The following is a 129864-nucleotide window of genomic DNA, read 5'->3' as shown; positions in this document are numbered from 1 at the left end:
TCCCCCCAAAAAATTTTTTTCATAACAGCAGTCACATCTGGGGAGGGAGGCACTCAAAGACAGATTGAAGCAGCAGTCCTGGGAGAGGGCTTTTCAGCTTTTTCCTCTCTGCTGTTTTCCTAATTTGAATTGCCTGAAAGGAGCAACTGTTTACCTCACAAAGGGCTCAGGTGGGGGAAAGTAAATTATCAGATTACTATGTAAAGTGCTCCTTTTTCCATGCAAAATGCCCTTTCCCCTTGTTTCCCATCACCAAGCTTTTCCCTCCTGAGCTCTGTGCATGCACAACCTAAGGCAATGTAGCCCCATGCTATATCATCTGAGTAACAATTTACTTGTTGATGTTGGTGTGGTGTGATAGGGTGCTGAGTTACATCTATCTTATGTTCTATCAGGGCGGTAGGGGTGTGGCTGCTGTCAACATGGGACAGCCTTTTCCAATATATTTTCCACACCTAATGCAAGTCAGTGGGAGGGAAATTTCCTGTGCCCAATCAGGGGCTGGAGTGTGGCCTTGCTTGGGGGGTGGGAGTGGGGCATAGGATTTGTCATCAGTGTGCACTTCTCCTATATCCCATCCACATCTTAACCCTGTTTAGTGTTGCTCAATGCCAGGGATTCCCGGAATAAAACACTGATCTGCAATTGGATTGTGAATGAGGGAGCAGGTTTGGCATGTATAACTGAGACCTTGGGATGATGGGCTAGACCCTATGCTTGCCCAGCTGTGTCCGCATGGGTTCTTGGCGCAGCACCATTCTAGATGAGAGAGGGTGAGGCAGCACATGGGAGTTTTAATTGTCCATAAGAATTCAATCACCTTTACCAGCAGACTGATCCACAGGATGGTTCGTGGTGTTGTGCCTACAGAACTAGGATGTTGCTAGTGTGCCCTCCACCGTGCTGCTCTACAACTTCCCTAACCAAGTTGGCAGCAGAAGCCTCGGGTGCAGTGTTGGAGAACCCCTTCCAAATAGCGTTTGGGGATTTCAGTATCCATGCCAAAGCTGCCTCATATGGGCTGGCTTGGGGCTTTGTTGTCTCCATGTCAACCATGGAGCTGTCTCAGTACATCAATGCCCCAACCTATGTGGCTGGACATGCCCTCGGTCTTGTCATTGTCATAGAACGGATTAGTAATATTTTGCTGATTGGAGGGCCCACTGTGAGTCTCTTGTCATGGACACACCATTATCTGGTGAATGCAGAGCTGAATGCAGCTATTGGGCTGAATGCAGCTATTCTGCAAGGGTGAGGGACCCATTGAGTTGGTCTACCTTTGGAAACTGATGGAGTTCTAAATGCTCTGGAAGATTTTCCAGCTGACATGACTGGTGGTCCCATCAAGGTTTTTGCCTCACTGATTACAGTGGACGCTCAGGTTGCGAACGTGATCTGTGCGGGAGGCACGTTTGCAACCCGCAGTGTTCACAACCCGCAGCACCATGCCTGCACACGCACAGGTCATGATTTGGCACTTCTGTGCATGTGCAAAGCACGATTTAGTGTTTCTGTGCATGTGTGAGCGCCAAAACCCAGATGTAACCCATTCTGGTACTTCCGGGTTCGGTGTGGTGCGCAACCTGAAGCGTCTGTAACCCGAGGTATGACTGTACTTGGATCCGTTCCACTTTGGCTTCAGGCTTGGTCATGGCACCAAAACTGCCTTGGTCACTCTAGTTGATTAGATTTGTTAGGAAAGAGATGGGGGGAGGGCAAATGTGACCCTCCTCGTTCTCCTTGATCTCTTGACAGCTGTCAATACTGCTGATTATGGTATTCTTCTGGAGCCTTTTAGGAAGATGGAGGTTGGAGGCACTGTGTTTCAGTGGTTCCACTCCTACCTCCAGGGCCATTTCTGGAAAGTCATGGAAGACTACTGTTCAGTGTCCTGGGATTGTCCTGTCATGCTCTGCAGGGTTCCATCTTGTACCCTATGCCAATTCACATTTATATGAAGCCTCTAGGAGCAAGTGATTGGAATGAAGTGTCATCAATAGGCAGAACCATCCAGTTCGCTCTCTCTCTGTTCCATCTGAATCTGAAGGCAGTGGTGGGCTGCATTTTGCCAGTAAACTGAAGCTGAATCCTGAAAAGACAGATCTTACCTAATCCCCATTTTTAAAATAGCTGCACTGGTTGCCAGTTCATTTCTGGGCCCAATTCAAGGTGCTCATGTTAGTCTTTAAATAACTCAGGCCCCAACTACCCAAAAGGCCTCCTCCTCTCCTGCATACTGTCTCTCGTGTTAATATCAGCAGAAGGGATCCTCATGGTTGTTCTACCACCCTCAGAAACGCAGGTGGCAGCAGCCCAGGACAGGGTATTCTCTGTGGCAGCCCCTAAGCTGTGGAACTCCCTTGCCACAGAGGTGCACCTGGTACTTTCATTTCGCATTTTTGGTGAATACTGATGACAAGCTTTTTTACCCTGGCTTTTGACAGCCGGTATATATGTATATTTGGTCTCATCCTTTTTCTGTGACTGAAAGTTGTTCTAAATTTTCTTTAATAGTGTGTTTTAATTGCTGTAACCCATCCTGTGACCTTAGGGTGGGTAATAAATTTACGATGATTATTAAGATCATTACTGGTAGAACAGCTCTACTGGCCAAGTGTTCCACCAGTGTAGTTGTCTTGCCAGCAATGCACCTGGTATTGCACTGGTGCCCTGGTTTTTCTGCCAAATCCTAAAGGTCCTCAGCCAACATAATTCCAGTATAGGATTGCCCCCTCTGAAGTTTTCTTTTTTTAAAAAGTTTGAATACCTTGATGTTTTTATTTCAAATGAAGATTCACTAGAACTTTTATATTTTCACTGTGGTTGCATACGATATGGCAAAAGATGAAATCATTCACTCTTGTGCCTTGCATCTATGCTGAATCATATGTCCACGACTCAGAAAAGTTTTAAAATAAAATGAAAAACTGAAGAAATTCTGTAAAAACAACAACACACACATCACAACCAAGTGCCTTTATAGTCTGCAATGTGTTTAATTCAACTCTGAATATATTACTCAGGAATAACTTTTTATACAGTACAGATGCAAAACTTAGCATAGTTATCACCTCATAACTGGTCCTTTGTGTCGGATTGGTGGGCAGGATTTTCCAAGGCAACTAACCAATTTTTAAAAAACAACAACAGTTGCTTAACACTGAATCAACAAGAGATTAATAAAATATTAAAATCAGATAGCCACAAATCAAGACTAAACAAGACACATAGCAAAAATAATCAGGAAAATTGTCCATTAAATTTGAGGAGCCTGATCCAGCTCCCACCCAACCCCTGCCACCGCCAAGTCCACAGATTATGGCAGTGGTGACAAAAGAAAAAGTGGATAGAATAATGGGGCTGGCACCTTGATTGGGATACAAATTCTCCCCTCCCTGGTCATCAAATGATCATTTGATTAGTAGAGGATACAGTTACCCCTTTAGCTGTTCTTCACTGATCAGTTAAGAAGGGAGGCTGTGTGCTTGCCTATTTGTGTCCTGTGTGTGTGTGTGTGTGTGTGTGTGTGTGTGTGTGTGTGTCCCCGTCCTCTGTGTGTGTGTGTGTGCACATGAGAGTGTCAGATGACCACACTGACTTTGGCCCACCTTCACTGCTGGCATTTGGTCCCCTGAGAGTTGGCCAAGGGTGAATGCAGCCATCCATCCAAAAAAAGGTTAAATACCCCTATAATAAAGTTACAGAAGAATAAAACTTCTTTCATCTGATAACAAAGTTGGTGCCAGTCAGGTGTCCCTAGGCAGAGGATCCTACAGCTCAGAGACCTCATTGTACAACAGGGTGTTGTGGTTTTTTGCAAACCAGCTCCCCTGGGCAGTGGCTCTGTGCACCTTCCCATTAACTTTACATCCAGTATATTCTCACTGTTGGTTTGGGAAGTGGTATACACACAACATTAACCACTATCCGTATCTGCCCTGTAGTGTTTGTTTTTTTAAAAAATGAAATACTGTGTTTTAATGTGTTTACCCCCCAAACCAGTTTCAATTTGAATTGAGAAAAATAAACTGCCTGCATTTTAAGTCGGTAAGGAATACACAGCCTGTGCCTTAGGATTTCATAAGCTGTCACCAGCATTTTTTAGACTTCTAGTCTCCTCCTCCCATCTCCAGGAAAAGGCATCCTTGCAGGAGAGTTTGAGGACAGCATATTTTAAACATAGAGTAAGGTACCCCCATTCTCTTGGGCTCATGGGTCCATCTAGCTGCCCTTAAACCCACTCAATAATGTTCCAGAACTGTTATGCATTTGGGGTTATCATGCCCAACTATCTGGTTATTCAGAGTTTAGGAAAGCTTTAAAGAGAAATGGCAGCTCATAGGGTTAAAAAAAAAAGGTTAAAACTTTTCTAGTAAGATGTACAGTGTTGTTACTGTGTTGAGCTGTAAGGATGAGAGTTTTCTAGAAAATTTTGAACTGGAAATAAGCATTTGAAAATGTTCAGTTTGCACTGGATATAATTTAGTATGTTTATTTTACCTGTATCTATTAAGCACAGCTAAAAACTTTGAAACTGCCAAGTTTGCATAATATTGTATTTGCATTTGGCATCCATTCATTGTTTCCAATGAACTTATGAAACGGAAATTTGGCTGTGAAAAAAATAAAGCACAGAGGGTAGAATTTCATTCCACATCCCTGTGAATTGGTACTATCACTTTATAAATTGATAAATTATGATTTTTTAAAATTATTTTAATTGGCAGCTTCAGTATTGGATTATTGCAATGTATCTGCATTTGCTGCAGAAATGGTAGTTAGTGAAAAATGCTGCAGCCTGACTGCTGACAGGAGATGCTACCCGCATATTACACCTCGGCTCAAAAGATATGCCCAGCCTGCCAATTGGCTACCAGATCAAATTCAGGGTTTCACTATTAGTATTTAAAACCCTGAATAGTTTAGAATCAGTTGCCTAAAAGGATTGCCTTGCCCCATTATGTGTCACTTCAATAGCTTTGATCTACAGAGCTTGCACTTTTTACAAATGCCGCTATGATAATTGTTCCACATTTGTTAGGAGCTGATCGTTCAGTATGGCAACAGTTACACTTTGGAATTCCCTGACTGCTAACATTAGGCAGATACCCTGATTAGACTATTATTTATTTATTTAAATGGCCCTATCCAGATCTGTATTAAATATTTGATTTCAAATTTTGCTGATTTGTATCTGTGTATTATTTATAATTATGTTATAGTGTTGATATGCAGAACAGATTATAGAGATATTTTGATTAAGTGGTTTATAATGTTTCTAAATAAATAAAACAAATTTGAACACTATGTGTAAGATTAGTTCCAAGCTTTGTTGGAGAGTCACGTTCAGTGCAACAACACCCGTTCCTTTCCCTCTTTATCACAAGGCCTGCATGGCGGAAGTGTTGTTGTTTTTTAAGAGGAAATCCGAAATGAAAATATTGTAAGCAACTAATGCAAAAGGAACTACTTCATGACATGTAATCTGGCACAGCGCAAACAAATGGTCATTAAACACATGGAGTGGAGGCAAGGATGGAGCATGTAAAGCTCTGGAGACCATGAAGCTAACTCTCTGTGGTGTGTAGATGGGGAGATATAGATTCTTGCTATTGAGGTTGCACAAGGACATTCCCTTCTCTACCCACAGTGGCAAGTGAGTAGTTTTTCCATAGCAACTTACTCCATGGTTACACTGTTAGCGCCATATGGATGAGGCTGTTGAATAGAATGATACACTAGCTAAAAATAAGGGAAGGCAATTTTACTGGTGCTCCAAGACATTATTCCCTCTGAGCTCATTTGGAGAGCATTATGTACACCACACTTCTGATGATAAGCTTAAGGCACAGAAATACAGGATTTAATTTCTTTTGGGTGGGAGAGCACTAGAGACATATGGTGTTTTTTTAAAATATTTTATATAAAAAAAATACACAAGCAGAAGTTAGTAGAGGCAAATGTGCTCTTTAGGCAGATAGCACAGCTACTAATACTGCATCAGGTTCCCAAATAAAGCAACTGCATCTTTCATGCATTAGTCAACTTATAAAGCTTGCTCCAAACTGTACAGTAGTTGTCTCTTTGGTTCTCCCCAAAATGTACCTCACATCACAAAGCCTATAATGTCAAAGAAACATTAAGGTTCTTTTGTTAAAGAATTTTCAGGTGACATTTTTGGGTGAAAAAGCATATCTCATGATGAACCCATTTGCTATAATAATGACAGTCCAAATTGAAACATAGGAGGAAGTATGCATAGCAGCCTGCAAATTTGATTAAGGCAATTCATGTTAAAATCTTGTGTTTTAAATGCTACATTCTTGTTCTTGGTTTCACAATGCAGGTATAATAATATAACAATGTGAGCTGGTCAACTAAAATATTTCAAAATCCAGGAGCAAATATTTTTTCCCATGGAGCAATTTTAGATGCCAATAGTTTAATAAATTGGTAAAAGGCGAAAGATTTATACGATCTGAAGAGAAACCAGCAGGAACAAGGGTTGTGAGGAAGTCCAAAGACGAATATGAAATGTGGATTTTGGAAAAGATTGTGTTATTACCTATGTATTTTATTGTTAAACTAAAATTTAATAAATATTATAAAAAAAAAAGTTTAATAAATTGGTTTGACTACACTTTTATTTACATTTTGGTATATAAAACACACTCATAACAAAACATTTATAGGCATGGGGGTATCAGGAAGCAGTCTTATATAAGTACAGTATGCATGTGGTTCTGATAAATTATCATATAATATTAATTCTTTAATATATTCTTACTAATGCCATGATTAAAGAACTAAGGCTTGATCAGTGCAAAATAAGCTACTGGTAGGTAACTAAAAACCAATTTCAGTCTTTTGTTCTAATTTATCCCACTAAAAAGGATTAATGCAGACTGCAGCAGCAAGCAAAAACAATGAAAAGGCTTTTGGCACATTAAAACACCAAGGCTGCGCTCTCAATCCCAGTTACCTGGTAGCAAGTCTCACTGAATTAAATTGGGCTGGCTTTGAGTATAGATGTGTCACATGCACACCATATACGGTATTTAAAGCACATGGCTCCCCCCCCCCCGAGAATCCTGAGAACTATACTTTTCCCCTCACAAGTCAAAATTTACAACACCCTTAACAAAATCCAGTTCCAATGATTCTTTCAGGGAAGCCATGTGCTTTAAATGGCTGCAACACGCTACTGGTACATCAACTTTTATAGGTCAGAATCCATCAGGTCAGTGGCGTAGCGTGGGGGGTGCAGGGGGGGGGGGCCGGCTGCACCGGGCACAACATCTGGGGGGGGCAGCGCGCTTGCCGCCTCCGGAGTCGCCGAAGAGCCTCGGGCGCAGGCTGTAGCAGAGCCCCATGTCTCGCGGAACCGACGAGCTGTGCGCACGTCTGGGCTGAAGGCGTCCAGCAGGCAGCGGCTCTCAGCGCTGGCCGCGGAGGGCGCGCTAGGCAGTCCCTCCTCACAGCCCCGCCGCCGCCGCCGCTGCCGCCGCTGCAGCTGCTGGGCCATGTTGCATTTTCCTCGCCTCTCTGCCCTCCTCCTCCTCCGGGCAAGCGGCATCGTTTGGGCACCAGCGCCAGCGGCAACTCGCCTCAGATCACCTGACACGCTGCCGCCGCCGTGGCTACCTTACCATAAATACCCCAGCCCAGGCAGCAGCAAGAAGAAGCTGGCAGCGGCGGCAGGTTAGGGGTTAGGGGCGCAAATTACTTGCCTTGCCCCGGGTTAGGGGGCGCAAATTACTTGCCTTGCCCCGGGTGCTGACAATCCACGCTACGCCACTGCATCAGGTGCATGAAGTATATACAGTACAGTACTTACAGTTTAGGGCAGGGAAGGGAGGACAAGACATGGAGAGAATATGCAAAAAAACAGGTAGTTAATAGTTATATAAAAGCAAAAGACTTACAGTGACAATTGACAAGGATGTGTTGGCAGTACCAGTGTTAACATAGGTAGGCTGACAGAACAGATGAACAGTCCAGGTATGACATAATATATGTTAGCCTTTAAGGTGTCCCAAAATTCTTTGTTGTTTTGCTACAATAGACATATAATAATGGCAGATATTAACAGGCATATAATAATAAGACTCCCTCTGAAAATTGCCCTAGCATCATGCGTTCCCACACTGATCTTTCACTACATCACACGTTTCAAGAGACACCAGCTCTTTCTAGCAAGAGCTGCGATTGGCACAGAGCAGGCGCTTCATCAGGACCCTTCCCTAAACAAGGGGAATGACGAGAGCTGTGATTGGAGGAGGCCACACGTGTTGCGTTCTCTAAGCAAAGAGCGGCGAGCTGATCCGCTCTCGGGTTAGCGCTGCCGGGAATGAAACCCTCCGCCGCGATTGGCTTCGAACCATCCGAGCGCCGGCTCGCGATTGGTCGCGGTGGCGGCGGCGGCGGCGCGTCGCGCGTCGAAGCACCTGCTTCTTCGATGCCTTCTGGTTCGGGGCGAGCGGCGCATGCGCGCGCGGCAGTTGAGGTGATGCGCTCTGGCAGGCGGCCGGGCTTTTTGCTGGGGAGAGATTCTGACGGGACCGTGCTTCGCGGACGGTAACGGCTGCGTGGCCTTTCCAGGGGGTCGTAGATGGGGCGCGGGCGACCTGCTTACGGTTCCGCGCGTTGCCGAGGGCCCCGCGAGCGGCGGGAGGGCGGGTGCGGGTTTCTTCAGAAAGCCCTTCGCAGAAGCGGCTTCCTCCATCCTTCTCTCCCCCCCCCCATCCCTCCGCCTTCGGGCTCAGCCGTTATTCTGCCGTTGGCGTTTGAAGGCTGCGAGGCTTCGGCGCGAGGCGGCTGTGCTCTCTTTCGCGGGGAGAGAGGTGGGAGGAGGAGGAGGCATCTTTCCGCTCGGCCTCGTCTCGCATCCCCGTCAGCCCCATGGCCGCAGGGCGGTGCGGAGTCGCCCCTTCTCCCGGCGGCAGCGCTGCCTCCGTTGGGGACGGGCCCTCTGGGGGGAGACGCAGAGATCAACACCAATTAAGCCTTTGGTAGCCGAGGAGAAGGACGCCCGGGTGGCGGCGGAGGCAGCTGCTTGCTGCTGCAATAGCAGCATCAGCGGAGGCTTCGCAGCCAGGACGACCCGAGGTCTCCATAATTACCTGCCTGAAGCGGGTGAAATTGTTGCTAATTGTAGCTTCAGCGCCTCATTTCTACTTGTTTGTTTGGTATCATCAAGCAGCCAAGAAGTCTTAAACAAATGGTGGATCCTAAACAAATGGTGGCAGCAGGTCCCACAGATGGCAGACCTGCTCTGGGGCACTGGAGAGATGCACTGTGACGATTAAGCCTGTGGTGGGTCAGTGTTGGTTTGGAGCCAGAATGTTGCATTGTTCTTTGTGTTGGACTGGGACCAGGGTTTAAATGACTCCTCAAGAAGCTCACTCTATGACCTTGGCCCAGTCACACGCTGCTAGCCTAACCTATATATCTCAGAAATATTGTGATGTGTTTTCCTGAGCTCCTTTCTGGAAGGGTAGGAATATATTATACACACACACCATATATTTACTGATGGTGAACTCTCTTCTTTGGACAGTCTATTCTTGTGTAGCCAGAGTGTGCCTCCCAACTGTCAATATTTTGCAGGAAGAATTCAAGCACATGCCATATTTTTAGGTTGGTGCAATTGAAGCGGATTAAAATGCTGTCACGATACTGCAGCAAATGCACTAAAAAAGAAGTTTTTACAGTTAGGAACGTAAAGTGTGAGATGAATGAATTATTTATTTGGAAGATGTGTCAACAGCACCCTGCAAGCAAATTGAGATGAATGCTCATTGACTTATGACAAACCTTGTAAACAAATAAGAATGAATGCTCAATAAAGACCAAATATAGAGAAAACATGTATAAGCTTTGTACAATCAAATTGTGGTGAATAGTGACTAAACAGGTCATCTGGAGGAGCCCAAAGAGCATCACTTGTACAATGAATTATTGGCAGACTTGGGGAAGCCCCAAGATTTGCAGAAGTACAAAAAGCCTTAAGGAAAATACCGTATTTTTCGCTCTATAAGACGCACCAGACCACAAGATGCAGCTAGTTTTTGGAGGAGGAAAACAAGAAAAAAAATATTCTGAATCTCAGAAGCCAGAACAGCAAGAGGGATCGCTGCGCAGTGAAAGCAGCAATCCCTCTTGCTGTTCTGGCTTCTGGGATAGCTGCACAGCCTGCATTTGCTCCATAAGACGCACACACATTTCCCCTTACTTTTTAGGAGGGAAAAGGTGAGTCTTATAGAGCAAAAAATACGGTACTTAAGAGAAATCCAAAAATGAGCCCAATGAGGACTGACCATGCTCAGTGAGCATGAAATGTTTGCTGACCATAGAAGAGGGGAAACAGAATATAGTATATGGGAAGAAGGCATGGTTGGCTAGCTGGAATTGTGAACAGGAATGTTCCACGCTGCTATTTTGTTGCAGGATACCCATTTTATTTATGAAGATCTGGCATACTGATCAGGTATCACTATAGTAGTTATCCTAGGTTTTTATAAAATTACAGCATAGAGCCACACAAAAATAGCAGTTATGAAAAATGTCAGGGGATTCTGAAAACTTGACCTTGGAGTATGAATTTGGGTTTTAATATTGATTAGGACTTTCCCAAGGCATTCTGATACTTGAATTAGACAAAAGTCCAAATGGTATTCTCAGGCATGCTAGTCATATAAACTACCTCCCGGATCAGAAGCACCATTCTTCTGAATATCAGTCCTGGGTAGGACAGTGGGAGAGGGCCATTGCATGCCTATCCTTGTGGGCTTCCTTTGGTATCAGGTTGGCCACTGTGGGAGACCTAATTGTGTGCAAGATGGGCCTTTTGTCTGATCCAGTGGGGTTCTAGTGAAAAGTGGGTCCAATCCTTTGGGAAATGCTCCTGGCAAGCCCCACTGAAAATGAACAGGGAGGCTTCTCTCTTGTCGGTGCCATGTTGGTTTCACTTAAGTTTTGGGTAAGATTTCCCCCCAGTTGATTGCATCCCATTTCTTTCATTTGGCACTTCTGTTATCCTTAATGGAAAGCAAAATCTGACAATTGAAGTACCTAGTCTCAACTGCCCTCATGCTGGGTTGATCCAGTTCCATTTGCTTGTTACTCTGTTATTGGATTCTTACCCAAGCAATTAAGGGTTATAATATTCAACACTAGTCCTGCTTGGAGTATAGAATAATGGAATCCTAGAATCCTAGAGTTGGAAGGGACCCGAAGAGTCATCTAGTCAAACCCCTACAGTGCAGTAATTCTGCCCACAGCCAACCCTCGGTGGGTTTGACCCACCAACTTTCTGATTAACAGCCAGCTGCGCTGACACATTGCGCCGCAGGAGGGCTGTAGATTCACTGAAGCTAATGGACATGACTAACTTAAGTACACTAATTTCAGTGATTCTGCTTACTTGAATATCCCCCTAAGTTGTGTTCACCCTGAATTCAGCCCATGCTGGCACCTCCGATGATAATAATAATAATAATAATAATAATAATAATAATAATAGCAGGCCAATGTGGGTGACACATTGAGGAAGGGATGCCTTCTTCAGTGTGAACTGTTGCACACAAAGATATCTTAGGTGGCATTTCTTTAGATGTCCCCATTCTCACAGGTGAGGCCAGTGAATGGTATGGGGGAGTTCTTTTTTGTGGTGGTGCTTGACTCTTGAATGCCTTGTCCTGGAATGTTTTTTCATCACTGTGCAAATACATACCCTGCTCCCTGCAGGCCTTTGAAAAACGTGACTAAGCTTTTAGCTTTTATTCTGCTGCTTTTGATTTTTCTTCTACTCCCTTGCTGATTTTTATTGTTGGTTTAATTATGTTTTATTTATCTTACTTGATTATTGTTTGCCACCCTGGGAGCAATAATATTGAAGGGTGGAGTATAAAACTTTTTCATAGGTAAAATCTTTCATAAAATCTTCCATGGTTCACAGTTATGACAACTTAAGAGTTCTTCTCCTGAGCTGCTAGACTATTTTTAATGGTCTTTGCATATTTTTAGCTTTCAATTGCTAACCAGTTCATCAATCATACATAGATACTTCCCAAGGCTGCTATAAGCCTTGCTTTGCTTAATCTTCCCAGTTATGTCTTTACCAGACCAAAATGTTGAAGTTTTTTTCTAAAATGCCAGGAAGTACAATCATAGAATCATAGAGTTGGAAGAGACCACAAGGGCCATCGAGTCCAACCCCCTGCCAAGCAAGCTAGCAAGCAAAACTATTTCTGCCAATGTCTGAATTAAAAGCTACAAAAAGTTATTTGCTGCATCTAGCTCTTTCTTTGGCTTCCGTGTTTTTGTGCAAGTGATGCATGTTAGTGATTACACTGTTCTGGCATGTATGGGCTGGGCTTGATATGCATTTGTGGCCTATGCATGTAACGTGGATCTTTGAAGGATACGATTGGTATGCTATGCCCAAAGCTAGAGAGCAATTTTTTCCATGCAAAGAAAAAGGCAGCACCAGAGAGATTAAAAACCAAAAAAAAAGGAGACGAAGGTTCTCAAATAGAAAGCTAACTGTAGCATATTAGTATGCCATATGTTGTATCATTTTGATGGATTGTTGTTCCAATAAGTAACTGAAATAAGCGTGTAAAATGGTATTTTTTCTGAAGAAGAAATGTAAACCAATATACTGTGAATGCTACAGCAAACATTGGGCTGATCCAGTCTAAGAAGGTTATGTTTGTAGCATAATTCTAATCATGTCTACTCTACTGAATGAGCATCAAGATCCTGCTTCTTGCATATAAACCCCTAAACAACTCTAGACTAGTGAGCTGAAAAAAATCCTCCCTTCTACTGCCTAGAGAGGAAATTAAATCCAGTTAGTTTTGCCATGAGATTATAATTATTGGCCAGTGGTAGCATGGAAATGGCCTTTTTCACTGTTGGTCCCAGTTTTTGAACACCTTCCTTGCAGAATACAAGGATCCCCATCAGTATTGGCATTCTTTGAAGACACACCTGTTTAGAGAAGCATTCTCTTGAAAGGGAGTTCATGATGGCTGGGAGTTTGTTAAGAGGGAGATAGTAAAAGCACAACTTCAGGCAATACCAATGAGACGGAAACATGGAAGGTGCCTAAAGAAGCCAGGGTGGCTATCTAAAGAACTTTTAACTGAGTTAAGATTAAAAAAGGATGTGTACAAAAAATGGAAAAGGGGGGAAACCACCAAAGAGGAATTCAAACAAATAGCCAGCACGTGTAGACACAAAGTCAGAAAAGCTAAAGCACAGAATGAACTCAGGCTTGCTAGAGAGGTTAAAAGCAACAAAAAAGGCTTTTATGGGTATGTCCGTAGCAAAAGGAAGAACAAAGAAACAGTGGGGTCACTCAGAGGAGAAGATGGTGAAATGCAAACAGGGGACACAGAAAGGGCTGAACTCCTCAATGCCTTCTTTGCCTCAGTCTTCTCCGATAAAGAAAACAATGCCCGACCTGAAGAATTTGGAGCAAATGATTCAGCAGAGGAAACACAGCCCAGAATAAATAAGGAGATAGTACAAGAATACTTGGCTAGTCTAGATGTATTCAAGTCTCCAGGGCCAGATGAACTGCATCCAAGAGTATTAAAAGAACTGGCAGATGTGATCTCAGAACCACTGGCAGTCATCTTTGAGAATTCCTGGAGAACAGGCGAAGTCCCGGCAGACTGGAGGAGGGCAAATGTTGTTCCTATTTTCAAAAAGGGGAAAAGAGAGGACCCAAATAATTACCACCCAGTCAGTCTGAGATCTATACCAGGGAAGATTCTGGAGCAGATCATTAAGCAAACAGTCTGTGAGCACCTAGAAAGGAATACTGTGATCACCAATAGTCAGCATGGATTTCTGAAAAATAACTCATGTCAGACTAACCTGATCTCGTTTTTTGACAGAATTACAAGCCTGGTAGATGAAGGGAACGCAGTAGATGTAGCCTACCTTGATTTCAGCAAGGCATTTGACAAGGTGCCCCATGATATTCTTGTAAAGAAGCTGGTAAAATGCGGACTTGACTATGCTACCACTCAGTGGATTTGTAACTGGCTGTCTGACCAAACCCAAAGGGTGCTCATCAATGGTTCCTCTTCATCCTGGAGAAGAGTGACTAGTGGGGTGCCACAGAGTTCTGTCTTGGGCCCGGTCTTATTCAACATCTTTATCAACGACTTGGATGATGGACTCAAGGGCATCCTGATCAAATTTGCAGATGACACCAAACTGGGAGGGGTGGCTAACACCCCAGAGGACAGGATCACACTTCAAAACGACCTTGACAGATTAGAGAACTGGGCCAAAACAAACAAGATGAATTTTAACAGGGAGAAATGTAAAGTATTGCACTTGGGCAAAAAAAATGAGAGGCACAAATACAAGATGGGTGGCACCTGGCTTGAGAGCAGTACATGTGAAAAGGATCTAGGAGTCTTGGTTGACCACAAACTTGACATGAGCCAACAGTGTGACGCGGCAGCTAAAAAATCCAATGCAATTCTGGGCTGCATCAATAGGAGTATAGCATCTAGATCAAGGGGAGTAATAGTGCCACTGTATTCTGCTCTGGTCAGACCTCACCTGGAGTACTGTGTCCAGTTCTGGGCACCACAGTTCAAGAAGGACACGGACAAACTGGAACGTGTCCAGAGGAGGGCAACCAAAATGGTCAAAGGCCTGGAAACGATGCCTTATGAGGAACGGCTAAGGGAGCTGGGCATGTTTAGCCTGGAGAAGAGGAGGTTAAGGGGTGATATGATAGCCATGTTCAAATATATAAAAGGATGTCACATAAAGGAGGGAGAAAGGTTGTTTTCTGCTGCTCCAGAGAAGCGGACACGGAGCAATGGCTCCAAACTACAAGAAAGAAGATTCCACCTAAACATTAGGAAGAACTTCCTGACAGTAAGAGCTGTTCGACAGTGGAATTTGCTGCCAAGGAGTGTGGTGGAGTCATTAGGAAGAACTTCCTGACAGTAAGAGCTGTTCGACAGTGGAATTTGCTGCCAAGGAGTGTGGTGGAGTCTCCTTCTTTGGAGGTCTTTAAGCAGAGGCTTGACAACCATATGTCAGGAGTGCTCTAATGGTGTTCCCTGCTTGGCAGGAGGTTGGACTCGATGGCCCTTGTGGTCTCTTCCAACTCTATGATTCTATGATTCTATGAACTTGAACTTCTTGGTGTCATCATTGTATTTTAATTGCTCTAATTGTTATGCTTTTTAGCTACAGGCAGATTCCTGTTTGCACAGTGGCTGTGTTTCGGGATATCACACACATTGGTGGGGCATACATAAGCCCACCCTGTTCCACCCTTTTCCAGGGCTGAAAATGGCATGTGTGTCGGTTACACGCTTGGCAAACACACACAAACAGAGTTGCCTGTAGTTTGTTTACTTGTATCTTTTAATTATAGTTGTTTTTGATGTTTGGATAGATGTTTATTGTGTATTTTAATTATGTGTATATATTTTATAATTGATTTTATACTTTTAACATGCTTAAAAGCCATTTTGGCATGTAAGCAGTATATTTGTATACATCAAATAATAAGAAGTAAGTTCTGTTGAATTCAATGGCTCTTACTCCTACTACAAGTATTAGAACAGCAGCCTTAGTTCTGCTGGAATTGGTGTGATTCAAATTATCATTACTAAAGTGCAACTGCCTTAGTCTGTTTTTAACACCAGCTTGTGGCTTTGAATTATTTTTCTTCCATATTTGCAGTTCTATTCCAGGTGTTATGAGCAAGCTGCCTTCCATTTTACCATTTATATTAATTTCATTTAGTAGATAGTTGACTAGTAGAAATGACAGAATGAATGTCTTTGCAATTTTGTACTCTGGCTTCTCAGATCGTATAAATCTTTCGCCATTTGCATTTCTCTTTTACAGGTAGCCAGGATGCAATTCCAGTGGGATTGGCTGTGTTTCAGTGTCTTGCTGTTAAGTTCAGTAAGTGCAGAATCTGAAGATTCAGAAGTTGAAGGTTTTGACAAGAATTCAGAAGATACTAATGTTGACAAAGGCAGCTCATCTCTAGAGGTAAGATTCCATCTTAAAGAAGAACTTATCATTTTTTGCTTCTTTTGTTGAGAAGCAAAAAAGCTCTTGGTGAGTTTTGGAGATCTGAAATGGAAAACCTGCTCATTCACACTGATATGAATAGCACCAAGTGGGCTTGCTGACAAAAGTGATGAAGCTCATAAAGTCATTCCAACTTTTGAGGAGAAGCCACATCCAATCTGTCATTTTTTTGTACTTGAGCATGAGTTCTGGAGAAAACGAATACAGTATAACTGCTCATGCATTGCGTAATCCATAGTGTGGTGTGGTGCCCTTCACATAGGGGTAGGGGGGGAGCTTTCTCTAGAGATTTCCTGTTTGTTTATACTCTCTCTGGCTCATAATTTCCAATAGTCATAGTTCATAATATTTATAGTATTCAGAAACTTGGTTATTGTTGGGGTTTGGGGTGTATGTGCTGTGGAAACTTAGTTAAGTGATTAAGCTCACCACAGAAAACACGTTTAGCAGAGCTGTCTTTACTAGGCCAACACCAGCATTCACCACTATACATACACAAACTATTTACAGATGTTACAAGTAGTCTTTTCTCTCTGAGCCCAGAGAGGGTTCTTTGCTTCAAAGTGCTTGCTGTGTTACAGTCCACAACCAAGTCCATGCAAAGTTCTGCAACCAATAGAGTTCTATGAGTTCTGAAGTCTGGCAGTTTTACAGATAATAAGGTCACAAGGTGCATTGTGGGGGATGAGTAATCTCTGCTGACTCATGAGAATTAACCCATTAACTGCATACCTTAACCATTCTGAGTGAAGAATCCAGAAGCTCATCAATGCATTTGAAGAAAGTTTAATGTAAAATGTACTTATATCTATTGTATAATGCTGCCTTGTTTTTAACCACTGATGTGGTCTCCAAAGACAAATAGGAACTGTACTTAAGTGAATGAGCAGACTGCCAGAAGAGAGACAAAACTCTTGGCCCTTTCTCTTGCGCTTCATTGCATTGCATTGCTGGGCTGTACATGGAGGAAGGCACTTTCTTCCTACCAAGCATAGAAGCCAAGTGAGTTTCTGGCAGGGGCATGGAGCATTTTATCCCTCTTCCAATAGCCCAATGTGGGTTCCTTGCAGGATGTGGATCCTACTCATCTAGCATAAAAACCATGCAGACTGGTGGGGAATCCACTCCTTTGATGCCAGTCTTCTGTGTTTTCTAGCCTGAAATTTTCTGCCATTCTCCTTTTTTATTATTCATAAGCCTATTTCAGGCCTCATCATGGGACTGAAACTGCCTTGGTCACGCTGGTTGATGATCTCCGGCGAGCGAGGGACAAAGGTGAGAGTTGTTTTCTAGTTCTGATGGATCTCTCAGCGGCCTTTGATACAATCGACCATAACATCCTTCTGGACCGTCTAGAGGGGCTGGGAGCTGGGGGCACTGTTATACAGTGGTTTCGCTTCTTCCTCCTGGGCCGTGTTCAGAAAGTGGTGGTGGGGGATGAGTGTTCAGACCCCTGGGCCCTCACTTGTGGGGTGCCTCAGGGTTCCGTCCTCTCCCCCATGCTTTTTAACATCTATATGAAGCCGCTGGGAGAGATCATCAGGGGGTTTGGACTGGGTGTACATCAATATGCAGATGATACCCAGCTCTACCTCTCTTTCAAATCAGAACCAGTGAAGGCGTTAAAGGTCCTGTGTGAGTGCCTGGAGGCGGTTGGAGGATGGATGGCGGCTAATGGATTGAAGTTGAATCCTGACAAGACAGAAGTACTGTTTTGGAGGGACAGGGGGCGGGCTGGTGTGGAGGACTCCCTGGTCCTGAATAGGGTAACTGTGCCCCTGAAGGACCAGGTGTGCAGCCTGGGAGTCATTTTGTACTCACAGCTGTCCATGGAGGTGCAGGTCAATTCTGTATCCAGGGCAGCTGTCTACCAACTCCACCTGGTGCGCAGGCTGAGACCCTACCTGCCCGCGGACTGTCTCGCCAGAGTGGTGCATGCTCTAGTTATCTCCTGCTTGGACTACTGCAATGCGCTCTACGTGGGGCTACCTTTGAAAGTGACTTGGAAACTACAACTAATCCAGAATGCGGCAGCTAGACTGGTGACTGGGGGCAGCCACCGAGACCACATAACACCAGTCTTGAAAGACCTACATTGGCTCCCAGTACGTTTCCGAGCACAATTCAAAGTGCTGGTGTTGACCTTTAAAGCCCTAAATGGCCTCGGCCCAGTATACCTGAAGGAGCGTCTCCACCCCCATCGTTCTGCCCAGACGCTGAGGTCCAGTGCCGAGGGCCTTCTGGCGGTTCCCTCACTGTGAGAAGCAAAGCTACAGGGAACCAGGCAGAGGGCCTTCTCGGTAGTGGCGCCCGCCCTGTGGAACGCCCTCCCATCAGATGTCAAAGCGATAAATAACTACCTGACATTCAGAAGACATCTTAAGGCAGCCCTGTTGAGGGAAGTTTTTAATCTGTGATATTTTAGTGTATTTTTGGTTTCTATGGAAGCCGCCCAGAGTGACTGGGGTAACCCAGCCAGATGGGCGGGGTACAAATAATAAATTATTATTATTATTATTATTATTATTATTATTATTATTATTAATATTATTATTATTATTATTTTGGGACGTGGGTGGTGCTGTGGTCTAAACCACTGAGCCTAGGGCTTGCCGATTGGAAGGTCGGCAGGTGAGCTCCCATTGCTCGGTACCAGCTCCTGCCAACCTAGTAGTTCGAAAGCACGTCAAAGTGCAAGTAGATAAATAGGTACCGCTCCTGTGGGAAGGTAAACAGCGTTTCCATGCGCTGCTCTGGTTTCATCAGAAGCAGCTTAGCTGTGCTGGCCACATGACCCGGAAAAACTGTCTGCGGACAAACATTTGCTCCCTTGGCCAGTAAAGCGAGATGAGCCCCGAAACAACAGAGTCGGTCATGACTGGACTTATCTGTCAGGGGTCCTTTACCTTTACTTTTAACCCCATTTTACGAGCTAAATATAGGTGAGTAAAACAGTTTATTAGGTAGTAACTTTTGGATGCAAATTTGCAGAACAATTTTTCAGATGGACGTATTATTAGCACATACCTGCTTTTGAAAGACTTAATTCCACAAGCTATTGTACATCAGAAGTTTTGCTTCTGCAGATCAGAATTTAGCAACTCTTGGACACTCAAAACCTTCTTGTTTGTTTTGTGCATCTTATGGGTTTGGCTGATTATGAAAACTCATTCTATAACACATGGGTTAGCTATTTTAAATTAATGCAATAAATATAAAAATATTTAATTGATTTAAAACTCAGTGCATTTTACTTGAATGTGACTATTCAGATTTTGAATGTATTTTTATAAATATTTGGTAGGTTGAATACAAGACGCCAGAGCCTACTGGAGAAGTTTATTTTACTGAAACTTTTGATGATGCAGTGCTATCTGGGTAAGCATTTCAAAGGAAGCATTAAGTCCATGCAGTATGATTAATTAAAGACAAAAGCTGGAAAGCTTAGCTTGTTGTAATTGGTCGCATGTAGGAATACCTATTCAGATTTCATTATTTGGGCTGGTGCTTTAATCTGTTGGGAGGTGATGCTAAATACTACTTATAGAAATATGATAAACTCATTAGTATAGTATGCCATATTTGATGTAAACTGTTAAGTGTTATTACTTCCTGAAAAGAGAAATAAATGTTCAATTTTAGTAAATACTTTTATTTAAAGATAAAACTTTTCAAAGAGTAAATTAGGATTGCAGTATTAGTAGATAAATTTATTAAATTGGTAAATCCATTTGCAATCTAATAAAAAAGTATCCCAAATTGGATTTTTAAAATTAACTATTTTAATCCAAACATTTACAAATAAGTGGAAAGAGGGAGCCTTCTTAGATGCATTCTGTCTTTGCACAAAATGAGACTGTTCTTCCCCCAGCAGTCTTAAATCTAAAAGAAGTGACATAAAATATGGGAGTTAAGAAGAAAACTAGAAATTCAGTTCTTGAGGTTGCATAGTTACTATAATGACCAGCTTGAATGGAAATAGTTCAGGGAGAAGAGAAGCCAAAAGGCAGCTGGTCTCTCAGTTGTGCCAGTTGAATGGGCCTTGCTTTCTCATCTCTCTGCTCCAGCCAGATGGAATGGCTGCTAGTAGAGATCAGTTGAGGGAGAGGAGTAGACAAAGGTAGCTGGAAGGTTCGTCCCTCTCTGACATGCTAGTTTTCTTACTTGCAAGCAATCTTTTACATGAAAGAGCATTCAGAAATGGAATCCTTCCCCACCTGCAGTCTGAAGTGATATGAAGCTTTTATTGCCTTGGGATCCTATCGCCTCATTCTGCTGAATTTGTAAACCAGGCCTAAAATTTCTTTTATCAAGTGTCAGCTCTACTCAAAATCCCAGTGACACCCTTACTCAAAATTGGCATACTATTTAACTGAAACATTAAACTAATTACCAATTAAGCAAACCCTTTGCACTACAGAGGGACGCAGGTGGCGCTGTGGGTTAAAGCCTCAGCGCCTAGGGCTTGCCGATCGAAAGGTCGGCGGTTCGAATCCCTGCGGCGGGGTGCGCTCCCGCTGCTCGGTCCCAGTGCCTGCCAACCTAGCAGTTCGCAAGCACCTCCGGGTGCAAGTAGATAAATAGGGACCGCTTACCAAAGGAAGGTAAACGGCGTTTCCGTGCGCAGCTCTGGCTCTGGCTCTGGCTCTGGCCAGAGCAGCGATGTCACGCTGGCCACGTGACCCGGAAGTGTCTCCGGACAGCGCTGGCCCCTGGCCTCTTAAGTGAGATGGGCGCACAACCCCAGAGTCTGTCAAGACTGGCCCGTACGGGCAGGGGTACCTTTACCTTTACCTTTACCTTGCACTACAGAAACTTGGTATGATCTGATCATACTTCTGTCTTAACAGGTGGGTTCTGTCTCAAACCAAAAAGGAGGATACAGATGAAGATATTGCTAAATATGATGGTAAGACTAAAGCTTTCTGTTTTGATACGTGAGTGACTGGTATAAATTCTCTTCGATTTTCTCATTTCTGCTTTCAGAGTTTTCTATTTTTAGTAAATATATTATCTTTTCCATTTAATATTTCAAACTATCAGACTGAAAAAACACACAGATTCTTTTCTGTATATCTCATTTCATGTAGCTATTAGCATCTATATATTTTTAGATGACACTTACTTTTGACCAGAAGCATAAACAATTTTTTTCCATTGCTGTAAGCTAGAGATGGGAAACCTAGGGCCCTTCAGATGTTGTCAGACTCCAGTCAGTATAGCCAGTGGTGGAGGATCGTGGGTGTTGTAGTCCAACAGTATTTAGAGGGCCACAAGTTCCTCACCCTGATCTAAGCATTAGAACACAGAACACATAGTGCCATTTTAGGTGTACATTAATTTCTTACCTCAATATTAACATAGGGCTTAGATTGAAAACAAAAAAGGTAGATAGTTTTTCTATTGGTAGCTTAATAAATGTTTTGCAAGACTACACAAGAATGATGCTACAGAAAAAATATGCATGCCATCCTTTGAAAAGTATTCGGTCAGCAGCATGAAGACTGTCAAAACTGTGTGTCTAGATGCCAGCAAGTGGAAGAAAGGATTAGGAATTCGTAAAATAACTGTAATCCTCATTTCTTCTTCCTCTTCTTCTTTTAATGACTTTGAGCAATCAAAAAATATGGAGCATTCATCATGGTGAATCAATTGCCATGGTTTGAATTACTATCATAGTTCCAAACTATATTTATTTCCTTTTATTAAGATCTTTTAATGATAGCTATAATGTAGGGATGGGATAGTAATGGTGGTTGACTGTGTAATGGGAAGAAATACAGGAATCACCTTATATTGAGTCAGATCATTGGTCCAGCTAGCTCAGTATTATCTATGTTAAGAGTTTAAGACAAGAGTCTTTTTGAGCCCTGCTTGGAGGTGCCAGGGAATGAACCTAGAATCTCATATGCAAAGCATGTGATCTTTCACTGAACTCTTCCCTCAGATATTCCGGTGCAGTTTGTACACAGTTAATCCCAAGCCAATGTTTTTCTAATAATCCACACTACAGAGCACTAAGTATATCTAGTAAGAATGAGTTGGACTAAATTCATAGGAATACCTTATACACCATAATTGTGGTTTTGTTTGTACTTCTCTTGCTGTATTTCTTTTAGGAAGATGGGAAATAGAACCTTTAAAGGAAAACACAGTGCCTGGTGACAGAGGACTGGTGCTGAAATCAGTAGCAAAGCATCATGCGATATCTGCTATGCTAACACAGCCATTTATTTTTGATAGTAAACCACTGATTATTCAGTAAGTATATCCATACTTGGATGGTTTGCAAAGTGATTTAAAAAATAAATAAAAAATAAATCAGGATTCTGATTTGTAGGAATAGGGAATCTGTGCCCCTCCAGAGGTTGCCTTTCCAACTCCTATCAAACCCAGCCAGCACGGTCAGTGGTTGGGGACGATAAGAGTTGTAATCCAACAACATCTGGAAGTCCATGGGTTCCCAGTTCCTAGTATTTAAGCATAATAGCAATTGCTTCTCAAACTTTCAAAACTAAAATTACTCAGCCATAGGAACAACTGGGGAGGAGTAACTAAGAATTTTGCACACAGTGGCTGAAGTATCTGAAAGCTAGTATCTAAGTGAACTTTTAATTAGTACTTGTCTCCAGAAGACTATTCTTGTGTTTCTGTTGTGCAGGTATGAAGTGAATTTTCAAGATGGCATTGATTGTGGTGGTGCATATGTTAAACTTCTTTCCAAAACTGATGACTTGAATCTGGTATGTAGTAATTGGGAGAGAGAGGTATGATCAGACATGTTTCAGTGTTGGGAAGGAGAGTGCCTAAATTTTTGGGTTCTTATACCAGCTGTTGCTTGGATATGTCCCAATATTTATAAGGAAACAGGTAATATCTGTACCTAGTTCCAGATTATCTGTCTGAGAAAAAAGTATTGTTCATGTAAAAAAAAAAAGGGGGACAGCAAGTGACTGTTCAGCAGTAGAGCAAACTCCCACAAGAAGTGTTGGACTCTCCTTCCTTGGAGATTTTAAGCAGCAGTTGGATGACCATCTATCATGTATGATCTAGTTGAGATTCCTGCATTGCAGGGAGTTGGACATAGATGACCCTCGGGGTCCCTTCCAACTATACAATTCTATGTCTATGATTTCCTAAGGTATAAGATACCCAGCTCATAAACAATAGGTTAGGTATATTTTAATCTTTGTAAGTGACGTGCCTAATACAGTGGTACCTCGTGTTACGTACCGTCCCCCTTGCGAATGCTTCGGGTTACGCGCTCCGCTAACCCAGAAGTAGTGCTCCTTCTTGTGAACTTTGCCCCAGGATGCGAGCAGAAGTTGTGCTCTGGCGCCGCGCCCGCAGCAGGAGGTGCCATTAGCAAAAGTGAGCCTCATGTTATGAGTGGTTTCCAGTTATGAATGGACCTTTGGAACCAATTAAGTTCATATTCAGAGATACCACTGTATTCAGTAGTTCACATGTATATGCACACTCAGTGAATTAACCTGGTCTGGTATTGATGGGTCCTCTTCATAAATTTCTTTTGTTGGAACATTGACTATGTATCAGTATTTTTATACTGCTCAACAACCCTATTCCTAGAACAAATTACAATGTGGACTATGGGCTCATCCACACGTCCTTTTGTGCTGCTTTTTCTGGGCGCAGGTCCAGGATTTCTAGGTCCATGTCCATGGGGATTATTTTGTCACATGGACTTCACCAGGAAAACTCACTGTTTACTGCTGAATTGAAACAAATGGCAGTTGGGATTTCTCTGGGTTGCTGTTTGTTCTGATTCAGCAGTAAACAGCAGGTTTTCCCATGAAAGCAGTGGGACCAAAACAAAAAACCACCCAGAGATGGACCTAGAAATCTCAGACCTGTGCCTAGAAGGCAGAGCACAAAAGGAAGTGTGGATGAGGCCTGAAATTGAAATACAGTGGTTTCTCGTGTTACAAATGCTTCAGGTTACAAACTCCGCTAACCCGGAAGTAGTATTTCGGGTTGAGAACTTTGCCTCAGGATGAGAACGGAAATCATGCCACACAGTGGCAGCGGGATACCCCATTAGCAAAAGTGTGCCTCAGGTTAAGAACAGTTTTGGGTTAAGAACGGACCTCCGGAACGAATTAAGTTCGTAACCTGAGGTACTATTGTATATTTAAAAGAACGCTTAGCAAACTTAAAATGCCACTGTCACAAAAGCAGCAAGATCATCTAAACTTGTTTCTTAAAAGCCTGGAAAATTAAATAGGTTCTTGCCTGTCACCAAAAAAGGCAATAAGGTACATGTTGGGCTACTTTACTGCATTTAAACTGCCTTTCCCCCAAGAAGCTCAAGACAGCTTACTTCGTTCTACTGCCCTCATTTTTTTTGCCTTGCAACAACAGTATGAGCTAGGATAGACTGAGAGACAACAATGTCAATCTGCCAAAAAATCTTTTCCTGGGGAAAAGTGGCAAGACAAGCAGAAGTGTAGATGAGCCCTAAGTGTGGTTTTGAACTTGGATCTCTCCAGTCATACACTAACCACCACTACTTATCTTGGTCTAGAACAGCATTAGTAGAGAGAGAAAATAATAATTTGTTTAGTGACTGAAAATGCAGCAACGTATTCTTTTTCAAAAAACCACTCATATATTAACATTTCCTTCTTGTTTTTGTAACGCAAGAAAGTCTTTAATAAAAACTTTTTTAAATGAAAAAAAAAACACAGCTTATGTTTGTCTTGATTATTTATAATCGTGCAAGCCTAGGGAAGATTTGGGTTATTCAAATCTTTCCTTGGTGAACAAGAAAAAAATTGCACTTGCGGTTCCAGAATGGTTAGAGTTCATGCTGGATTAAAGTTGCTGCTTGGATGGCTGGTTCTAAAGCTTTAGGAGCAGACCCAGTTATTCCCTTATGTATGTCAGAGCAGTTCTGCAAGCAAAATTCCTTGCTTGCAATAGGGCTGCTGATGAAGGGATGAGGATGGCGGCAGGAAACTCCTGTGTAGCGAATGGAATGGGAAAAGGTCTGCCTGATTGTGCCCCATGTATTGAAGCAACATCTCCATGACTAATAATAAATATTGTGGTGGTGTTTCAATAAGATGACATTATTTTAATGTGCTACCTAAGGTCACAGTGTTAATTATATTTGGAAGTTCCAGTGGATGTTGAGGCATATTATCAGTCAAATCAGAGGAGGCTTTTTACTAGTTTAATAAGTAAGTAAAACAAATCTCCCCTGCCCCCTCTGGAATGTTTTCCTCTTGTCCTCACTGCATGACCATTGTCATTAATGGCAGCCTGTCTCTGGGCACCATTCAGGTCTAGAAAACGGACTGAGGTCTGGAGATGAAATTTTGAGAATTAAAGCAAAATAACCTCTGGTATGAAAAGTTACTTCCACGTACATAACAGATATAGTTCAGCGGCTAATGCACTGTACACAAACTGAGCCTCAATACCATTATTTTAAATTGGAAGCAGCTTTGGGAAAAGTGTACCTTAGAGTAAAGTAGTAGAGGTGGAAGAGTGCTTAAATCTTCTCCTGCTCAAAATTATGGAACTTGACATCTTCCCTTCTCCACCCTGTTTTCAAAATCATGTGTCTCTCTACTTTAAAATGGCTTTGGAGCTCATTTACACATATAGGTGTGTAACATTTTAGCCATTTAAACATCTATTTATTTCCCTCTGCTACCAGAGACGGTAACTTAGAGGGAGAATAAAATACCAAACTTCACATGAAAACTGCAAAAGGACCTTAGAGATACAAGGCCAGTCTTTATGCTGGATAGTCTAAAAGTTTAGTGCTTTTGATCTAATCCTGAATATTGGTTGGTTGGTTGTTGTGCATACTTTTCCGTATTGTTCTGTGAGGGAACTAAGGCATGGTTTATAACTGAGAGCAATATCTCTTCCATGTCATATGTAGTAATTTATGGCAAAGTAGGAAATAACCAAACTGCATGCCAAGTGCCAAAGTAATGGAGTGCTAAACTTTTTTGCTATATAAACTAAGAACAGTGTTCATTTTCATCCTACAGGAATACTTCCATGATAGAACATCTTACACAATTATGTTTGGGCCAGATAAATGTGGTGAAGATTACAAACTACATTTTATCTTCAGACATAAACATCCTAAAACTGGAGACTACGAAGAAAAACATGCTAAACGCCCTGATGTGGACTTGAAAAAAATCTTCACTGACAGGAAGACTCATCTATATACTCTTGGTATTCTTAAATTTTTAAGTTGTTTAGAAAAATAAGAACTGAAAACATTTTACAAAGCCAGTTATGTATATCCATATTTTAAAGATGCTTTTAAGCTGTCATTTATGGGAAGTCCATATGGTGTAAGTAGGGGGTGTCACATGGCATACTGGGGCAGATTTGGATAATAAATGGAACTATTCTTATAGCAGTTCAAATCAGGGAACTTCTATAACTTCTTTGCATCATTCCTAACTGCTGAAATTGCAAGATATTTCTAAAACCATTATACTAACAGTAGTTTGATTTAGTCATGAAAGCAGTGAGGTTTATTCTGCTATTAAAGCAGAATTGATAACTTACTCTAACCATGTAAAAATTATTTTTAAATATGGATAGGACATTAATCAGTTGAACTGTCATATCTTATCAATTACGTGCCTATTACAGACTTGTAAATGAGATCCACATACAACCAAGAATGCTCTTGTTTAAGTGGCAGCCTTCATATTTTTTATTTTAATTCTAAACTTACATCAAGGTATCAACCTTGGGAAGGAAGTCCTGCATGTTCTAGGGTCCAACACATTCATTTTCATTTAGAATGAATCAACTTCTTACCCACTCCTACTGAAGGCTTTTGCCCTCTCCCACAATTAAGCCATACGGCCATGTCCTGTAACTAGTTTGTACTTCCATAGGGTTTGGAAAAGAAGCATGAAGCAAATGCATATGAACAGTAATCCGAGTGGCAGTTAAGGTTGCTAATTAGCCAGAATTTTACCCTCGACAAGTTGCCAGAATTACTGTTTGTTAAATAGGCGAAACCAGTTCAGCTACTCGCGAGTACTTTCAAGCTGTCAACGGCATAATTGTGGTATGGTGACTTTTTGTAACATTAGTTCCTGTGCATGTGTTATAAAAGCTGTGTCCTCTCCAAGAAACGGTGCTGCTCCATGCAGAACTGCCCTGTAGTTGCATGGTGCATTTTTTTTTTTGAGACTCCATATGTGCCATCCCCCTATTCCCGACATAAAGAGCAAAAGGGGCATCTAGGCATGGCGTACTGAATCCTGCCTACTGCTTACCTTCACACAGCCATCCCATTTTCTCTAGTTCTTCTTTCCAGTCAGTCTCACTTCTACTTTTGGGGAAAACTTTTAGCTATATCCTATATTAAAACATCAGAAGAACTCTCTATATTGTTTACTTCAAATACGATGACGGTTTAGTTTAGAGTGACTGAAATTCCTTTTAAAATGAAGTTCATTTTGTGAGAGGTTCCAGCAGTACACAGATGAGAAACATGTAGCTCTCCAGATGTTACCTTCATTATATGTGTATTTTATTATATTTTAGTGCTAAAACCTGATGACACTTTTGAAGTGCTAATTGACCAGGCAGTGGTTGGCAAGGGAAGTCTCCTGGAGGATATGGTTCCACCTGTGAATCCCCCAAAAGAAATAGAAGATCCCAATGATAGGAAACCTGAGGACTGGGATGAGAGAGCTAAAATTCCTGATCCTGAGGCTGTCAAGCCAGATGACTGGTAAAGAAAACCTACACTGTTCTCTTGCCCTTTCCCTCCTATTACCAAGTACATGGTATGCAAATTTTCTTGGGTTTGATTTTGACTTTATGTAATTGATACTTGAGTTGCTAAGTTGGTAGCTGAAATACTAATTCTGATGGGGAGTCATTCATAAAGTAGAAGGGAAACCCCCAAAATATTTCTGTATTTCTGTATTGTAAATTTGAATTAGTTTTGTCACGTTTCACCTAACTACCTTTTTATTTTGAAGTTCTCAAAAGCATAGACAGGTTTTGTCTCTGAAATAATGTACCCTTTAGTTAGTTAGAATGTTATTGGGCTCCAACTACCAACCCTGGATGAGATCTTCACGTCTCGCAGCTTGAAGAAGTCACACAATATCCTGAGAGATCCCACCCATCCTGCTCACAACCTCTTTGAACTGTTGCCTTCGGGCAGAAGATATAGGACAATGAAAACACGAACTACACGCCTTCTGAATAGTTTCTATCCAAGAGCTCTGATTGCACTAAACAATGATCTCAGGGCCAGTTGTAAGAAATAGCAAGCAGTGAGTAGTAAGGAATGAGATAGGTTTTAGGTTATGCTATGCTTCTAATAGGTTGTGTTATATTCTGGATTATGTATGTTTTAATAGATTATGTCTGAATAGGATGAGAGTGTTGGAGATACGTGCAAATGTGTATGTGAATCCGGTCTTGGGTGTTTGATTTTCGTTGTTGTGTATACTGTGTATATACGGACAATGACAATAAATTTATCTAAATCTAAATCTAAATCTAAATGCTTGGGAAGAACTTTACTAGGCTTTATCTATCATACTGTATTTTGTCCATCTCCTGGTAAAGTTGGTCTGTACTTTAAAGGAATGAAGATGAGCCTCCCAAAATAGAAGATCATGATGCTGTTAAACCTGAAGGTTGGCTTGATGATGAACCAGAATACATTCCAGATCCTAATGCAGAAAAACCAGAAGATTGGTAAGATTTCTCTGCCTGTGGCAAAACTTTAGACAGGCTCTGATTTCTGTAGCAAATTAGACTGATAGGTCTAGATATTCTTATTCACGACTTGATTAGCTGTTTTGTTCTCCTGTGCTTTGGTTTATGAAGTAGTTTTATATCTTTGCACTGTTTTTATATTTTCAAAATTAAATAATATGTAAGCTGACTTGAAGATTAAACGAAAGTGGGATAGAATTTTTTAAACACTGAATGTGTTAAAATGTTAATATTAATACATCAAACAGTTGTCCCTAACCTAACCAGTATGTGCTATTTCACTAGATTGTGTGCTAATTAGAGGCTAATTCTAGTCTGCAACTTCAAGGCCTGGATCTCAAAAGTATGTTTGCAACATCTGGTTTGAGTGTTCAGAAGCCATAGAATTGTAGAGTTGGAAGGGACCCTGAGGGTGATCTAGTCCACCCTCTGCAATGCAGGAATCTCAACTAAAACATCTGTGACAGATGGCCATCCAACCTCTTCTTAAAAACCTTCATCTCTCATGGGAATCTGTTCCACTCTCAAACAGCTCTTACTGTCACTTATTTTCACATGGACCACAGTTTTTTCTTAGACAGATAATCTGGGACTAGGTATAGATTTTACCTGCTTCCACTGTTGAACAACTCTTACCATCAGAACTTTCATCCTGATGTTTAATTGGAATTTCCTTTCTTGTAACTTTAATCCATTGGTTTGGGTCCTACCCTCCATATGTATTTGGGGAGGTTAATAAATGTGTTGATGAGTGCCTTAAAAGCTGAAGCTTTTGGCAGTTAGGAAATGACATTTGATTTTCAGGACGTAGACTGGTGCAAGATGTAGATCCACAAGAAAGGAGCGCATTTTCTTTGGCACTGTACTTGGGAACCACATTTCAGTCTATCTGAAAATATAAGGGATTGTTTTGCTATTCTGTAGCCACATTTTTCAAATAATGTTTGTTATGTTGAAATCTAGGAGATGCTTTTTCTTCTAAGCTGCTAGAAGTAGTTTGGTGATAGGAATAAAATACACTAATTTACAGGAGGAGTTTGAACAGACGTGTTGATCATTTGTACAGGGATGAAGAGATGGATGGTGAATGGGAAGCTCCACAGATTCCTAATCCAAAGTGTGAGACTGCACCAGGCTGTGGAGCATGGGTACGCCCCATGATGAGCAATCCAAATTATAAAGGAAAATGGAAACCACCTATGATAGAGAATCCTAATTATCAGGTAATAATTATTAGGCATGACATGTGCATTAATAAAATACTTCGTTCTTTTCATCTTACTGATTTTTGCTGGATAAGTATAAATAGTGTTTAGTTTAGTTTTTTCTCTGTCCATTAATCAGACTTAACAGGGTTGTTTTTTTTTAAGAGATGCTGGAAATACTTTCCTTTCTTAAACTGTAAACTAAAGTCAGTGACTCAAATGACCAATGGCAGTGGAAGCAAGCGTGCTGTGGAAGTCCCCTATGCACTTAGAAGGCCACAATCTTTTAACTGTGTTACCTGTTTTTAACAGATGTGGTATATTTAAGAAATTTCAATTATTTTTCAGAACTGAATCAACCTGCCTTGCTGGCCTATTTAATATTAAATGTCTATTTTAATGTGGCATGTTTTTATTTTATCTCTTACAGGGAATATGGAGTCCACAAAAAATCCCTAATCCTGATTATTTTGAAGATTCTCATCCTTTTCAAATGACTCCTGTTGGTGCTGTTGGCTTAGAGCTTTGGTCTATGACATCTGAGATTTACTTTGATAACTTCATCATCTGCTCAGAAAAGGAAGTTGCTGATCGATGGGCAGCGGATGGATGGGGCTTTAAAAAATTGGTTGCAAGTGCTAATGAAGTAAGAATTTATTATATTTTGTTGTGCCCAAATACACAGTGTTGCAAAAAAAGCTTTTTGTCTTAACCTTCCTATATTAGGATTGTTGTGAACCTGAAGGTGTTTGAAATACTTGTAAATATTTTTAACAAACCAGAATGACCTCATATGCAATGAAATTATTAACGGTTATGGGTTCAGTTGTCCCAGGGTGTTTCATCTCTTTACCTCCTTCTCAATTCATTAAATTATATTTAACTTATTAAAATATTAGTGGTCCAATTCACTCCTATTGAAAGTAAAGGAAAATAAAATTCCCAAATTAACTGGTGTCCATTCTGGCGGCGTGGCGGCAGTGGGAGGCCCCATTAGCTAAAGTGGTGCTTCAGGTTAAGGACAGTTTCAGGTTAAGAACGGACCTCCAGAACGAATTAAGTTCTTAACCCAAGGTACCACTGTATCAATAAAACATCCCCCCCCCCCCGAGTTAAACTAAAGTAATTTTGCAGTCAGTCATTATTTCTATTTCCAGCCAGAACTTTAAAGGAGTCTTTTCAACCATAATAGTGGATTTTGGCAGGGTCAAATATAGAAAAGAAAGCCCTAAAACTCTAATTTTCAAAAGTTGAGTCATAATGTCATCCTTAACACTTAATGGTTGTGAATATTTTGTGGTTTAATTTACTGTTTGTATGAAAAATGTAAAACCCCCAATAACTTAATAAAAGTCCATGATAGAACTGTGAAGATGCCCATGCTAGAAACCTGCTCGCATGCTCCATTATCTGCCTTATGTGGTGCTCCCTGTTAGCTCCCTTGACTGTGTTTGCGGGTATGTTTTACAGCAGTCACATGACATTCAGTTTGGCTACTTCCAGCTAAGGCTCTTAGTGCAGTGTAGTTACTCAGGGCTGTTTGCAGATCTTCAGGGCCCTGAACAGCTTCTTTTCTCTATGTCCCCATACCTGTTAGTTTCCTTCCTTGGTTGCTGTTTCATTCATGCTGTTTCGGAAAAATACCTTATGGCAAGACTTGGCAAGCTCTGTAATGTGTGTTTTCTTTTCTTCCATCCAGCCTGGTATGTTTAGTCAGCTGGTGACTGCTGCGGAAGAACGTCCATGGCTTTGGGTTATTTACATCTTGACATTAGCACTACCTATAGGATTGGGTGTACTATTCTGCTGGCCATCCAAGGTACAAGAGAAACTAATCTGATATCCTCATTTTTTGCATGATGCTTAATGTGCTTTCTATCCAAATATTTTTTCACTCAAAAAATCCATTGGGGTGAGAGGGAAGATGAAGTTGGCAGACTTGCCTCAATGGTGGGTGGGTGTTAAAAAAAAGGGGTCTATCAGCTTTTTTTGCATGATTGTCCTTCTATTTTAGAAAATAGATGAAGATATGGACTACAAAAAAACCGATATAGCCAAGCCACTTACAAAAGGAGGACTGGAACAAGAGGTACAAAGGAAAGATGAAGACCTAGAAAAACCAAATGAAAATGGTGGTGAAGACGGTAAGGGATTTTAGCCATACCTATTTAAAAAACTGTAGTGATCAATGCTGAAAAATGGTAACTAAATGAAAAAAACAAAAACAATGCAGTTCATAGCACTTTGTTTTTCTGCCGGAAATTGCTGCCTATACTTTACAGCACTCAAGATAAGTGTATTTTTGTTTCAGCAAGATCAAAATTGTGTAGTTGTGTCTTGTAGCTAACTGCTTTCTTAGTTAGTTCTTTCCTGCATTCCAGACTCTTGGAATTGAATATTCTGTGTTTTTTCTCCCTAATCATATGACACAATTTATTTTCACATTTGGGAGTATTTTAGCTCTTTGCTTGATTTTTTACATTTTTTTAATTTTTTGCTTACCTTACTTATAAATTGCAGAATGATAGCTTGTTCTCTTAATAGCAATTTGTCATACTAATATTTAAATTGGTCAGCTAAAGCATGTCAACAACTACATTGGGGTAGGGAATTGACAGTCAGACAGGTGTTGCTGGACTGCTGTTCCCATCATCCCTGAACATAGGCCATGCTGGCTGGGGTTGATACAGACTCTTTCTTTTGTCTTTGTTACATTTATACCCTAGCTTCCCATTTTGAGAAATGTCTAATACAACCTTTAGAATCCTCAGTAAAAAATAAATGTTGATTTTCATCTTAGTGACTAAATATTTCTCAGCATCTAAGACACTAATGGAGTTTTTCCACTGAGGGCTTTGCAATGAATGACAAGTACCTACCCCTGGTTCCAAGCAAAGGAAACCCTGCAGCTGAAGCAGAACCTCAAATACCGTATTTTTTGCTCTATAAGACTCACTTTTTCCCTCCTAAAAAGTAAGGGGAAATGTGTGTGCGTCTTATGGAGCGGATGCAGGCTGTACAGCTATCCCAGAAGCCAGAACAGCAAGAGGGATCGCTGCTTTCACTGCGCAGCGATCCCTCTTGCTGTTCTGGCTTCAGAGATTCAGAATATTTTTTTTCTTGCTTTCCTCCTCCAAAAACTAGGTGTGTCTTGTGGTCTGGTGCGTCTTATAGAGCGAAAAATAGTATTCTTTGTTTGCTTTCCTGTGACCTCTTTGCAATCCCACGTATGGAATTGTGAATGCACAGAGCATGGTGTTGGGAACATGGGAGTGGAACTCTTGGAGGACAATACAGATTATTTGGTCTGTCTTCTGTCTCCCTTTTAATGATTGGATCACTTTCTAAGTTTTATGCTGGAATTTCTAGCATCTTGTATAAAGAAATTGAGATGTTGAACTTCTACATATTTTGAAGATACTATTTTTCTTTCACTACATTAAATTATGATTAAAAACATTTTTTCTACTTGCTATAGATGGAAATGGTGGTGGATAGAAATAGTAAAACATTTCAGCAAGAACAACTTGAGAGAACTGGAGTATTTTCAACCCACAACAATACAGAGATTTATCCCTAAATGTTTACTAAAGGGTGATAGCTGACCTCAGTCATACTCAGAGTAGACCCATTGAAATCAGTGTCTATTTCAGTGGGTATGGGTGTGCTCTGAATATATGCTACTACTGTTGGATGTTGCTGGAAAGGTGTTTGTATGCTTTTCTGAATGTTACTGTTATTATTTTGTTAATTCAGAATGTTACCCAATAACATTCTGAATTTGAAAATGTATTGTAATTTAAACTCAACATTTTTCCTACGTCTTCATGAAAATGAGAGAGATACTTAGGTGCTTGTTAAGAATTCACATTGATCTATTCCAATAACTTGCCCATTATGGATACACAATTTGCAGCGCTGTGCAGCTCCCTTGTTGACATGCTTCACCAACACAGGCACTGTGGTTTCTTCTTATTGTTAAGGGTTTATCCAACCAGTATGCTCTCCTGTGCCATTGCTGTATTTTAGCCTTTAGAGAGCTAAACTGAATAACCAACTTGTGTCTTAGAATATGAAGGTGGTGAAGATGAAGAAGATTATGAGGAAGAAAATGAAGGTGGTGAAGGAAGTCAGGAGGAAGAAGTTAATAAATCAAATAAATCTGGCTCTGAAGAAGATGAGGTGAGCTTTCCAAGAATGAGATAATATACAGAGATTATTCCATGTTGCAGCTGTGTCAAAACATGGGGTATAATGGCAACTTTCCCCCACGGTACTAATACAGGGCATTCTATTTCCAATCTTGTGGAACTCCTTCCCAACTGAGATCACAAGCCCCTTCCCTGTTGAACTTCAGGCACTAGGTGAAGACTTTGAATTTATTTAAGCAGGCATTTAAATTAGACTTTTCTGATTTCATTGATAATTTTAATTGGGTTTTTTAAACTGTGTTAAGCAGTATATAAATTGTTGAAATAAATATAAAACAATAATACAGTGGAATATAGAATTGTTCTGGCTTGTGAGATCTTAATTGTCACTTCAGTGCTGAAATTCAAATATTTTCCCTTGTATTTAAGGCATCCTAAATTGTTTTGCTGAGTATTTGTATAATTGTCATAGTCTCATAATTTTGATATATTTTTTTTTAATACAAGCAGTTTGCTATTGATCTTATTTGGAGGTCACCATCTCTATATGGCATATTCTATCAGGTCAGAAATTGGGTTGAGGCAGTGGCTTCAAACATGAACTCCAGCATCCATAGCTAGCCTCACAAGGCATTTGTGTGCAAGCATTCTAGGATAGTCATGTAGGAGTTCCTCAGCAGATAAATCAATTTGGAAAGGTTTTCATGCAGATACGTAGTATTGAGTTTGGGAGGCAAGCTTCAACTTCCCCCCCAATCTGGTTGATTACAAGAAACTGATGTTTAGGAATATAGGTGTTAAGTTGTAAGAGAAACTGCATCCATAAACTTAAGTGTTCGTATTCCCATTTTATTATGTTAAGAAAGAACAAACATAAAAGCTAAAAATTGAGTACTTTGAGAAGCAAACATGGGCCTGAATCTGAGCAAAATTAAGTTCCCTTAAGCCACTGAAATCAGTCAGCTTAATTGTGCTTAACTCCAGTGGATTCAACAGTTTAGACATTGTTTGGGTAGAGAATATGAACTATATCATATTTTGGAAAGATGATTGCATCTCTCTCCCCATCCCCACCCCCTGCAGATGAAAGAAGCAGATGAAAGCACAGGATCTGGTGATGGGCCGGCAAAATCAGTGCGTAAAAGAAGAGTACGAAAGGACTAACTTGTTTCCACCTAGTATTGACAGGTCCAGGTTACAGAACATAGGCATGCAGTTTTCACTTGCCTAACAGCATGCAAGTTGTTGAGTCTTAAACCAAAAGACTGAACTCAGCTTAGACTCCTCTGTTTCCATTCTCCAGACCATCTTAATCTTGTCAGACTTTTCCTTTATTCTGAAGAAATGCTCCGACTTGTGAAGTTACCTGTTTTCTTTACTTCATAGAATAAAAAATGGTGATATGTCTGATTTATTGTAAATATTATTTGACGTTGTTTAGATAATAAATATTTGGAAATGATTTGGCTTCAAAATATTACCCTTTTTAAACCTCATGTAAATGGGATTTTCCAGCTTTAGCACAAATTACACTTTAGATAAAAGGCATGAACAGTAGATGCAACATCCACTTGGATGCCTTGAAAGAAGAGATGACTGCCAACTCTTTGCTGAGCTGAATGCAAGAACTGTTTTGGCTCTTTTTTATATCAACCTTTTTTTCCTTTACTGCAATGTCAACCTACTGTTTGTGCGTCACATGTTAGTTTGTGTTAGCAGTTGCTGCTGTTTTTGTTTTACAGAGAACTGCATTGTCATAATAGCATGCTTTACATTTAAATGCAAAAAATGTTAACTCTATTCAAGTACAATGGTGTACAAGAGAATTTTTCACATTTTTATAGTTTCATGTTTCAAGCCAGAATGGCATAACCCGTTTACAAAATATTTGCTAAGTGTATATTGCCTCCTGAATAAAACTTTTAATATAATCTGTTCTGCTTAAGTTAAACTCATTAATCCCTGTATTTTTTGGAATGACTGAAATGACTCTCCTTAGAAGTAAACTAGTAAATATATACTGTAACCATAACATTCTATATTCAGCATAGCCCTCAAACGTTACTTTTTAAATGAAGCTATATGTACACCTCAATGCAGGCAAGTTCAGAGAGGATTGCTTTAAATCCTATTTTCCATTGATACTACATTTCCTAAGAAGTGGTGCCCAATGAGGCATTCCATATTAAACCTAACAATATGGACTAGCTATATGCATTATAGCACTAAGCTGTTAAAACAGTTTAAAGTGGTCCCTTGTATCTAAAATACAAAGCAGACTGAAAGTGGCAAAGGTAGGCACAAAGAGGACAGAAGGGCAGCTCTGATTTCTTATAGGAGCCTATTTTTTTGCCTACTTAATGCAAACTACTAATGGTACAAAGAAAGGACAATGCTTCTAGCATACTTCTACTTTACAACTATGGCACATGCTATAACTAGTAAAACTTTCAAAAAGATTCTAGTAACAGACCAAATGAGAGAAACTTGAAAGCTTTTATTTCATACAAGTTCCGAAATACAGCACAACTGTTAGTTTAACAAAGGCCACAGTAGTAAGGTTCTTTACAGTTACAACTATCTAGGACACCAAAATTCAGCATTACATTAACAATCTTCTACTCGATCATATCAAGATGGCACCTTCCCACACACTAGTGTGGGAAGAAGTTCCTACAAAAAGACTAGGTGGTGTATTCCTTGCTTGTGTACTACTTAGTAGTCCCTGCTAATCTTCAATCGCCTCTGGAAATGCAGATAACTGTGATGTCTAAAGCCCACTCGTGGGGAAGTCCTGAAAAAGCCTTGTCCCACACCAACCCAAAAGTTATCCAAAGCTCTGAAAAATCATATCTCTAATCACTACACCAAGTTACAGATTTCCTGACCTGTCCTTCATGGGAGCAATCCTCTCTTGCACCATTTCCATACCTTCTCCAAATCCCTTCTCCTTTTCAAATTTAACTACTGAGTTGAAAGAAATGGGTAGGGAAAAGAACTGTTGAGTTTATTTTCCAAGGTTCTTTTGCTTATTCAATGACAAGAAAAAAATGTACACTTTCTAGAATACCTATTTGCAACAGAGGCTTGGATAAAGCCTTTATTGCTGAGAGTAAGGAAATAATCCTCAGTTTCTTACCATCTTCTGTATTCCAGCTCCCCCCACCCCCGCCAACTCAGTAAGGAGTTGGGGGAAAGAGGATGTAAATTCGGAGCTGAAATTAGGGTGATCTGCATTAGTTGAGTTGGTTTACAACCCATCCTAATACTAAAACCACCAGCCTTGGCACTCTTCAAGGCTTAATGGTTGTAACAGGCACATGCCACCTAAAGAGTTCACAATTTAGGTAGGGCTGTAGAACGGTGTGTTCCAAATTATGTTCTAACAGCCACAAATTCCTCAATGAGAAAAGCCATAATGCGGACAAGTTTCTTTAAAAGACAGTTTACCAGTTCTACAATGCACAGCTACAGAGGTGTGTCACAGGTAGCTTATATGGAGTGCTTGACTCAAGCACAAGCTAGGATTGGTTATGCGCCATGAAACATGTCCCATAATGCTCTCCAAAACAATTTATATGTCAGATGCACAAAGGTTATTTGGCAAACAAGTCAATGTGTAAATGCCAAGTTGGAAAGCCACTTCCCTAGAGTGGTCATCACACTCATCTGTTTAAATTTATCTTGCCTTGATCCTGCACTACACTCGTTTTAGGAATGTTTTTACACTTTCTAGATTCTAAACCCTTGTTATGCCAGAGAAAGCTTTAATTTACTTTTGTCTATTAAAGTATGTCCAGTGATGGGGATGTTTTAGTTAGACTCTAATGCCTCAAATTAGGTTGCATTGTTTATAATACTGACAGCTGGAATGCAAAGACGCTACTAGCTTGTGCTATATAACAGTGAATCCTGAAGGTAAGAATTATTCTGTGATGAGCTCTGACTTCTACTGGACATATAATCTCGGACAATATGCCAGCCTCCCCACAAAGAGAAAAGTGACCTGTTGCTTAGGTGAGAAATGAAATCTTCCCTTAAACCAGTAGTAAGGAAGCAGCAATAAGATTCCAAACAAAGCTAGAACTGACCCAAGTAGAAACTGTTTTATTCCACATAGTCCTGTCCCCTACCAGCTGAACTACCTAATCTGTCAACATGTGATGTCTGGCAACAGCAACATTTTATCAAAAGTATGAAGTTGTCATAATTTATCCACTTCATGTAATGTGTATTCACAGACATGGGACTGCTGCTATGCATACATGATAGTGATTAATTTGCTTGCTCATCCCACTACGTTGGCATATCCAAGTAAGCCTTGTTGAGCCTATGCAGAATGAATGGCTATGTCATAGGTTGAGAGTAACTTGGTGCCTTCTCCAACAACTGCTAGTATTTCTTTAACATTTCAAAGGCACACTTCATGCTTTGAAAACCCCAAGTATTCTAATCCTGAAAGGCTGAACATTCTGTGTCAGCTAAAGGCTAGCAGCAGTTAATGAGGATTATGCAGAAAAAGAACTATAGACTGCATCCATGGTTAGTGAAAACTCTTAAATACCTACTAATTGTTCACAAAGATACTTCTGTTGAGCTTGTACCACTAATGACCATTACAGCTGGCAGTTAAATTACCATGCTACTCGCTATTTTGTAAATAGGGGAGGACACTTTTAAGAGATTGCTAAACAATGAAGGCCAAGATGTGACCTCCCTTTCCTTGCAATATAATTTAAAGCAGGGTGTGGTTTTCTTAATGTTAACAGTTCTGAAAAGTTATGCAGGTATTGCAGTGGCTTTTCAACCCTTCACAATTTTGCAAGCAATTACTGGTATGTAATAATATTAAATCCTTCACTTGCTTTCAAAGTAATATTTAAAAGCTAAGCTTCCGTGGTCTTACCTAGAAGAATGTAGAACGCCATTGAGGAGATGAAGGATGAGGAGTGTTACAACTTTTTTGGAGCCCAGGGAAAGTCATGCAAATAACTCATTCCAAATAAGGATTTTCACATCACTCTACACAACACTGTATTATTTTGCTAGTGAACAGTAGTACCACTGTAAAAATTAAGATATCTAAAGTACTTGGCAGTTTATGACATGTTTTGACTAACATAAAAGCTGAGTTGAAAACTCTTGCCTTCAAACTGTGTAATAAATATTTCCTCTACACTATCTCTGCACATTGTTGAAAGCTAACACGATAGACTTGCACTGCCCAGTTGTTCATTTAAAATTGTCTAGCACTGCCAATAAATCTTCAAATATTCAATGATGCTACAAACTAACTTAAGTCATGTAGCCATATGCAATTTTAAAATTAAACAAAAGCAGCAGCAATACAATGTTACAGTTTGGTTACCAGTGCCTTACTTTCGTTTGCTTTTTGTGTCAGTAGTCTGAAAAACACTAGAGGCAGACATGAGATTTTCTATATATTGTCCAAGAACTTGATTTTCTGATTTCAGTTTCAGGTTTTCTTCTTTAACAGCATCTACTCTTGCAGACAGATCTGGAAGGACAAGGTGAATCTTAGAAGCAAATCACAACATCTGCTCTACTCTGAGTTTTAACTAAACGGTAGAAATAGTCACATGAAAAGAAAAGCCCATTATAAAGACATTCTGTATAGTGAAAGTTTATCCAATGATTTCCAATAAAATGTTCTTAAAACACGCAGTAACCCAGTATCAAATTTAGTCCCTGCCCCAAGCAAGCCTCCTAGGAAAAGCATTCCAGAGTCAGGGTGCCACATGCATTGCAGTTATTTAAATGGAACATCATTAGAGCGTGAATAACTGTGGTCAACCTATCTCCGTCCAGGAAAGGCTGTAGCCAGCGTATCAGTGCTAGTAGATAAATATCAGTGTTAGTAGACGAAAAGCGCTTCATGTCTTCAGAGGCTATTCAGGCCTCTTTAGAAAGGGGTTGGGTCGAATAACATCCCTAGGCCCCACTAACCAACAGCATCGGCAACTTATCAGGAATTACTATCATATTCTAGACCATTCACACTTCCACAGCTTCATCTAAACTTAATGAAAACAAGAAATAGAGCTGAGAGACATCAGCTTACTGATGATACTGTGTTCCAAAACCCCAGATGACCTTACTCAACAGTTTCATGTACATGCTGAACAAAATATAGAATGCTAAGGCACACTATAGTATAAATGGCAAGGGAGGGAACAAAATGCACTTTCTGGACTGCACCCATAGTCACAATGTGAAACCCCTTGTTGGCTTCTATGCCCCACCAGATTTAACAGAATTTGCAGGAACATCTTCTTAGCTCAATCAGAACTGCAGATGATAAGTTTCTATCCTTAAAGTAATTCTGCATGTAGATAGGTTAACCTTCTGAATTAAGAAACTAACCTTCAAGTGTATGCTGGAGTTCCAAAACTTGATTAATAAGTCGTGTTTTTTCTTCCAATTCCACTTGATTTTCAGCCTCAACAGCTGTAAAAAAGAGATACTCTTTAGTGCAGCCAAGTACAGTATTACAATGCACAAGAGGGAAAGCATTAAGTTGAAAAAATGCTTTATACCATCCATATCCGCATTCATCATCGTTGAACAGATCCAATCCACTGGTGAATCTTGTACTTCAGAAATGTACTCTGCTTAAAGAAGATAAAATTTTGTCAATGGTATGTACAAATGCAGAACCAGGTTTTATAGTTGAATGTTTTAGAAGGGTAGCATTTGTTATCTAAACTTCAGTGTGAACAGCAACCAACAAAACATTGCTGTGAAAATAGACAAATCTGCTTTTGTCTTATTTTTTTAAAAAAGTGGTAAAATTGAACTTTTCCAGAAAAAAGGAAGCAAAACAATATTCCTAAGGAAGACAAAACAGTTATTTTTCCAGCAGCAGCCAAATCTGCCACATTTTGCACACCAATATCAACTGCACCAGCCTATTTCAACATTCTTGGGACACACTTTGCAATGTGATATATGCTTTGAGCATCTTTGTTAATAACTGATCAGGTAGGCATCTGTTGACTGACTGTTGGCTACTTCTGCCAGCAATTTAAAAAAATACCTCTCCATCCAAGTTTTCTCGGACTATTAATACTGGCTCTTGGCATCTCTGGTTCCTATAACTGATAGGATGCTTCACTGACTTTCATTGACTCAAGCCTATTTACATTTTTATACTGTTTGATTGCAATAAAGCTTCTAAATGTTTACAAAAAAATTAAAACATTGAAATAATCCATAAATAATCTTAATTCCAAGACGGAATTAAGATTGCCGGAAGAAATATCAACAACCTCAGATATGCAGATGACACAACCTTGATGGCAGAAAGGGAGGAGGAATTAAATAACCTTTTAATGAGGGTGAAAGAGGAGAGCACAAAATATGGTCTGAAGCTCAACATCAAAAAAACGAAGATCATGGCCACTGGGCCCATCACCTCCTGGCAAATAGAAGGGGAAGAAATGGAGGCAGTGAGAGATTTTACTTTCTTGGGCTCCATGATCACTGCAGATGGTGACAGCAGTCACGAAATTAAAAGATGCCTGCTCCTTGGGAGAAAGGCGATGGCAAACCTAGACAGCATCTTAAAAAGCAGAGACATCACCTTGCCAACAAAGGTCCATATAGTTAAAGCTATGGTTTACCCAGTAGTGATGTATGGAAGTGAGAGCTAGACCATAAAGAAGGCTGATTGCCGAAGAATTGATGCTTTTGAATTATGGTGCTGGAGGAGACTCTTGAGAGTCCCAAGATCAAACACATCCATTCTTAAGGAAATTAGCCCTGAGTGCTCACTGGAAGGACAGATCGTGAAGTTGAGGCTCCAGTACTTTGGCCACCTCATGAGAAGAGAAGACTCCCTGGAAAAGACCCTGTTGTTGGGAAAGATTGAGGGCACAAGGAGAAGGGGACGACAGAGGACGAGATGGTTGGACAGTGTTCTCGAAGCTACAAACATGAGTGGAAGACAGAAGTGCCTGGCATGCTCTGGTCCATGGGGTCACGAAGAGTCGGACACGACTAAACAACAACAACAATCCATAAAACATGTGGCTCTTATTGTTATATGTTGTTGATGTCTAACTGTTCTGAAAGCCATCTTGGTGTTTCCCTGAAATGAAAGGCAGTATGCAATTTGTTTTATTAATAATCTTTTAAGTTATGCATATCGATTTAGCTTCTATTGTTGCATGTTAACTTTGGGTGGTGGTCTGGGGTCCCACACTATTGGGCGCAATGTAATTTTGTACAGGGTGAGTCCTTTAAAAGAGGCCCGGTGGATACAGAGTACACATGTTCCACAGGGCCTCTTTTAAAAGACTCACTCTGTATGTTGTCTATAAGCGCACCTCACAGCGTCCTATAGTACCATAACATTTCACATGCACATCTTCGAAGAAACTCATAGTTTTAATGCTGTATATTTCTGCTCTACAGCGGTGCATTCCCTATAGCCAGGCAGGTGAAAGGAGCGAGAGCCAACCTTAAACAAGAAATGGATGGCGATTATTAACGTCAGGGGATGTTGGGTCCCTCATAAGCAAGGCTGGCATTTGAGAGAGGCTTGTTCATTTTCATTCCACCCACAACGCCTCGGTAGGAGGCAACGTCGCTGCTACCGGAAAGGCGGAGAGCCCAGCGCTCCAGAGCTTTCTCTTGCGCGCTCCCCAGAAGAAGAAGAAGAAAAAGCACCACCCAGCAATCCCCCCCAAAAACAGATTAGATGCTGCATCCTCAAAACGGAGCCTGGGAGGAGGAAACCCTCCCCTTGCCAGCACATCCCTTCCACACACCGGTCGCCTCGCCCTCCCAACCCGCAAGCAGGGAGCCCCGCCTCCCGCTCAGGTCCCCAGGCAAAGGAAGCGCGCGCCTACTCACCTCTCCCCCACCTGGCCAGGTTGCCCTCGGACCCCAACCCTCGCCTAGTTCAACAGCGGCCAACTGCGACTGCGCAGCTTCTCCTTCGCCCGGCCGGCAGCGCACGCGCTTTGCTCCATGAAAACAACCGGCGGGGTGGTGGGGGGGAGGAGGCAGGAGGGAGACGGCGGGCTTAAGGGGAGAGAGACGGCCCAGCCAACCATCGAATCACAGCCAACGAAAGCGGACGGCCCTTCGCGAGGCAGCCAATAAGCGGAGGGAGACATCGGCAGACGCTTCCATCGGCTGTGGGGGCGGAGTCTCTTCGCCTTCGCCGGCCTGCTTCCGCAGGGCGGAGTAGTAAATAGGGATGACAGGGGCAGACGCCTCCCATCGCTAGTCCCTTTTCTCCCTCTCTCTCTCTCTCCACCCTCCGCCCAGCTTTCCCTCAAGTCGTGGGCCTGAATGAAGGCTTTAATTCATAAGAGAGCAGAGCGGCACCGGCTGCAAAAAAACACGCCCAAACGGCGCTGCTTTCCCAGGGCTGCGTCATAAGCACCTCCCGCTCCAGTTACAAGACATCTTTCCGCAACCTGAAGAAACACTTTTTGAGGCGGAACGACGTGTGTCAGGGGTGCCGACAAAGGAAACGAAGGAACCTCCCACTGCCATGCTCTGAGGCGAAAAATGCTTGTTCCTATTTTGTAACTGCATTTATCTCCCACATTTCCTGTAGTGAGGTCAAAGTGGCGGACGTTGTTTTCCCCTCCTTTTCATGGTATCTTTCACCTGGTTAGGTGAAAGAGATAGTGAGGGACTGACCTAAGGTTACCCGAGGAGCTTCGTGGCTGAGGGAAGATTTGAAACCTAGTCTGGGTCCTAGTCCGAGGCTGTAATCACATTTATTTCCCACTCTTCTCCCAGAGTGCTTTGCCTCACCTTTAATTGTCACAACAACATGGCAAGGTTGGTCAACATCATGACCAAGGGCTGCAACCCTACAGACAGTTGGGTCAAACTGAATGCTGTGGCACTTTTGAAGGAAGCATTGCAAGAAACTAGCTAGAGGAGACTAGAGAACAAATGCGAAGTTTGTTCCTTATGCAGATTTTATTCGTAGGATAAGAAGAATAAACAAAACAAAACAGGTAATCCTAAGGCCCTTTTCAGTTGCCTCTATGTGGCAGCAAGGTTAGACTCCTGACAGCCGAGATGCAACACTTAGACTGGCTCAAGCGCTGTGATGGGATTCTCTTTCCAGAAACAGGTTCTGTCTTTCCTTGATCTACTGCCTTACTATGTTGTTCAAGTAAATTGATGCTCAAGTAATTAGCCTGTTCCTTGGTTTACATTCACATGACCTTGAGGATGTTCTTGCAAGGCCAGGAGGGTACCCCAATAATCATGTGGTCACCTGAATGGACTAGGACCAGATGGACTTCAGTGGTTGGCATGCAGCCACTATCCAGAAATAAGTGGGTTCCTATGACAGTCTCAGACTGTACACTCTCTTGGCATAACTTCTACATAGCAATGCTGCCTACAAGAGATGGAATTAAGTCCTTGGAGGATTGAGGCCCATACCTAGGCATGAATTTGGCATGGGATAAGCAATTGTTAGGCACCGCCTAAACCCTTATTTAAATCACAGTGGTCTTCCATAATGTTGCAATACAAGAGATGGGTATCTTTTTCTGACCAAGGGCCCCCCTCTGGGCCACCTTCCAAGGGCCACATGCCAGTGGTGGCTAGGGCCAGAGGTAAAATTTTACCTTTTTTCCAGTAGGCTAGTTTCTACACACACCCCCTCCCATTTGCCCTCAACCCTGAGGTTCCCCACTCCATTATACCACCATGGAGTACCAGAGGGAAGATTTCTAGGGCAGTACAGCTGGACAATCCTGTGCTTCAATAGATTAGTAAAGGGTTGGAAAAAGATGCTGAGCTCTCAGTTACAGTGCTAGTGAGGCTTAATGGGTGGAGAGGAGAAAAAAGCTATTTGGCTAAAGGGTTTTAATAGAGTAATTAACTGCTTCTTTGAAGGTGTCTTAGTTTAACATTAATAGTTGAATATAAGCTTTTGATATTTAAAGTGTCAGGAACAAGTTAACATAGTATGTACTTGTTTAAACCTAGCAATATGATTTTAAAGTAACCAGATAAGTGTGTGCACTTAAATCATGTAATGTGGCATATAAATGTAAATGTCTTTGTTACATTCATCTGTGTTTGTACTATGCCTGCACCCCACAGTTTCTGGGTCAGTGGTAAGTTAAGGGTTCAGAGGGAATAAGAGAGATTGAATGGTGAAAGTGACACAGATGTAGGTCACCCTGTGCTGTGGGAGCTGAATTTTCTTACTATTGTGTAAGTGATGAAATACACTCTCTTCCCTACACAGTGCTCAACCTCAGTATATCTATAGAACCTTCTACACTGTAATGTACGAAAACGGCTGTTGTAAGGTGTGGTGGTGTAAGGCATGGGGCTTATCTTAGAGGTGTGGAGCCTGTGTTCCTCAAGGTGTTGTTGGACCAGTCATCAGAACATGCATCATCCCTGACTATTGGCTTTGCTGGCTGGGGCTGATGGGAGTTCAAGTCCAAAAACATATGCATGGTCACAGGTTTTCAAGCCCTGTTTTTTCAGCAAACTAGCTACTTTTCAACACTCCTCTCTGCAAACTCACAACTTAGCAAATGTATAAATTCTTATACCAGAAACACTTGCAAAATGCATGTCAAGAAATACTGGTGGTTGTACTGGTGCTTATCAGGATAAAAACAATATGAATATACCAATATATTTATTTTTTAAAAGAGTACAGGTATATTGTTTTCCCATAGGCATGTTTCATTGAGGAACAAAATTTCAGACGGAATGAAAAGAGAAGTGTTGAAAATATACCGAGGAACTAATAAAAAGGGCAGAGTTAGGGAGCCCTCTGCTGTCTAGAGAGGGGACTTGCAAATGCTTTTTTTCTGGTAAATAATTTCAGTTGTTTCCAGTATGTAGAAATGTATTTGTAGCCCCAGTTCTATAAATCCCACAGTGGTATGACAACTTACACCCCTGTCCCAAATTAACACATATCATGCCAAATTATTTCTGTGGGTTTAGGTGGGCCTAAAACAGTTTTCTCCACTGCTACACCGCAAACCGCTTTTGAAACTGAAGTGTCAGTCGTGCAGCGAGATTACTTTAGACTCTGGACTCTTATGATGTCTCTCTCTTTAGCTGGCCATGTGTATTGATTCACTTACTTAAAAATGTGGTCAGCCAGCCGTGCTGCATTTGGAGAGCCTCCTGGTCATTCTGCTGGACCAGTAGCGCCCTGATGGCATTGATAATGAGGTGCATTGGAACTATGGCATAGTGGTTTGCTAGTGAAATTTTAAAAGAAGTTATTTGACTCCTAGCCATTGCTTGGAAATAGGTTTGCACTGATTTCAGTGGAACTTAGATCCAGATTAAGATGTCTGAGATTGCAACCTTGTACAGCTGAACATTTTTATCAGCCTCTTTGTGAAGGCTATTTGCCTCTGAAGAACTTAATGTACAGGGTAAGTGATGTAACTTTCTTCAACCCTTCTATTAACTGTAAGACCTGTGTTTTCTTTCAGTTAGGGTGTTTATGCACTTCTAGTTATCAGAAATTTCCTTACTCCCATTTATCTAGAACAGGGGTGGGGTGCTAGAGCTGATTTACAGGCCAGATTATTACCCACCCCCATGACTCCTCACGATCCAGGTTTGGCAGGTGGGCAGAGTGATACCCACCTGTCAGTTACCTGATATCAAAATGACATCAAGCTATCTTTTTTGCCCATAGGCATCTTCAGAATCCCCTTCCAAAGTGCAAGCGAGGAGGGAGGCTACGTCTTGGCTGAGCCTAGTTAGCATGACTTTTCAGAAGCATTTGTTATTACGTATGTCTGTCAATCTCACTCCTGATGTAAAGTGCAGTGCAATAAATGGCTCAAGCTCGATAAGGAAGATTGGTTAAGGACACCACAATACTCCACAGCACTCCTGTCAAACTAGTAGGCAGTTACCTAGTAGAAAATATATGGCCCACTTAATATTACACAATAAGTAGTGCAGCAGAAAAGCTATGTAGATGGAAATTCGCTTTGGGGTTTTTGTTTTACGCCACTTCCAACAGTTTATAAATATGTAAGTAATTCAATATATGAAAGGATTTACAGTTGATCCTCGCCCTTTCTGTCATACAGATAATATAATTAGAGCTGCTTCAAGCTGTTTGCCTTCAGAAAAGGCCCTTTTAAAACCTACATAATCCTTTCAAATCCCTGCAAACAGGCATCCAGTTCTGTAGCTGTGACTTTGGAACTTGTCTGTGACACTCTCCCATTGGCTAGTGAAATGTTGCTAGAATGAAGGAAATCTGTTTCTCCCCCTGTGAGACGGCTTGCTTCACTGGTTGCTAAACCAACTTAGCAACCAAGAGGTCATTTTAGGCTTCTGGCCATTGAGCTACTTCTGTGATATTGTCAGAGCACGCCAGTTCCCCCTGCTTCCAGTTCATTTCATTAAGGACTCAAGGAAAAGACAATAGTTGCACTGAATATTGCTGGACCGCATGTCAGTAGTGGGTTGGTGAAAGAGGCATAAGTGGGTGGCAACAAATGTAAATTTTACCTTTGTACAGTAGGCTATTTTGTGTATACACTCATACACTCCTTGGTGTCCTGCACCCAGGCAACCAAGAGACATTATTAGAGCTGAAGGAAGCATTCCAGCCAGGCAAAAACATTCATGGAGGGTGTAAAGCAGGGCTGGCAAGGATTGTGGCTGGAGAGAGCCCCAAGAGTCACATGATGGGGGAAAGGAAGAGCTGCATTTGACCCCCAGGCCTGAGACTCTCTACCCTTGTTCTAAAGGACAGAAGCATGCTGACAGTCGTCTAAGTTGCTACCTTAGGTAGAAACAGCTTCTCTACTAAATCCAGTAGAAAAGAACATGAGATCAGCATATTAGGTTTATGCCAACATTCTGTGTTACCATTGCACTGCTGTAACTGCTTTGCTAGTGGTAAATGGCCAGTGCAAAAGGAGAATCAACAAAACTGGGGAGGGCAGATGCAGAGTTTAATCAAAATTCTATGCTCACTCAGAGCTCTCTCTCCCCAGAGCAGAGGGAGGCTATACCAACGAAAGGTACAGGATAAGCAAAAACACCAGAAGCAGAGTCAGTGGAGAGTCCAAGCAACTGCATGTGCCTCCAAGTCTCCCAGCACCACCCTGACCACATCAGAAGATGAAATTTTAACTAGTTCAGCGGCCAGCCATGCTGCAGCACTAGGAATATGCACACCATTGAGGTAGTAGCTAATCATGACAGAGCACAATCATTTCAAGTACACTGTGGAGAAACCAAGATGGTGGCATCAATGGGCTCTGAGTCTCCTGTTGTCTCTAAACAATGGGAAGGGTTAAAATAAATGGGGTAAAATGTGAAATGCCACCCAGTCTGTGGATAAGTCTGTTGCCATTGTCATAAGATGATGGAATGACTGAAAAAACATAAGCATAAATAGGTAGGAAAGGGGGATCTGGGAGGTCACTGGCTGCTGGAATACCAGAGTTGGCCCATGGAAAGAAAGAAGTAAAGGTGTAGACTTCACCACTACTTTTTCCCATGCCCTTTAAAGGCTTCATGTACTTCATTGCTGCATTAGGTTGCTATTAAAGGCACAGATACAAGGCCAGTTGAAAATATGGTAATCCTACTCTATCATTCTTTTCATAGAGAAAATCAATATAATATAGTTATAATTGTATGAGCAGTACACTGAATGTAATATTTTATAAAGCAGCTCATCAGGAGATTAATGCCCTGTCAGTGTTGCTTAAAGAAAATTAAGAGAACTCACTCTGCTTCTGGAATGACTTAAAAGTTGCCATTAGTAATGTACTGCTCATTTACGTGTTCATTAAGACATTATACAGTTAGCTCTTTCACTTGAGCTATATGGATTTTCATATTACAATCTTACAAAGATATTTTTTTAAAGAGCAAGGCACCAGTGTAAATATGAAACAGTGCTAGTTCATTTATTTTCCTCTTAATTCGTTTCTTATATTTCTTTGATAATACAATTCTATATATGAAAGAAGTAAGTCTCACTGAATTGAGTGGGGCTTATTCCCAGGTACTGTATAAGATTGTTTTTGGCAGAACAATTTTTATCTTTGGCTGGGAGCAGTGGGACAAGGGAGGGCAGAACTGCCACATTCAAAGCCCAGACCCTTCATGTGTCCCTATTTTCCAGGGATGCCCCTGATTTAGAGAAGGCATCCCAGTTTCTGATTTGATCCCGGAATCTCCTACTTTTCCTTAGGATGTCCCTATTTTCATTTGAGAAATGTTGGAGGGTATGCAGTTATCTGACCCCTAAGCCATCTGAAGGCAATCCTTTATAGGTAAGGTTTTTATGTTTAATGTTTTTATATATGTTAGAAGCTGCCCAGAGTGGCTGGGGCAACACAGTAAGATGTGTGAGGTATCAATAGTAAAATTATCATTATGGAATTGTACGTCCATATTTTCATCAGAGAAATGTTGAAGGGTATGAAAGCCCTGCCAGCTTCTACTGGCCAGGGTGGAAGGCAACTTCTTAGTGCCAAAGGAGATCAGGAGGCCCCTTAGCAGCTGACATGGCTGGAGGAAACAGCTTGGATTCAAAGCACTTGCTGCAGTGATTTAAATCCAATCCACTTTCTCAGGAGAATGAAAAAATACACCTTTAAAAAACTGATAATTGTTTTCTTTATAGAAGAAGATGAATTTATTCAAAGTGTTTCCTCCAGTGCATTGAATACAATCATCTTTTTTCTGGGAATAAAGCAGTGCTCCATTTTTTAAAAGAGCATTTTCTCTCTCGAGAAACCACTCTGTATTCAACAGCTTTCTCTGAAAAGGGGGAAATGCTCCATTTTTAGGAGAATTTCCCCCTCTGCAGAGGCTTCTGAGTTCCATGTAACGGATAATCTGCTGACTGTTGGTTACAGGGAGTTTACTTGTGGGCACACTTCTAGCACTGATCAGATGAAAACTTGTCTTCAAAGGAGGTTTCTATAACCGACAATCAGTTGATTGGCAGTTACAGCTACCTCCTTTGAACACAGACAGGTATCAAACACCTTACAGCATTATGGTGTCAGGTGTTTGACAGATGAGTGGTCTCACCCACCTGTCAATGTTGACCCTAGCAGGTGGGGGGGAGAGATTTGTCCCACCAGGCAGATCCAGTTACCCACTCCAGGTGTAGACAGTACTGAGTTAGATGGTCCAGTATTTGAGTCAGTATAAGGCAGCTTCCTGTGCCTAATCCTGTGCTCAGCTTGGCTCTGCTGCACCCCACCTCATCCCTATAATGTTCCAGTTTGGGACACTACTCTAGCAGAAACACTATCATAGTAGCATATCACCCACCACACTTTCTGCAGCCACAGTGGAGGCCTCTGCAGTGGCCAGCATGTGAACATATCCACTATATCCTTCCCTCTCCAGCAGCTACAGTCGGTGGTTAAGGACTACACTCTAGCCAGGTATTAATGGTATCATAACCTGATATTATCTTCTGCCTATGAGAACAGCACATTTTCATAGCACAGTGATAATTAGCCATAGTTAATGTATTCCAGGTTCTAATTAAAATTTTCTAAAGCCAGGTGTCATTGCTTTCAATAGAAATGAGAGGCATAATCAGGACTGGTAAAGACTTTCTGGCACTTTTGCATGAATATCTACAATATGCCACAGTTGCATCGACAGAAGCTCTGTGTGATGTTGCCCGTCATATAGCAGGTAAATAGTATAACCTATCACTTCTGGGGGGCACTTTTAGAGCTTTTATTGCAGATACATTTTCTGCATTGGGCAACTTTCCACCATGTGCATCCTGAGAGATAGTCATTTATTTAACCATAGTTCAGGCTCAAGAGGAGTCAGAATGCAGAGGCAGATCTGTGGGAGTACAATGGTCACACTGGGCACTGAGCGAAGAGGTGCCTCAATGATGTAGAAGTGAAGGTGAGAGGCTGGGGGGCACTGAATTTTGGTGTCACACAGGGCACCACTGAAGTTTGAAAGCCCAAATCTGCCACTGTGGAATTATGCATACATTTTGCTCTTTTGGGGGGTGCAAAAGTGTCTAATTGCCTTGCTGAGGAACTTCCTATGAATCATTGGTATTTAGGCTATAGTATCTCTAAATTCGGGATGTAGGTGGCGCTGTGGGTTAAATCACAGAGCCTAGGACTTGCCGATCAGAAGGTCGGCGGTTTGAATCCCACAGCGGGGTGAGCTCCTGTTGCTCAGTCCCTACTCCTGCCAACCTAGCAGTTCAAAAGCATGTCAAAGTGCAAGTAGATAAATAGGTACCGCTTTGGCGGGAAGGTAAACGGCATTTCCGTGCGCTGCTCTGGTTCGCCAGAAGCGGCTTAGTCATGCTGGCCACATGACCTAGAAGCTGTACGCCGGCTCCCTTGGCCAATAAAGTGAGATGATCGCCACAACCCGAGTCGTCCGCGACTGGACCTAATGGTCAGAGGTCCCTTTACCTTTATCTCTAAATTCAAAGTGCCTGACATTTCTATAGTCTGCTTTTTATATTCAAAACTATCAGGTGACCATTGAGAACAGTGATGCTCTACTGCACATCCACAAGCAAGAAGAATAGTCTGGAATGGTATACCACTGGAAGCATTTGGGCCTGCCCCTACCATGTCTTAATGTGGATTTTGAACCCCTTATGCCTCTTTTAATTCTTCCTCATCCATGCAGCATTCTCCTCCAACTACTGTTGTCCCATATTTCCTTCTCCCTAAACCTGGAGAGTCCCTGTACTTTGAAAATCCATAGGAGAGCTAGGGAATATCCGGATTTAGGAAGTATGGGACAGCAGTAATTGAAGGAGAACGCCACAAGGGCGGGGAAGAATTAAGAGAGGCACAAGGGATTCAAAATCCACTTTGAGCCAAAACATAGACTAATTTGTCAGGGGCAACAGAGGGCAGATTTTTTAATTCAACAATAGCAACTGAGTTTTCTAAAACAGTATTATCATTCTTTTAAGAACACTCTCCCTTTAAAACACACCACATCGTATGCCTATTTTGAAGCTCAGTTGCAAAGCACTCTGAGAACTTCATAGGCAAAAGTATGGCATATCTCAGTGCCATAATAAATAAATAAATAAATGCCTGTGACAATCCTACGCCATCATCAAAGTTTACTCCAAATGCTTTATAAAAATGCTAGTCCAGAGACTAATGATTAACAAGAGATGTGCATTGTTATGTGTGAACACACATTCATGTAACAGAATGGATATCTGTAAGGCTAAATATATTTTTAGCCCTTAGGTCATACATGTTTATAACAAGCCACCTATGTTCCCTTACCTGAGTCATCAGCCAAGGAAATATTAGTAAAGCTGTCATCCTCCTCTTCCAGAGAACCTTCCATTTTGTTTCAGTGAGTTTTTTAAAATTTCAGGAGTGCGTTAAAGAGAAAGCAGCATATCCTATTTTCCTCTTGTTAAATCTTTAATGATTCCACCCACCCACCAGAGGCTACTTGATCCTTGCACTAAAAACGAAACACTTCTTGTTCTTACTAACAACAGCACGCTTGTGCACGGAAGGATCGCTGCAACCCTGAGCTGCCTCCCGGAAACGGCTATGGTACAAAAGTTAAATAGTTACAAGTTACAACGCCTTACGCCAATAGGTGCTGAGTAATCACCATTGTTTCAGTTTTATACTTTTATTTTCTCTATGAGGGAATAATGGAAGAACCAGATAGACATGGGCCACTTGCTCTTCAGCTCAGGCAGATGTGCCATTCAGAATCTGAAAATTAAAAGCCCCGTCCAAAACACACTTAAGGTAAAGGTATGGGTACCCCTGCCTGTAGGGGCCAGTCGTGTCCGACTCTAGGGTTGTGCGCCCGTCTCAGCGCTGTCCGAAGACACTTCCGGGTCACGTGGCCAGCGTGACAAGCTGCATCTGGCGAGCCAGCGCAGCACACGGAAACGCCGTTTACCTTCCCGTTAGTAAGCGGTCCCTATTAATCTACTTGCACCCGGGGGTGCTTTCGAACTGCTAGGCTGGCAGGTGCTGGGACCGAGCGACGGGAGCGCACCCCGCTGCGGGGATTCGAACCGCCGACCTGGCGATCAGCAAGTCCTAGGTGCTGAGGTTTTACTCACAGCGCCACCCGCGTCCCTATAAAACACACTTAGAAAGGTGTATAATTTTATTTAGTGACACAACAAATTTAGTGTGATCCTATGCACATTAACTTGGAAATAAATCTAACTGAGAACATCTTAGGTGTTGTCAGAGCTGCCCAAGGTCCCAGCTCACAGAGGACCAACGCCAGGTCGTGGTTATATACAAAAGTCTTTATTGAAGTTCAGTTTCCATTCCAAAGCCGTAGCGCGCAGCTCTACGTCTTAAACCCTAGACCGCCGAAGTTCCGTCTGAGTCTCCTCCCCCTAGACACCAGTTTAAGACTCTAGCCTTACTCCACCTCTTCCGTTGTTCTTTCCTCCTCTGGGTCCGTCTGCCCGCCGGGGTGTTGCCCTTTCTGGACTCTTCTGATGCTGAAGAGTCCCCGGATTCTTCCCCCTGCCTCCGGCATGCTTTAGGACCTGGCTCCCAATCCGAGCTCCCTGCTGTCCCGCGCACCTGTACATTTGAACTTGGCGCGCGCGCCCACCCGGCCACCTTCCTCCTGACCGTTACACTGCTCCTGTCACTGCTTCCCCCTTCGGGGGGGCTAGCTGGATCTGACTTCCCCTCCGTTCCCTCACTCAGTGATAGGGGCGTGGTCAGCCCTGACTCATGGGACTCTTCCCCCCCCCCGCTACGCTCTGGTGGGGAAACTGGTCCCGATCTCCAGCTGCTGTTTTGGGAGTCGCTGCTGGCCCCTAGCTTCTGGTGCGTCCCTCCCGGGACCCCCCTTGCCCTGGCCATCGGAGCCCCCTTCTGTGAATCTTCCGATTCGCTGGAGAGGCTCATGGAATCTCTCGGGCCACTGTCATCTTCCCCTACGCTGCCCTCAGATTCTTCCCCTTCGCTCTCCATCTCCCCTCTTCCCTGTGCTTCTGCTCCTGAGCCCCTGACAGGTGTATAGATAAGTTTGCAAGAGAGAGGGCCTGTGATTCGTGTAGTGCTTGATCTGTGATGGCTCAAGTCTGACCTACACATTTCACTTACCAGAGATAATTCTCTGTTTTCATATAGTATTCATATTGTATCATGTGCAATAGGCATGTTGGGTTCCTGGTTTTCCACCTTAGGAGTCAGGACTACCTTAGCAAAGTACCATCTCATGCCCCCTCCCCACATTAGTTCCCTGCCCTCCCACCTTACTTGCTATGGGCTTACCTGCAAGCAGTGGTAGGTAGCTGGGAAGTCATTTCAAGTTCCATCACAGTTCCTGGATAGCCAGGACATTTTTCATATTGGGATAAATCTGAATCCAGTGCACACCCCTACCAATTACCCTCCAGCTGCATCCTCTCGTGATCATCAAATTGTGCTTGGGCATTCCCCTGAGCATTAGCATCAATTTTTCAAGGTGTGTATGTATTTGCAATGGGCAGGTATGCCAGAAAAGTTCCAAAGTTGCCCTTTGGCTCACGTACAATGCATTTAATTTTGTTCTGAACTCCTAACCCTAAGTAAAAAAATCATGTAAGATTTAATTAACAGTTGTCGATACCTTTTAAAATAAGTATTCAGCCTCATAAAATAGAGCACAGTCTGCATGTAATGTTGTGTGCTTCATTCTGCAGGGCCAACACAAGCACAAAACCTTAATAACCATTGGGCTAAAGCGTCTAAATAATCCTGTTGACATATCAATATATTTGTCTTTGGTTAAACTATATGCCTGTAGAACTACAGGATATGCACTGTTTGAACTCTATAGATCTTATCTAAAATGTTTAATTAATATTCCTTGCCACTATCAATAGTTTTCTATTATTTGTGCCATCTGGCTTCTCTCTGGTAGGTAATTGACATGAATGAAATGTATTGGCTCCTTATAAACTAGATTAAATTTTGCCGAGTGAACACAGGGCCTTTTAGCCTTCCTCGCTTTATCAGCAATGTGGCAATGGATACTATAAAATAAATGCAAATATACACTTGTACATATAATGGGTTGTATCCAACTAACAGCACTAACCAAGCCCAAGATCTCACCAGGATGAGAGAATTTGGATTCAACAGATCTTGATCTTTGCTGTCTGAGCCTCAGATATCCTGGGGTAAGGTTGACCCTCACCCTGCGTCAACCTTTCAACATTTTCAGACCCAAAACCAGGACACGTGTCTTTCAGGACATGCTCTTGGGTGAGTCATGTGACCTGCACCTCGCTCTCACTCCAGAAAAACACATTTTTCGGGGCAAGAAAGCAACGTGAGAGATCGCTGCAACAAAACTGGTCACTGTGATATTGTGCATAAAAATGGGGATATTCCATTTTTTTTTTCTGGGGCACCTGGCAGGTATGGAGAAGAAATCCTAGAAAGGGGGCATTCTGTGTGAGGGGTGGGGGTAGCACAGGGTAAAGAGAGACTTTTCCAAACCCTGTTCATCTCAGTCATGTGACCTAGAGACCAATCCTCAAAACTCAAGCCCATGCACACCTGCCAGAGCAGCCAGCAGCGTCCCCTCCCAGAAGCTCTTGAGCAGAGTTTAGAACAGGGGTAATTTATGACAGAATATATTACATTGGCTTCCTATAGTTAGGATTGTTCTGTAGATTATACTCCGAGAAGAACCATATAAATCAATTAACATTACTAATTTAAGGTGCAATCTTAATCCTAGGTCTGCTGGGATAAGTGAACTAGGATCCAGTGGATCTCTGTATCAGCCAGCTGGTTCCCAGCTCAGCTGTGATCTGCCAGTATAATTCCCCCATCCCAGCTCAGCCAGGACCCAGCTTTCAGTAGGGTGCTTTCAATAAAACTGTCCTTTGGCATCTCCCCATGTATCCTGCATGTTCTTTGGGGTGTCTGCAGGCGTATCTTCGGGGTGCTTATGAGTTGCATGAAGTGGGACACAGGGTGTGTTGGTGTGCTTCATGTGCACTTGTTCACCCAATCATCTGTTGTTACATGTGGCTGTGGGTTTGGTGGAGCTTGTGGTGGGCATGCCTGGAGTATGTGGTATACAGTGTGTGCTGATTGGCTGCCTCTGGGAGCATTGCTAGGGGCACCATTTGTGTGCTCTGTCCCCTATTTGTTTGTGCTGGCAATTTCAAGCCACTTACCATAAGCTGTCTCTGAGAAGTCTCTCCGTTCATACACAACTGATAAGGGCACTTAAGAACTCTCCTTTGTGTGTCAACAGGTGGGCTTGTCCCCATAGTAATACTGCCTGAGCTAGCTCTCTGGGTTTTGTTGCCTTCTTTTCTCTCTGCTGGGCTGGGGCCAGCTTACCCAGCCTTTACCCTTCTCAGGAGTTCCTGAACAGCACACTTTACACCAGATTACTTTAAGATGGCTTCCATTAGGAATGCTCCCTGTCCATTAACTTCAGTGGGTCTCCTCTGAATATGACTTAGCTGGATACATTATTGTACTTATTCATTGGTTTCTTTCTGATGCGTGATTTCATATTAGGATAAGCCATCAGCAGTGAGGTAATCTTTCAGCACTTTAATGCTGGAATCCCCTTTTCATAATCAATAGCGTTCAGTCTTATGTGCTGAACAAATCAGTGCAGTAGCAATTCTCTTGGCACTTGAGAACTTGACACAACTCCTACTGTTCATTCAATTGTATGATTACTCTCATTTTTTAAAATAAAATTGTGTATTAAGGAATTACATAAAATGAAATAGTAAAGTTCACACATGAAAATTAAAGGGTTTGTAGAACTGTGACATAAATTAATTGTCTCTCTGAAAGTGGTGAAATCAGTTTGTCTGTTAGTCGTTACACTTCATTTTTGTCCATGTGTGAATGAAACAATTGCATAGCCCATCCTCATAGCTCACATGGTAGAGCATGAGACTCTTATTCCCAGAGTTGTGGGTTCAAGCCCCACATTGGGGGGGGGGATCCTGCATTGCAGGGGGTTGGGCTAGATGACCCTCGTGGTCCCTTACAACTCTACAATTCTTTGAGTCTATGTTTCTATGATATATATTCAGATACCTTGATATGCAAGAAATATGTTCTCTTGCTGGGGCTTGTATTCTCTCAGTGCTGTGCCATGACTGGCTACTTGAGTTAGGTGGAACTGAGGAGCTGGCTGGTGGGGGAAGAGGAGGTTATAGGGGCAGTAACCTTCAGGTTTCCGATGACTCCAATAGGAGGATGGGATCCAGTTCCTTAATTCTTGTGGGTTTAAGATACTCAGAGTAGAACCACTGAAATTAAGAAATTTAAGTCCATTGATTTAATTTGGTCTATGCTAAGAGTATGACATAGTTGGATGTCTCCCAGAACGTTTTACTTAACACCACCTGTTTCGTTGGTGCAATTTTGCACCATTACAGAAGGTGGAAATGAACACTGAGCTGTCATAGGGTCCCACTTAAGCTCTGCTCCTCCCTTGCCATATCCCCACCTTGGCCATTTTGTGCCCAGTGAACTGTTGGCTTCATCACAGAGGCAAGGCTATTGCTGCACTGGCACATAGGAGCAATGCTATCTTTTTTTGACCTTAGGAGCAATCATATCTTACTCAGCAGACTTAACTCAAGGATAGGATCACTCTGTAACTCTTCTACTGTATATCTGTGGGAGATTAATGTCTACCAGCCTCATTAAAGTAGGCATCACAGTGACATTGAGACTCAAATCAGAGCGGACTTTTCTTGTTATGCGAGACAAGATGTAATGTAGCCTTAAAAAAAAGAAAAGAAATGTTTTGCACACTTTTACATCCAAGGAAAAATTATGCTTTATTGCTATCATTATAATTAATTAGTAAGAGTTCAGCTGTGATCTGAATGCACTTCTGTTAGCCTAGTTGGGATTATTTATTGAGGAGGTTTTGCTATGCTGCATGTCAAGTTCTTTTCACGGTAGTCAAGTCACATAAAAATTGTTCTAAGCAGAAAAATGGTCCTGTTAAGCCTTGCAGAATCATGCCCACGACATGCATTGAATATATATGTGTGTGTTTGTTATTCAGCATTTAATTAGTTCAACGGAAGTGACTATATTTACTTTTCTTCTACATAATTGAGTGAAGATTTTCTAAGTTCTTGGTCATGAACAGAATGCAAAGTGCAGTGTTTCTGAAGAATGTGTTTTGTTAGAAAAAGAAAGAGGCACCTGCCAGTGGATTTTTTTTATAATTAGCTCTGAAGAAAAGTATCTGCTTAGTGTACAGTGGTACCTCGGGTTAAGAACTTAATTTGTTCCGGAGGTCCGTTCTTAACCTGAAACTGTTCTTAACCTGAGGTACCACATTAGCTAATGGGGCCTCCTGTTGTCGCCGTGCCACCACCGCGCGATTACTGTTCTCATCCTGAAGCAAAGTTCTTAACCCAAGGTACTATTTCTGGGTTAGCGGAGTCTGTAACCTGAAGCGTCTCTAACCTGAAGCATCTGTAACCCGAGGTACCGCTGTAGACTAATAAAGCAGTGATATTTCAGGTAAAACGCACAGCTTGTTAAAGATGGATGGCGAGTGACAATAACCTACTGTGTGCAGTCTTGCAAAGGCTGAGACACAAAAGCATCAGATGTGCTAGTTGCTGTTTTCACCAATGAAATTGGGAGGTGCTAAATGTTGTCAGTCTCTTCACTCCATTTTCCAATTCCTTTATCTATTTATTTAATTTTTGTTGAATTTGTTTAATTATCTGTTATCCCTCATTTACTATGCTACATTCTAAATTTATTTATTTTTTAAATCAGAATTCAATACATTTCCAGTATTTATAAGTACATTCAGGACATGGGATTACTTTTGAAAATTAAATGCAACATATGGATTATAAATGAGCATGGAGCCCGAGAACTCCAAAACTGAGTTATGCTACCACCAGACTCCTTATCTCTTTCACTTTCAGGGGAGGGCAGTTCTCAAGGTTATGAGTAATTAGTATTAGGAATGGAGATAAGGGAGCACCTGGGAAGCAGAAACAAGGAGAAGGTCAGAAGTCAGAGCTCTGCCCACTGAGGCTCTCATGTAGGAGGACCTACCAGGACTGTGAACTCCCAGACTGTTGCTGAAAGCAAATCCCTAGACTCACATGAGCTCAGAGACACCATGTTCCTTAATTCTGTGTTGCCCACCTCACCCTCCCAACCACTATCTTTTTTTTTTTTTATAAATATTTATTAAGATTTTTTAAAATACAAAATGCAAAAATAATAAACAATATAACATAAATCATAACACATTTTTCAGAACTTCTTTGGACTCCCTCACGTCTCCCACTCCCACTTACATCGTTATAAATTTTTCCCAGCAATTTATCATCTTGTTTATATTCTTAAATTTTGTTCAGTTAATTTAATCTATTCTCCACAAATTTTATATTTCCCTCAATCTCACTTATCATCAATTTCAAATCTAATTTAGTGGTAGGCAATTATTTATGATCTAGCATCCTTCTTAACCTTCAACCAAATTACAATACTTTTGTAGATAAATCTTGAATTTCTTCCAGTCTTCTTCAACCCTCTCTTCTCCCAGGTCTCGAATTCTGCCAGTCATCTCGGCCAGTTGCATATAGTCCATCAGCTGCATCTGCCACTCTTCCAGTGTGGGTAGATCTTGAGTTTTCCAACTCTTGGCAATGAGTATCCTTGCTGCCGTTGTTGCATACATAAAAAATGTTCGGTCCTTCTTTAACACCTTCTGGCCGACAATGCCCAGAAGGAAGGCCTCTGGTTTCTTAGTGAAGGTATACTTAAATACCTTTTTCAACTCATTATAAATCATTTCCCAGAAGGCCTTCACTCTAGGGCAAGTCCACCAGAGGTGAAAGAATGTTCCTTCGTGTTCTTTACATTTCCAACATTTATTATCAGACAAATGGTATATTTTGGCAAGTTTAACTGGGGTCATGTACCATCTATATATCATTTTCATTACATTTTCCTTCAAAGCACTACATGCAGTGAAGTTCAGCCCAGTGGTCCACAACCTTTCCCAGTCCTCGAACATAATATTATGCCCAATATCCTGAGCCCACTTTATCATAACCGATTTAACCATTTCGTCTTGTGTATTCCATTTCAGCAGCAAGTTATACATTCTTGATAATACCTTAGTTTTTGGTTCTAGCAATTCTGTTTCCAACTTCGATTTCTCCACCTGGAACCCTACCTTTTTGTCATTTTTAAAAACTTCTTTAATCTGAGCGTAATGTAACCAGTCTCGCACTTTATCCTTCATTTTCTCCAAACTCTGCAATTTCCAGTTATCTCCGTCTTTTTCTAATATTTCCCAATATTTTGGCCAATTGGCCTCCATATTGGGTCTTTTTCGGGCCTTAGCTTCCAGGGGTGAAAGCCACCTCGGGGTTTTATTTTCCAGTAAGTCTTTGTATTTTGTCCAGACTTTAAAAACTGCTTTCCTGACAATATGGTTCTTAAAGACCTTATTAATCTTAACCTTATCGTACCATAGATATGCATGCCAACCAAAGGCATTGTTAAACCCTTCCAAATCCAATACGTCAGTGTCTTCGAGAAGTAGCCAGTCTTTTAGCCAGCAAAAAGCTGCGGCTTCATAATACAACTTTAGGTCTGGCAGGGCAAAGCCCCCTCTTTCTTTCACATCAGTTAGTATCTTAAACTTAATTCTGGGCTTTTTGCCCTGCCAGACAAATCTAGATATATCTCTCTGCCACTTCCGGAAGCACTCTGTCTTGTCCACAATCTGCAATGTTTGAAACAAAAACAACATCTTTGGCAATACATTCATCTTAACAGCAGCGATTCGGCCTAACAGAGAAAGCTTCAATTTTGTCCAACTATCCAAATCTCTCTTAATTTCAGACCAACATTTTTCATAATTATCCTTAAATAGACTCAGATTTTTTGCTGTTATGTTTACCCCTAGGTACTTTACTTTTTTAACCACAGTTAGTTCCGTTTCTCTCTGAAACTGTTCCGACTCTGCATCTGTCAGATTTTCCCCCAACACCTTAGTTTTCTGTTTATTTAGTTTAAATCCTGCCACCCGACCAAAATCTTGGATCAGTTGTAATACTCTTTTTGTACTAGATTCTGGCTCCTGCAGGGTCAAAACTAGGTCATCTGCAAAAGCTTTAAGTTTATATTGTTTCGCTCCGACCTGAATCCCTTCCACCAACCGGTCCCCTCTAATCATATTCAAGAGCACCTCCAGAACTGATATAAATAACAAAGGGGAAATCGGGCAGCCTTGTCGTGTTCCTTTTTCAATTTTAAACTCTTCAGTAACCACATTGTTTACTATCAATTTAGCCTTTTGTTCTGAATATATTGCATCAATCCCATTCTCAAAACCCCGACCCACTCCCATTTCTTTTAAATTTCCCTTCATAAATTTCCAAGAGATATTATCAAAGGCCTTCTCCGCATCTATAAAGATTAACACTGCTTTTGTATTTATATCAGTTTGCAAAAGTTCCAAAATGTCAATAATGTTCCTTGTATTAGCAAACATGTGTCTACCTGGGAGAAAGCCTGCCTGGTCTTTATGAATTACTTCATTTAGAACTTTTTTTAATCTACTTGCCAAAACATCTGCAAAAATTTTGTAATCCACATTTAAAAGGGAGATGGGACGGTAGTTCTTGAGTTGCGTCTTTTCAGCTTCCGATTTTGGTATCAATGTGATGAAAGCTTCCTTCCACGATTCCGGCGCCCTCCTCCCCTCCATAATTTCATTGCTAACCTCCATCAGTGGTTGAATCAAATGGTCTTTTAATATCTTATAATACTTGGAGGTTAGCCCATCTGGCCCTGGAGATTTGCCCGGTTTCATGTTTTGAATGGCTTGTTCAATTTCTTGACATGTTATTTTACTGTTCAGGAGAGATCTATTTTCTTGTGACAACCTTTTAAGTCCATTTTTCTCCAAAAATTGTTTTATCTCGTCCTCATTCTGCGGCCCTTGAGTATATAATTTTTTAAAGTATTTCTGGAAACACTTTCTAATCTCCGTGGGGTTCTGAATATTTCTTCCTTCAATTTCCAAATTTGTAACTGTATTCAATTTTTGTCTCTTCTTCAACTGCCAAGCTAGCAGTTTCCCACATTTGTTTGCCGATTCAAAAGTTTTTTGTTTCATTAATTTAATCTTCCACTCTATTTCCTGATTTATCAGTTTAGAATACTGTGCTTGATAGAGTTTGATTTCTCTCAAGATCGGCAGGGACTTCGGGTTTGATCTTAACTTCTTCTCTAATTCTTTTATTTTCTCCAAAATCTTATCTTTTCTGTCATTTTGTATCCTCTTCCTTGCCGCATTCTGTTGTATCAAGAACCCCCTCATCACAGCTTTACTTGCATCCCAAATAATTCTTTTTTCCACCGCAGTGTTCATATTTATCTCAAAGTAATCCTTCAATGCTTTCTGGGCCTTCTTAGTAATCTCCTGATCTCTAAACAGATTGTCATTCACTCCCAACCACTATCTTGATTGTCGAGCATAGGGTCGTAGATCTATAGAGAGGACTCAGGTGGACAGCCATGTTGAGCTATACAGTATAATCTCCTTTAACATGAATAAATCTCTAGTTACTAGGAATGCTGCCCCTGCTTTTTGGAATGATATCCCTGTTAAGATAGAAAAAGTGCCCACAACCCATATTTTTCAAAACCAATTCCGTTTCAACAAGCTGGATGTTTGCGTTAGGTGTCCATTTTGTATTGCTTTTAAATCTACCTTTAGCTGTTCTATGATACGTTTGTAGATTGTCTTGGGACACATTTAAATGGATATATTATTAATAATGATAATAATAATGTGGTGTGGGTGTTTGCTCAGCTGTTTCTGTCTTGATTTTTCCTTGAGCCTTGTGTGTTTACGCTTCTTTGGCAGTCAGGCAGTCAGCTTTTCCCTGATGCAAAGATGTCTGAAAAGATGGTTGATGATAGCATCCATGTCTGAAGCTAACTCGTGCTTAGAGATTAATTATTCAAAATGACGGATGCTTTAAACTGGTGTGATCAATAGTGTTATCATAATACACAGTAAAGGACGAGTCATCGCTGAGCTAGAATGTGGGAATTGGTTTTTAATTTGTTATCAAGGAAATTAAAATAAGCCAAAAATGAACATAAAATATACCCAGCAGAGCCAGGAGACATCAATAGCTATTGCCTTCAATTTCTCCTACTTCATCCAGGTGATGTTTAGCTTTCTGCTCTTAATTACAATTTTTCATGTTATAAATGCAGTAGTGACCTGGGTGTGACAGCAACATAAAGAACTCCAAGCTGATCCTCGCAGAAAGGGTATTTTGATCTTATTGCCCCCAGAGAGTTCACAAGGAAACTGCTGCCTTTTCCAATGAAGATTGATAACTACTAATGAAAAGCAGAAGGGGGCACCTTTGTCATTACAGTCCCTGTAAGCAAAGCCAACTAATAGAATAGCAGTTCTGACTGTCACTGGCAGTGGTAGCCTTGGCAAAGCATGGGCAGAGGATGTCCCAAGCTATATTAATTCCTATTGGCAGCAATTTTGAAATGGTATACCTCTACTGACTATACCCTGAAGAACAGTTCCCTGCAGACTTCAGAAATATTGCTTGCTGTCAAAACAAAGGGACAGAGGAGATGCTGTCATTATGCCTCAAGAAGCATTTCCCATTTACTTTAAGCACTTCTGCTGCTAGGAGAACCAAGCTAGCTATATATCAAAGGATAATGTAGACTTGAGGAGTATGGTCTGGCTGATCAGAAGTCACATAGCTGGTGCTCCAGTTTATATGGTAAAGAAGAAGAGCTCCTGAATGTCAGTCACTGGGGAACAACAATGGAAGAGGGCTATTTCAGGCTTCCCCAGAGCTGACCCTACTATTAGACATGGTGAAGCAGCTGTCTCGGGTGGCAGATGAGGGGAGTGGCGGCAAGATGTTGGAGGACAGAGCTCTGCTATCCTGTCACCAGGGATGTCCAAATGTCTTCTGTACACGCATTGAGGAAGGGCACTGCCTTGTCCTTCGCCTTAGGTAGCCCTGGGATTCCCATTGACATCTAGTTGGCCACTGTGGCAAACAGGATGCTAGACTTCATAGGCTTTTAGTCTGATCTGGGAAGGATATTTTTATGTTCCTTATCTCCTCCCATCCATCCAACACACAGCATCACATGTGAGACAGACATTCCATGCAGAGTCCCAAATATGCAATGGACAGAACTGTGGGACCATTCTCTACCTTTTTTAAAGGAATTGCACAAGTATAACAGATCTGTGATGGAAACTAAAAACGACCTTGGATATGGTAAAAAGCCTAAACCATTTGACTACTGTACTTCATATTGTTCTACATCACATCAATATTAATGTGTGATTTGACCAAAAAAAAAGTGCTCTATTAATTAGTTTTCTTCACCTTCATTCTTATAAGTGCATTTGTCATTTAGAGAACATTGTTATGCTGTGTCTCATTCACTACGTTTATGTATACCAAATCACTCAGAAATAATGTGTTTTTGGGGGGAGGGGAGGCAAAAGCATATGACACAGCACCAGTAAGGTTAATGGAACTCTCTGTTACAATTTCATTATCATCTGTCACTCTAAAAAATAATAATCAAACTTTATCTCAATGTCTTTTGAGTTTTGGCAAATCCCAAGGTAATCATCATTCAATGTTTTATTAATAAGACTGGCAAAGGAGGTGATGAGAATTACCCAGCCACGATAGGCAGAGCTTAACATTTCTGCCTACTATAAGACCGTTGCAAAGGGAAGAGGAGAGCTTTGATAAGTGTCTGGACCATCACATTTCAAAGAGGTACCTGAAGCCATACAGCGGTACCTCGGGTTACAAACACCTCAGGTTACAAACACTTCAGGTTACAGACTCTGCTAACCTCAGGTTAAGAACTGTACCTCAGGATGAGAACAGAAATTGTGTGGCAGTGGCGCAGCAGCAGTGGGAGGCCCCATTAGCTAAAGTGGTGCTTCAGGTTAAGAACCGTTTCAGGTTAAGAATGGACCTCCAGAACGAATTAAGTTCATAATGTATTTGCAAGGCCACTTACACAATACCTAACAGCACTTCAGTAGATATGGCCAGCTTAATACATTGGACAGGGAGAGGGGGGCTATTGTCCTGTGATGGTGAAACCCAGAATGCACCCAAAGCTTGATTTTTAGAAAGGAAGTTGGGAAGCAAAAAACAAACAAACTTTCCTACAGGCAGTCCCTTAGTTCACAACTGAAGTTTGGAAGGAGCAAATTGAGCCAAAGGCTGAAAAACATTGAAAATGCTTAGGAAGAGGGAATATGTGGCCCTCCAGATGGTGTTGGACTCCGACTCTCATCAGCCCCAGCCAGTGTGGCCAATGGTCAAGGATGATGGGAGGTGTAATCCAACAACATCTAGAGGACACCAGGTTTGCCCATTGTTGCCGTCGGTAAAACAACTAAGCAGAACATGTGCCTATAATACTTCAGTATACTTATTTTAAGAACAATTTTGATTCTACTTACAAGCTGCCCTGTACTTTGTCATTCTGAAGAGTAGACAGCAGGCTTGAACTTAACATGCTGCACTGTCAGAAAATATACTGCTTTAATCAAATCTGAGCTCTAAAGTTTCTATAGGGGAGGTCACATTTGTATCCCACATTTGTACATACATTTGTATGTATTAACAGCCCCAAGTATTAACAGCCCAGTGACACAGGCTAGATTTAGAAATAGTTATTAGTTCAAAGTCACCCAGTGAACTTCATGAATGAGAGGGGATTTGAACCCAGGCCTTATCAGTTCCTGACTAGTATTTAAGTCACTGTAGCAAAGTGGCTCTCCTCCAGCTGTTGTTCAACACAGTTCTAAGAACTCCTACTGTTTTGTGCTTCTTTTAAAATGTGCAACATGTTTTCTTCCCTCTAACCTATTTGCAGATGTCACTTTAAACATTATTTTCCAAGGTTTTATTTTTCCATAGAAAACAGATGTCTGCAATTATCTCTGCTTTGACCTCTGAGACTTATCAAAGTCAAATAGGCAATCATCCAATCAGATGAGCTATCATTACCAGAAGAAAAGTAATTATAATCTGAATATGTTTGAACATGATTATTATAAATCTAAACTGTTGTACTTCTGATTGGGATTGAACTGAAGAAATTATCATTTTATAATTCAAATGATATAACTTCATTTGTTTTTGTAATTTTGAAGAGTAGAGAGCAGAATGATTTAATAATGTAATCCTTTAACTAGGAACAAAGCATGCAGTGATATCTCTAAAGCCACAGAAAGATGTCTTAATTAAAGAAAAGAGCTAAAATCAGACAAACCACAAAATGAGTGAATGGGGTTTCTGGAAACAATGGGAACACCAAGTACAGAACATTTTCCCCTTCTTCAGATTATCCAGGAACAGCTGAAGCAGTGACATAGGCAAAGGTTTGGATAAACAGGAGTTCTAGTTTCATAGGTTCCATGAGTAGCAAAGATGGCCACTGTATAATCTGGTAGTCTATTCTATTCACATGCTTTTGTCAGGGCATCCGAACTAAACACCCAGTGGCATATGAAGGTCAGCCTTCGTCAACCTGGTATCATCAAGGTATTTTTTTTTAACTCTAGGCCAGTCTTTACCAATCTGATGCCGCCAAATGTTTTGGACTACAACTCCCATCAGCCCCAGTTGGCACACTCATGCTGATGGGAGTTGTAGTCTAAAATATCTGGCAGGCATGTGTTTGGCAAAGACTGCTCTACAGCATGTAGCTTGGGGGCTGAAGGGAGGAGGGGAATTCAGTTTAGGAGTAAGCATCTTAGAGGCCACTTGTGTGAGATAACATTAATCACCTCGTCATCCCAGTAATGGTTGGATATGTTTCTAGAGCCTCATCATTTAGGAAGGGAATGTGGGGAGCCTTTTTCAGCTGAAGGGCTGCTGTTCGTTTTGCATAACCTTCCAGGGGCCACATGCCAGTGGTGGGTGGGGCCAGAGACAAAATGGATGAAACAATGAATATAAATTTTACCTCTGTGCAGCGGGTTACTTTTACACATACTCCTACAGTGCTCTCTATTCTCCTTCCAAGGAAGTGAGAAGCATGATCAAAGACACATTCCAGCCAGGCAGAAAGACTGGATGAGGAAGGGCTCAGAAGGGTGCATGGCCTATGGAGGGTCCCAAGCGTCAGATAAAGAGACCTGGAGGCATTTGGCCCATCACTGTCACCGCCAATTCTCCTCAAAGCCTCTTAACATAGGTTGCAATGCAGGCAAAGTAACAGTATTTTTAGGTCTAAATGATTTCAGTGGGAGAATTAAGCATATCCTTAAATATTTTCCATTGAATTTGGTGTTGTTGAGAAGTGCCCTTTTGTATAGGTCTGAATTCTACATCAGACCATCAGCATAGTGGAACCACAATTAAGTCAACATTATGAACCTATTATCCAGAACTTTATTCCAGAGATCAAGCTATTGCCCAGGTTCTTAATGATAGTTATGAGCTTCAGATTTTACATACTCAAGCGTTCCCCAGAGACCATATGGAACAGATTTTGCAGCAGCATCCTTTTGACCACAGTGCTAAGAGGGCAGGGAATACAAAGGTGGCTCTACTGTCATATCCAATACAGGCTTGAGCTGACAAGGCAGAAGGAAGATGGCAGGGAAAGTAGTGAATAGCACCAGCATTTTTTCTCCACACTAAAGGCAGTGCTGTAGCCCCCCCCCCCCCCGCCTGCATATCAGGGATATTCCAGCTATCCACCCTGAAGTCTCAGGTGTCATGATTATTTTTTATTTTTAAGTAAGTTTTTCTTCTTTTTAAAAAAACTTGTGCTGATAAAAGCAAAAAGATGCAAACAGGATTCTGCCCAGTAGTCGACTAAGAAGCATCTCATCTTGCCTTCCAGAGTTCTGGGTGCAGAGACACCAGAAAAACTGGCAAGCACTAAACAATCCTTTTCATGTTTATCAAAATGTAATTGGGTATGGTTAATATTTAGTGCAATTAAACAACTTTGAACATATTGACAGAGGCATACCTTAGGCTACCTTGTGCACTAGGCAAGGAGCCGTATCGGTGCTCCCACGCACATAAGGAGCTGTATCAGTGCCCCCCCATCACTTGCTCCCTTGACAATGAGATATATTGGTGCATCTCCCCCCCCCCCAAAAAAAGCAGCAGAGTGGCCCAGGGAGCATGTGGATGGGCGGGCAGTCTCCTAGCCACTTCAAACCAGAATGGAGAGGTGTAGTTTTTGCACATACACCCAGGCCTATGCCATTGGTGGGGGCCAACCTGGGCAACCCCTACATACGAATATTGGTCAGGTCATGGAACACATACATCATTGGCTCCTGACAGAACCATCAGTGGTTTTGATTGGTTCTGGTTGAGGGCTCTGTATGACCAGAAGTGAGAAAGTTCAGGCCACAGAGTTTGTGCTGTTAGCTGCCTCAGAGGGCTCCATCACTCTATATTAAGCAGTATCTCATTTGTTTGTTTTAGTATTTTAAAACTGCAGACTGCCTTGGGTGCCTTGGCAGAAAGGCGATATATAAATGCAGCAAGTATACAAACAAAGCAATGAAAGGTCACAATTCTTAAAGTTCTGACCATTCTGGGTTCATTTCACACACACCAGACTCTTCCTGCCCGTAAGGCCCCTCCCCAGGTTTGACTAAAGGGATCCACCAAGTTATTGTGCTTACATGACAGTAGTGTGGACAATAGCATGTGCTATTGTAGCAGAAAAATTGAGAGTAATTAGAATGCAGTTGGGGAGCATTTCAGAGTAGATGAGCAGATAAGTCCTCAATTTCCTAATGCCTGCTAATTTGGCAGAGCTGCCTGCAAATTCTCAAGCCAGAAGGAAGACTTCTCACCCTCATCATCTTTGACAACTGATAACTCACCATTAATGATTTAACATGTAGTAAATAATTTTATCTGTAGATTCAGGTAGGTAGCCATGTTGGTCTGACGCAGTCAAAATAAATTTAAAAAATTGTCCAGTACCAACTTAGAGACCAGCTATTGTGTATCTGAAGAAGTGTGCATGCACACGAAAGCTTATACCCAGAACAAACTTAGTTGATCTCTAAGGTGCTACTGGACAATTTTTGAATTTTATTTTTTTGAATTTTTGAATTTTATTTGTAGCGATGGACTGACCACAACAACTTCTTGTTCAATGTGAAAGGTCAAAAAATGAGTCAGGTAACCTGCTTTTCAAAGCATGCTCATAAATCTCTTCCATTCCAACATATCTTTCTGCTTAAGAAATTCAGCTTTATGATTTAATTAACCTTTAGTTATTAAAGAGAACCAGTATAGGATGCTTCATGTGGGCTGTGTGAAAAAATAAATTTAATATCACCAAGAGGTCAAGATTCAGACCACACTTTGGTCAGAAAAACAGCAGTAGTGCTTCATTATTCACCTCAATTTGAAATTGCTATGGCTTCGTTTTCACTGGAATGTCTGGGCTGTGCCACTATAGATTGCAAGAAGTGGCTTGTATCATTTAAAACTCCAAACATACAAACAAACAAATCCCTCCATATAGAAAGCTAGATTCTAGGCCAGCCTTTCCCTGACATACTAATTTATTTTTATTGATTGATTGATTATTTAATTTCTATACTGCTTAATATATTTAAAATACCTAAGCGGTGTAAAAAAAAGGGAAGATTTTCAAATATAACAGAAAAAGAAAAACATCCAAATTTAAAACCTAATTTTCATTGGCATCCTTCCAGGACTTCCCCTCCCCTCCCCCTCTTGTATTCCAATTCTTTCAAATAGATTCAACAAATTCTTACCCCAAATTTTAAAATTATTTATCATTGACCCAATTTAAAAAATATTTTCCCATCCCCTAAAATCGACCTGTTCCCTTCCACGAGTTCCCCTCTTTAATATGCAATACAGATTAAAATAAACAGAAAAATAGAAAAAAGAATAAAATGTAATTTAACACCCTTTGGATTCCAAATTTCCCTCCCCCCTTTCCCGGTTGCGTTCCCAATGTCCGTCAATATCTACTGTCATCCTGGAGCTCCCACATCTAAACCACAGTCCTTCACCAGTCCGCTTTGCTGTCTTTTTATTAGTCTTTGCCGTCTTTTGGTCATCTTTGATTTCACATGTCCAATCTTGGAAGGAGTCTATCTTCCAACTTTGTCCAGTTCTTGTTATTCTTGTTGTTCTTGTTGTTCTCTCTCCTCCTCTTTTTTTTTTTTCCTGCTCTCCTGCACAAATGTTCTAATTCCAAAAAGCTTCTAATTCCTCTGCAGAGGCTTTGTTATTCAGGAACAAAACATTACGTCAAGTCCCTTCCATTCTTCAATAGATAAATCTATTGTCTCCTTTAGTGTGTAGACCTCTGTAGACAAAATAGTGTTCCATTTCTGCAGTTTCCCAGGAGATAAAAAGTCCTATTCAAATTCGATGCCAACAATACTTGTAGTGTCCCACAGCTCCTCTAGAGGGATTATAGTAGCTCAGTTTCCTTCCCGATCACACCCAACAGTCAAAGTAACTTATTATTCCTTGTTTTAAACAATTTATATCCAATTTGTAACAAATGTGACCAGCAAAGTCCTCGTAACAAAGTTCTCTTTTTGTTCTTCCGCTTTGACAGCTCCTTTGACAGTTGTCAAAACCTCTATTTCTCCTCTCCCGGCGCTCTTACGAATCGCTCCCGGGGTTTCCGGGGGGGGGGTTGCCTTTTAATTCACATTCCACTTTTCTCCTCCAGCCCAGTCTTATAATTTTCCATCGCGAAGTTAATAATTTTATCAAAAAAAGGTTGCACTCGATCTTAGTTGTCAAATCCTTTGCTTTAGCTCCTCTACAACAGGGGGGAGGCTGACTTCCTTTTTGCACCTCCCCCGCTCGCTCCGAATTTAAAAAGAATTTTTCCCCTTTTTTAATCCAAGTTCCAATTACTCACAGGTTATTCTTTTAAAGTCCAAATTTTCAATGGAAGAAGTCAGCACTCTCTGTTGAATGGCATGCGGCTTCGCTCGGCAGGGGAAGCAGAGGACTCACAGCACCACCACCCCCCCCCTGTTACCCGCTCCGCAGCCTTTAAAAAGGCTTCTTCGCGGGTCGGGGGGACACAAACGGTGCCCGCCGAGTCACCATGCCCATGGGTTTCAGCGCCCATGGTTTTTGAGGGTCCCCGCGTCGCCGGCGCGGTAGAACCCAGCCCCTGCCGAGCAGGCTCCCTCCGGAGCTCAGAGGGAGTCCGCCATTCGGCGATGGTGCCAACCCGGAAGCGACAACTGTTGTATTTTTGTATGAAGGAAGTAATATGAGCCGCCTCCTGCTATCCAGACACAAGTTTGGTACCTCAGTGAGAAACAAACTTATTTCTTGTTAGTGTAAATAATTCACTCAATTGTTTGGAGTCAATATAATTCACATCCTTGTATTTTCTGAGCTACAACAACATAAACATACTAATTCTAAGCCAGGGATTGCCAGTGTAGTGCCATCTAGGCATTGCTGAGCTCCAGTTCCCAACTGTAGAGCCGGAAGGGACCACGAGGGTCATCTAGTCCAACCCCTTGCAATGCAGGAATTTTTTTGCCCAATATGAGACTTGAACACACAACCCTGAGATTAAGAATCTCACGCTCTGCCAACTGAGCTATGCCATATACATTGGCTACCCTTGATCTAAGCTCTTTGGCATGTATCACATTAAGTCACACTCTGATTAGACTCACTGAGATCTATGGGTATAAGATGGTCATTGCTAACTTATCCATACATTTCTGTAGATCTACTCTATGACTTAATGGGATACAACCCCATGATTCTGGTTGCATTTCCCTTATGTATTTAAAATGGTATGTTCCTCTTTGTGAACATACCTTCAAAGTAGCTGCTGAGTTGTGACATAATAACATTACAATCAATATAAAACAATCCTGCTTGAATCCGGTTTCTCACAGGCATCTGGTTGGCCAGATCCTGAGAACAGGATGCTGGACTAGACGAGCCAGTGGCTTGATCCAGCAGGCTCTGCTCATGTTCATCAGTCAAATGCCACTTGTACTCTGAGTGTACTATCTGAAACTGCTTTAGTTCAAGAGCTCCAGGACCTTACATATTTAGAGCATTACAATTATGTAATTTCAGTTTCCCTTAGCAACAAGAAGAAATTAACAATGCAAAGCAATGTAGGATCCCAGTTTGGGAAAGACCAGCTGGGAGATATGGAAACTTCCTGCAGCCATAACTGCCATGGAAGTACTTTTAAGTTGAACAGGAACCTTGGCAAATTAAGGGATTGTCTAGGCTAGGGTTTGATCACGTTTATCCTGTTTGGGTTTGCTTTTTCTCCAAAGGGAGTAATTTAGGTTTCTGTAATTTGGGGGCATTGCATTTCTTTCTCTGTAACATTTACATGTCTTATACTCTTCCTTTTATCTTTGCAAACTTATTATTTCATAAAAATTTGTGTGATCTCACATTATTTTAACACTCTCATGCTTATAGCTTTAACTTCCCACTATTTAAGGAGGTTTCAGAAAGACCCTAGCCAACTTCTAGAGGCTGTTTGATCTGGTTTGCTTGTGCAGTTTTCTGATTTTGTGCAAATTTGAAGAATCAAGGGGGGGGGTGTATATAAGCATAGCTCCTCTGTTCAGGAGCACACCACAATTAGTGATGAGCATAGCCAGAAAACAAATGAAAGCATTGAGGAAGTAGTGGGCATGGAATGGAGAGTTGCAGAAAGTGACAAGTTATTCACCCACCCCAAAACACTGAGGCAAATTTTCTGTGACTCCAGCTGGATCAACTTGGAGACTAATTGTCCACAATTTATCAGATTATTCAGGCCTGAATTTTACAGGAGATAAGCATCAGGCTTGGTGTTGTCCAGGGGTACCAACCTGAATATAATATTGGGGGAGCCTAGTTAAGCCCCACCCAAATAATCAATCACATGACACCGTACAAGCACCATTTGAATGGCAATGCCCATCAACCTTGGGGGGGTCAGTCCCCTCAAATATTTTATTGGGGGAGCAAAAGACCCTTCGGCCCCCTAGGAGTTGGCTCCTATAGTGTTGTCTGAGGGTAACTGAGGGCGAAAACACAGTAAACTCTGGTGTGGACAAGATGTAAGCCCAATGAGTAAAACCAGCCTCCCTACTTGTATGTCATCACATTGCATTCCATATTATTTTCCACATGATGAAATATATATATCTCTGGGTTTAAAGATGAACACAGTGTGAGTAGAAATTATATTTAATTCATTGGGGTGGGGTATGGAATCAGGAATGTTTTAAGAAGCAGAATTCTGGAAAAGAAAAATGAGGCGAGTTTGACATACTTTGCAGGTAAGAGGTTTTGCTTTTACTCAGGATTCCGAAGTGAGCTTTTGCAAACCTTTCAGATGCCTAGGGGGAAAGCGGGGGTCTTTTGTCCCCTGGAGACCATGATCCACTTAAAATTCACCCAACATGACTAGCTGCCGTAGCCTTGCAGTAATTGTGTTTGGCCAGTAGATGGAGCAGCTGCAGCAGGTAGCAGCAAATCTGTAGGGACACTCCTAAAGCATTCAAAACAACGGAGCAGCCCAGCTCCCTTGACTCCCCCTTTGCTTGTCAGCAGCTGGACGCCTGACAGGGACTGGGGAAAAGAGCAGCATGGGAAGAAGGAAGAGGAATGGCGCTGAGCCAGCGTTCAACACAAAGAACCAGCAGCAGGTTGAGACTTTTTCCTGCACAGTGTGTTTCCTGCTGCTGACAGCTCCAACTCAAGGTGGAGAATGGGGACCCCTCTGCCTCTTTCAGGGCACAGCTTCAGGATCCTAAAACCTACAGCAGTCAGGATGGTGCCAAAAGGGTGTCAGCAAATACGGGTGCATGCTTGTAAGAACAAAGAAAGGCAGAAATTCCAGGGGACCTCCTCAGTCCTTCACTTTTGAGATGGAGGACATAATTCATGCCTGGGACTAGACTTGGATTTGCTTTTTAATGCCCAGGTTCATGGCCTATAGCTCAGTGGTAGAGAGCATCTGCTTTGCATGCCAAAGATCCTGGGATCAATCCCCAGGATCTCCAGGAAGGGCTGGGAGAGAACCCAGTCTGGTACACTGGAGAGCCACTGCCAATCAGTGTTAGACAACCCTGATAATGTACCTTCCTGTCTTCCTAAGAATGTTTCTAAATGTGCACAGAGTGCCTTCATGCAGGAGCAGACAGTGACTACAGACATCTCCCATCACTTACAGAATGAAGGAGAATGGCCTTTTGGAGGGGCTTGAAGCAAGGGTTGCCATATTCCAAAAAGTAAAAACCAGGACTCCCCTAGCTGAGCTTTTTTTAGATAACCCCCAAATTGTTGAGCTTTTTCTTCTTCTTTCAGAAACTACTTGCCTAAGATCCAGGAGAAAGTGCCACCTTTCGGAAATCCCTCCCGACCGTCAATTCCACCTTTGAAATCCCGGTAATGTAACGCAGCCCTACTTGAACCTGACATCTTTGAAATTAAGCACTGTCTGTCTCCACTTTAAATCTATCTATTCCCTGCCTTTTCAGAATAGACTGAGTATTCAGCAAAGTAACTTTGTGAGAATAGGATATGGAGAAACGTGGGGAAGGGCTGTAGCTCAGTGGTGGAGAACTCTGCCTTGCATGCAGAAGGCCCCAAATTCAACCCCAGGCATCTTCAGGTTGGAGATGTCAGGAGAGCTGCTGCCAGTCAGTGTAGAGAACACAGAGCTGAATGGGCCAGTAAAAGTAAAAGGACCCCTGACCATTAGGTCCAGTCGTGGCCGACTCTGGGGTTGCGGCGCTCATCTCGCTTTATTGGCCGAAGGAGCCGGCGAACAGCTGCCGGGTCATGTGGCCAGCATGACTAAGCCGCTTCTGGCAAACCAGAGCAGTGCACAGAAATGCCGTTTACCTTCCCACCGGAGCGGTACCTATTTATCTACTTGCACTTTGAGGTGCTTTTGAACTGCTAGGTTGGCAGGAGCAGGGACCGTGCAATGGGAGCTCACCCCGTTGCAGGGATTCGAACCGCCGACCTTCTGATTGGCAAGTCCTAGGCTCTGTGGTTTAACCTACAGTGCCACCCGCATCCCTTGAATGGCCCAGTAGGACTGGCTTAATATAAGTAAACTTCCCATTTTCCTATGTGCCAACATACTTAGAGTTGCCAACTATATTTCCATTCCGTGTTTTTTTTTAAAGGTTGTGTATGACAGAACTCGGAAACACAGCTTCATCTGCCAAACTTCAACTGGTCAACAGCACAGTGCAAGCTGCCTGCCAGACAAAAGTAATAGCAACCTCAAGTGCAGTGACACAAAGGTGCTTTGCAAAATGTTTTTAAATTGTCTATATTGTACTGCAACCAGGAAACACTAAACAGAGATCAGAAACATGTGAGCTAAGTGCCCACTAGCTGGGAATGGGGCTGCAACTCAGCAGGAGAGCATCTGCTTAGCGTGAAGAAAGCCTCAGATTCAATCTCCAGCTTCTCAAGTTAGCGCTGGGCATGTCCTCTGTCTGAAACCCTAAGGAACCATACTGCCAGTCAGTGTAGGCAATACTGAGCTCAATGGGTTAATGACTCCTGTTCCTAACACACAGCGGAGGAATTATGTGCAGCAACTGTCACAGTACAATCCTAACCATGCTACTCAGAAGTCAGACCTACTGTTTTCAGAGAGCCTTACTTCCAGGTAAGTGGGGATGTGATTACAACCTAACATCTGTTCTTAGATGATTCATTTATAGCAACACATTGCAAATACTCTTCCAGTCTAGTTCACATGGGATGGGAGACGTTAAAAGAAGAATCAAGTTAGGAAACTTTGCTATGAGCAGAAAAACTCACAGGCCATAGCTGGGTGGAAGAGAACCATTAATAAATGTGAAACTCTGAATTAAGATTCCATCTCACATTAGACAGAACATGAATTCAATCTTACTCCTTTTTACAATGAATGTAATATTGCATCAGAATAAATACAGTGGCTTATGAGTCGCTTACAGAGTGCACTATTGCTACCAGGTATGCTTCCAAAATAAGAAAAGGGGGGATGGACTTACTTTGTCTGACCTAGTTCAGTCGCCATCATCGCCATCCATTTATAATCCCTGGACTCCCAGTATCTTCAACATGGTACCTATTTTACAGTGTATAAAATTTACACCATCAAGCAAAATCCCAGTTTATATCTACAGGACTCTGAATCTCCATTTAAATAAGACATTAGTAAGCATAACATCAGAAAACCTTCCATTAATACTGCTTCGGATCTCCTGCCTTACAGAGCCAGTGATTGAATTCTCTACCCCCACAGGAAAAATTAAAATATGGCAGATAATATTGTCTTCTCTCAGTGATTCTGTTTTCTGCTGAGACTATCATAAGGAGTGCTGTGTTACTTTTCTCTGAAAACAGCACAGAGGAAAATAACACAACACTTCATATAATGTCTAGTTGCCCAAAGTCCATTGCAGCCAAGAAACAGTTCGTGACCTCAGGGCATTTTTTGTCAACAATTGTCATGGCCGTTACAGGTGTGGCATGGGAGGGGGGTATTTTTTAATTTATTTATTTTTTTGCTTCTGCTCACCTCTAGAGGCTGGGAAAAAGTTAGGCAATTTTGTCCATGGTGAGGTTAATTGGTCCCACTGTCAAATTAGCACCAATTGTGGCTGCTCATAACGCTTGCAAAACCTGCAATGTGCAGCTTGCGCCAAGTAATGGTGGAACTGGTGGCCCTGTAGATGCAGTTTGTCTACCGCTCTCATCATCCCTGTTCATTGGCCATTCAGGCTGGGGCTGATGGGAGTTGGGAGTCCAGGACCGCGGGTTCCCTATAGCCACACTAGCTCCTATTATCTATGGGTGCATGCATTTGCTGTCCCATAGGTCAATTACTAGGGCCAGAGGAAGGAAACCACAAACAGGAAAAGTTAAACACCATCCCACTGGCCCTAAAACAGAATCCACAGCACATGGGATCTCCAATTTCCTTGCCCTAGTTAATCTTGTTAAGTGTTGCAGTGCAAGATAATGATCCTGGCATGCTTGGGGGAGAAGGGGCTTTGCTCCTTGCTCTGAAAATTCTCCACCTCTGCTATGGAGAAATGCACCCACTCTATCATAGGCCTGCTGTAAGAATTTCCGTGCAGAGTCAGGCTCCTAGTCCATCTCGCTCAGTCTTCTGCGCCTGCCCATAAAGAGCCAGGCAGGCAAGCCAACAAGCCGGAAGGGCATCGTCATAATATCTTCCACCTGCTGCTTATTCCCCAGTGCCTGGTAGTCCAAAGTATAATGCCACTGAGCAGGAAGCTTGCAGAAATAGTGCCAACAACAAGGAGGCTGAGTGCTTATGTTGGTTACAGCAGAGTCACCCTGACTTGGCAGCAAGTGCCGCAGAAGGAGCTTGCATGCCTGTGTTTTAAGCAAGCCAGGCAAAGCCAGGAGACCAAAGGCAGATTCCGGAGAGGTGGCAGAACCGCCTTGTCCACTTAACACCTCTGTTGGTACAGCAAACACTGGGAGTCACTGCTCTTGTTTACTGAAATATTGAGAGGGCTTCCTGCAGCTTATCCACTGTAGCAAAGCCCGGAATGGGGAGGAGGGACGGGTGGGGGGTGGCTTTCAGTCTCTGGGCATGAAGATTCTGTTTGGATTGCTCTCAGACAACCCTTAACAGCTGGTTATAATTATGTGCTGCAGCTTCAGAGGAAGTCGCTGGCTGTGGGGAGTGTGCAGCGCTTGGCTGCAGATCAGCTGCTCTTAAGGGTACAGCTGAGAGATGGAGACTCGGAACAGTGGCACTGAGTGGAGGGGAGGGGGGAAGCCTAATTATCTGCCACTTGAGAGCAGGGCTCCCTTGTCGAGTCATTACATGTTGGTGAGAGTCCCTCAGCATACATATACCCTAAATGATGTTCGAATGAAGGAAGGGCCGGGTTTGGCTGCCAGGAATCTGTACCATGGAGGATTGAAACTTTTATAAAGAACAGAATCATATGCTTCTATCTGAGAGTTTTGTTTTATTTTTCTAGCCTGTGATTTGATTTAAAGCTTTTGGAAGAAGGGAGAAAATATCCTAGTAGGGAGATGTTGTTGGAATAGTGACTTCTGGCCTTAATGTTTCAAACTGCACATCTATGAACAGCGCTCATGAAAATGTAGCTCTTGTGATTCTCACCAAAGTTCCTAAATACTTTCCTGCACTTAATTTTTCCTTAGATTTATCTCCCCACCTCCCACTCCCTCACTATCCCACTCTGTGTTTCACACTGAATTGTTGGAAGGTGCAATCCTATACCCTTATGCCTGGGAATAAATTCTACTGAACATAATGGGGCTTACTTCTGAGTAAATGTGTGTAGGATTGCACAATAAATCTCTGAAGCAAGATTTTAAATACTTTGGCCCACTTGTCCAAGATCACTTTAAAACCAGGCATTATTGGTAACTCTCAAAATTCTATTGACACTCTGTTTTATACTGCAATTTGGATGGAAGATAATAGTGTTACACACAGCTCCAGTTTCAAATGGCACGATCCTATACGTGTGTACTGAAAAGAAAGCTTTGTTGAATTCTACAGGACTTACTCCCAGGTAAGTGTGCACAGAACTTCACACTAATTGCACAAGCCTAACTATGTCTACTCAGAAAGGGGTGTACTCCTGGGTAAGTGGGGTTGGGACTGCAGCCTAAATCTCTGCAAATCAGTATATCCAGTGAAAGTGATTAGCAAATCATTTATGTAGTTCCTAGGGCTGATCATGCAACATGAATTCTGTTAATAAAGAATGTAACTAAACTGTACTACAGAGACATACTGTTTCTTAAGTTGCTTTCTAAAAGTTTTATTGTAATAACAATGAAATACGTTTTTGATTATGCAATAAATTAATAATGCTGTATGTTAACATTCCAGGTAACATTGAACATTTTTTAACAGTTGCTTATAAAATAAAATGTAATATACATTTTCCTGCGGAATTACATGGTATTTAAGGAGTTTTATTCATGGAAGACAACAGTTGTGCTTGCACATCATTGTAAACCATAGTTATTTATTTTCTGTGAATATGCAGGTGGCATCCAGCTTGACCAGGAGCAACAAACCACAATACCTGGCTTAGTAACAACATACATGGAATTTGGAGCCCAGCTGTTTTCATATCATTGTCTGCTTCACTAAGTTATTTGCTTTTTAGCTATGTAGTTTGAGATGTTTTAATCACAAATTTGTAATGGGTGTATTTTACTGTGTTCTGAATTGCCAATAATAATTATGTAATTTAAGTGTTACTTCTATCAAACAAACCATGATCGGTAAGCCCAATAACAAACCTTGTTTCCACAGTGGCCTGGTTTGCATAGCACAGCAAGTAAAAATATGGCTTCCCAGGACTGTGCAAAGGATGGACTCCTGGAGAGTAGCTTGTAGTCACTTTGCTCCTCCCCAGTCCTTTTTGCTCCCACATTGTACTGAACTAAGTCAAATTATTGCTGTGTTATCCGAACCGAGTGCGAGTGTGGTGTAGTGGTTAAGAGCGGTAGACTCGTAATCTGGTGAACCGGGTTCGCGTCTCCACTCCTCCACATGCAGCTGCGGGGTGACCTTGAGCTAGTCACACTTCTCTGAAGTCTCTCAGCCCCACTCACCTCACAGAGTGTTTGTTGTGGGGGAGGAAGGGAAAAGAGAATGTTAGCTGCTTTGAGACTCATTCGGGTAGTAATAAAGCAGGATATCAAATCCAAACTCTTCTTCTTCTTCATGGTTAAGCACCGTCCTCACTGGCCATGTGATCGTCTCATGCAGGGTAAGTCATTTTATATGCTTTATGATTTACCATTATGAGCAAATCTGGCCATACTCTCCATTGCAACCACTTACAAATCCAGTTATGATTGAATTTATTTAATAACCTAGTAATCTCTGTTAACAAAGTGTTCAACTTAGTTGGTCTCTAAGGTGCTACTGGAAGAATTTTTTTATTTTGTTTCAAAATGTAAGTTTACAGGAGCAAATGAGATTGCTACATGCATAACTGGGAAAAACAAAACACAGTGACTAGTGATTTCTCTTTAAAAGCTCTCCTGAGCCTGAAATAAATATTACTTCCTCACTGGCAAAGTACAGCATAGCTAAAAGCTCAGCTGGGTGCATGGCCAACCCAAGGCATTGCATGCTGCCTGTTAAGTACACAAGTTTGCAAGGAAAGCTAGCTTTTGTCCTGCTATTCTTCCTGGTGTCCTTCAACACAATTCTTTTCAGCATCTCCCAAAGCCTCACTGCTAGAGTATGTGTAGTGGTCAATAAATGTATTGTGGATGCCTCTGAAAAGGTTTACTCAACAAACAGTAGCAGAACTGTTATATTGCACCAACAATTCACATAGAGTTGTTTTGAAGTTGGTTCTAGGTGGAACAGCTGGAGGCATCTTCTAATCTTCAACACAAAAGATTAAAGCAGCTACAAGGCTATAAACAAGCAGCTGAGAGCCTTTGTTATAATGGCTAAGAGCATAAAATCAGCTGTGAGTAAGACCTATGAACTAGCCTGCGCATCCTTTACCAGCATTGAAGTAAGGTATCACCTTTGTGGAATTTCGCTAGGTAAGTGTTGACTATCGTACAGATTCCTCTGCAAATGGAAAAGATAAGAGCTTGGCAGACTTCGGGTCACTGTTATTTCTCACATTTGCAATCCACCCTTTCCTCTCCAAAGATCCCCTGATGGCATTACAGGAGGATTACTCCTCACAACTATCCTTTCAGGGAGATTAGATTGGCAGTATGTGACTGAGTAAAGTGCATCCTATGAGTAACATGGGGATTTGAACTCGGGTCTCACCAGTTCAAGTCCTTCACTCTCACCACCATGTTCATTGTTGATTAGAGTAGCACAGTAGAGCCAAAATGTACTTTTTTAAAAGCAAGTTTCAGCATTTTCAAAGCTATCATTGGTTCCCACTCTCTCTGCTTTTAGAAAAACTATCAAGGACAATCTTTTTTTTAGTTTGGCCATTTAAAATTGCTTTTAGTAGTACTGTTGCTTATAATGTTTTTAGCAATGGTTATTGTTGGTTTTAAGACTGATTCTGCATTACTCCCCGTGTGTCCATTTGAAAACAGATGTAGGCAGTCCCAGCAGTTGGGGGGGGCATGCATCCACAACTTCCCAATTATGTTGTGTGCGGACATATACCAAGATAATAATCACACCTTCTTCTTTATCCACCTGGGGCATGTGCAGGAAAGAAAAGGCTTGTATTACCCAATCAAAGGGAGTTTTCAAATGTGTATCAAGCAACCACACCCTCCCTTGTAGATGCAAGATCTAGAATAAATCCAGATTAAAAGCATGTAGATGACGAGCACAGACTATTCCAGATTTAGAAAAGCTACATTTTTGTCCAAATGGGTCAGTGTGTTCACAGTCTCAGTCTTTAAGTTGCCACAAGGCTCTGTTTTCTCTGGAAAAATGCCTCTCCTTAAACAGACATTAAGTATTATGTTCACAAGTGTAGATTTAACAAAAAGACTGAATCAGATTGAGCGTTGTTTAGTAATAAACACACACACAACTGATTAAGATGTATGTGTTTTTTAAGTCTGTTTCGTGGGGTTCTGTTTTTTAACAGTTATTGGGTGAAAACAAATTCGGTGACCCCCCCCCCATTCTCTACCGAAATATTACTGCCATTTGCTATCATAACTGTCAGACAATAATTCTGTGTTGCCATGTGCCTAAGTATACAGGCATTTATTTACTTAAGCTTCCAACTTTAGGAAATTCTAATAAATGTAAAATTACCTTGTTGCATTTGTTTTATTGTTACATGCTATGGGCAAGAAAAGGCTGTGCAAACAAAATTAAGTTAAAACAGAATTTCAGTCAATAAAAGCCACATAAACCCTCCCTTAACAGCTCATACTGTTAAACTGGAGGCAAGGCTTCTAAAGAATTCTGTTGTTCTCCCCATCCCGCCCCCCTCCCCAACTAAATAAGTTTCACAGAATTTCAACAGATGTCTTTCATAGACATTACAATAGACCACTTTTCTACTACTAGGTGATCTTCTATCACTTTCTCCCCACATTTACAAACACCCAGGTCATGCCCCTCACTGGCCCTGAATTGTGATAATATATCTTCCTTGCTTGGATGGGGAGAGGCGTTTGTTCATCTAAGTTTGCATAGCTCGAATGTAGCCTATTGTACAAAAGTAAGAATCACACCTGTTGCTCCACCCACTTTATCCTTTGACAACACCCACCACTGGAATTCAGGTGCTGAGAGGTGCATGTGGGATTTCATCAGCAGATTGATAACTAAAGCAGGGTGAGGAAGCTTTGGCCCTCTGTATATCACTGAACTACAGCTCTCATCAAGTATGGTCAGTGGCTAGGGTTGCTGGGAGTTGTAGTTCAGTAACATCTGGAGGGCCAAAGATTCCCCACCCCTGAACTAAAGCTTTAGGTTGCAATACTGGTCCTTTCACATATGTGCACACATGCAGGGAGCAGGTTGTGGTGGATTTTTTCTGAGGAGCAATGCTTGCTTTGGTTAAAAATAAAAAAGTGGTGTTGGTACTCGTCTCTTGATAAAAGTGCTGTAGGTGCCAGCACAAAATAACTGCTGTAGGTAGCAAAAAATAGGTGACTGTACTCCTAAGTAGCCTGTGGGTAACTGTAATTCTAAGTGGCCAAGCAAAGCCATTCTCTTCCAATCCATGCTATGTGTGTGGTGAGGCACTACCATGCCATGCGCCCTATAGCAGGGGTTGTAAAGAAGAAGAAGCAAAGATCACCAGTGTAGAAGCAATGATTCTTCAGCATCAACTTTGTTGGACTTGTCATGTTGTTTGGATGCCTGATTACTGTCTTCCAAAGCAATTACTCTATTCCAAACTTTAAAATGGAAAGTGTAATGCTGGTGGTCAACAAGAGGTTTAAAGACCCTCCCAAGGCAAATCTAAAAAAATGTAGTATAAATATAGACAACTGGGAAACACTGGCCTGCGAGTCTCCAATTGGAGAGCAGGCTTTACCAAAGGTGTCGTGGACTTTGAAGACACTCAAACTCAGGACGAAAGGGAAAAACATGCTAAGAGGAAGGCACAAACTCCCGCCTGGAAACCTATGTTCCCCACTGTGGAAGAATGTGTGGATCCAGAATTGGCCTCCACAGTCACTTATGGACTCACTGTTAAAACAGTGTTTATGGAAGACAATCTTACTCAGCTACGAGTGATCGCCAAAGAAAGAAGAAGACAGCAGGGGTTGCTAACCTGACAGCTGTGAACACTCATGTACCTGGAGAGGCCTCCCCTGGTGCCTGCAGGGTTTCCTCCCCTGACCCTGAAATTCAACTTAAAGGAAGCATTATATTGTAGTCAGTATAAGAGATTAGTCTGCACACCAGAGCCTTGAGAGGAAGGCCAATAGCTCAGTGTGATGGAGCGTCCATTCTTCATGCAGAAGATCTCAGTTTCAGTGCACAGCATCTCCAGGTAGGGCTAAGAGAGACTCCTGCCTGAAATCCTGGAGAGCTTCTGCCAGTCACTGTCAACAACACTGAGCTAGATGGACCAAGGTCTGATTTAGGGTAAGGCAGTTTCCTATGTTCCTGCATTTGTAAGTGGACTGCCATGTGGTTCTGGCAGGAAGGACTTCACTAACTTGCCTGACTGCAATAGAGTGGACCTAGTACCGTGAAGCAGTAGCATGTGTGGGGAGTGGGGGAAAGAGCTCTTATTAGCTCCTGTGAGAAGCCAGTTGACAACATGCTCTGGAAGCACATCTATTCATGTGAGGCAGCAGGGCTAGGACAGAATAGTGTTCTTTTTAACACCTCAAATTAAAATCACGGCAAGAAAGGTCTTCTGAGCCTCTCCCCTTTCCTGCTAAATAACTACCAGCAACATCCCACATTTGAGCTTGCAGGATGGAAAGCTCCAGCATCTCTGTCTGTCTGTCTGTCTTGTCTCTCTGAAAGCAAACCCTCCAAACACCTTTCATGTAACAGCATGAGAAAAAAAACAGTAACTGGCAGCAGGAGGACATTAAATATATAATACCAAACTTCTACATGTATTATGAAATACCTGTTGTTACCTTATTAGGTAGTCCTGCCAAACAGTCATTTTCTTTCTGTCTTAATTGACTTAAAATATGGAGATTCTGCGCTCCCCTGGTGTTTTGCTAAGGCTTTTGAAAGCATAACTGAAGAGCTGCAGACTCATACGCATTCTAATGGTCTGCTCATTTAATAACAGCATTGTGCGCAAGAAGACTCAAGGAAAATAATTAACTCTGACAGTTCAATTTTTATTTTTTTGTTATTCAAGGATGATGCACTCTATCTTTCTTGGCTTTTGCTTTACCATTCTCTTACTCACAGGGCATAGATGTATTGACAAGCGTGTGCCTACTTAGCGAATGCTTTGGCTTCTGCTGCTGTATCCTGAGACAGAACAAGCCGCCTAGGAAAATATGTTGTAGAAGTATTGGCAACGAAGGTTGGTTCACACATGCATGAATCAAGGTGTCATGTGGTAACAATAGAGATGGGGAAAGTCTAGAGTGACACACAGCATGAACTTCTGGTAAAACATTACATCTGCCTTTGCATTAGAAGTTGTTATGGGAAAGATGGTGTGACTCTAGTCTTTGTATACCCCTTTGGTGGTTACTTGCGTATGCGAATGAGACATCAACAGATCACACACACCGCAGAGGGGACTGCCATAACATTTTACATTACCTCAAGCACTAGCATGTTCTATATTGTCTCAAGCACAATGTTTACACATTCAGCTGTGGCTCATCAAGTCTTTCGTGATCAAATGATGGGGTGCACAAATATTTATTTATTTGGAAGCATTTATAAACTGCTTAAGATTTTTAAAAATCTTCAAGAAGTGTGCACTATAAAAAAGAAAGAATATTGTTAAAACAACCTAAAACCAATTAAACAAAAGTATAAAAGCATTTAAACAGCAAATAAAACAAGAATTCATGCATAAGTGAACTGCCCAAGTAAATCTAAAATGAAAAAGAATGCAAAACAGGCTTAATAATAAAATTTCCAGAGAGCTTCAACCAGACTACAAGAGTATTACTAGGAAAATGTTGTTATTATTTATTGAATTTATATACTGCCCTACGCGGGTGGCGCTGTGGGTAAAACCTCAGCGCCTAGGACTTGCCGATCGTCAGGTCAGCGGTTCGAATCCCCACGGCGCGGTGCGTTCCCGCTGCTCGGTCCCAGCGCCTGCCAACCTAGCAGTTCGAAAGCACCCCCGGGTGCAGGTAGATAAATAGGGACCGCTTACTAGCGGGAAGGTAAATGGTGTTTCCGTGTGCTGCGCTGGCTCACCAGATGCAGCTTGTCACGCTGGCCACGTGACCCGGAAGTGTCTTCGGACTGCGCTGGCCCCCGGCCTCTTAAGTGAGATGGGCGCGCAACCCCAGAGTCGGACACGGCTGGCCCGTACGGGCAGGGGTACCTTTACCTTTACCTATACCCGGAGGTCTCAGGGCAGTCCACAGAAAAGAATAATAACTGACTTGCAGCTAGACCTATATCTTCCAAGTTTACCTAATAAATAAGTAGAACTCCTTTTCTTCTTTTATAATAAATAAAAATGTAACAAATTATTGCTGATTGTGAGCTGCCTTGAGAAACCTGTGGTCTTGAGAAAAACTGCATAAAAGTCACTTAAATAAATACAAAAACATATTTCTCACGGTGTGTATTTGCTTCTGTAGAGGATTCTTGTAAAGCTGTGTGAGTAAAGATCATTTCATGTGATCCATTCTATTGCTAGAGCTCACTTCTACTTGTTTATTCTTTTTTTAACAGTGAAAGCAGGTGAAGAAGAAGAAGAGTTTGGATTTGATATCCCGCTTTATCACTACCCGAAGGAGTCTCACAGCGGCTAACATTCTCCTTTCCCTTCCTCCCCCACAACAAACACACTGTGAGGTGAGTGGGGCTAAGAGACTTCAGAGACATGTGACTAGCCCAAGGTCACCCAGCAGCTGCATGTGGAGGAGCGGGGAAGCGAACCCGGTTCACCAGGTTATGAGACTACCGCTCTTAACCACTACACCACACTGGCTCTCAGTGTGACCTCTGCATATTTGCCCAGCATGCTAGTCACCACTACAGCAAGCCTATCCCATTTATTTTATTTTAAGTAGAGCTCTGTTTTGTTATTATATAAGAGTAGTTTGTATTGGTTTTAACTGGCACGGGTTTTTTAAGCTGCTTTATACTTTTTTTAAAAAAAGGAAATAGACAAATACTTTTTAAAAGTAAACATTCCCCACCCTATAAGAGAGTGCTGTTTTAGGACAACGGAGCAGATCTGGTTGTTTGTTAGGGACTTTGGGGACAGGTTTTGTCTGGAGAGATACTTGATCATGTACATTTCTGAAAAGGATCAAATAATTATGTATGCTTGCGTATTCTCTCCCCCCACCCCACCCCCGCCACATCTAAGTAATGATCAGCACTCATTCCCAAACTGGGGCAATAGTACCCTTGGGTGTACTGGAACTTTCATTAGGAGATACTTGAGAAAAATCCAGTAATGGCTGCTATTATTTCTCCAATCTCGTCTCTAAGATGCATATCCAGATTTATGGAAAATGCACAAATAGCTCGGACATTAGCTAAAAACCAAGAAGGCACCACATTGTGTAGTTCTTGGTATATATTTGTCACATGTGGATTTCATCTCTTTACTGGTCTTGGACCACCTGATTATTCCTTCAGTCTGCTGCAGGGGCTTCTGGAGGGATTAGTGTATAGGCCATCTGTGGCTCTCATGTGTCATGTGTCTGATTTAGCACATCAGAAGAAATAACACAACGGTGCACTTAGAAGATTCTGCCTCAGTACGAATGCCCACTTGGATGTCCTGTAAGCTTGGGCCTATGAGTCTTGGGTTCATATTTCGACTCAGCTTTGACTTCATTTCCCAATATGAAACTTAGGCTGCAACCCTTTAAGCACATATAGGGGAGTAAACCCCACTGAACTTAAAGAAACTTACTTCTGCACATGTCACTTACATTATTTTGTTGTAATGCAAGAACCCTGAAAGTTAGATCAGTAATAGCCACATATTAGACACGTGGGGTTAAGCCTGAAAGAAAGCTTCTTGGCTCAATCCACAAGCGGTATAATAATTAATAGTAGCAGCTACAAACTTTAGTTAGATCATTAATCAACTACGTTTTTCAATGATTAATTTAGGGCTCCATAATCAGCTAAATCTTTTGTTGATTAGTCAGAGTTCCAGTCAGTAGAGCTGTGCATTAAAGGTCCATACCCTTGTTTTATTTGAGGGAGGTATTTTGGTACTATTACTATAACATAGAAAAATAAAGTATTTATGATGCCCGTGTTTCCTTAACAATGAGTTAAATCATGGCTAGGCAAACTAGGCTCGGGGGCTGGATCCGGCCCAATCGCCTTCTAAATCTGGCCCGTGGACAGTCTGGGAATCAGCGTGTTTTTACATGGGTAGAATGTGCCCTTTTAAAATGCATCTGTGGGTTATTTGTGGGGCATAGGAATTCGTTCTTTTTTTTCTTCAAAATATAGTCCAGTCCCCCACAAGGTGTGAGGGACAGTGGACCGGCCCCCTGCTGAAAAAGCTTGCTGACCCCTGAGTTAAATGAACTACATTGCCTTATAGATTCAGGTAGGTTGCCGTGTTGGTCTGACACAGTCAAAATATATAAAGAAATTAAAAATATGTCCAGTAGCACACAAAAGCTTATACCAAGAACAAACCTAGTTGGTCTCTGAGGTGCTACTGGACATATATATATATTACATTGCCTTATGTTTGAATTTCTCAAATGATCCATACTGAAGTTTTGCAAATAGAACCAATGAGTTAATTGATTGGGTAAAAGGAAGGTGATTAACCAAACTTTTTTTTAAAAAAAGAAAAGGAGTGACAGAAACCAGTAAAACTTGCAGCCCATTTTGCAGGAGTGTTGTGAGAGTAAAGGAACCTATATTATTATCATTGCTGATGATGATCAATCACTTCTTCCAGGTCTTTAGCTAGCCCTACAATTTCATGAATCCTGACTTAAAGGAATATGCATAAAACAGATTTTAGTGGTTCCTGAAATAATCCTCATCAATTCAATTACATAGGCAAGAGGCCAAGGACTGTTATAGGGCAGCAGTTACAGAATATTTATCGGGATGTAGCAATGTGTCACCTCATTTTTAATTCACATGCCTTTTTTTTTTTTTTTTTTTGCCTCAGTGTTATCCTGAAGAGTTAACACTAGATTTTAGGTGTCAAGTTAACCTTCCAGCTAGAACAGCCCAGGCTGTGTCATCCAATGCCAGAGCCATAAGCCACTTAATTACTGCAGCCTTCTGCACAAGCAAGCACTCTGGAGGTTAATCTCTTGTTTGATGTGGACTGAAACTGTCTTAACAATAGCTATTTGCAACCTGTCTGGTAGCACCTGGATCTCTGGCATGCAGTAAATTGTATAGGTTAGCCACATAGTGACACTGTTAAAGTTGTTTAAGTAGATAAGCTTTATATACAAAGAACAAGAACCTGGCCTAGTCTGCATGGATTTTGTTTTACGCTACCACAATCTCCAAGCGGTGCAAGATCCCAGGGATCCCAGGGTTTGGTTTCCTTTGGAATGAGGTACATTGGAGACCATGGTGTCTTTAGGATATACTGTATATGTGTTTATTTATACATGTATACAACCCCTGCCTGCAATGGAAGGGTTCACAGCATTAACACCCCAAGTGGGTCTTGCTTTTCCCAGAGCCACAACCTTGGATTTCAACCAAAATCAGGCACAGCTCTGTCTCTCAGCTGCCCAGGCTGCAGTTTACCAGCTTCTACATTCTAGCTCACATAACTCAATTCCCAACTCTGGTCTACCAATGAGTTGAGGGAAGGGGGCCACCCATTTGCACAGCACCACTTCCTTTGTTACCTTAATGGCCCATCCGTAGAGGGCTATTACCCCTTACCTTGAAGCTAGCCTGGCTATTCCAGGAATAGAATCCATGCTGGATCCAGGAATTAGAAGGGAGTTCTACCTTCTACCTACCTGCCCCCCAAACTCATAGTGCTGTTATTTACCAATCAAGCTCTCCCCACTTGAGTGTGTAAGTCACAGAGCTCTACAAAGTTCTCTTGAACTTAGTTGTTTTTTCTTTCAAATTACATGTTTAGAATTAGAGTGACAATAGATTACAATAGAAGAGAAACAGGGCACTTATGACCCTTCCAAATGTTTTTCGAGTTGGGCTACAACTCTCATCATTCCTGATAGTGGGCCATGCTGGCTGGGCAGATGGGAATTGAAATCCAAGAATTCTCTTCTCTGTGGTTAGGCACAGACCCTCTGGAGTACTCTCCCTCCTGCTGTTCAGGCATTAACTTTTGGCAGGTTTTAAACATCCACTGAAAACTCATCTGTTCAGGCGGGCTTTCCTTGATCATTATCATTTTGTTTAGATCATGCTGCTCAGTATTTTGTTTTAATAATTTGTTTTAATATGCTACTGGGTTTTGATATTATATGTTCATTTGGTTTTTATCACATGACTTTATAACTGTAATGCTCTGCATACCGCTTAGAAATTTTTATCTTATGTTGCATATAAGTAAATAAAATGTGAAGAGTCACAGGTTCCCCATAGCTGCTGTAATTGAATAATTTGATATATTTAAATCCAGTATTGATTAAATACAGAGCCCCAGATGAAATCGGCGTGATTTCCTGAAAGAATGGCAGCATCTTAATTTTCAAATAACTGAACCTTGTTTCAGAAGATTCATACACATACACACTTCAAATCACTAGCAATACATTGATTCGCTCAGGCACAGAAAGATATTCTATCTTCATGTTTCAGTGACGAATATTTGTAATCTTTTTCTAATTTAAAAAGAAACCCCTGCATATTTGATATTGCTGTACAGGAGGATCCAGAATATTTACATTTCTGTTTTCTTCATAGCTTCAGTTAGGTATTTGAATTAATGCTTGAACCTTCCTTGCTATAAGTCTTGGGTGCTATTCACCCTAATTTCAGTGAGTCTACTCTAAGTAAAACTTAGTGGAAGATTGCCACTTACATTTTACCATCCAACTCCATAATGTGTCAACCTTTCCCAACCTGGTGCCGTTCAGATGTTTTTGACTGCCACACCATCCCTGACCATTAGCTTTACAGTCTGGGGCTGATAGGAGATGTGTAGCCCAATGATATTTGGAAGCTCTTGAGTTGGGGGAGGCTGGTGTATTCCAAAAAAGGATGCCAAAAACACCAGAGTGATGAGTTCTAGTGCTTTATTAAATAAGGTATAGACTAACAGCAAATCAGCCTGCCAGTTCTCCTAGGTTTTGTAGATGCAGGACGGACTCTGCAGCAAGGAGATGACTTATCCGTGCCCAAGTAAATATCCATACAGTACATTCTTTATATACAAAGCAACATACCTCACCCTGTCTTGGACCTCCCATCATTTCATCTGCCCAGATGAGGTTGCAGGTGGCAAATACCCAAGCCTTACAAATAGTTCCACTTCCTGGGCTAAGAGCCCAGTACCCCAAGTCCACAGATAAGGACAACATCAAAGCAAGCCAATTAGCTTATATCTAAGCAAGTGACTATAAACATATATAAGCTCATTGCTACAACAACTACCAATTAATTGTGGTGTTATCTTGACTACCAAATAGTGTAAGCAAAGCTTCTGGAACTGTTCATCTTTGGTTCAACACACTTAGATACATGTGTGTGTGTGTGTCATAGGGTATGCTTTCTCTAGAAACAGGGTGTAAATCTTCTTCAGCATCTCCACCCTACAGTCCTGCCTTTAACAAAAGATAAAAAGTAAACAGCAGCACAATCCTGTCCCTGAGGTATGTCCACTCACTTGACAATAAGATTGTTGCTAAATCCTCTTTGCACCAGCGGAACACAAAAGTATGCAGGATTCAAAAGCCAGTGCAACATACTGCTGATAGAGCAACTTCTATACCAGTGTGACACCACTGACTCAGGTGAAGAAAATGAAAGGGTTTGGAGCATGATGGGGTTCCTGTGAACTTTGCTCATAATCCTAAACTTGATGAGAGATCAGGCCTTCCCTGTGATGTCAGCATAACGTGATGCCTGTAAAAGGGTGGTTCAAATTAAAAACGTTCTCGTTTATGCCAACAGAAAGAGTTCCAGATGATGATGATGATTTCCCACCCATCTGACTGGGTTGCCCTGCCACTCTGGGCGGCTCCCAACAAAATATTAAGAACACAATAAAACATCAAACATTTTTTAAAAAAATTCCTATACAGGCTGTCTTCAGATGTCTTCTAAAAGTCAAAGAGCTGTTTATTTTCTTGACATCTGATGGGAGGGTGAGCACCAATACCAAGAAGGCCCTCTGCCTGGTTCTCTGTAATTTCACTTCTTGCAATGAGGGAACCGCCAGAAGGCCCTCAGATCTGGATCTCAGTGTCCAGGCTGAACGTTGGGGTTGAGATGCTCCTTCAGGGTCTAGGCTGTTTAGGGCTTTAAAGGTCAGCACTAACACTTGACAATTATCACTTCCTTCCCAGCCCAAACTGGGAATACAAGACTGAGCATACCATCTACTCTCGGAACAGCCAGGAAACACAGATCTCATATATCAAGGTACACAGCATAGGGCCACATCTCTCTGTCCTGATGTTTTGAGAAATCAAGACAAGCACACATGGGAACTCTGGTCAAAGGGCACTTTGCACAAACAAGTAACCAAGGACAACAAGAGAAGCACAAGTAGGGCATATTACTAACATTCGTCTTCTCAGAAATAATAGGTACAATGCCTCAAGATTCTAGAGGTAGGAACCCCAGTTCCAGATGCTGGAAGAACAAAGTAAGCCAGGAAAGGTAAGCTGGGACACCAACAGTATGGTCCATTCATCAATACAATTTATTTTATTCCAAATTCTATATTTTTAGTCTGTGTTGTACACTACATAGGTAGGTGGGTGGGTGGGTTTTTTTTAAAAAAAGTTAAGCAGTATAGAAATTTATGTAAAAATAATTAAATTAACAAGGCAGCAATGAGGCTCAGCATTTGAGAGTGTCTCAAAGCAGAATCCCTGCATACCTTCAATTTGCCCAGTCCCAAGAAGAGAGGTGGCTGTGTAAAATGCAAACTTATGCTGACTCTTCTTGTAATTACCTTCCTTCACTCAACCAGTGGAAAATTCCCTTCATTCTCATAAAGAAGAGACAGGTTAAGTTTGCAGTAAGTGTGTGGGGGGGTCCACCACATGTGGATTAAGGGGGTTGTGGGTGAGCAGGAGAGAACCCTTTGTTGGCGAATGCTGGGCATTCTGCTCTGCCTGTTGTTACTGTGATGTGTTCTTCCTTGCAAGGTGCTCTCAGGGGAAACAAACAAACAAAAAGCTACTAATAACTTTGCCCTAAATACTGCTAATGTATGTCTTGGCTAGCAGTCTGACCTTACATGTGTTTGCTAGTCACAAGTGAGTTCTACTTAAGTCAGTGGAACTTACTATTACACAAGCATGCATAGGTTTGTAGCCTAAATCGCATGACAAAATAATGGGGTGCATACTTATAGTATGGTTTTATAAAGGTAAAGGTAAAGGGACCCCTGACCATTAGGTCCAGTCGTGGCCAACTCTGGGGTTGGGGCGCTCATCTCGCTTTATTAGCCGAGGGAGCCGGCGTACAGCTTCCGGGTCATGTGGCCAGCATGAATAAGCTGCTTCTGGTGAACCAGAGCAGCGCACGGAAACGCCATTTACCTTCCCACCGGAGCGGTACCTATTTATCTACTTGCACTTTGACGTGCTTTCGAACTGCTAGGTGGGCAGGAGCAGGGACCGAGCAACGGGAGCTCACCCCATCGCAGGGATTCGAACCGCCAACCTTCTGATCAGCAAGACCTAGGCTCTGTGGTTTAACCCACAGTACCACCCATGTCCCTCCCAGTATGGTTTTATATTCTGTTGTAAACCGTTTGATTTTTTTAAAAATAAACAGTGGTATGCAAATGTTTTTTTAAAATGAATAAGTTTCAGTGGGACTTTGGCCTAGTAGTCACTGGGGTGGTAAACTTCTGCATTAACTGTAGCACTTGAGACTGCAGGTGAGGAGGGTATGTGGTTTAATGTTTCTTTATATTTTAAAAAATTCCTCACACATAGAAAATTAGCATCTTAGGGAGAAGGCTAGCATTCTTTCCCCTAGCATCTATTATTCTATGCAGATATTTATGGAGAAGCACTTCATAATATGAGGCCCCTGCTTCAGTCTCAAGTGGTACAGTCCAGAGTTTGCATCATCCAGCACAACTAAATTTAATTGGATCAGGGCAATCATGCCTAGCATTCATATAACACATTTCAAGTGTTCAAAGCCTCCACATGTATATTATATGTGTAATCCTTGCAATCAACCTGTAAGCGTAGGTCATTCTTATTATCCCCACACAAGAAATAGAGTGAAGGCTGAGTTCTTAAAGCCACTTCCTGTGCAATCCTATGAATCATGGTCAACCCAATACTTTTTGCTGGCTGATGCACAACACCCAATTGCAGTACCTCTTCCAAGTCAAGATCCATAGTACCAGTTCTGACCAATTTATTTTAGCATCTGAGTCAGAAAATTCCACAATTACCTCTCCCCAGCCTAGGAGTAGCAGCAGCAGCAGCAATAATAATAATAATAATCATAAAACATTAAATCACAATTTGCTGTCCTTTTATACCACCCAGATTCATCTGCTTGAGGCAGCCACCTTACTCTGCCTAATGCTGGGGCCGCCCTGCAATCCAGGATTATTAAGGAGGGAGTTCCACTGTGTTCAATGGAGCCTCCTCTATAGGATTAGAATTGCAGCCTCAGTGAATTTGAAGATGAGGAAAGGTTTGACCTGAGGATTGTCTAGCTCATGGGCCTCTGTGTTACCAGCTCTCAGATGGGCTTCTTAATGTGACTTAAGAATTGGAAACTAACTTAATAACATTTTAGAAGAAAGTTGGGAAGCCTGTGGTCCTCCAAATGTTGTTGGTCTCCAACTCTCATCAACCCCAGCCAGCATGGTCAATAGTCGTGGATGATGAGAGTTTTGGTCCAATAACAGAGAGCCACAGGTTCCCCATCTCTACTTTAGAAGGTATTTTAGGACAGTTAATAAATGCCAGCTTTATACCATCCCACATTAGCTGTACGTTGACTTATACACGTTGTTTTACCACTTTGGCAACAAACATCTAACAAATTAACTCATATGCAAGTGATTAAATGCTGATTAGTCCCCCCCCCCCCCCCCCGCTTCTATCTCCTTTTCAGAGGAGGTCACTGAAATACACTTAGGTGCTGCCAGAGCAGTGGTGGTGCTTTTTGGTAGTACTCTAAATGCCTTTTCCTCGACTGGCCTTTTCACATTTCAGCATTATAACAGAACTTTCTTAATCAGGCAGATTTCATTTATGACAACCACACTGAGAGCTTATGTGGTTATTTTTACATCATATGTCTTTTTCCAATGTTGGCCTGTACTCTCTAATGTTTCAAAATTGTACCTCACTGAACACATCCTTGAAAAGACAGTCACCTAGTACAACTAGTAATTAGTGCTCTGTCAGCTTTAGCACCATTAGTTTCCAAATGCTAACATCAGCAAGCCTATTGTATATCACATATGAAACTGGAATGTGTGTTAGTGTCTACATTTAGGTGTTTGCAACAACTTTGCTTTAGAAGTCTTTCTGTATAGGTAGGTATTTCATATGCATGCATGCATATTCTGTAACCAATAGCATTTATATGTGCAGTAGCGAGTTTCTTACACTGTAAATCTCTCTTTTTTGTATGTCCCAGTGTGTCAAAGAAACAGGAGACAGACAGCTGGATCCAGGGCGTAGGGTGGGCAACAATGTGTCGGGAATGTGTCGTCACTTTTCCCAACCCAGTACAGTGGTACCTCGGGTTAAGTACTTAATTCGTTCTGGAGGTCCGTTCTTAACCTGAAGCACCACTTTAGCTAATGGGGCCTCCTGCTGCTGGCACACTGCTGGAGCACGATTTCTGTTCTCATCCTGAAGCAAAGTTCTTAAGCTGAAGCACTTATTCTGGGTTAGCGGAGTCTGTAACCTGAAGCATATGTAACCTGAAGCGTATGTAACCTGAGGTACCACTGTATTCAGGCAGACTTTTCAGGAGGGAGAAGTGATGTATTGAGGGTGGGGTGAGATGACTAAGGAAGGGAAGAGCTGAAGACTGCTCCCCCCCCCCCCCCGATATTTCATGGTCTCTCAACTAGTTTATCAATAAAATGCTGATATGCTATTCCATTTGTTTTCAGCTTTACTTTCCACTCATCTCAGCATTTACAATTATTGATACATTTTCTTAATTTGGCCTCTCCACCAATAAAGGTGCTGCCACAGGTAAGCCAGTAACCTTGTCCACGGGTTATCTGCTGAAGACGGTCCTGACAATGGCTCTGTGAAAATGCTGGAGGTGACCCAGTCAGGAGACCACATAAATTCCTTGGACTTCATGTCACCAGGGTCTTCATCTAAAGAGGAGTCATCCTGGCTCTGGCCTGACGATCCCGTTCTATGCATGCTGATCACTCAGCATGGAGCTAACAGCCAAGTGAGTAGATATCTGATTGTAGCCTTAAATCTCTGTTCTCAGCCCTAGCTGCAAAAAAGTAGGCTGTTCTTGTTGCTGTTGCTTGAAGGACTCCACTGATTGCCATTCTATGGTTGTTATTTCCATGTTACACCACCACTAGAGATGCCATGCTTTAGCTGTTTGTTATTGCTGCACACCACTCCAATCTCTGAGCAGTGTGAGATCCCAGGGGTTCCAAGCACTTACTCAGTGTTTCCTTTGGAATAGGATACATGGAGACTGTAGTGTCTTTGTGATATACAGTTTGTTTACATAGATATACAACTTGAGGCTATGATGGAGGGGTTCACAGCATCAACACGCCTCAAGCATCTTGCTTCTCCCATAACCATAGTCTTAGATTCTAGCAGAAACCAGGCATAGCTCTGACACTCTGCCTTCCTGGCCAGCTGCCTTGCTTCCAGCTTCTAGCTCACATCATTCAACTCTTCACTCTGGCCTTCATCTTTCTAACTACCAGTGGGTTGAGGGAGGGGGCCCTACCCATTTACCACCTGGCACAGATCCACTTCCTTTAATTACGTAGGCTATCACCTCACCAGGAATTCGCACCTTTATATTTTAACTTCCTGGATCCAGGGATTAGAAGAGTCTCAGCATACAGCCTACTTCCCCCACCCCCCACAAACTCACAATAATATCTTAATTGCTGCTGACCTTGGTTTTTCACTAGTTGTAGTGTGAACCAGTGACACTTCTCAAACATGTGACATGGCTAGATGGTGTCACAATTCAGCTGCGGAACAGAACAAACTCATCTAAGGTTTCTCCATTCCTACTTTAAGATGTGGAGCCACATCTCAGAAATCTACTCATTAAATGGCTTATTTTAGACTTATTTTTACTATTCATTTCCCACCTTTCCCCCCAGGGCAGGACCCAAGGTGGCTCCCACACTAAAAAAGAGAGCTTTAAAACAAAACCACCGATCAGTTATAAATATTAATAAAAAGCAATTAAATATGTTGTTATATCAAAACATTGCTGAACCAAAACAACTTAAAAACCATTCAAAAGCACCAGAGAAGGAAAAGATATGTGGCAGCCACCATGAGAAGACCCTGCTGGTGGCCAGCTAGTGGCTAAAGACCTGTCAGAGAGAGGAAAGCAGAGTATGGGTGATTCTCACATCTCCATTCCTCGCAATAACATTGTATAGATGTTACTGCATTATATACAGACACTAGGCTGTATTGCATCCACACATACTGAAACAAAATGAATAACCCAGAATCTTATCTTGCTTCTGACCTGCAGTACTAACCAGAAATAGAAAAACACACACAAATTACCAACATTACATATTTGCACTGGAGTTATGCTTATTCGAATGCATAAAACAAATAATTTCTTGCCTCAAACCCCTTTCCTTCCAATGGTATTTCTTTCTTTCTTTGAATTATGGAAATAAATAATGTCCTATTACACACCGGGAGCAAATTGCTGCAACACCCTGAGTAAAGCAAATGTATTCTTTTCGTCGCCACATGTTACAACAACCACTGTTGCATTGTCAGGCTTTGTGACAGTCAGTGTGTAATCAATATTAATTTCTGCAGATTTCCCCCCACAAACTAGCTAGTCAGCTCTAGGGGGCACTGCGATTGAAGTGCACAAAATACTTGTCAAAGGCTAAGTGAAACCTATTCACACCTGGTCTCTGGCCTACTTAACTGTAATTTTGCTAAAAGTCTTATTAAATTAATGTCATCATCCAATTAGCTGTGCAATAAAAACATTCACAGTGGGCCTTAACTTGACTCCTGAAATCCTTTGTGTCCTAAAATCAATAGGATTACAGAGGAAGGGAATGGAGTGGGGCACCCACATAATCTTTTCAGGAACACCTTGGATCATAAACTGTTTGGGCAGGGCCCTGTCTTCAAAATACCGCTAAAAGTCTGACAACAGTGGCTGCACCAGCTCATAAGCAGCAGACAAGGAAAGGCAAACCACAAAGGGGCAAAGTCTTGAATGTGACATGGCGTAGAGGATTTATAAAGGGTCTTCTGGATGACATTATCAACTTACTTGCCTTTATAGTTTGCCACTTGTTGTTTATTGCTTTCATATAGTTGTTACACACCACCAGCACTCTGGACAGCAAATGTGTGGTGCTGCTATCTGGTTCTGTCCAAGAACTGCAAGGCAGAGGTTCATTTTAAATATTGTATCTTGTTTCAGAATTGACACACAGGAATTGTTGTTCTAGGGAAGTGAATGAAATATAGCTACTCCGCTGATTCCTTAACCTCAGGAAAGTAATCCTATATACTAATAGCAAACTCATTCTCCAAGTGTGGGTCCTTAAAGAGCCAAAAAGACATCACCAATGTAGAAGAGGGGGATACCTGCAATCTTGGAGGAACCCCAAAGTTTTCAAAAGCACTGAAACACACGGGGGGGGGACCTAGCCCAATGAAGACAGGTAGTTTTGGACTCCTGATTGACTGGTGTGGGGCAGGGGGTGGGATGGAAAACCAAGGGAGGAGGAAGAGTAGAATGGCATATCCTGGAAAAGGATATGACTGGTTGACTGGAAACCTGAACAGAAGGACTTCATACTGCAGTGTTTTGTTGCAGGCCCCAATTGTATATAATAACTGTCAGTTTGATGCGCAGAGCAATCTGGCCAGGGAGCAAAAATACTAAGGCAGAAAGTGTGAGTGTGGTGGTTAAATCCATATATGTAGTGCTTTCTTTCTGGGATGATGGAGGGGTATGCATACCCCTAAACATTTTGTGAATCTAAGTTTGACCTCATTGAGGGGCAGTATTTCAATATGAGTAAGAAAATGAGGATACCCCTAAACTTTTTTTATTTTTAGAAAACACTGCATATATGAATATGCTTGGGGTGATTAGGAACAAGTTGGGACCTGAATTTCCAAATAACACAAACCAAACAACCTTGGTATTATGAAAGTACTTTATGTAGCTAATACAGACAATTATAAACAAACAAAATATGAAATCACCCGACTCAGTTAAATGAGATGAAATATGACCAGATGTGTTTTGACCCCATGGTCTTCCTGTGGTATATTTCCCTCTTCCCCAAATAGATAGATATAATGTCAAAAGCAACTACACCAAATGCACTACTAATAATACTTAATCTGGCCATAAAGTGCAGTGTATGCATATTTTTCATCCAAAACTGGCATTGAGAATCCACAAGCTGCCCTTCCAGTTGGAACACGTGTCTAAAATGAGCCCAACTACTGAATAATCAAAAGGTGTTACAGTGGTACCTCGTGTTACATACGCTTCAGGTTACAGACTCCGCTAACCCAGAAATAGTACCTCGGGTTAAGAACTTTGCTTCAGGATGAGAACAGAAATTGTGCTCCGGCGATGCAGCGGCAGCAGGAGGCCCCATTAGCTAAAGTGCTGCTTCAGGTTAAGAATAGTTTCAGGTTAAGAATGGACCTCCAGAACAAATTAAGTACTTAACCCGAGGTACCACTGTATTCCCATTATGACTCAATGGGACCCCGCTCTGGAAGGTGAACCAGTGGATCCTTGACCAGCCCAGCTCTCACCCACCACACCATGCCCCATTGGGGGCCCCCTCTGCCAGTGGTAGGATTGCTGGCACGGAACTTTCTCTGGCTGCAGCAGAGACTTCAGCAGTGGCAAAGGCCCCCTCCAATGGGCAGAGGCCAGAGACTGTCCACTGGTTCTGAACCCACTCCAGCAGGATGGATTGGGGTTAGGTTTGTGACCTAATACACGAAAGTAGTTGGTGATGGCTGGGGTAAATTACAACAGTCTTTAGTCTCTCTTTAAGAATGATTCTGTATTTCGAAGTGCAGTTTCTGTGGGAAATAATATGGAGGAAAATTAATACTTTTTAAATAATGTTGCCATTGCTAAAGAAGGTCAAGTCTTTTCCAAGCATGAGACAGGGGTTTCAAAGCTTGGGCTTTGTCTGTCTGCAGTTCTAGACATGGAAATGACTAAAACCAATTCAATAAAGCGTGTTCTCACTAGCAGAGAGCACGTGTTGCGGTTGGGGAGCAGGCCACCATTATGACTAGGCAAATTTGGTGGGAACCCAAGCCTGTAAAGGGTTAAAGGGGTTGCTGGGGATTTTTGAGTGTTGCCAATTCGGAGGAGTGGTCAGAGTCTATAAGTAGGGGAGATAGACGAGAGGACGTCCTCTTGGCCGTTTTGCATCGGATCACCCGCCCCCCCTCCCTTTTATAGGGTGGTTCTTGGGTTCAATTGACCTTGCTATGCCTGTCATGGGGTCGTTCGCCTTTGAGTGGGGGCCTGGTAGGAATTTTGCCATTTGGCTGATTGGCTGTTGCCATTTGGTTTTTGCCTACTGCGTAGCAAATCGTCACAACTTGTAAGGTTGGCGGTTAGGCATTGGTTAAATTGGTGCTTGGAGGGGTAAGGTGCCTATCCCTCCAAATGATGCGAAAGGGAATTCCGTTAAAGGAATCCAGGGGCTTGCCATTCTTTCGTCCTTGTCCGTGGTGCCGGGCTTGGGCCATGCAAGCCCCACCGGAACATGAGGGTGAGAGGTGTTGGACTGATTCCCAGCCTCATTTCTCTCCCAATACTTGTTTCCCACGCTGGCTTCCGGTGGTGTCCGGAAGGGACCAGCTCTGTCCTTGGGGGAAGGACAGATAGTCATAACCAATGCCTAAGCAACCACTCACATTTGCTGTATTTGAATAAAGTTGTGGCCAAAATTATGCCAAAAACCTTAAACAAAAATTAACGTGTGATGTGTGAATTTTTGGGGGGTGGCACTGTGGAACTCAACACGCAATTGGATAATATGAGAACAAAATAATATTCACTTTCAGCTACATTCTAGATTTGGGGCTTTTGTTCTTCAACACTAAATGAATCTACGTTGTTCATTTTAAAATAGTTTGGAGATTGTTTTAGCCATGCAGTTGAAAACGGAAGAGTCTTTCCTTCCACATTTATTTCCTTTGTCTTCCGAGGAGCTCAGGATGTCATACATGTTTTGCCCCATTTAATCCTCACAACAACCAAGAGAGACATTTGCAGGGATTTGCACCTAGGCTTCCCTAGGCCTAGTTTGATCCTCTAACCACCATGCCACATGGGATCCACTAAGTATTCTCTCACCCAGCACACTCAGATCAATATTTTAAATCTTGCTCTATACCATATGAGGCAGGGCCTTTTCAGTGGTGGCTCACTTCTAGCCTAGGGAGGCCTGTTTGGTTTACATCACTGCCTAGTTTTTACTGTCTGTTGAAAACAAGCGTGTTTAGAAGGACTTTTGGGGATTGGCTAACCCTACAGTTAAAATGCACTCCCTAGGCTGTGTTTTTGCATGTGGTTTTCAGGGGTTTTTTGTATTTCCTAATGTGCATGCATACACATACAAATAATTCTTGTTAGCAGCCTAATATTATAATATCTATATCCCACCTTTCTTTAAAAAAAATCAATACAATTTGGATTATTAGGTAACAGAAAAAATATATTTGTACATCTTACTCTGGTGTAGTCCAACTAACATAGTTTTTGATCACCACAGGATTAAGCAGATGGTGTGCTGGAGCCAAAGCATGTCTACTCATAAGTAAGTGCCGCAGAGTTCAGTAAGAATCATTCCTTAGTGCCTGTTTAAGATGACAGCCTTAAGGCACCAGAAACCCTCCCCTGGACTGCAACTACTATTGAGTGCAATGTTATCATGTTGCATTTTAATGTGACTACCTATGAGATGGGCTAAATACCCTGCTTCCTCAGTTATTTTCATCATGGCAATTCTCAGCAGCTCTGCATGCAAATACCCACTATTCTCTTGGGAAAAAATGTTGAGCCTCACATTGTTTTCTTGTTAAAAACAGAAAGTTCTGGCCTGTTTTTGGATGCTGCCCATCAGCCCTTATTTGAATCATTCTCATTGTTCAGTCTTTTAAGTAACCAATAAGAGTGGAAAAGGTGAATGAGAGACATATTTTGTGTTTTGCCTCCTAAAGAGCTGTGCAGCACCGGGTACTTCTTCAGTCAGTTCCAAGTAGATAAAGTGAACAGTGCACCAGTTTTTCTTAACTACTACTTTTAATCAGCGGTCCAACCAGTGAACAGTCAAACACCACCCAACTTCATGCACTGTGTTTGTTACCTATAGTCGTTCTTGAGAGATTAGGGAGCACTTTAATTCCCTCTTTGCTCTGATTTAGATTGTATGTTCCCTTGCATAATGGATGGATCTCACTCTTCCTCTCTCCCTTTTTAAAGGTGTTGCAAGGCAGTAAAGTACCTTGGGCTTCTCACTCCATGGCTGTGTCCACACTATTCATTTAACACACACCTCCCCTTGCAAAGAACCATGGGAACTATAGTTTGTTAAGGGTGCTAGGAATTGTAGCACTGCGATAGGTGAACTTAACCTACTTCACAAAAGTGTTCTTGTGGACAGAAATGGTGTGTGTGTGTATACGTGTGTATACACACAGTATATGGTATGCCTATCGATGTAACAATAATAGCAAGTTCGTGTAACTCAGTAGACTATACTGTGTCCGGCACCTACATTCTATCCAGGGCTGGGATTGTTTTAAATTCAACTTGCAAATAAGTTTAGTCGGAAACAAATTAATGAGATTTACTTTCCAGTGAGTGAGTCAAGGACTGTGCTTCTACCGCATCCCGCCCGCCCCAAAAAAACACCCCTCGGATATTTGAATTGAGGGTAGAGGGAGGCGTATCAGGGTTAATTCTAACACCAGCCTCTTTTCTTCCCATTGACTTTTCCACGTGGTAAACGTCAGGCAAGGAGAGTTAGGAAGCTGCCGTTCACTTGCTGTGGTCATCATCATGCACAGGTTCTATACCATGCAATATGTAACAATTTAGGCCAGCATGATACAGAGCTTCAGCTCGCGCCGAAAAAGGAAACCGGACACACAGGGCAGGCGTATTACACACACACACACACGCACCACGCGACCAGGTCAAAAGTTGACTGCCTGCCTCTCCAGCTTCCCCCTCGGATCGCTCTTGCTCGGTCCTGGCAGTCCCTGATTTTCCGCCCAAGGTAACAAACAGCGTGGCTAGGAGCCGGAGGGGGAATTAGGCGGGGAATCGCCGTGTCCGTTCCTGCTGGCGAAAGGTCCGGGCCGGATTTTGCACCTTGTCCCCGGGTCTGCCTCACGGCCTGGAGGAGCTGGAGCGGCGGCGGCGGCTGCTGCTGCTGCTGCTCTGTTTATTGAGCGCTCTTGTCCTGGTATCACTCCGCTGGCATGGAGGAGGAGGAGGAGGTGGAGGAGGACAGCACTTGATCATTGTGATGGTGGCAGGAGGAGAAGCAGCAAGCAGAGCAGAGCAGAGCAGTCTGCGTGTGTAGCAGCTCGGCGTACGTTCTGCAAATACTTCAGCGAGCTACTTTTGCAGATCGCCCCGGATTGTTCACGTGTTGACTTCCCCCCAGCTGGATTTGCTTTTGCTGTGTGTGTTTTTTTTTCCTTTTTCCTTTTAGGTTCCTGTTGAAAAATACAACTGAGCAGCCAAAGTACTTTTGAGAACACGGTGCGGCATAAACACCCAAACTTTTTTTTCCTTTCCCCCTACTCCCCGGGAGAGAGAAAACACAATTCAGAAAGCGGCGCTGCCTGCCGCCCGGTGGCGCGGGGTGCGATGTTGGGGTGCCTGTGTGCGCGTTGTCTGCCCGGTGTGTATGTCCGTAGGTGTCTTGTGCGAGTGTGTGTTGTGGGTGTGTAGAAGTGTGGAGCGTGGAGAGAGATTCCTGCCTGTTTTGCACGCATGTGGGTGCGTGTCTCTCTCTTCCTCCGTTTTCATACATGGGGGAGACCAAGGAGGTTTTCGGTCCGGGATTTGCTTTGGAAATGATGGATTATTTCAAAGGTGGACTGATCTGATCTTCCTTCCCTGGAGTTTGCCACCGAACAAGCTACCGATCAGTTTGTTGGGATTCCTCCTGTGTTTGTTGATTGTGTCTGGCGATAACCTCGCAGCACCGCCTCCTGGGTCTCGGCTTTTAACATTTTCTTTAGGCAATTTATTTCTTTTTTGTGGGGGGCGGGCGGGCGGGGGGAAGCTTTCTTCCTGCCGGAGAGGATCGACAAGGAAGGGAGAGAGGCTTTTAAATTTTTTTGGGGGTATTTTGTTTTAAACCAAACAACCCCAAAACATTTCGCTGGGGAACTGCTGCCTTCCCCCCCCCCCATGGTCCGTTAAAGAATATCTTCCCCCGGAGGACCCCCCGTGTTTGTGCCTGGCGTGTGGCGCCCGCTTCTCAAAGGGGGGAAAAGTTCTTCCAAAATAGTGTGCGCGGAGAAGAGGATGGGGGATTTTGCAACCCCCGCCGCTGCCGCGAACGGCGGCAGCCTTTGCCTCAACAATAACCTGAGCAGCAGCCTCGGCGGGGCCGGGATCGGCGTGAACAACGCTCCCCACGGCCCTCCTCCCGGTAACAGCGCTACTCATAGCGGCGGCGGCGGCGGCGGCGGCACTAACGGGAGCAGCGGCGTTCCCAAGCACAGCACCGTGGTGGAGAGGCTGAGGCAGCGCATCGAGGGCTGCAGGAGGCACCACGTCAACTGCGAGAACAGGTACCAGCAAGCCCAGGCCGAGCAGCTGGAGCTGGAGCGAAGGGACACGGTGAGCCTCTACCAGAGGACCCTGGAGCAAAGGGCCAAGAAATCGGGGGCCGGAGGCGGCGGCGGCGGCAGCAAGCAGCAGCAGCAGCAGCACCCGAGCAGCAAGCAGCAACAAGATGCCGAGTGTGCCACGGCCGAGCAGAGGAACCACACGCTGATCATGGTAAGGGGGCGGGCGAGAGGGGGCTGGAGGGCGGCTGCGGAGCACTTGTGGGCTGGCGCTTTCTCATTTGGCGTTCTCCCTTCTCGCCGGAACGGATGTAGGAGGTTGGGGAGGAGGGTGGGGGAAGAGAGAGAAAGAGCGAGAGAAAGCGAGGGATGCTTGGCTGAAGCCAGGGAATGGGCGGAGAGAGGAAACTTTGGTCCTATAACTAATATGGGAATCCAGGAAGCAAAATGGACTATTTGAAGAGGAGTTGTCGAAGCCTCTGCATTGGTGGGGGTGGCTAAGCCGCGCGCACACGCTCCCTCGCTCTCTGTCTCTCTCTCTCTCGCATGCCACTTGGATCGATCACTCAGGTAATGATTCTTCACCTGCCGGCGTCACACACTCTCACCCCCCCCCCACTTCCCCCAGTCGCTCACAGGTATCATTGCATCGATCACGGCGCAAAACAATGAAACAAATGAATTGTGCATTTGGCTGTTTCACGTGCCATTGGAAGAGCGGCGTAAAAACGTACACAGGAGAACCGACGCGCTTGGAGGGTCCCCCTTGTTGTGTGGGCAGTTGTCGAGTAGCGCCGGGAAGACCAGGGGGAAAGCACGTGCGTGTGCCTGCGCGTGTATATCTCCGGCCAGCGTGGGTGCGTGCCTGCAAGGATGCTCGCTGCCTCTTTAAATCCAGCGGAGGGGGAGCTTTGTGGGCTGGATTTGCGGAGCGGGAGTGACAGCCCTCGGGAGGAAAAGTTGGGCAGGTTCCTCCTCGGCTGGCGGCGGTGCGTGAGTGTGCGCGGCGTGCAGCGGACCAATCAAGTCTCTCCAAACTCGCCCCAGCCACTCAGCGGCCGCCTGGGCTGCATTTCTTTCTTGCCTCCCCCCCCCCCCCCGCTTTCTTTCCTTTTCGTAATTCTAAAGTTTCCTTGGCCTTTTAAGAGGCTTAGAAGAGAACAGCAAAGGGGCGGGAGCTAACCTGCCGGTGGCGTAAGAACTACTAGTAGGAAGTGGCGTTTCACACTCACCCAGATGGTTAAAAGAAATTAAACAAGAACTCGCCGGGTCACAGATCTTGTCTTAAAACAAAATAGTCAGTACGTGTCCCTATTAAAAGCGCCCCTCCCCTTGAAAATCGTCCGGGAAGGATCGTCTGCCGCGAGCTGCTCTGATCAAATCGATTAGGAAATCCCTTTCCCACACCCATTCTACCTTCCCGACTACCCTCCGACAGCTTTAGTGAAGGGAGCGGAGAAGCGGCCAGGGTTGTTTTTTTTTTTGTTTTAACAGATCTGTTGTCAGTCCCTGCTTCCAGCGTGCCTGGTTTCCAGTAGGTGTAACCGAGTAAAGCTAATCGAGTTTATGGAGAGCTGTGAAATATTCTGCCTTTGGTGGCGCAGTGATTGTGTCGATGGGAGCTGCTTGCCGGAATCCAGGCAGATGGTCTCAGGGGCAGCTGGAGGGCAGAGCGAGGGCATCCCTTTCTTTATTATTATTATTTTACTTAGGCTGCTGTCGCTCTTTCGGATTTGTTTGCTTATTGTTGCAGCAGCTCTCCTAAACCAGGGTTGCGGCTCTAAGGCTTTTCTGCTGCGCCCTAGTCAACCAATTACTAAAATACGGTGTTCATTTGAAATATGTATACAGTATGTATATTAAAAGGAAGCTTCCTCTTAATCCCGAGGCTCAAACAGGAACGATTTTACGCAGGTGTGTTCAAAAATAAGTCCAACTGCACTCAGTGGGACTTACTCCCAGGTAAACGCGCTTCGGATTGAAGCACACGGACTGAGTTGTCACTCTCCCTCCCCCCCCATTAAAAAAAGTGATTGCCTACTTTCAAGTAAACATGAACAAGGTCGCGCGGCGAATGTTTGCCCAAGTAAGACGTGGAGCTTAGATTTAGGCAACCGCTCGCAAGGTTCCGTTTTTAATAAATGTCTGCTGCTCTAGCTGAGCTGGAGAGAAGCGCTGCAAGGTCCCTTTGCCTTCCTGCTGCCCTTATGGCCGCCCTAAGCTAGGAGCGAGCCGGAACCTCCCCGCCGCCCAGCTTTTCGGCAAGCCACCCCACCAGCTGGCATCTGCCTGACAAAGCCGCTCTCCCCTCCCCCGGCTGGAAGTTGGGTGGGAGGCCTGGAGGGCGCGGACTGACGGCGGGGTCAGCCGCAGTGGCAGCCCAGGAGGAGCTGGGGCGAGTGGTGCGGCGCAGGAGGCGGAGGGAGGGAGAGAAAGGAACGGGCGCGGACTTTGCGGGAGACAGCCGCCGCCGCCGGCTCCTCCCCTGTCGAGAGGAGGACCATTTATTGATGTGGGACTCTTCTTCCCCACCCCACCCCCGGCGTCCGTGTGTGTGTGTGCGCGCGCGCCTCCTCAGTTCACCGGAGCCGCCTCGGCCCCTCCCACCGGCGCGCGAAAGGCCGGCTCAGCCGCGACCCGCAGGCGGAGTCCGCTACACCTTCTCTCCCCCCCCCCCCCCCGCCTGCCGCGGCGCTTTGTCTGCTCTATCGAGCGCTCAGCCGTGGGGGGCGGGGAAGAGCTTAAACGCAGCCCGAAGTGCGCCCTCCTGGAAGCGAACGCTGCTGCGCGGCGTGCCGCCTTCCTCCTCAGGCGTGGAGAAACCACCACTCCCCCCTCCCTCCCTCCGAGGGTGGGGGCTTGGAGAAGGAAGCTGCTGCTGCTGCCGCCTCCCTGCTTTTCCAGGGAAAAGGCAGCCGGAGAGGGAACGCCCCTTGTTGGAGACAGCGGGGCATTTCTCCAGTGCAGCCGGGAGGAGGAGGAGGGGGGGCGTTGAGATAGGCAGATAAAGCGCTCAGCCTCACCACACAGGAATAACCGCCCCCCCCCTTACGCTGCCGCCGCCGCCGCCTTCCTCCCGCCCGACCCGGTCTGCGGACGCGCGCGCACATACACACACACACACACACACACTGGCAGGGAGAAAGCCGAGAGACAGACGAGTCAGAGCAAAGCACAAAGGGAGGCACCTGACTCGCAAACAGGAAGCCGACGAGGCGCTGTTCGGCTGCCCGTCTGCTTGGCCCTTCCCGGCCCTCTAATAGGATTTGGGTTCAGTCCTCAAGCTGTTTCACGCTCTTTGCTCCCTAATGGAGCTTGCGCTTGCGACACAGTGGCGCACTCGGAGGACTTGGGCAGGGAGTTCATGCAAGCAAACAAACAAAAGCCTTTTTCGCATTCCAACCCCCCCCCCCCCTCTTTTGAGCTGCGGTACTGACTCACTAGTGAAACAATAGTTTCCTTCTCTGTCTCTAGCTTGCAGATGGGATTTGGGAAAGGCTTTTAGTTGGAGAATCTCTTTGCCATGGGCAGAAGAGGGTGGTTTGTTTTTTGATGTGCTGGACAGGTCTAGATTTCCCCCCTGGAATGGCTCCTTTCCCACCAGTAATAACAATAAAGTGGATGTTGTAACATCTGTTTTGATAAGAAACCACTGATTTCCCTTGATATGACCTGTATTAACACGCCAATAATTCGATCATATTCTTCACTTGACAGTTAATAAACCCTGCTTTGCTTTTGGGGTCCAAAATACCTTTTTAAAAAAAGTTTTGGATTTGTTGCAGTTACAGGTAAGTTGCAAAATCCAGGAAATATTAGCTTATAGCACATCCTTTTAAAATAAAAATTAATGTCTTGTTTAAATCTGCAGTCCTATACATACACACTTGGAAGTAGTATCTATTGGACTCATTTGGTCTTGTGTTTGAATATACATGGATAGGATTGCAGTGAGTATCTTTGAAACTCTCTTGGTTAAAATTACTTCCAGTATGAAATCCACAGCTAGGGATATTTGCATTCGGCTTCCACTATCATTGGAGCATGCCAGATCAGTGTGTGCTTTGCTGGTTAAAAAATTAGAATGCAGTGTTATTTACAGCCATTTTAAATAAGGGAGAGAGTTTCATCAACAATGTGCTTATAGAGAAAGGGTTTCACCAGCAATATAGTTACAATTTGTAGAAAGATTAAGAGAGAATTGGGGTTTTCAACAGTGTGTAAGGGAGCTCCCTAAAGAAGAGAATGAAGTTGCCAGGATAGGTGTGAAGCTTTTTGCGGTGTCTTTGAATCCAGTTTGTGAGACTTCATAATGAGAACTGTGTCCTCCTTCCAGTCAGTGGTACATGATCTTTGATGAATACAGACCTCCCCAATGGTTGTACTGACTGACAAGTGCTGGGGGAAATGTGAGGTGCTGGTGGTGCTCTGTCTTCAGAGAACACTGCAGCCCCACGTGTCTGATTCCTCTTTTCCTAATCCTTAATAGAGAGAACAATAAGTTGCCTTTACTGATCTGTATTTTGCTTGTTTGTTTAATCTGTGGAGGCCTAAACTGTCCTTCTACACTTCGTGTTTCTCAACGTATGCTGTACTCCAGAATGTGTGCTTTACTGAACAGCTGATCATCTTTTTATAAATATAGTGGTACCTCAGGTTAAGTACTTAATTTGTTCCGGAGGTCCGTTCTTAACCTGATACTGTTCTTAACCTGAAGCACCACTTTAGCTAATAGGGACTCCTGCTGCCGCTGCGCAGCTGCTGCACCATTTCTGTTCTCATCCTGAAGCAAAGTTCTTAACCCGAGTTACTATTTCTGGGTTAGCGGAGTCTGTAACCTGAAGTGTATGTAACCTGAGGCGTGTGTAACCCTAGGTACCACTGTAGATGTTTTCCTCAAAGGCATGCACCTCAAACTTAAAAGTTGATGATCTCTCATAGAAAGTCAGTACTGCCTCATTTCCACATCCAGGGACCTGCACGCTCCATGCATGCTCAGTGCATCTTGGCAAACCTAATCTTCTAAATTAAGGATGGGAATCTGTGCCATTCCAGATGTCAATCCTTGGTCTAACTAGATGTACCTAAGGCTTCCAACAGCCCAAAGGAGTCTAGGCATATGGTGATGGATTTGCTTTTCCTGGGGGCAGCTGCATTTATTGTTATTTAATATTTATTCATTAAATTTGTTAGGGCAACCCAAAGTGACGTGCAACTGTGAGTCATTCCATACTTTCCTTCAGTTTACAAGATCTCCACCAGGAATGGTAAATTGGAGAGGGGGGTGGGAAACTTTCTCAAGCTTCCAGAGGGAAGCTGATTTCTCACCTTTCCATTTAGTTTGTGCTGACACCCACCTTTAGCAGCATGAAGAAAGAACACATTTTTCAACGTATGTGTTCCACTGACAGTCAAACAGTTTAATTTTGGAATAAACATCATCAGATGTTTGTCATTTTCTATTGTCATATTTACTGTGCAATGCATCCCTTTGTCACACCTTGTTTGTAAGGTGGAGACAGAAATAATGCATAGGATTGAACTGGAAGTCACTTGACAGCAGAAACTGTATGTCTACTTGGAAGTAAATTCCCATGTGTTCAAAGGGGCTAGCTCTCAAGTCCTTGTGTGTGAGCTTTTGTCTGAATTGAAGCGAGGCCAATGGTCCACTTTATTAAAGACCCTTCCCTCCCAAAAATAACCACAGGTAAAAATTCAAAATACCATTATTGAATAGCCTACCTCAGAGAAATTTATAACCATTTAATCCCAGTTTTGTGAGGTTTGGGTATGAGCACTTGATAGGGGATGTATAGTTGATTTTGCTAAATCTTTGATTTGTTTATTAATAATAACATCACCAAACATTTTCTTCATTTGGCTATAGCAGCGACTAATGAATTTAGGAAACACAATAAGAATTGTACAATAAAAACTTGCATTTCTTTATTAAGTATTATCCATTTTCCAGCCTAGTCATTGTGAAAGCCAGTTTTAATTTCTCTATTACATAACTAGAAATGTTTTAATACTGTGCTAGTTAGGTTTGTTTAAAAGTTATTGATGGTAAACTTGCAATTCCTCCAAAATGTTCCTTTGCTCATCATCAGACTAGTTCCAAGAAACATCTGCTCATTCCCATTCTTAGCTAATCTGCTTTCTCACTTCCTACTGTGTTGCTTGCTGAATGCATCTTAGATATTTGGCAAATGTGCTTCAGTATTAGAAACCATCTTAAAAATTATTTAATGTTAAGCCATGCCCATGTGATGGCCTATTACAGTTCTGCTCTTCTGTACTGGTTTGTAATTTGTCAAATTCTAAAAGACTTCCTGTAACTGTATCCTTGACATCTTATACTGACAGCCTCATCATATGCCTGCTTACTCAGAAGTAACTCCCGCTGAGAGTCAAGGGGGATGTGGTTATCCATGAGTTCTGCCTCACATCTGGTGTATATATGTAGAAACATGGGGTGGGTGCAGATTTAACTGCAAAGGTTTGCAAGGGAATCCCTCTTTCTGTCTGTCTTGCTTTTCCACAGCTGGGCCCTGATATCACCTTTCAGTACCAGAAATAAGCCCAGCTAGGTGAAAGCAAAGTGTTCTGGGAGGGAGTCTGCAGGAGGTAAGCTGCTAATAGGGGGAAACTTCTGCACTACTCCTCATTTGTTGCCAAAATTGAACATCACTGTTTAGTTACATTAGTACAGCAAATATGAATTTGAACTAATGGGTCAGGTAGATGAACTCAGTGGCCCTCAGGATCCCTTCCAACTCTGCAGTTTATGCATCTAGTTTGATCCTGAGTTTTGTGGCTCTTACTTTCAGGTCACTCTGCATAGGACTGTTGCCTTTGAACCAGACATATTTACTCAGAAGTAACCAGTTGGGCTTCTTTCTGGCTAATTGTGCAGAAGATTGTAGCCTTTGGTGCTACGGTATCCTTTGGTGGCGTTTCTGCTTGATAGTGAGAAGCACTGTGCTGATTCCTGATTGGTTTTATAAGAGGCTAGAATTATGGTAGCTATGGAATCTTCATTGGAAGTACTTACAGCAGCATTTATGCTTCTGAAAGAAGGTAGGTTTTTGCCTGCAGCCAGGAAGAGCACAGCATGGGATATGCAGAGAAAAGGAAGATGGGATGAAAGAAAAACTAGACACAAGGATGAGGCTAAAGTCATTGTAAAAGGCAACTGGAGGCCAACGTAGAGGCAGAGAAGGGTGATGTGTTGAGAAAGAGAGATTATTTCAGCAGGAATATTCTGAGTTGACTGAAGAGGTGAGAGAGAACAGGAAGGAAGGCCAGAGTGGCAGTGGTCCAAGGAAAAAATAACTAGGGCATGAACAGTTTAGCAGAAGATGCAGATTTGGCCAATTTTGATGAAAAATCAGTGGTTGGAGTTGGCAGTAAAAACAGAGAGGAGAATGAAGAGCCAGCAGTGGGCCTAGTTAGTTTTATGCTAAGAAGGCAAAAGAGAGAGACTTAGCTATATCTAATCAACAGGAGGTATGGGTGTCTGCAGAAATAATTTGGGGGAACGGGCAGAGAGATCCATGACTTTAAAGTACAGGTATTTGACTTACCTCTGAACTCCACACACTATTACATGGTGTTGAAGAGCAGCAACAAGAAACAATAGTGATTTACTATAGTGTATGGGATTATATATTTCTGAACTAAGTTCTAACAAATTGCTCTATTTGTCCATTGAACAATAACAGAGGCACCAGAAAGACATAGAGCTATAATTTGTCCATTGAACAACAATACTTTAAGACTCTGAAAAACAAATTAAAAACCCCTAAGGCTGAATTTTTCACCTTTTACACAGAATCTCCCTTGGCTGTGATGAGTGCCAGATATAAGGATCAGAAAGTAGCCAGGCTTTTGTTGTTGTTGTTAATTCCTGTCCACACGTAACATAAAGGAAAATATACTACAAAGTTGATCGCTATTGAAACAAAAATGGGAGACTCTGAGGCTCTTGGCCAAAACAGTCAATAACTACTTCTATAAATTTCTCCTTAGGATGGGTCCTCAGCATTGCTCTCTGGATGTTCAACAAACAAGCCAGACAATTGCTTTTCATGCATTGTTGAATTTAGCCATGCCTGTGCAAAGTGCTGAAGGATTGTTCAGTTCAGCATGTTGTAACTGGGAGGGAAAGTGCTGTCAGGAGAGCCATTTTAATAGCAGGGAACCGTCTGGTGTGGCCCAGCAGTTCAGCAAGGTTCTTGGTAAAGTAATAAGTAAATCCAGGTAGGAAATGTAGATGGACCGCCAATAGTTCTCTTCTGTGGATTGGTTGGGATGATTGGCATGGTTTTGACTGTGAGTCCTGGAAGACCTGTACCCTGCCTTTTAGGCCTTTTCCCAGCTGGTCTGGGAGGGTGGGGCTCTGACTGACTCCAGCTACAACAGCTGAGACTGCTGAACAGAATCTTGAACTGGGGTATTGTTTAGGGGGGCTGTTAACAGCATCTTTGTACAGTGGTACCTCAGGTTACATACGCTTCAGGTTACAGACTCGGCTAACCCAGAAATAGTACCTCGGGTTAAGAACTTTGCTTCAGGATGAGAACAGAAATCGTGCTCCAGCGGCGCAGTGGCAGAAGGAGGCCCCATTAGCTAAAGTGGTGCTTCAGGTTAAGAACAGTTTCAGGTTAAGAACGGACTTCTGGAACGAATTAAGTACTTAACCCGATGTACCACTGTATCTATATTTTGGATCTTATGATTTATGCGGCAATTTTTCAGTTTGATTGTGTACTTTTTAATATTGTTTATCACTACTCTTGCTTTGTTTGTGGTTATGTAATTTTTTAGATGCTGTAAGCCACCTTGAGCATTGTTTTAACTTTGGAAAGGCGGCATGCAAATAAAACGATTGATTGAGTTTTCTGTTACGTGGTTTGTCTAGCTGCTTTAAATTTGAAATCTTTCACATTCCAGTTTCTTGCACTTTTCTACTACTATTGTGCTCATTAGTTTTCCTGTGTTGTTATGTTATTCCTAGCAACTCTTGTATATATGTTCTTTCATTTTCATTGCCTCTAACTTCACAAACTGCAGAACTTGTTCGACTGGTTCTAGCATCAATATTTGCTTATAATCACAAGTCAAGATTATTATTATTTATTAAATTTGTATACCACTCTTCAACTGAATATCACTAGGCATTGGGCTGGCTAGAGTTCTTTGAGAGTGTCAACAAGCATATAGATGGTCCAGTTCACAAAGGGTACTCAAGGCTTTCAAAAAGCTTTTGACCAGGTACATCACCAAAGACTCCTGAGAAAGCTTAGCAGTCATGGGGTAAGAGATGTTCTCTTGTCAATCAGAACTGTTAAGGTGGCCAAGTTTGCTGAAGGTACTAAATAGTTCAGCATCATTAAAAAAAAGGGATTGTGAAGAGTGGCAAATGATTTCGCCAAACTGAGTGAATGGGCAGTAAAATGGGCAATTCAAACATCATGGCCTTTTATGGGTGCTTTAAACTGTAAAAATGCTACTCAGAATTTTGGAAGTGGATGGTGCAGCTATTGTAGGACTGGATTGGGTTAGGTTTCCCTAGGGAATGAGAACTGGAAATGAACATAGTTCAGTTCCACAGAAATACACACATATATATTTATTCAGTAATCACACAATATGAGGTGGCTTGATCAAAGCATATAGATGTCAATGGGGAAAGATTCTTTTTGAGTTACATTGACTTAGTTCAGATGTACTGGCAAACTTTGTTCTCCTGAGAGCCTTGGTGAGTCTCAGTGTGCTGTGTTTTTCATGTGCCAGGAGAAGAGATTGGAAGCCTGCCCTTCTAATTTGTGGTAAATCATAGTTTGCCCTTTCCATCAAATCTGGCAAACAGTGGCTTGTCATATACTAGAAGCTAACACTTCTAATTCCTTCTCCTTGTGTGCAAGTGTGCAAGCTTGAGGGTTGCACTTGCCTGCTCTTATAACAATATAACCAGTGGCGTAGCGTGGGGGGTGCAGGGGGGGGCCGGCCGCACCGGGCGCAACATCTGGGGGTTAGGGAAATCCACGGGTTGGGGGCGCAAATCCATGGGTTAGGGGGCGCAAATCCATGGGTTAGGGGGCGCAAATTACTTGCCTTGCCCCGGGTGCTGATAACCCACGCTACGCCACTGAATATAACAACTCTGGAATGTTGTTATATATGAATTACGCCATGGTGTCCCTTGTATCTCAGAGTGGGGTTCTCAAGGAACATAAGTGATTGCAATACGTATGAAAGGGATTTTTTCTCTAGGATCTTGACAATGACTTGTGAATGATGACAATTCCAGCTGAATTTTGTGACAAGAGAGAGAGAGAGAGAGAGAGAGAGAGAGAGAGAGAGAGATACTTGCCTCGCCCAATTTTTCAGACATATGCCAGCAAATATTGCAGCAAATTAGTATATAGAATAATGATATGATTCTCAACATGCATTGATGTTTTCAGATGTTCAGGGATTGGGTTTTTTTCTGGGACTGTCAACTTAAACTTGTCAGGCTAATAGTGTCCTTTATTATTATGTTTCTATCCCACCTTTCCTCCTAGAAACTCAAGATGACAGACATGGTTCTCCCTCCATTGCATTTAATTTTCATAGTACTGTGAGGGAGGTTAGGCTAAGAGATGGTTGATTGCATTTTGTGGCTGACCCTCCAAGGGCAGGGTGAGGTGAGGTGAGGTAACCACCTCAGGCATGATGATCCACAGGGGCAGCAGATCCCAGTGTAGATCTTTATTCCATCCTTGTTCCTGATGTAGATCACCCTTTCTTCCCTTGTGGGGAGGAGGGGGTGCAATTTTGTGTTTCACCTCAAGTGCCGAAATGTCTTGTGCCATCCTGATTTAATGACTATGTCACAGTGGCTGATAATGAAAACCAGCTGGTAGTGAAATGTAGATCCAATTAAAGGTGTGCAGTAGAAGGATCCTTAAACATGACTATCAAATAATAAAACAAATGTCTGTGCCTTGACCTTCCAAGGATAAGCTCACACAATACTTTCCTACTACTGTTTTGCATCTAGGCCCCATTAGGCAATTTCTGCAACTTGAAATAGAAAGTATTGTATGACCACCAATTTTTCCCCAGAGTAAATAACAATGACAATGGCAGTGTTATTTGAGGTTTCATATACTTTGTGTTATTGTCTTGAGCATATTCTGATATCTTAGTTACTCGTTCATGGGCATATATTGTCTAATATGCTATTATTCATCTGCACTAAGGATTATTTCTCTCTCTCTCTCTTTCATTGGAGCTCTCACTTTGATCTCTCCTGCAGGCCCATACGCACACACATGCACTCAGTTATTGAGAACAGCAGAACAGATGCAGGCCTAAAAGGGTGCTTATTTATTAAAGTTCCCTAGTCTTCTTCCACCTTACTTATACAACCTGCCTGACAGGTACTCATGATTCATTTAGTGTGTTCATCGTTACAAAAAACATTCCTCCTCCTTGTTATTTATTATATAAAAATACAATCTCAGCCTGAAGATAATTGCTATCGAACAAATGTACTTTTTCTGTTTAGTATAAGAAAATTTGCTAACTACTTGTTCAGATAAATGCCCCCACGGAATTAAGAGTTATGAGGGTGCTTTGTGAACATGACAACAAAACAGCAAAAGTTTGGTACAACCTTTAGTGCAATCAGTACAAAAGTAGAGGGGGAGAGGAATACCATGAAATCAACAAGGAATAACTGGCAAGCCTGACTTTTTGAGAAACAACAACTTGGAAGCACTCTCAGATATGATCCGAACCTATCTCTTCATAGCACTCTGAAGGTGTTAAGATATTGTCAGTTCAATTTGAAATGTATACACTAGTTTGTACCTCAGTAGAATCGGGTTGTTTTTCACTTGGACAAAACTAGTGTCTACTGTATTGCTAGAGATCTAAATGGAAGGCAGAACGGGCAAAGGCAGCAGGACAGATTCTCCCCCTCACCATAATATTTAACAGAAGTTTTCATTAGCATTATTCATTCAACTGCTGTGTGATTTGCTGCTTTCTATTGCATAACCTCGGAACATTATGTTACGTTCGGTCAGAGGCCTGCAAAACCTAATGAGCAAGCCTCGATTCCTGGATTAGTTGTTTGGCCGCATGCCACATACCCTGATATTGCCACAGAGAAGGAAACGGGAGGCATTGAGAGTGAAGACCTTGAAGCCAAGGTTCATGCTTAGTTAACAGTAGATCAGCACCCACTTAGATGACTAAAGCCACTTCTGAAGTGGTGGTTGGTATCCGAGGAGCAGTGGGGGGGGGGAGTGCCTTACCTTTTCCCTACACATGGCTGCTGTTCTCCAGTGTCCAGTATAGAGTTGTTGTTGTGTGGGTTGTTTTTTTTTAAAAAAAAAAAACACCCCACATTTCCCCAGATAATAGTCCATTGGGAGAAAAAGCACTTGGGAAGGCAATGTGGAGTGGTTCGGGAGAGGGCATTCTCTGTGACAGTCCCTAGGGTGTGTGGTTCCCTCCTCACAGAGGTGTGTATGATGATTTCCTTGCATAGCTTTCATTGTTTGCTGAAGACTCGCCTTAGTACCCTGGCCTTTGACACCCGATACCCTTTTAAGGCCCATGCTCATGTAAATTGTCTTAACTGACTAATACTGCATTTTTATATTGTTGTAACCTGTCCTGGGACCTTATGATGAAGGCCAGGTAAGGAAAGCAAGAGAGAAGGAAGGAAGAGAGAAGGGCAGGAGTGGGAAAATGGAGAGGGGTGGTGGTGAAATGGATGGATCAAAGCAGGAGGAAATAAAAGTCATCTGCAAGTGATCAGTTGAGACCTGGCAAGTGCGTTCTGTCCCTTTCCCAGCAACCTCCTTGGGACAGGGCAGGGGGGAAGAGAAGGAGAATGGGGTGCACTCCACCCACTTTTGACTCTGGAACCACCACACTTACTTTAGCCCCCTGCCCCAGCAGATGACTCCCGAGACAGGAAAGAGGTTCCACACCACCGAGATGAAGGGTTGGGGGTGGGGATTCTCAGATTAAAAACAGGCATTAAACAGCAAGCAGTCCTATCATATTACTTCTTCAACATCAGCACAGAAGTTAGCTAATTTGTTTTCAGTGTCGATTCCACCATGCTTCTTGCACATGAAAGAAGCTAAACTAAACTTTGAATATGAATTTTTATAGTGGGGTTTCACCCAGACTGTTTCTTTTCAGCAATTAAGTTTGGTATGGTCCTTTGCCTGGGAGGTGAAATGTGTTATATTTTTAGAAATAAATATGTGATGTCTACAAAACAACGATGCATCACCATTTCCAAGAAACTTGCATAAGATTTCCTTACTATTTAAGGAATCTAGAACATTGTTTTGCTTTCAAGGAACTGAAGCTGCCTTGGTTCTAAAATAACTTACCATCATCCCCCCCCCCCCGGGGGGGGATATATCTGAGGAAGACTGTGGAAACAATATGTGGAATTACAAATCTGCATGGATATGGCAGGAAATCAATGAAAGCTGGAAATAGATCCCTGCACATTCGGTTTTGTGGATTTCCCCTGCATCACCTATGTACATTTTGGAACTTTTTTCCCCACAGTGTAAGATGTCAGCTAAATCTTGCTGATTACAGTTTTGGCATGTGTTAACTTTAGTGGAATAATGTAGTGAGTGTGCAATATTGCCAGCAAGTTTCTTTTTTATGTCAGGCAAATTACCCTCGTTCCCCCCCCCCCCCCGCCCACCAAGAGAAAGTTAAACACCTGCTTGCTGAAAGTTAACAAATGGGGATAGTTATTCATTATTGCCTGGGGTAAAGGGCAGTATGTGGGTTTTACTAAGGGGACCCTTTTCATATAACTCTGCAACTTAGAAAGTATGAAACAAGTGCATACATTTTTAGACTGTGAGTAGACTTAAGTTATTCATGAATGAAACAGTCTGATTCAGGTCATGAGAGGCCAGCTGTATGCATTCCAGATGTAGTTGGCTTCAGAGGGACCATTTTTGTGCATGAAATGAATGTGCATGTTTAAATCTTCACACAACTGAGCTGCTATTACAGCCACTCCAACTTAAGTATGACACTGGAGAATGTTGTGAATGGAAGATATAATAAACTGTGGTGACAAGATAAAAAAAATATTCTGCAGTACTAACACTACATGGTAATTTCAAGAATCTTTTTTTCTTGCATGTCTGAAGAACTGAACAAATACAAATGCAATATGTTGTTAGAGCTGTGGAGGTAGGGACCGTATTTGTGATGGGATGCAACATCATTTCAGCCTGGAGAAGTGATAACCTTGAGTGAGGCCCTGTTCCATGACCACTCAACAATTTTCTCTATTACAAATCCATTTTTGTCCAAGAACAGTGACTTTGAAAGAGCCTGCTCCTTTTCATTAATGCCTTTGCACATCACACCTTCCTTGAAGGCTGAGAAGCAGTTTGACTTGCTTCAGATCCCTTTTCTTTCTTTTTAAAACAGTACCAAGGTCTCTCTTGCACCACTAATGGTGCTCTCATTCCTCTCTGGACAGCCGGGCTCTCTATGTCTAGAATCTGTAAGGAAGAATTACTGTACATTTGGGGGGAATGTCCTCTGTCCTGATTTTGAAGGATAACATGCTCTATTATTACTGTCTATGGGCACAGTTCATAGCAATGCACTCTCTCGTGATGGGTAATATGGTGACAGTGGGAATGATGGAGTAATGCCACCTCCTTTACCATAAAGAATTGCCTACTTATTAGAATCAAGAAGAGGCCCATAACTTTAAACAAATTATTTGAACTGACTAGAAATAATTAAATACATGCTTGTGAAGGGGGTGTGGTGTTTTGGGTTTGAAGGAAGCAAGTGGGGATTGGTAAAATATTTGGTTTGTTTGTCCATTAGTACAAGAGTTCACCTTGCACGGAAGAACTTTTTAAAAAAATGAGTTATTTATATAACAGCTTGTAATTTAATAAGCTCATTATTCATTAGCAGCTCTGTGATGTAGGCATTTCTTCTACATAGCTAATCAAGAATTGAGGTTGCAATGTGAAAAAATCTGAATACAATTTGCAGTTTTTTTAAAGCAATAATTATATATCAGAGCTGCTACATTTTGTTTCTTAGTTGGTGCTAAAAAAAAATCCCTTTGTTGTAGGAATTTTGATCAGAATTTTTTAAAAATGGTATTTTGGAATGTAGCTAGCTCACTGTATGATAATTCGGATATACAGTACTTCATTATACTAAATTCCATTTTCACTTCAAACGAAGGGCCAAAAAGTCAGTGGAAATGTTCAAGGACTCTAGAGTAAGGATATCTCACCCTACAGTTAGAGCCAATAAATGGTTCAGTTAATCTTTTCGCCTCTTTTCTGAACTACTTAGAAACAAATTGATTCTTGGCTGATAGGAGGGCACAAGTAGTGCTTCAGGAAGAACATAGTGCTTCTTTTTTTGTAGAGTGTACTGGCAGTGAATGGGTTTTCTTGCTTGTTCTGCAGGGAGACCACATTTTGATTTAAAGTTATGAGTCACAGTATCTGAGGCTTGGAGGCGAACACACTATCTGTAAACAGCAGCCAAAGGGCACACACTTCTGCTTTTGCAATTGGCAAAGTCTCCTCCTTACTGCTTTAAAAAGGAAGAGGGGAAAAAAAATATCACCATGCCTCTTTTTATGTGTCTTTTCATAAGAAAAGTTTTTGGTGGATCCTTAATGGTTAAGTTCCCTGAAATGAAATACTATGTTGCTGTCTTAAAAATAACTGTTTCTAAGACACCAAGTCCCATATGAGCAGGCTAAAACAGACTGGGTTTTCTGTCTGTTCTGTACATTTTGCAGCTTCAGTAGTGCAGTTAGGATAGTTTGATCATATCACCATGTATATTGTCTCAAAAGAGCTTAAAAACAACAACCCAACAACACGATTTACTGTAGGTCAGTGATCACTTACATTGTACACATCTAAAGAAAAATGAAATTATAATGTTGTACTCCTTTTTGTGTGGATTGAAACTGGATTCAAAACAACCGCCACCTTTTATTCCAAAGCAAGGCATCCTGCATTAATAAAAGATTTTGTTTGTTTTTAAGAAGTACTTTTGGATTCTTCTGCTGTTGCTTTCTGTTCTCCCCATGAAATTTCACCTAATTGACACAGCAGTAACAAACGGCTTACTGCTTTCCTGCATTGTTCTTTACAGTTATCTCACTGCAGAACACATTACAGCTGTTTCCTAGGTTGCTCACAACTCTAGTTGTTGATTTTTGTGTTTTCTTTACATATTCTCAAAAGATGTGTGGACAAGTTAACTCTGGAGATGGTTGAGCAGTGGCTTCCAGAAGTGCTATTTTTACAATGCCAGCTATAACTAATGACCCTTGTTTTCCTTATTTACTCTTTCCTCTACCATGTGACTAAGCTCTGTGTTCTGACATCAGAAGTTAGTGTTACTGCTGCCAGAATTCCTTCTCCAGTTGTTCCTTTCCAGCTGACCTTTAGACAGTAAACGAGAGTGCAGAATCATGAACATATGTGCCCTTCCCTAACCAAACGTAAAGCCTATCTGATCTGTTTGGCTGTTTGCTCTAATACAGTTCTTGCAGAGAAATATTATGAGCTAGCAATTTGAAATGTAGGCATGTGGAATGAGCCATATACAGTACAGTGGTACCTCAGGTTACATACGCTTCAGGTTACAGACTCCGCTAACCCAGAAATAGTACCTCGGGTTAAGAACTTTGCTTCAGGATGAGAACAGAAATTGTGTGGTGGTGGCATGGCAGCAGCAGCGGGAGGCCCCATTAGCTAAAGTGGTACCTTTCAGGTTAAGAACGGACCTCCGGAACGAATTAAGTACGTAACCAGAGGTACCACTGTATAAGCTAATTGACAAAAGGCACATTAAACCTGGCTTACGGTCACCACAATGGAATGTCTAGGTGCCTTTTTTGCAGTGGGGCTTATTATTATTATTATTCATTTCTTTTCTATATTGCTTTATATTATAAAGAAAAAAATCTCAAAGTGGTTTACAGCACATTAACACATTACAATCCAGGATAAAACAAATTGAAACTTCAAGGAAAATATTTCAGATCCTTCTCCAAGTGACATTTTGCTTTCCCCATGTTTATTTACTTCCTTAATTTATAGTTGCCCCATAGCAGAAGTACTCTAGGAAGACAATGTGGTGTAGCAGTTAGGATATGGGACTAGGACCTGAGAGATCCAGGTCTGATTCCCCACTCAGTCATGAAGCTCACTAGGTGATCTTGAGCCACTCTTAACCTACCCCACAAGAGTTGTTGTGGGGATTAACTGAGAAAAAGGCAGGCCAGCCAGATGGAAATGTCAGTCGCCAAACTAGCATCCAGAGGTCTCCACATGGTTGCAATTGGACCCACGCGAGTAGTAAAATGCATCTGGTACCCGACTAATTTCTAACACTGGCTCAGATATGTTGGTATAACTCTCATATGTTGGACAGGGACTATTTACAGTGAGGATAATTGTTTAATACAGTGTTTCTCAAACTTGGGTCTCCGGCCGTTGTTGGACTACAACTCCCATTATCCCTGACCACTGGTCCTGAGTTCAAGTGTTAAGTGAGATGGAGAGAAACTGACACCTGTCCACTTTCTCCACACCAGGCATAATCTAGACCCCTCTCTCATGTCTCCCCTTCACTCACCTCATCACATGCAAATGAATATGAATAGAGCAAGTATATGTATTGCATGCTTTGTTAGTGAGTTATTGGTGACAGGCTAGCCCATCTCCTGAAGTAAATAACTTAAATTAGAACTGTTTCATTTCCATTCCTGTAATTTCAGTGTTATAAACAAGATGAATAATGAAAACTAAGGTGTGTTTCACAGATTATGTTTTTTTATAGGTATTTGCAATGTACACAAGAAAATTATGTTTAATTTGCAGTAGCTTAACGAGGCTAGCATTCTACTTTTAAAAACATTTTGGAAGATCAAATTATTACAAATACTGTATTTCCCAGTGGATGAATTTATCTTTGTTCTTTGGCTAACTAGTTTATGAATAGGGCTTTGCTTTCTTTCTTCACCTGTTGCTTATCTGCGATACTTGTAATTAAGAGCTGGTCTGCCACACAGGAAAACTCTCTTGTACAGCCCTTGTAAGACTTGATGAATTTGTGCTACATGTTTGAATACCCTCCCTAATAAACACACACAAAACCACAAAACTTCTCTGTGCAAAGAAAGTAGCACTTTGGAGAAGACTTCTGTTTGGCCTCCACTGACCTGCATTCCACTTACCAGAAGCTGGAGTATGTTTTTTTAACATGGCAATATATTCAGTCCTTCCTCTGCATTCTGAAAACTACACTCCTTGGAAAGCCATGCCTCCTGGTTTTTCTAAATGTGTGGATTGGAATACATTCCATTGAAATTTATTTATTTAGAGCATTTGCACCCCTATCTTCAGCCATGAAAGCTCCCAGAGTGGCTAACATACAGTCACTTTAAACAAGGCAGTCCCCGCCTTCAGGATTACAATCTAAAACAAAAAACACAGCACATAATGGGAAAGGGACAGAGAGAGGAACCAAAATGCTTTTGGGTTACCTCAAAATTAAAACATGCACATATATTCCTTGATTTTGCATAATTTATCATGCTCTTGCTAGCCATGAGTTGAAACAAGCTACACGGAGCATCAAACCCAATTCTTTGCTCAGCATGTTTTTGGATATCTCAGATTTTAGGAGGAACAAGGTACAGTGATACTTCGGGTTACAAACACTTCCGGTTACAGACTTCACTAACCCGGAAGTAGTACCTCAGGTTAAGAACTTTACCTCAGGATGAGAACAGAAATCATGTGGCGGTGGCACGGAGGCAGCGGGAGGCCCCATTTTTAAGAACAGACCTCTGGAACGAATTAAGTATGTAACCAGAGGTACCACTGTATATGTTTTGAGCAATGGCCTCAGCAGTATGGAGACAAGGCAAGACAACGTTTCAGTGTCACCCTGGACAGCTCCATGTAGGGCTTAGGCTGGTGACCCCAATGACATCCAGTAATGTTTGTCTTCTTACACAATGGAAATAAATTTGTGCATTGAGTCTTCTGGTTTCTAAGAGCGGACCTGGGATGTTGTTTCAGCAGCAGCCATCATCAGACTACCTTGAATAGGAGCTGCAGCTCTGTCTCAGTAGCTAGCTCTGTTTTCTGTGAGAGGAGCTCTTAATTTAAAGGAGTCCAGCCTATGTTAGCAGTTGTTGACTGACTCCAATGAAGCCAAAGAGACTGTGATTCTATAGGGTTTCTGTGCTGTAGTCTTCAAGGTCAGAGAAGGGCAACACAACCAGAAAGGCCAGAGAGGCTCTGACACAATGGGCTGCCCTTGCATCAGAGTCTGTGGTTCAGTTGCCCTGAGGGCAATTCCATCTCCTACTCTGAATCCCCAATCTTTTCCTCTAAAGATCATAGACTCATGGCACCAGGTGAGGCAAGAAGAGCAAGACACACATCTTTTGAAGAAGCATGCTGATATAACCACGTGGAATGGGGCTTCACAATGGGGAGAACTGAGATGGGGAGAACTGTACCAGCAACTAAAAAATGTATATATGGGCCCACATTGAGTTTACTTGCACAGAAGAGTGTTTAGACCTGAGATGTTAAACTCTGTCCTTTTTTTATGAATCAGAGGTTTCTAGGCACATCTAGACTCATTAGCTCAGGCTACACACAGGTGATATGCTTGCAGTGTTTTATGTTCTGTCTCAAACTGTACTATGTAAGAAGGGCTCCTGATTACCCAGGGCAGGGTGGTCCAACTTTTCATCTCAAGTGGGCTGCAATAGTACATCAACATGGAACCTGTGGGTCACACACTACCATGTCATGCGGGGGGAGTGAGGCCAAAAATGTGGTGCTTCCTGCAGCCGTCTTGCTGCCTTTCCAAAGCTGAATGAGTGAGTCACTGGGCTTTGGGAAGGAGGTGCTAGGCTGTCGTATAGTCCTAGAGACCTCATATCTTCTTCCCAAAGCTGGACAAGTGCTAACTAGGCTTTGGGAAGGAGACTCTACGACCCTGTCGGAGCCCTCATGCCTCCTTTCCAAAGCCCATCGCCTTGCTTACTTGGCTTTAGGAAGGCAGCACGAGGGCAGTGGGGTGGCAGTGGCAGCAGTGAAATCAAATGTTGCTGAGGGCCACCCAAAATGGCCTTAGGGCTGCATATGGTCCTTGGACTGTGTGTTGGGCCGCCCTGATCTAAGGTGTATCTTACCCAAGTAAGCCCTGTGGGTTAACGGCTTGATCATGCAAACCTCCATTAGAATGGTTTCCAGAGCCACAGTTCAGTTCATCTCACGCCACACGGGTACATTATCTGCAAGCCTGGCATATCATTTTGCATGAGCAAGTCCTTGCCATAAATCTCTTCCATAGTTCATCAGAATGTGATGTCCTTGTCAAATTCTCATTTAGCTCATTTTGTCTGCCTACCCACCACTTTCAGTTAGCTCTGTTGTCCCTTATTCCCTTGCGAATGCTTGCAGCATTACTGAGTCAATGGGGCTGAACCCTAATGAAGGCTTTTGTTGTTATATTGCAAATATTTGCAAATCTAATAATTCAGCAGCGTGATGGTTGTCATTATATAATCTTTCCTATATGATAGATTACAATATAATAAACACCACGCTGCAGAAATAAGGACCCTTGCGTCCTGAGGTTACTTCGCTACCTGTAAAATGTTTTCAGAGAAAATGTTCTCTCATTCCTGCACTCCTTTTACATCGCATGTAAAGGAGACGTTTTATGGATTCGAGTCACGTAGCTCACTGTGGATGAAGGAATTTGGGCATGGGAATTTTGACAGATAAATGATGTTGTGCTGTTTGGCGCAGGAGGAGGGAAGGGGGAAGTAATACTGTCAACAGCAGAGCAATCGCTTCTCGCTTATGCTGATTGAGGCCTCAGGTGGACCTTTGTTTCTGATGCATTAAGGTATTGGGCACAAGTCACACATCACAACATAGCCCAACTTAACAATTAATTGGGATTGAAAGAGAACCTTGTGTGCGGGTGCCTAATGTATCTAAGTGTACAATTGCTTTTGTTTTATTCTCTATAAACATGGGTGTTGCTTGAGACTGGGGCAACCCAGACAGAAGGGCAGCATATAAATAAATTATTATTACTATTGAGAGGGTTTGCCAGGTAAAATGTCAGTGAACTGTTCCTTCTCCTTGTCCAAACATCTTATCCACATAAACATTTTTTCACAATGCAGTCCAGTTCCCCAACTAGTGAAGTTTCTGAAATTTATTTATAGGGTGAGACAAGGAGATAAGAAGGTCCATATATTGCAGGGATCCCAGGCACAGAAATGCATTTGCATCTTTCCCCAGAGGGTCCACCAGGGGAGGCTGGGCCTTCTAGATTAGGGGTGGGAGGTGCTCACACCACAATTGTATCCCCAGGCCCAAAACTGTGCTTTTCTCCATAAGACTGAATGGTAGCTATTCAGCTACACGTGAGGAAGTAAATCAACCAGAACACCACTGGGAGGGAACAGCTATGCCTAGCCTTTTTACTGTGATCTAGATATATTTTATTCCTGTGACAAATAATAATATAGGTCAGGCGTGGCCAACTCCCAAGAGACTGCAATCTACTCACAGAGTTAAAAACTGGCAATGATTGGGGTTCAGGTCAAAGTTGTTGAGTTTTTTTAGGAAAGCCCTGTTTTTTGGTGTTCAGGTCAAAGTTGTTGAGCTTTCTTTAGGGAGGAGGAAAGCCCCGTTTTTGGGGGGTGCAGGGCAAAAATGAAATGTTGAGCTTTTTTTAGAGGAGACAAAGTTGTAGAGCTTCTTTGGGGGGAACCAGTGATCTACCACAGACGTTCAGTGATCTACCGGTAGATCACGATCTACCTGTTGGACGTGCCTGATATACTGGTAGATGATCCAATACTCAATAGGAGGCTTTAGATTGGTGCATTAAGGCCCCTAGTCTTGTTGATTGGAGGCCATTACCTTTGTCTTAGTGGCAGGTATGGCCCATCCCGTTTTGCTGGCTGAGGTAAAATGGGAAATTGCCTCCCCCTGCCCCCCCCAGCCTTGCTTTCCAAGGTTGCACGGGAAGCTGCCACACAATCCCAGGAGTGGCGGCAGGTGCATATGGGGTACCCAGAGGACACTGCCCCTTGAGGTTCTGCCACCCAAGATGGCTGTTTCAGTCCGCCTCATGGGTTGGCCAGCGCTGCTCAGTGGAAACACTTAACTTATATGTAAGTGGTGAGGATGAATTGGTGACATTGTGATAGGATGGGAAAATCCTGCTCTGTACCCAAGATTCTGTTAAAGTTCTGTGTCAGTGATAGTGTATTCTATTTTGATGTTTCCTTCCCAGCAGCTCCGTGAGCCAGCTTAGGAATAGCAGACTAGTTCAATAGTAATGCCAAACCATTGTTTGGTTCTGCGTGAAGGATCCTTCTCCTTACACACCATCATTTCCCCCTCACATTCCTTCTTGGTTTGAGGCAAAACATAACTGGAAATTAGAAGCAAATACAGGTTAATTCTGGTTTGCATTCTGGTGAGCATAACCCATAGTGTGTTGGCATGAATAAAATGACAAACTATGTTTTTCCTCAAACCAAGAAAGAAGAGGGAATTTCAGAGCATGCAGTGAGGAGCGGAAAGTGTGAGAATGAGGGTCCTTGTAGCTTATTCATTTATGTGGCATCCAGCCATGATTTGGTGTAACATTGGAACCAGCCCAGTGGCTGGCCTAAGGCTGCCCAGTGAGTTTCATGGCTGAGTGGGGATCTGAATCTGGGTCTTCCACATTCAAGAGCTTTATTGTAACACACAGGAGCCACCTTAGAAATGAATAATTCTTCAAAATGAGATTTCATGGCTCACAGCAGAATCGCAGGCGCTCAGATTCTGGACCCCTTTGCTAATTGTCAGAGTGTTTGGACAGACCAGCCTGTTTACTCACTGTTGCTTTGCCTTCTGGGATTGTGGCTGCTCAGTTTGTAATGGCAGGAAGTTCAAATAGTACAAAGGTATGGTGTGTGAACAGGAGTAGGTAAGTAAAAACATGATTGATCCTTTCTGGTGGCTAGTACCACTTTCTGTTTCAGCTCAGTTCTTTACCACAGTAAAGTGACAGTTCACTAATATTCTGCTTCAATTTATAGTTGCCACTTTCCCTTTCCTTCCTCCTCCCCCATCCCTTACCACTCCCACTGAGGATTTCTTTTAGGGTTGTGTGTGTGTAAAGCAGCCGTATGAGAGGAATAAAATAATTTTGAAGAGAATTATATGGCAAGAATTTTGACAATGAGTGGAAGATTGTAATTACTCTCTTCCATTAGACTCAGTGGCTTTGGACAGATAAGCTGTATTGAAACGTGTGACCAGGGCATGGGATCATGGATTGTCTTTCACTGTTGTCATGGCGACAGTGATGCAGGTGGCCTATAACTGCCTGGCTGTCAGATCTTATACATCAAACTGGTGCTAAGTGAAAATATGTTAGAGGCATTGAGGGGAGGGGGGGGGATTGCCAGCAGTGTTTGTCGGATCAGGTGGAAGAAAGCTAGCCTCTCTTAAGAAAAGTGTGTGTGTGTGTGTGTGTGTGTGTGTGTGTGTGTGTTTGTGTGTGTGTGTGTGTAAGAGAGAGAGCGCAAGCTTTAGGTGGCTTAGAAATAGTTCTTAAGAGAGATCTTTCTTCATAAGGGCAGAAATGGCTTTTTAAAAGTGGGTATAAGACACTACCAAATATATGCATCGTGTATATGTGTAATTATTAGACCCTTTCTAAAAGTTTGGATGATAAAATTATATGGAAGGCAACATAGGAAAATACATTCCAGCTGCCAGCACTATCAATTCACCCACCCTCAAAGGTTCACGGCAGTTTTTAAAAATATAGTTCTGATGAACACTAGATGGTTGTAGGTAGACCTGGGCATGGAGACCCTGCTAAGACATAACTGGCAGGGTTTGGGAGGGAACCAGGTTGAATATAGATGATTAAAAGTAAATTTCAGAGACTCGTACTAGGTGCATAACCTCAGTTATGATTCTTAAATGTTTCTTAAAAGCAATACTTTTAGTTACTCATTAGCAGTAATCTTATAAAGGCACTTTTTAGCCTACAAAGTGTTGTACAGCAATTATAACATTCCTCCTCACAACAGTCTTTTTTTTAAAAAAATATTTATTAGAATTTCCAAATTAATACAAAAGAAACAAAGAACAAAAATACACAAAAAGTAACAAAAATACAAAATTGAGACAAACAATTAAAACAAATATCATATTCCATTACCTATTTCCATTACCTTGTTTCCCAGACCTCATCTCACCTCCCCCTTTTGTATTCCAATTCGAATTCTTAACTCAACAAATCCTTATTACCTCCTCACAACAGTCTTGAGGTAAATGGTTGTAATCCCCATTTAAGTTTACTTATCTGAGCGAGAGAGACAGTGGCTGAGTAGAAACTACCCCTTTCACACACACCCAGTCCAAGTACAGCATTTTGCCATTACTCATCCTTACCAGTTCAGTCAGCTAAAGGGTAATGTTTTGTTATCAAACATTTGCCTGGAAGGTCCATTCTTCTGCTGGTAGCTCTCAGAGTTATGCTCATCATGCTGTGCTAGTTGTGTGAAGCAGCTTACACAGATCAGTGATCATGGACTCAACTTATTATAAAATAATGCAGTACTGCTCATTTAAGGCACCCTTATAGCAGCCTTATGCCCTGTGTTGCTTGGGAATTCCAAGAAACCAAAAAAGTGCAGTTTTGAAAGGTTCAGTCTGCCATCTTGATTCAAAATGGTGTCTAATCATATCCAAACACAGATGAAACTTCCTTTATCACAGGAAACATCATGCAAAATTTAGTTAGTGTTTTTAGAGATGTCCAAATGTCCAAATGCATAGAGAACAGGGAACTTTCCAAAATACATAGAAGACCTCCTTGACCAGTCTATAATTTTGAAATACTGAGGTGGGTGTTTCGGACAGTGAAAGTGTGATCAGTTCCTTCATATTCCACTGTTTCCCTATTGATTGGTACTGGAGGCATTGTGACTGCTCCTTAGTTTTTGTTTCAGGCTGGTACCCCTTTGGGTTCTCCTTTTGAACCTTAAAACATTCTGTTCTCTTCCTTTGATCTGCCTGTCGTTAGACCAAGGACATGAAACTTCCACTTGAACTGTAATTTTTGTTTTATCCTGCCCTAGTTCTCCTACGTAAATACTGCAATGGAAGTGGGAGGC

The 129864-nt window shown here is 42.4% G+C and overlaps 3 protein-coding genes and 1 long non-coding RNA gene across 8 annotated transcripts in view; 3 read left to right on the top strand and 1 right to left on the bottom strand.

Moving 5' to 3' along the window:
- Positions 1-8465: 8465 nt before the first annotated feature.
- CLGN (calmegin) lies at positions 8466-35611 on the top strand. Of its 2 annotated transcripts, none has more exons than XM_079989496.1 (15): positions 8466-8577; positions 15901-16050; positions 19397-19470; positions 20943-21001; positions 22212-22353; positions 22754-22835; positions 26121-26313; positions 27652-27841; positions 28711-28824; positions 29912-30068; positions 30481-30696; positions 31750-31869; positions 32065-32194; positions 34120-34232; positions 35285-35611. In XM_079989496.1, exons 2-15 carry the CDS (start codon positions 15910-15912, stop codon positions 35363-35365), a joined length of 1812 nt encoding a protein of 603 aa, XP_079845622.1. In that variant the 5' UTR covers positions 8466-8577; positions 15901-15909; the 3' UTR covers positions 35366-35611. The 2 variants fall into 2 exon arrangements, with proteins under 2 accessions (XP_079845622.1, XP_079845621.1); XM_079989495.1 differs by lacking the exon at positions 8466-8577 and adding an exon at positions 10451-10489.
- A 1067-nt stretch (positions 35612-36678) lies between these two features.
- On the bottom strand, positions 36679-52690 carry SCOC (short coiled-coil protein). 3 transcript variants are annotated; one of them, XM_079989523.1, is made up of 4 exons: positions 52489-52690; positions 40759-40833; positions 40586-40669; positions 36679-39719 (listed from the first exon to the last, which is right to left on the bottom strand). In XM_079989523.1, exons 1-4 carry the CDS (start codon positions 52550-52552, stop codon positions 39577-39579), a joined length of 366 nt encoding a protein of 121 aa, XP_079845649.1. In that variant the 5' UTR covers positions 52553-52690; the 3' UTR covers positions 36679-39576. The 3 variants fall into 3 exon arrangements, with proteins under 3 accessions (XP_079845649.1, XP_079845650.1, XP_079845651.1); XM_079989524.1 differs by having other exon boundaries at positions 40759-40830; positions 52489-52689; XM_079989525.1 differs by lacking the exon at positions 52489-52690 and adding an exon at positions 43079-43201 and having other exon boundaries at positions 40759-40830.
- LOC307223521 lies at positions 43489-76935 on the top strand. The gene is made up of 3 exons (XR_013842121.1): positions 43489-44205; positions 74619-74699; positions 75449-76935. It is a non-coding gene; the product is annotated as an uncharacterized lncRNA (long non-coding RNA).
- Positions 76936-104060: 27125 nt separating this feature from the next.
- MAML3 (mastermind like transcriptional coactivator 3) overlaps positions 104061-129864 on the top strand; it is a 271946-nt gene continuing 246142 nt past the window's right edge. The window contains exon 1 of one of the 2 annotated variants that reach the window (XM_079989475.1): positions 104061-104784. In XM_079989475.1, coding sequence (XP_079845601.1) covers positions 104305-104784 — 480 coding nt within the window. In that variant the 5' untranslated portion in view covers positions 104061-104304. Of the gene's footprint in view, positions 104785-104952; positions 105141-129864 lie in introns of those variants that run through there. The other variant, XM_079989476.1, reaches the window with a different exon arrangement.

This window comes from Podarcis cretensis (assembly GCF_951804945.1).
Source record: "Podarcis cretensis genome assembly, chromosome: 9".
Classification (NCBI taxonomy): domain Eukaryota; kingdom Metazoa; phylum Chordata; class Lepidosauria; order Squamata; family Lacertidae; genus Podarcis; species Podarcis cretensis.
This window is presented reverse-complemented; position numbering and strand designations above follow the sequence as displayed.

Bases quoted from the DNA above. Each gene is read 5' to 3' on its own strand.
- CLGN (XM_079989495.1), top strand. From the start codon at position 10,466: ATGAAGATCTGGCATACTGATCAG. The intron at 19,471-20,942 runs GTAAGCATTTCA...CTGTCTTAACAG, and splicing joins GATGATGCAGTGCTATCTGG to GTGGGTTCTGTCTCAAACCA. The intron at 26,314-27,651 runs GTATTCTTAAAT...ATTATATTTTAG, and splicing joins GACTCATCTATATACTCTTG to TGCTAAAACCTGATGACACT.
- SCOC (XM_079989523.1), bottom strand. From the start codon at position 52,552: ATGGAAGGTTCTCTGGAAGAGGAGGATGACAGCTTTACTAATATTTCC. The intron at 40,834-52,488 runs GTAAGGGAACAT...ATCTTCTTTAAG, and splicing joins TTCCTTGGCTGATGACTCAG to CAGAGTACATTTCTGAAGTA. The intron at 39,720-40,585 runs GTTAGTTTCTTA...TTGTCCTTCCAG, and splicing joins ACTCCAGCATACACTTGAAG to ATCTGTCTGCAAGAGTAGAT.